The sequence below is a fragment of the Zingiber officinale genome, chromosome 5A (assembly GCF_018446385.1).
Source record: "Zingiber officinale cultivar Zhangliang chromosome 5A, Zo_v1.1, whole genome shotgun sequence".
NCBI classification, from domain to species: domain Eukaryota; kingdom Viridiplantae; phylum Streptophyta; class Magnoliopsida; order Zingiberales; family Zingiberaceae; genus Zingiber; species Zingiber officinale.
This window is the reverse complement of record NC_055994.1, coordinates 89,023,118-89,167,296: the sequence shown is the minus strand read 5'-3', so window position 1 is coordinate 89,167,296 and position 144,179 is coordinate 89,023,118. Positions and strand designations below refer to the sequence as shown.

At 38.3% G+C, this 144,179-nt stretch overlaps 1 protein-coding gene across 1 annotated transcript; it reads right to left on the bottom strand.

The window, feature by feature from the left end:
* Window positions 1-107,920: 107,920 nt before the first annotated feature.
* Window positions 107,921-108,541, bottom strand: LOC121979773 (beta-1,2-xylosyltransferase XYXT1-like). The gene has a single exon (XM_042531766.1). The coding sequence runs from the start codon at window positions 108,539-108,541 to the stop codon at window positions 107,921-107,923; it is 621 nt and encodes a 206-aa protein (XP_042387700.1).
* Window positions 108,542-144,179: the final 35,638 nt, after the last annotated feature.

Below are 144,179 nucleotides of genomic sequence, written 5' to 3'. Positions count from 1 at the left end.
TTAATTTCAGTTTCTAAACTGTTTATAGATGGATATTTTCTTTCATAACGATGTAGTTATTAAAAGAAATAAAGTGATTATCCGGTGCATTAGTTGGTAATTTGTATATTTTAAATCCAATTTCTTCCACAAAGCAAAACATGGAAATTTATAACTCATCTTCTAATTCTAATAAGAGAAAAGAACCTTCAAAATGAACCAAACATATCTTTGGCATCTAAGGCTTGGTCATATTAACTTAAGTAGGATTCAGAGGCTTATAGCCGATGGACTTTTAGGTTCATTAGAGTTGGAAAATTTTCCAACTTGTGAATCCCGCTTGGAAGGTAAAATGACCAAGAGGCCGTTCAAGGCCAAGGGGTATAGAGCCAAAGAAGTGTTAGAGTTGGTTCACTCCGATTTGTGTGGTCCTATGTCCGTCCATGCAAGAGGAGGTTTTGAATATTTTGTCTCTTTCATAGACGATTATTCAAGATATGGATACATTTACCTAATGCGCCGCAGAAGTCCGAGTGCTTGATAAGTTCAAAGAATACAAGGTCGATGTGGAGAAACGACTAGGTAAAGTATCAAGACACTACGTCCGATCGTGGTGGCGAATACCTCTTAGAGAGTTTAGGAATTACTTATCGAAGGCGATTCAATCCCAATTGTCTGCACTGGAACACCCCACAGAATGGTGTGGCGTAACGAAGGAATAGGACTCTTATGGAAATGGTTAGATCGATGATGAGTTATTGAAATTACCAAATTCATTTTGGGGATATGCTCTGGAAACAGCAGTATACGTTCTGAACTTAGTACCTTCTAAATCAGTTTCTTCTACTCCCATAGAATTGTGGAATGGGCGAAAACCCAGTCTAAGACATATTCGGATTTGGGGTAGTCCAGCACATGTGCTGAAACCAGATGCTGATAAGTTAGAATCTCGTACAGAAGTTCGCGTGTTTGTAGGATATCCCAAAGGAACGAAAGGTGGTTTATTTTATAGTCCTAAAGACCAGAAGGTCATTGTTAGCACCAATGCCCAGTTTTTAGAAGAAGACTATATAATGGATCACAAGCCCAGTAGTAAAGTTGTTTTAGAAGAACTTAGAGAGGACATGTCTACTTCAGTACCAACAGTACAAGATGAAGTACCACAAGAGACCGCAACACGTGTCACACATGATACACAACCACGATAGTGCCTCGTCAGAGTGGGAGGGTTGTGACAAACTGAAAGATTCATGTTTTGGGAGAGTCTTCGGACTTGATCCGGGTAAACATGATCCCCGGCCATATGACGAAGCACTCCAAGATATAGATGCAGCATCTTGGCAAAAGGCAATGAATTCTGAAATAGAGTCCATGTACTCTAATAAGGTTTGGGAGCTTGTAGAACCACCTGATGGTGTAAAAGCCGTTGGATGCAAGTGGATCTACAAAAGGAAAAGAGGGACAGACGGGAAGGTAGAAACCTTTAAAGCTAGGCTTGTTGCAAAAGGGTACACTCAAAAAGAGGGAATCGATTATGAGGAGACCTTTTCACCGGTAGCCATGCTTAAGTCTATCCGGATACTCTTATCCATTGCTGCTCATATGGATTATGAGATTTGGCAAATGGATGTCAAGACAGCTTTCCTTAATGGAAGTCTTGAAGAGAACATCCATATGAAGCAACCAGAAGGGTTCATTGAAAAAGGCAAAGAGCATCTAGTGTGCAAGCTCAATCGGTCCATTTATGGACTGAAGCAAGCTTCAAGGTCTTGGAACATCCGGTTTAATGAAGTAATCCAGTCATATGGATTTATTCAGTGTCTGGATGAGTCTTGTGTATACAAGAAGTGTAACGGAAACGTGGTGGTATTTCTTGTACTATACGTAGATGATATTTTGTTAATTGGCAACAATGTCAAGGTATTATCAGACGTAAGGGTATGGTTGTCCAAACAATTTGATATGAAGGACTTAGGAGATTGTGCACACATTCTTGGGATCAAAGTTATAAGGGATCGCAAGAAAAGAATGTTGTGTCTGTCCCAAGCTTCATATATAGATACAATCCTTGCTTGTTTTAGCATGCAGGATTCCAAGAAAGGTTTCTTACCTTTTAGGCATGAAGTAGCTCTATTTAAAGAGATGTCTCCAAAGACATCAAAGGAGATAGAGGACATGAAAGCAATTCCTTATGCTTCGGCTGTAGGAAGCCTAATGTATGCAATGCTATGTATGAGACCTGATATATGTTTTGCCGTGGGCATGATTAGCAAATATCAGAGTAACCCTGGACAAGGACATTGGACTGCGGTAAAGCATATATTAAAGTACCTGAGAATGACTAGAGATTATATGCTAGTTTATCAAGCAGATGATTTGCTCCCTGTGGGTTACACAGATTCATATTTTTCAATCAGATAGGGACAACAGTAAGTCTACATCAGGCTATGGGTTTACTTTAGGAGGTGGAGCCATTTCATGGAGGAGTGTTAAGCAGAAATGCATTTCGGACTCAACCATGGAAGCTGAGTATGTAGCAGCCTCTGAGGCAGCTAAAGAAGCAGTATGGCTCAGGAACTTTCTAATGGACTTAGATGTGATTCCTGGTTTGCCCAAAATCATCACAATTTATTGTGATAATAGCGGTGCAGTTGCAAACTCGAAGGAACCACGAGCTCATAAGGCAAGTAAACATATAGAGTGCAAGTACCACCTGATACGAGATATCGTGAAGCGAGGAGAAGTTGTCATCGCCAAGATTACATCGGATAACCTGGCGATCCTTTCACTAAGGCCCTTCCACCAAAAGCTTTCGATCGGCATGTGGAGGGTATGGGAATCAGATGTATGGTAGAAGATATGGCAGCTTAATCATTAGTATAAGTGGGAGATTGTTGGAATGTATACCAAAGCCTAAGCTTTGTAAACATTTATTATGAATAAAGAATCACATTTGGTCTAATTGTCTACATTTGTTTGTAGTTGTTCATTTAATTTATATTGTAGATAACATAGTATGTGGTGTCACATACGTAAGATGATGTTATCAGTACCTTATAAATTATAAACAGTAGCTCACGACCAAAATGGAAAGGAACAAACCATTAGAAGGTCGTAGTGTAATTAGGTATTAGTTTATCTTGACTATATAATTACACTAGTACACTCGGAGTGTATTGAGTAGGACCATTTGAGGTCGTTTCTTTTATACTGACTTTATAAAGGAACAAAGACCTCAGTTATTATGGAAGTGTGTGCTCTTAATCCTAATATAATAACAAGCACATATATTTGATATTTATTTCTTTAATTTATCAATGGGTGAGATTTAGTTCGTTGAATCAATAAACCCGATAAGTTGGGAAATGGTATTACTTATAGTGTGTTGTTGATTATAGAAGGAACCGTGTCCTAGAGATACTAGGTTGATAATGTCCTCAAGAGGAGCTCATAAAGATTGTCATGTTAAACCTCGCAGTGGACTTAGTCCGACATGACAATAAGGTTGAGTGGTACTACTCTTGGACTTAGATATTAATTAAATGAGTTGTCAGTAACTCACTTAATTAGTGGACATTCGATATCTTAAACACAGGGAGACTAACACACTCATAATAAGAAGGAGCCCAAAAATGTAATTTGGGATTGGTGCGGTAGTTCAATGATAGTTCTCTAGTGGAATGAATTATCATTGATAAAATTAAGTTGTGTGTTCGGGGCGAACACGGGATGCTTAATTTTATCGGGAGACCAAAACCAATTCCTCCTCTCGGTCCCTATCGTAGCCTCTTATTTATAGAGTTCTATACCCACCTATACCCACCTTCTATACCCACCAATAAGGGGCCGGCCAAGCTAGCTTGGGAACCAAGCTAGGGCCGGCCTAGGTATATTATTGGGTGGCCGGCCCTAGCTTGAACCCAAGCTAGTGGGGGCCGGCCAAATTAAATTAAAAAGGGATTTTAATTTTTATTATTATGTGGAAGATATAATTTAAAGAGAATTAAAATTAAAATATCTCTCTTGTAAAAGATCTATAAAAGATTAAAGAAAGAGATTAGATCTCTTTCCTTATTTGTAGATTGGAGAGATGTTTTATTTTTTTTAAAAAAATTATTCACATGTTGATAAAATTAAAATTATAGAAATTTCCTTTTATCAACCATGAAGAGATTTTAAAGAGAAATTTTATTTTTTAAAATTTCCGGAAACAAATTAGGAAGTTTTAATTGTTGATTAAAATTTGTCCTCTTTTGTTTTCCAATGATGTGGCCGGCCACTTGAAATTGATTTGGGAAATTTTATTTTATTTCTCTCAATTAAATCAAGTCAAGGAAATTAAGGAAAATTTATTGTAATTAAATTTTCTAATTTGCCTAGGCCAAGGAATATAAAAGAAGGGGTAGGGGTGCCTTCATGGGACACAACCTCTATTGTTTTCTCTCCCTTTTTCCTTGGTGTTGTGGCCGGCCATTACCCTCTCCCTCTCTTCCTCTTGTGGTGGCCGAATACTTCATCTCTCTTGGAGTTCTTGTGGTGGCCGGATACTACTTGGAGAAGAAGAAGAAGAAGGAGAGAAAGTTAGCATCTCTTGGAGCTTGGTTAGTATTTTGATTTTCTTCTTTGGTAAAGTTCTTCCTTTGTGGCCGAACCTTGCTTGGAGGAGAAGAAGGTGGTTGGTGGTTTCTCATCTTGGTAGATCGTTGCCCACACAACGTCCGAGGTTAGAAGAGGAATACGGTAGAAGATCAAGAGGTTTTTCTACAAGGTATAACTAGTAATTTTTATTTCCGCATCATGCTAGTTATTTATGGAAATAATACCAAATACAAGAGGCTTACGTTCTAGTATTTCGAATATGTTTTTCGATGTTGTGTTCTTTTGTTTTCTTTCTTTTCCTTGTGATTTGATTGTTCTCTTTGGTTAACCTAAAGTTATTTTAGGAAATTAAATATTAGCTTTCTATTAAAGGTTTTGTCTAGTCGGTGGTGGTTGCTCCCATATCCAAGAAGGCCATGTGCCTCGCCACGTCAGTACTGGGAACCTTTTATGGAAATTAATATTTAATGGAATTAATAACTTAAGGAGACTTGGGTCGAACGTGTTAAGTTCCGCAGGAGATCCAAGTCAAAACCTAAAAGAACAAATAGATTAAGTTTTGGATCAAACGTGTTAAGTTCCGCAGGCGATCCAAAATTTAATTTAAAAGAACACATGGTAGCTAGGAAAAGGTTCAGACCTTTGTACAAAATTTTTATACAGTGGAACCTCTAGGTTTTCCGAGTCGCAACCAACAAATCAAGCCCTGACCGTGCTAGAGGACACGATTGTGCCACTCAAGCTGAGCGGATTCAAGGTCTGGCCGTGCCAACGGGGCATGGCCATGACACGGGTCGTGCCCTGACCCGTGCCCTACTTTATTTAAGGGGAGTTCTTCCCCTTCTTCAAGGGAGGAAAGTTCTCTCCTTTAGTAGATCCAACTTGGTCCAAATTTACGCCCTCTCTACACTCCGTTCGATAACCCGAAGCCATTTTCATCATCTTCCTTGACTCCAAAAGCAAAGTATTGGATCCGAAGATTACTCGACGCATCGGATAAGTTTCTCTCCCACTCTTCTCTTAGATCGGGTTTTAAGCTTGCAATTTCAATATCTTTCGATTCATTCTTCCCTGTTATGGGGTAGTTCTCTTATTGTTCTAGGATTAAGAGAGTAATTGTGATGTGTAATTGATGTATACTCTTGAATTTGCCAATTTTCTTTCTATATGGCATTTCTTATGTCTTGTATTCATTTGATTATACGTGTGAATGATGTGTTTGTGCTTAAATCTCATATATGGTTAAATGATTCTAGGATTAATTCATCCCGTAGAGGGATGTCCTAGATCGTATGACCACGGGGCTTTAGTGACAAGGATAACCTTTTAATCAAACATCTAGAGTATTGTCTTGAAAGGGGGAGTAATTCTTTACAAGAAAGTGTGAAATTAAGCTTATTGGGTTATTTCTAAATTCATGTTATCTAGTGATTTGTGTATACTTGTGGGCGTATGACCGGGGGGCTCTAATGACAAGGATATCCCTTTAATCGAACTTTATAAGTATCATTTTCATTAGGTAGCGTTAGATGATAATAGAGATAACATTCCGACATAACCATCGGGACAGTGTCAGTAATGAATTGAGCTTCCTACACGTGCGTAAGAATAGAGGATGAGTGGTAGGTGATCCTTAGTTCATTGATTAGGATCACAATGAAACTGAATCCCTAGAACGTTCCCCTCAACCAAGTTCTCAACTCTCAACTCTCTCTCTTTCTTTCCCTTTCTCACTATCTTGCTTCTCTTTATAGTGCATAATTTCCCAATCATCAATTGTTTAACTAATTCACCGTGATTGATCTTTAGTGCTTATATCCAATTTTTGTGAGTTCGATATCTTTTATTACTTGATGACAAACGTGCACTTACAGATTGTACACATCAAGTTTTTGTTGTCGTTGCCGAGGATTGCACATATAACATTAGTTGATAATCACTTGAGTTAGACTAAACATTATTTTATTTTTTTTATTCTTGTAAATATTTATGCACTTCTATTTTTCATATATCTTGCATTTTCTTATTTTTATTTATGCAATTTCTTTCATGCATTTTAATTCTGCACTTTGATATTTACTTTTCCATTTAAATACTCTATTTTCTATAACTTAATTTGTGCATTTCTGAATTTCTGTAAATTGAATTTCAGTAATGTTGTTCTTATATGCGAAGATCTAATCTTGCAGGAGATTTATTATCACTTAATCCCAAGATAGATAGAACATTTCGAAGAAGAAGATACCTGCTGAGACAACAAGAAGAACAAGAAATATCTTAAATGGCGAACAAATCTCTTAAGGATTACGCAGCTCCTTATGCATGTGGGCTTCGGTCTAACATCACTAGACTAACTATTGAAGTCGATAATTTTAAGATAAAGCCTATAGTAATTATGATGGTACAACAACATCAATTTAGGGATGGATCATATGAAGATCTAAACCAACATTTGGAAGTTTTTTTATGAGATATACAGGACTATAAAGATGAATGGAGTCACAGCAGAGGCAGTGAGATTAATGCTATTCGGGTTTTCTCTAAGGGAGAGAATAAAGTTGTGGCCCACTTCTTTGACAGCCAACAATATTACATCATGGGAGCAATGCGAGTAGTTATTCCTTGATAAGTTCTATCCACCAAGCAAAATAACATATATGCAGAATCTGATTGCTAGCTTCAAGCAAGTTGACACAGAATCTTTATATGAAACCTGTGATAGATTTAAGAACATGCTTAGAATGTGTCCTCACCAAGGTCTGGAAAATGGTTAGTGATCCATACAGTTTATAACATCATTAACTATCATACTAAGGTATCTCTAGACTCTACAGCTGGAGGGGGTACTAATATACAAAAGTTTAGATGAAGCTGAAGAAATCATTGAAAGTGTGGCACTTAACCACCATCGATGGGCATTTGAGCAAAGTAGAAGCTCCTTTCCTAGAAACCCCAATGAAGGCATCAGTCAAGTATGATGTTGATACATTTACACTAATGTCAACAAAAGTGGATGTCTTAACAAAGAAACTCAAATTATGAGGGATCGGTACGGTGAATGCCATAGTAGGAATTTGTGATTCTTGTGGAAGTACGGAACATGCACAAGAAGCTTGCCCACTTGGGGCCATCTCTTCTCAGCTTGAACAATTTGAGCAATGTGATGCTATAGCAAATTTCATTCCAAGGCAAAACAACCCGTACTCCAACATATACAATCTGGGTTGGAGGAACCACCCAAAATTTTCCTACAGAAATAATCAAGACCAGGGGCAACTTATGGGTCAAAGGTGTTAGAGTGTATACTAAAAGTCTAGCTTTTTGTAAATATTTATATTTGAAATAAAAGAATCACATTGATCAATATCTACATTTATATGTTAAGTGTAGTTGTTCAATTGATTTATATTGTAGATAACATGGTGTGTGGTGTCACACACAGAAGATCATGTTATCAATTCCTTATAAATTATAAACAGTAGCTCGCGACTAAGATGGAAAGGAACAAACCATTGGAATGGTTGTAGTGTAATTAGGTATTAGTTTATCTTGACTAATAAATTACACTAGTACACTCTGAGTGTATTGAGCAGGACCATTTGAGGTAGTTTCTTTTTATACTGACTAAATAAAAGAACAATACCTCTGTTATTATGGAGTGTGTGCTCTTAATCCTAATATAATAACAAGCACTTATACTTAATATTTATTTCTTTGATTTATCAATGGATGCGATTTAGTTCGATAAATCAATAAGCCCGATAAGTTGGGAAATGATATTGCTTATAGTGTGTGTTGTTAATTATAGAAGGAAACTGATTCCTAGTAATCTAGGTTGATAATGTCCCCAAGAGGAGCTAATAAAGATTGTCATGTTAAACCCTACAGGTAGACTTAGTCCGACATGACGATAAGGTTGAGTGGTACTACTCTTGAACTAAGATATTAATTAAAGTGAGTTGTCAGTAACTCAATTAAATTAATGGGCATTCGATATCTTAAACACAGGGAGACTAACACACTCATGATAAGAAGGAACCCATAATGTAATTTGAGATTGGTGCGGTAGTGCAATAATAACTCTCTAGTGGAATGAGTTATTATTGAAGAACTTGAGTTGTGTGTTCGGGGCGAACACGGGATATTCAAGCTCATCGGGAGGCCAAAACTAATTTCTCCTCTAAGTCCCTGTCATAGCCTCATTAATGCCTCAAATCCACTCATGAAAAGCTCATCTTGGTGTCTAAGAGGGGGTCAGCCCAAGGCTTAGTGACCAAGCCAAGGGCCGGCCACCATCTTCTCAAAGGGGGTTGGCCCCTTGCTTGGTGCCCAAGCAAGAAGGGGACCGACCACATAATTCAAAGTTTAGGGGGTGTTTTGAATTTTTAAAATCTTCTCTTTGTAGACATCTACAAGTTTTAGAAGATAGATTTTAAAATTATAAAACTTTTCTTATTTGAATTAGGTCACATGGTTTAAAAGAAAGTTTTAAAACTTTTATTTTTTAACTATCCTCATGATTTTTAAAGAGAGAGTTTTAAATTTAAAACTTTCCTTTCTTGTAACCATTTTAAAAAAGAAAATTTTAGAAGAGAAGTTTTAAATTTTAAAACTTGGTTTTAATTTTTAAAACTTTCCTTTTTTAACATCCACTTTAGGAAATTAAAAGAGAGCTTGTAAAATTTTATAAGAGCTTTCCTTATTTGCTTATAAAATTTTTACAAAATATTTTTTCTCTCTTTATAGGGGTCGGCCATTAAAAGTATAAAAGTGGAGAAAAGGAAAAATAAAAGGGGAAAAGGAAATCAAGAGGAAGATTTTATTTTTTTGTAAAAATCTTTCCTTATTTGCCTTGGGCAAGTATTATAAAAGAAGGGGAGGAGAGGCCTCATGGAGCAAGCTATTCTTTTCTCTCTTCTCTCTAGTCTTCTCCTAAGGGCCGGCCCTTGCTTCTCTTCATGCTAGGGTCGGCCACCTCTTGTGGATACTTTGTGTGGCCGGATGCAAGAGAAGGAGAAGAAGAGGAGAAGTAGGGATTGCATCAACTCTTATTCGCTTGCTTGTGCTCTCTCTCTCGTGGTCGTCTCTCTCCCCTTTCCTTTCCCCTTGCTCTCTTTTGTTCCTTGGTGGTGGTGGTGGCCGAATCTTAGAGAAGGAGGAACTTTTGGGTGGTGTTCATCTTGGTGGATCGTCGCCCACACGACGTCCAAGAGGAGGCGAGGAATACGGCAGAAGATCTCGAGGTTATTAGCATACAAAGAAAAGATATAACTAGTAATTATTTTCCGCATCATGCTAGTTTTTCTTTGTATGAATTCCAAACACAAGAGGCATATAATTCTAGAGTTTCAGATTTGTTTCGAATTTGTGTTTCTTTTGTTTTGTTTTTCGAATTTGTGATTCGATTGTTCTTTTTGGTTAAACCTAATGTTATTTTAGGAAATTAAATATTGAATTTCTATTAAAGGCTTTGTCGAGGCAGTGGTGGATGATCTCATACCCAAGAAGGCCAAGTGCCTCGCCATGTTTGACCTGGGAGCTGATTTTAGAAATAAATATTTAATCAACTTTGTAACATAGATCGGACTTGGATCAATAGTGTTAAGTTCCGCTTGCGATCTAAGTCTAAACCATTAAGAACAGATAAGTTAAATTTGGAATCAATAATGTTAAGTTCCATTTGCGATTCCTAATTTAATTTCTAAAGAACACAATAGGTTGTTTAGGAAAGGTTCGATACTTGTACAAAATTTTTGTACAGTGGAACCGGTACGATCTTCCTAGGACCAACCAACAAAAGGCAGAGCTACCAATCGGGGCAACAACAGAGTTATCAATAACAACAACAATAATAAAGCTATAAGCAATCTCGGTTAGAAAAATTGATTAAAGAAGTCTATGCAGCACAAATGGAGATGAAAAATGAGATCAAGCAGCTCACTCAAAGGATGGACAATTCTACAAAATACCAGAAGCTTCAAGATAGTCAAATAGCAAAGATAGTCTCATCTTCCTCAAGAGCACCAAGAGTTTTCCAGGCAAGCCCGATGTGAACCTTATTGAGCATTGCAACAAAATTGAGCTTCAGAGCGGACGGACTTTGGGAGATCCTCAAGTTATTGCTCCTAATGAGGGAGTTGGTATTCTTGGAGAGCCCTCTCCTTCATCACAATCAAGTGGCACACAAGATGAGGAGGAGAGTACCAAGAAGGTTGAAGAGCTTCCTTTACCAAAAATTCAAAGTCGAATAATTCCTTTCCCTTAAAGACTATCCATAACTAAAAATGATGAAGAGTTTGACAGATTCTTAGAGAAGGTCAAAGAACTTTGCATTAAAGTCTCGTTGATTGATATATTACACCCAATGCCAAAGTTTGCCTAATTTTTTAGAGATATTATATCCAACTGAAGGAAGAAAGAAGGGTTCAAGACCATGGCGCTAACGGAGGAGTGTAATGCTTTATTTCTAAACATTGTACCCCTAAAGCTTCAAGATTTATGAAGCTTCTTGATTCCTTGTATCATAGGAATGCAATCATAGACAAAGCTTTTTATGATTTTGGGGTGAGTGTTAGCCTCATTCCTTACTCAATTTGTAATAAATTAGGTCTCAAAAACTTTAAACTTACTACTATGACACTACAGCTAGTTGATCAATCATGCAGGTACTCTATGAGCATAATTGAGGATATACCTGTAGAGGTGGGTGGTTGTATTATATCCACTGATTTCATTGTACTGGACATGGAGGAGGATCCTAAGATCCCAATCATTTTTGGAAGACCCTTCGTTGCCACCGCCGGAACTATTATTGATGTTAAAAAAATCATAAGCTATATTTGGTAATAGGTGAGGAGAGGTTGAAATTTGATTTATCTGAATCTCCTAACCATGTCTCTCTTTTTCTAAGTGACTGTAGCAGAATAAATGCTTATAAAATTGAGGAATGAAACTTTCATCTTCATAGGAGGCTATCGGATGTTGTGCATGATTTGACAAGCATTGGGAGAAGACCCCCAATTAAAAATGAAAAGTACATGTAACAACCACCCTTCTTACTGCTATTACTACCTAAGGGTGACCGTTACTTAACCACTAACTCTACTTAACCGGTGTGATTAAAAACCACATGGAAACCCTACCGAAAAATTTCGACAGAATCTCCCCTGTACCGGTGACCTTAAATTGATATACAAACACTGTATACATCAGCCACAGGCGGCTGGAACATATATCAGACAACCACGCAGTTTATATATATGAAAAAAAATCAAAATACTGAAAGAAATAACTCTATCAATGCATGATAAAAACACTCCAATGAAAATAGGATATACAAGTTCTAAACTCTTTTAACAATTCGACGGAAGCAATCTTAATAATTATTTTTAAGCTAAGTCCCAAGATCTCTCCATAGTCCTGGCATCACACACCGTCACAGCATCTCCTTGTCGCCTTCCTTCTTATACTTTTCCTCTTCCTTTATCTTTTATCTGCAGTAGGAGAAATGCAGACTATAAACAAAATGCTTAGTGAGCGCTATCTAACTCACAAAATCTTGATATGCATGTATAAAAATAAAAGAAACATGCTAAAACTGAATGCTAACATGTAAAGCTACTCATGCTCATAAATAGCAAAGAAATCAACTAACTGAAATGCTAACATATAAAGCTAAACATGCTCATCAACTAGCAGATAAATAACATGTAAGAAACTAAACATGTAAAAGCTGCTAGCATAAAAGAAAGCTAAACTTGCTGATCTTTAAAACAAAGTGAAACTTACTTCATTTACTCTAATCTTATTCTTTTATTTCACTTGTTTTAAATTTATACTTTAATACTTGAAAATAATAATCAACTTCTCTTGGGCACAGGCTTAGTACCATCTTATGTGTGTTCCCTAATAGGTTGGGGTAGTGAGCCACCAATCCTAAAAGAGCAGACCTTGGTCTACCAGGGCCAAGACCTTGGAATTGGACACCTGGATTTGTTTAACGACAACCTTGGAATTCGGGTACTAGCCTCTTCTTAAAAAGTAAAATACTTATTATCTTAACTTACTTCTTCTTTAAATGCCTTGGCATTTTAATAACATCTTATGTGCCAAAATCCCTAAAGTCTTGACTTTGGGATTTACTTAAGGCCTTGGCCTTTTCTTTCTTTTCTTTTTCTTTCTTTTTACTTGTTAATGCTTCTAAAAGAATTTGATAGAACTCTTATTTTCCCACTAGAATACATGGTTGTTCATGCTTATTAAAATAGCAAATGAAAACTAAAGAAACTGCTCATGTGTATCTAGTAATAAAGAAAACTGATCATGCTCAACTCATAGCAATTAAAAACTGCACATGCTCAATAATAGCAAATGAAAACTAGAAAATCTGCATATAAGACTAATACAAATATGCACTGTGAATGTTACAAAATTCTACAAACATTCCTACCTCGAGAGGAAACTATTGAGACATATATGCACCTAAGAAAAGTAGGCTGAATTCTATACCAAAATCATGCCTAATGAGCTAGAGAAAAATGGATATTGCTTCTACTTAAACTCGATGTTCACTAACTACTCAGCTAAATCCCTAGCAACCATTCTGCACAATAAATTGCAACATAAAGGAATCAAGCTTGCTGAATTCTTGCAACAGAACACTTGGAACAGAATACTAGCAACATCAACTATGGTTTCATTCCAACATCAACAGAATACTTGGAACAGGATACTTGAATCAAGCTTGCTGAATTCTTCCACTAAACCTGTTGGAAACTTGGAACCTAGATAAAGCTTGTTTCGTTCCAAAATCAAAACCCATATCTAGCAACAGGATACTAATTCTAGCTGCCACAGAATTTAAAAGGAAGAAAACCAAGAATGCATGCTACTAAACTTCAATTAAACAGAACCCTAATAAAAAAGGGAACAACTTGGCAACAACCAACACAAGCAACCCGAAACTACAACTCTTTCCCTGTTCAATGTCAACTGCCCTATATCTAAAGGAACAAGAATGCCTAGTTCATACAATTATTTCCCTTCTTTGAAGTACACGGCAGCAAACACACAAGCGATTTCTCAGCATGCTTCAAAAATCAAACTCACGGCAATAGCATAAAACCAAAATCCTTAAATCACGGCAGCAAGGAAAACAAATCTCGGAGCTATCCTACTGCAGGTGAGTAGCAACTCACCTTCGGTTCTTGGACTTACAACGGACGGAGACGACCTCTAGGGCTTCGGAGATGTGGCTGTTTTGGCTCTTCCTTGTGCCCGCGCGCCCTCCTTGCCGAGAGAAACTCGGACTTGTGAAGAATCCGCGGAGAAGGGAGCTCGCCGGCCGCCGGAAAACAATCCCTAGCCGCTGCTGCGTTTCCGCCCGAGAGAGAAGGCGCCGTCGCGAGGGAGGAGGAAAGGTTCGGGTGAGAAACGTTTAGGGTTCGGGAAAAACTTAAACCCCTTTCTTATAACTAAGATTTTTATTAATTACCATACCTTAAATATAATCCATTCTTTCCTTAATTAACAAAACTCGCTGGCACAGATGGTCAACCGAGTTTTAACCAAGTCAAAGGTCTCGGCTTCAATCCCTCAGCCGCGCACTTTTTCCCAATTTATTCCCTAATCATTAACTATGCTATAAACTTAGTTCTCACCATATAAGGTTAACAAAAACCGTGTAGCTCAGCTGGTTGGGCCGGTTTTGCTTGGGTCAGTCCGACCCGAGGTCGTGGGTTCGAATCTCACCTTCAACGTTTTTTTTTAAAACTTCTTTCTTTTTGTAACCCTACTAAACGACCTCCAAAAATTACGTAAAAATACTCTAAAAATTCCTAAAAATCTCTAGAATATTTTAAAAGTATTTCCAAATATTTTTATGGACTTTTAGAACATGAAATAGGGAAAATTGGGTCGTTACAGTACAGCTGCCCTGCAAGAGCAAAAATGAAGAAAGAAGAAGAAACATAAATCTTGGGAGGGGAAAGTCGTCCCCCCATGGACAAAACTCCAACTTGATATAAGAGGGGGTCAAGCTAAAGACTAAAAACAAGCATTGCTTGGGAGGCAACCCAAGGATTTCTTTTTCATTTGCTTATATTTTTCTTTCTTTGTCAGTTTATCTAATGCATTTTTATTTTTGTTTTCAGGTTTATTCTAGCCTCTACAAGCTAGTCATGATCCTCCCATGGGCGTGGAGTCACCAATGAAGATGACAAGGAGGAAGGCCTTGGAGAAGCAGAATGTCTCACACACTCCAAGCCCCAGCCATGTCTCTTGTGTTGGTGCAACCTTAAGTCAAGGTTGACCTAGTTGACCTGACTCGAGTTGACCTGACTCGAGTTGTATTTTGATGTTTGACTTAGGAAGATTGTCGGTGCAACCTTAGGTCAAGGTTGACCTAGTTGAGTTGCATGTTGATGTTTGACACTCGTGGAAGAGTTGTATTCTTGATATGGGACAAGAATAGATGTTTGGGAGATTATTGGGGCAACCGTAGGTCAAGGTTGACCTGGTTGACCTGATTCGGGAAAAAGTCCAAGTATGGAGACTTGGCAACGGAAAAGTCCAAGCAGGGAGCTTGGTACTAGAAAAGTCCAAGTATGGAGACTTGCACGGAAAAGTCCAAGGGAGCTTGGGACGCGAAAAGTCCAAGTATGGAGACTTGGCATGGAAAAGTCCAAGTATGGAGACTTGGCGGAAAAGTCCAAGTATGGAGACTTGCACGGAAAAGTCCTAACTGGATGTTAGGCGGTTGGAAAGTCCTGGTGAGCGAGGCGGTGAGAAAGTCCTAACTGGGATGTTAGGCGGTGTGAAAACCCTAGTGAGTGAAGCTAGGTGAAAGTCCCGGTGAGTGAAGCCGGGCAAGGGAAAATCCAGATGGATCAAGGGTGATCGGACATCCGGTGATGGGAAGTCCAAGTAGGTCATAGGAGTGACCGGATACTTGCACGGAGAGAAAGTCCAAGTGGGTCAAAGGATTGACGGACACTTGGTGGAGAGTCTTAGCGGTCAAGGGAGTGACCGGATGCTAAGCATGATGTACCAACAGTCAAGGTTGACGGATGTTGGTTTGGGAGACTTGGACTTGGTTTGGGCAAAAAAGCTGTGGATCGGTCTGCAGACCGATCCATTGATCTCTGATATCTCGATCGGTCCGGTGACCGATCGATAACAAACAGAAGGCGATCTAAGCTGATCGGTCCGGGGACCGATCAGGTAAGCCTGATCGGTCTCCACGACCGATCGAGACGCAGCGAGAGGTGGGTCGATGCGTGGACGGATCGTATGCTCGATCGGTCCACGGACGATCAAGGAAACAAAGTTGGGCACTTCGTGGAGCAATCTGATCGGTCTAGGGACCGATCGCCTGATCGGTCCCCGAATCGATCGAAGAATCTGGACCGATCGGTGGAACTGATCGGTCCGCATCACCGATTGAGTCAGCGGGTCGCCTCTCCTCTCCGACCGGCTTTCTTTATGCGAGTTCGCGAGTTATAAAAGGAGATCAAGGCTTTGGTGCTACATCTTCTTCTTCCTTCTTCCCGTCCTGTCCTTGCGTCAGAGCTTTGTTGAGCTCCTCCAAAGCTTCGCGTGAGCTTCCCGGTTCCTGCTGTTGTAGGCGTCGCTTGAAGTTGCCGCTTCATCCAGCGACAAGAAGGCAAGCTAGGGTTATTACATTCTTGTATTGTACTTAGTTTCTTCTGTATTCTGGTACTCCTGTTTATCTTGTTGTTGCAAGACATTGTGTGAGGTTTCTCCACCCAAGGAGTTTGATTTAGCGGTTTTCCGGGACTCATCCACCGACGGATTGATAGGCTTCGTCCACCTTACGGACACGCCGAGGAGTAGGAGTATCATCTCCGAACCTCGTTACATCCTTGCGTTGAGGTTTGATTTCTTCTCCTGTTTTCTTTCTGCATTTAGTTTCCGCTGCGCTAACCCTAGTTTGTAGAAAGAAACGCGAGCAATTGGGGTCGGCTATTCACACCCCCTCTCTAGCCGTACGAAGAGATCCTAACATCTTGGACACAACCATGTCTACTTTCTAGAGGAGAAGAAGACCATGGTCGTGTCTTTTGACACGACCATGTAAAGTTGGCCGAAGAGATTCAAGTCATGGTTGTGTTAGAATATATACTAAAAGGCTAGCTTTTGGTATAAAACATTTATCTAGAAATAAGAATCACATTGGTCAAATGTCTACATTTGTGATAAATGTAGTTGTTCAATTAATTTATATTGTAGATAACATGGTGTGTGGTGTCACACACAGAAGATCATGTTATTAGTACCTTATAAATTATAAACAGTAGCTCACGACCATGATGGAAAGGAACAAACCATTGGAAGGTCGTAGTGTAATTAGGTGTTAGTTTATCTTAACTATATAATTACACTAGTACACTAAGAGTGTATTGAGTAGGACCATTAGAGGTCGTTTCTTTTATACTGACTTTATAAAGGAACAAAGACCTCAGTTATTATGGAAGTGTGTGCTCTTAATCCTAATATAATAACAAGCACATATATTTGATATTTATTTCTTTAATTTATCAATGGGTGAGATTTAGTTCGATGAATCAATAAGCCCGATAAGTTGGGAAATGATATCACTTATAGTGTGCGTTGTTGATTATAGAAGGAAATTGTGTCCTAGTAATCTAGGTTGAGAATGTCCCCAAGAGGAGCTCATAAGGATTGTCATGTTAAACCCTACAGGTGGACTTAGTCCGACATGACGATGAAGTTGAGTGGTACTACTTTTAGAGCTAGATATTAATTAAGTGAGTTGTCAGTAACTTACTTAATTAGTGGACATTTGTTATCTTAAACACAAGGAGACTAACACACTCATGATAAGAAGGAGCCCAAAATGTAATTTGGGATTGGTGTGGTAGTTCAATAATAGTTCTTTAGTGGAATGAATTATTATTGATGAAATTAAGTTGTGTGTTCGAGGCGAACACGGGATGCTTAATTTCATCGGGAGACCAAAACCAATTCCTCCTCTCGGTCCCTATCGTAGCCTCTAGTATATAGAGATTTATATCCACCGCATACCCACCTTCTTACCCATCCAATGGGGTCGGCCAAGCTAGCTTGAAACCCAAGCTAGGGCCGGCCAAGACCAAGTGGATGAGCCATGTAGGTGGTCGGCCAAAGCTTGGGTCCCAAGCTTAGGTGGCCGGCCACTAGAATATTAAAAAGGATTTTTATTAAAATTATTTCTTATGTGGATATCATAATTTTAAAAGAGAGTTTAAAAATTAAAATTTTCCTTTTATAGCTTTCTACAAAAGATTAAGAGAAGAGATTAATCTCTTTCCTTATTTGTAGTTTAAAAGGATGGTTTTAATTTTTTGTAAAAACTTTCTTTATTTGTAAATCATCTACATGTTTAAAAGAGAGTTTAAAATTTGAAATCTTTCCTTATTTGTTGATTAAAGGAGGATTTTAAATTTTAAGAATACTTTCCTTTTTAATCATGTTCATGATTTAAAAGAGAGTTTAAAATTAAATATTCTCTTTTATAAGTTTCTACAAAAGATTAAGAAAAGATTTGATATCTTTCCTTATTTGTAGATTAAAAGAGATTTTAATTTATAGAGATAACTTTCTTTTTATCCACATGTTTAAAAGAAAGATTTTAATTTATTTCCTTTTTATAAACCAATCATGAAGGGATTAAATTATTGGAGAAATTTTTATAAATTTCCGGAAACAAATTAGGAAGTTTTAATTCTTGTTTTAATTAAAATTTTCTTTGATTTGGGGCTTGAGGTGGCCGACCATTGAATTTGAAAAAGAAAATTATTTTTAATTAAATAATTTTTCCTTTTCAATGGAAAAAGAATTAAGGAAATTTTTATTAAATTTTCCTTATTTGCCAAGACCAAGGATTATAAAAGAGGGGGTAGAGAAGGCTTCATGGTTAATAATCTCTATTCTTTTCCTTCCTCTCCTCTTTGGTTTTGGTGGCCGGCCCTATTTTTCTTCTCTCCTCTTGTTGGCCGAAACTTATCTCTTGGTGGAGCTTTTGTTTGTGGCCGGATCAAGGAAGGAGAAGAATGAGAGAAAGCAAGCCTTATTTCTAGCATCCCTTGGAGCATGGTGGTGGTGGCCGAACCTCTTCATCCTAGAAGAAGTTTTGATGGCCGAAACTTGCAAGGAAGAAGAAGGTGCTTGGTGGTTCTCATCTCGGAAGATCGTTGCCCACACAATGTCCGAGGTTAGAAGAGGAATACGGTAGAAGATCAAGAGATCTTTCTAAAAGGTATAACTAGTAATTTTTCTTTCCGCATCATACTAGTTATTTTTGGAAATAATACTAAATACAAGAGGCATACGATTCTAGTGTTTCGAATTTGTTTTCGATATAATGTTCTTTTATTTTTCTTTTCCTTGTGATTTGATTGTTCTTTTCGGTTGACCTAAAGTTATTTTAGGAAATTAAATATTAGCTTTCCTTAAAAGGTTTTGTCTAGTCGGTGGTGGTTGCTCCCATATTCAAGAAGGCCATGTGCCTCGCCACGTCAGTACTGGGAACCAATTTTGGAAATTAATATTTAATGGAATTAATAACTTAGGTGATTTGGATCAAACGTGTTAAGTTCCGCAGGAGATCTAAGTCAAAACCTAAAAGAACAAATAGATTAAGTTTTGGATCAAACGTGTTAAGTTCCGCAGGCGATCCAAATATTTAATTTAAAAGAACACATGGTAGCTAGGAAAAAGTTCAGACGTTTGTACAAAATTTTTGTACAGTGGAACCTCTAGGTTTTCCGAGTAGCAACCAACAATTGGTATCAGAGCTAGGGTTTTGCCTCTGTGTTTTGGTATTAGTTTAATTATGCACATGTCATACATAATTTAGGCAGGATAATAGTAGGATGTGCTAACTTTGTGGATGCAGGATCCAACTATTATGGCTTATAGTTATTATGTGTGTGATTGGACCCTTGGACATGTCAAGGGCATTTTATTGTGTGTGCATGATTGTATTATAAAATACAACAGAGTAGTATTTAGTTTTATTAGGATTTTATTTTGATCTAGTTACATGTACATTCCTTTTATGGAATATAGGATCGATGGATGTAAATTTTATTTTATGTTCGATCTAGTTTACATGTACATTCCTTCGAGGAATATAGGATCAAAATGTAAATTCTATTTATGTCATGGATCGAATCTTGCAAAGCGTGGAACCTTCTAAGGACCAGAGGTGCAGTGGAACTAGGAGCAAGATGGATGCGACAACTAGACCCGTGGCGTATGGCCAAATATGGCGTGACTTGGGACGACAACACACGGAGGACAACCAGAGATAAAAGCCATAATAGTTGAAAATTAGATTTTCTATTTATTGCTTTTATATTGTGCTGTGTGTGCATGTTAGTTTACATATTTAGTAGGCTAGCATAGTTAAAATACCTCATTTATAAACAACTAAGTGGGAGAAGGATTTTTAAGTAAATCCCATGGTCTCCATTACTGGTTTGTAAGTGATGCAAACAAGCTTGCGCGTTGGCTCTGAGTGCCTTCCTCCATAACGGATGAGCTTGTTTGTGGATTACTAGAACATACTTCCATTTTTGGATGACTATAGGAAGTTAATTAAGAGCGTGTGATCTTCCCCAACGAAAGGGGCATAATCTTATTAATGGACTTAGTGTCAAGTAATGGTATACACTTAGACACATCTAATAGTATCCTCCCCATCGGAGTCACTGCTATTATTTGTGTGACCAAATGATACCAACTATTAATTTTATTTGTCAAAAAGTTAGGTTGACAAGATAATAAAATTAATGGGTTAAAACCCTCCTTTTACAAATGTTGAATTTGTATACGTCCACACTAACGTGGCATGCAAAATTCACGGTGTTTGAGGTGTTGGTGAATTTAAATAATATTGTTTGAGTAATCAATATTTTTATAAATTCAAAAGTTTTTGACCAAATATTTGATCAAAGATAGATCAACTATTAATTTTATTCGTCATAAAGTAAAGTTGACGAGATAATAAAATTAATGAATAAAATCTCCTCTTCGATTTTGTATACGTCCACACTATCGTGGCATACAAAATTCATGGGGATTTTTAAGGAGTTGATCTTGACCAAGTATTTTTGTGATTCTTAGGTTTTAAAATGTTTGTCAATCCCCTAGTAGTCATACTATAAGAAAGACTTAGTAATCCCAATTGTAATGATTGGAAATAGGACTTGGACATTAAGGTAGACTGTCTTCTTAGAACTAAGAACAATATAGGTGTATTTAATTCATTAGTTGAAACATGTTTATGTTAGGATCGTTATACTCGGCTAGAGAGGGGGGGTGTGAATAGCCGACCCCAAATTGCTCGTTTCTTCCTACGATTAGGGTTAGCGCAGCGGAAATAAAAATAATAGAAACGAAAGCGGAGAAATCAAACCTCAACACGCGTCGATGTAACGAGGTTCGGAGATATACTCCTACTCCTCGGCGTGTCCGTAAGGTGGACGAAGCCTATCAATCCGTCAGTGGATGAGACCCCGGAAACCCGGCTAATAATCACTCCTTCTGGGTGGAGAAACCTCGCCACAATGTTTTGCAAAAGCAATACAGGAGTAGAAAGCAGCAAGAAGCAAAATACAATACAAATGTATGAAACACCTTCGCTTACTTGCCTTCTCTTTGTGGATGAAGCAAGACTTCTGAATCCAACCACAACAAGACAAGAATGATCGGTTGGTCGGTAGTGGAAACTCACAAAAGCTTGAACGAAGAGCTCAGCAAAGCTCGATAAGAACTCAGCAGCAGGAAGAAGAAGAGGCAGACAAGAAGCGAAGCTTGGAGAAGAAGAAGAAGATAACAGCACAGCCCTCGATCTCCTTTATAACCTCTCATATCCCGAGCCAACCTGCGAACCTGCAAGCAAAAAGGCTAGAACACGAAGTTCGAAATAACCTAGCCATTGAGTCACAACGGCTAGTCCTGGACCGATCGGGCTCCACCCCGATCGGTCAGAGTTCTCCGACGGTCATGGAGACCGATCAGGGCTCTATGGTGATCGGTCCCGGATCGATCAGAAACTTTCACAGAGGTTGCCCAACTTCTAACAGCTGATCGATCCGGGGACCGATCAGGCTTCCTCTGATCGATCCCGGACCGATCAGAAGCTCAAGGTTACGATCGCTTCGATCGGTCTCCGCACCGATCAGAAACCAGATATCGATGGATCGGTCACGAACGATCCGGTCTTGGTTTTGCCCAAACCAAGTCCAAACCAATATCCGTCAACCTTGACCTCTTGGTACATCATGCTTAGCATCCGGTCACTCCCTTGACCTGCTAAGACTCCCCAAGTGTCCGGTCAATTCCTTTGACCCACTTGGACTTTTCTCTTCGTGTCAAGTATCCGGTCACTCCCCTTGACCTACTTGACCTTCTCAACACCAGGTCCGATCACCCTTGATCCATCTGGATTTTCCTGGCTTCACTCACGGGACTTTCACCTAGCTTCACTCACTAGGATTTTCACCGGCTTCACTCACGATTTCCAATCTGCCGGCTTCACTCACGGACTTTCCCACCGCTGGCTTCACTCACGGACTTTCACCTAGCTTCACTCACTAGGGTTTCACAACTACCGCTTCACTCACGGGACTTTCCCACCGCCTGGCTTCACTCACGAGACTTCCATCCGCCACCTTTACTCACCGGACTTTCCACATCCATCCGAACAAAGCGGCGAAGCTCGATCTCCCGGGAACGAGCTACCGAGCCCTCTCCGACTTCCATCCGGTCCAGAGAACGAGCTCCCGAGCCCTCTCTGACCACAGTCAGGAGAACGAGCTACCGAGCCCTCTCCGACTTCCCATGTGCCAAGCTTCCATACTTGGACTTCTCCGTGCCAAGTCTCCATACTTGGACTTTTCTCGTGCCAAGCTCCCTGCTTGGACTTTTCACCATGCCAAACTCCCTGCTTGGACTTTTCACCATACCAAACTCCCTACTTGGACTTTTCCCATGCTTGGACTTTTCTGAGTCAGGTCAACTCACCTCGGGTCAACCAGGTCAACCTTGACCACGGGTTGCACCCACAATCTCCCAAGTTTGTATCCTTGTAAAACATCAAGATACAACTTTTCTGTTCACGTCAAACATTGTCAAACATAACTCGTCAAACATCAAAACACAACTCGAGTCAAGTCAACTCGAGTCTGGTCAACCAGGTCAACCTTGACCTAAGGTTGCACCAACAATCTCCCCCCTTTTTGATGTTTGACAAAACTCATAATCAAACTTAGGTTTTCTAATGTTCTTCCTTGAACATTCTCCCCAAACCTACACTCTCCCCACACATCCAAAAGAGTGAATCCAGGTCAACAGTTTCTTTCTAATGCAGGTTCCATCCCTTTCATTGAAACCCTTAATTTCCCCCTCGATACTAAGGTCAACAATTAACTCAGTGATAATCTCATATCACTCAAGTCTTTAGGAGTAAAACTCCCCTAAAAGTCAACTCCCTTGACTAATTGGTAAAATTCCTAAAGGTCAACTCCCCCTTGATCATCGCACCAACAATGTCTTGGAGAGTTTCAAACCTTCAAAATACCAACTCCCGAGCTGAAATTTCAGACAACCAGTCGAATTTCAGCAATTTGGCATGCCCTGATCGGTCACCAGACCGATCAGGCTCCCTCTGGATCGGTCCAGTGACCGATCACACAGACCTGGACCGATCAGGGAACCTCCTGATCGGTCCACGACCTCTGATTTCTGATTTCTGAATTTTTCTTCTCCCGAAATTCAGAAACCTCTAGAAAATCACAGAAAATTTCAAAAATTGTAAAATTTTGAGGATACATTCCTCATAACATATACTATCATGGAAAAATAGTTTTCTATGAAAATAACTTCCATTTTTCAATCTTGATACAAAGTTCACAAGTCTTTGAAATAGCTCAAAGTTAACTCATCTTTGTATCACCTTGTTCAATGATGAATGCTATCACTAGAAAGGCTTCATCAAGGTTTTTAAAATCAATTTTAAAATGATTTTAAACCCTTTAATTTGGGACCACAATCTTAGGGCTAAATGTACATGACTTGTACACAAGCTTTCCCTATGATCCCCAATTTAGAATTAGGCTCATCTAGGTACAAGAACTATGCACCTTGATCCTAACTCATCATCATAATATCTCACACACATCTAAGGTGTATCAAACACATCCAAGTCAATTTTGATGTGAGATATGGATTTAGGTTATCTTAACTAGGTTCTCATGCATTTTCTAAATAACAATTTGATCTCCATATCAAATTGTGTTTTAGTCCTTAAATCAATTTCATTGATTATAAATGCATGAGATGATGACATGGCATAAAATAGTATCATAAATGGAACATGTGCCAATGTCATGATGTCATGGCATAAAGTGTGAAACTCTAACTAAGGCATGACATATAAATAACCTAAGCATTATCATGACATTTCAAATGATACTAAATTAAATATGATGTCATGACATGACATATGGCAAACAATATATGGCAAATAACATGTAAAGGTATAGAAGATACCTAATTCTAGCCTTAATTGCCATTTTTGATAGTTTTGATCATTTTGCCATAAATTCTATATTCCTAAGTGTAATAGACCTAAAATCATATACCAAAGATTTTTAGATCACTATGTGCCAATTAGATGGACTCTAGAAAACTCCTCAAATGTGGTTGACACATCCTAATCACCTTAGGAATAACTTTTCATTTCATTTTCAAGGCTTGATTACACCTTGAAAATTCCTAAAGTGCCACCTTTTGCCATGATTAGGTTAACTACCTATTCAAGTAAGGTTGGCACACCCTAAACCATCTAGCGTGATGGAATCACGCTCTTAGGAACCCAATACCTATTAGAGCTCATTGGGTTCACTAAATATTCACTAGGGATGACTTCCCTAGCAACCCTCCTAATGACCCTCCTAGGCTTTAAAGCCTTGGTCATTTGGGACTCAACAAGATCAACTCTAGGGGTGACTCCCCTTGTGACCTTGGTGATGGTCTTTCTAGCCCTAGGTCTTGTTCCATAATCTAATGGAACATTGTGATAAGTGGGCTTGACCACTTGGGACTTAGGTTTGTGACCCAAACCTTTCTTGTCCTTGGACTTGGGTTTTTGACCCCTAGAGCCTAGAGTCAAATCCTTAAGAGCCTTTTCTAGAGAGTCAAGTCTTGACCTCAAGACTAGATTTTCTTTCTCTAATACCTCAAGCTTTAATTTATCCTTTTTCTTTGAGGTATTCCTAGGCATATGTCTAGTTGATTTGGGATTTATACCTAGGTTCTCCCTAACCTTAGATGAGTTAATCCTAGGATTGACATTTCTAGTGTTGTCCTTACCTAGGCTAACATGTTTAGCACCTAAGCACATATATTGGTTCCTAAAGTTAACATGCTTATCATTATTAACAATTGCAACAAAACTACTAGCATGTGTCTTATTGCAAGAGTGAGACTTAAATGTTACCTTAGGGGTTGCCTTCGCTCCCCCTATTGACGTGCTCGGTCTTTTGTCCTTGTGAGGTTGCCTCCCCCTCAGACATTTACTCCTATAGTGTCCCCTTCACTTGCATTGGAAGCACACCACGTGCTCCTTGCCCTTGCGTGTTGGGACTCCGGCTTCCTTGACCTTTGGCGCCGGTGGAGTCTTTCTAACCCTCTTTGGACATTTACTCTTGTAATGTCCAAATTCCCTACACTCAAAGCACATTATGTATAATTTGCTAGAAACTAAATGGCTTGAGTTACCTAGAGTTGAGGATGGATGAACGCTCTCTCCTTCATCCCTTCCGGAGGTAGAAGCTTCTTCTTCTTGCTCCGAACTTGAAGAAGAACTCTCCTCCTCTTCTTCTTTAGATGTTGAGTGGCCCTCAACTTCTAAATCCATTCCTCCATGAAGTGAGCTACTTGGCTCACTTGACTCCTCTTCATGACTTGAAGTGGAGTTCTCCTCATGGAACTTTGCCAAGTTGTTCCACAACTCCTTGGCATCGTTATATCCACCTATCCTACACAAAACATCATTAGGTAAAGAAAATTCAAAAATTTTCAATACCTCATCGTTGACTAGGGATTGGTGGACTTGTTCCTTGGTCCACTCCTTCTTCTCTAGGGTTTCTCCTTTCTTGTCCATCGGAGGCTTGAAACCTAATTGAACACAACTCCAATTTTCAAGGTTAGTCATAAGAAAGTACTTCATTCTTACCTTCCAAAACGCGAAGTCGTCGCGATCGTAGAAAGGTGGAATTGTGACGTCTTCTCCAAATAACTCCATTCTCTAGCTCGTGCTCCCCCGGGTGTTGATCCAACGAAGAGCGACCTCGCTCTGATAGCACTTGTTAGGATCGTTGTACTCGGCTAGAGAGGGGGGGTGTGAATAGCCGACCCCAAATTGCTCGTTTCTTCCTACGATTAGGGTTAGCGCAGCGGAAATAAAAATAATAGAAACGAAAGCGGAGAAATCAAACCTCAACACGCGTCGATGTAATGAGGTTCGGAGATATACTCCTACTCCTCGGCGTGTCCGTAAGGTGGACGAAGCCTATCAATCCGTCGGTGGATGAGACCCCGGAAACCCGGCTAATAATCACTCCTTCTGGGTGGAGAAACCTCGCCATAATGTTTTGCAAAAGCAATACAGGAGTAGAAAGCAGCAAGAAGCAAAATACAATACAAATGTATGAAACACCTTCGCTTACTTGCCTTCTCTTCGACTGGATGAAGCAGCAGCTTCTCGGATCCAACCACAACAGCAACAGCAACTGATCAGTTGGTCCCAGGCTTGGAAGCTCACAAAAGCTCAAGAGCTCAGCTTTCAGAAGAACTGCAGAGTAGAAGAGGAAGAAGAAGAAGCAGAAGCTTCGGAGAAGAAGAAGAAGATAAACGTAGCGACCCTCGATCTCCTTTTATAACCTCGATATCCACAGCCAACCTGTGAACTCGCAAGCAAAAGGCGAACAGGTTCGAATAACCTAGCCGTTGAGTCTGGCGGCTGTCCCGACCGATCGGCTCCACCGATCGGTCAGGGTTCTGATCGGTCATGGAGACCGATCAGTCTATCTTGATCGATCCCGGCATCGATCGAATGCTTTCAGAGTTGCCCAACTCTTCATGCGTCACTCGATCGTCCGGGGACCGATCAGCTTCCTGCGATCGTCCCGGACCGATCGCTGAAGCTCCTGAGGCACACGATCGCTTCGATCGGTCTCGGCACCGATCAGAAACCCATCGGTGGATCGGTCACTGACCGATCCGGTCTTGGTTTTGCCCAAACCAAGTCCAAACCAATATCCGGTCAACCTTGACCTCTTGGTACATCATGCTTAGCATCCGGTCACTCCTTGACCTGCTAAGACTCCCCACCAAGTGTCCAATCCCTTCGATCCACTTGGACTTTTCTCTTCATGTCAAGTATCCGGTCACTCCCTTGACCTACTGACCTTCTCAACACCGGATGTCCGATCACCCTTGATCCATCTGGATTTTCCGCTTCCGGCTTCACTCACTGGGACTTTCACCTAGCTTCACTCACTAGGATTTTCACCGGCTTCACTCACCGGGATTTCCATCTGGCTTCACTCACCGGACTTTCCAACCGCTGGCTTCACTCACGGACTTTCCCATGCCTGCTTCACTCACCGGACTTTCACCTAGCTTCACTCACTAGGGTTTCTGGCAGCTTCACTCACCGGACTTTCCCACAGCCTTCACTCACGACTTTCCCACCGCGCTTCACTCACGTGACTTATCCGTGCACCGGCTTCACTCACTGTGACTTTCCACATTCGGTCCAGAGAACGAGCTCTGCCCTAGTCCGGGGAACGAGCTACCGAGCCCTCTCCGACATCCATCCGGTCCGAGCGAGCCAGAGCCCTCTCTCGAACACGTCAGGAGAAGGCAACGAGCCTCTCCGACTTCCCGTGCCAGCTTCCATACTTGGACTTCTCCGCCAAGTCTCCATACTTGGACTTTTCCTGCTCAAGCTCCCTGCTTGGACTTTTCACCATGCCAAACTCCCTGCTTGGACTTTTCACCATGCCAAACTCCCTGCTTAGACTTTTCCCATGCCAAGCTCCCTGCTTGGACTTTTCCGAGTCAGGTCAACTCACCTCGGGTCAACCAGGTCAACCTTGACCACGGGTTGCACCCACAATCTCCCAAACTTGTATCCTTGTAAAACATCAAGATACAACTTTTCTGTTCACGTCAAACATTGTCAAACATAACTCGTCAAACATCAAAACACAACTCGAGTCAAGTCAACTCGAGTCTGGTCAACCAGGTCAACCTTGACCTAAGGTTGCACCAACAGTTTAGTGGTGTTATCTACCAGAACTGGAGTGTAGATACAGATGCCATTAATCATGTCCGCAATTCATTGCAGGGTTCCAGGAAACCCGGCAACTAAATAAAAATTAAAACACCGTCCACATGGGCACTACTGCAAAAGTAGCAGCTGTTGCAGTGGGAGAGGTTTATTCTCTAATAGGAATAAAATTTGGATTATTAGAAATTGTCTTTACATACTAAGTTTAGAAAGAACCTGATTTCAGTTTCTAAACTATTATAGAATAGATATTGTGTCTATTTTGATAACAAAGTTGTTATCAAGAAAAATAGGGAAGTTATCTATTCTGGTATGATGATTGACAATTTATAATCCAATAACTCCCACGATGCAACAAATGGAAATTAGTAGCACATCTTCTAATTTTAAGAGAAAGCAACCTTCGAAAATGAACCATTAATATCTTTGGCATCTAAGGCTAGGTTATATTAACTTGAGTAGGATTCATTGGTAGCTGATGAACTGTTGGGTTCATTGGTAGTGGAAATCTTTCCAACCTGTGAGTCTTACTTGGAAGGAAAAATAACCAAGAAGCTTTTAAGTCTAAGGGGTTTGGAGCCAAAGATATATAGGAATAGGTTTATTCTGATTTGTGTGATCCTATGACTATCTAGACAAGAGGTAGTATTGAATATTTCGTCTATTTTATAGACAACTATTCAAGATACAAATAAATTTACTTAATGTACCGCAAGACTAAGTACTTTGATTAGTTCAAAGAGTACAAGGCTGATGCGGAGAAATGTTAAAGTAAAAGTCACTATGGTAAGATCGTAGTGGCAAGTACCTCTTGGGAGAATTTAGGAGTCACTTATCAGAAGCAGGGATTCAATCCCAATTAACTGCACTTGGTACACCCCAACAGAATGGTGTAGAAAAAGGAAGGTATAAGACTCTTATGGAAATAAGTAGATTGATGAGTTATTTAGAATATTACCAAAATCATTTTTAGGATATACTCTGGAAACGGAAGTGAATATAGTACCTTCCAAAGTCAGAACTCTCTACTCATATAGAATTGCTCAATAGGCGTAAGCCTATTTCGAGGTATATTCGGATTCAGGTAGTCCAGCACATATGCAGAAGAGAGACAATGATAAGTTGGACAGGAATTCACTTGTTTGTGGGTTATCCTAGAGAAATGAAAGTAGGTTTATAGTATTAAAAATCAGAAGGTCATTGTTAGCATCAATGACCGATTTTAGAAAAGGACTATGTAATAAACCATGTGCCCATAAGAAAATTTGTTCTTAAGGAAATAATAAAAGACATGTCTAATCTAGTACCAACTGTACAAGATGAGATACCACAAGGAAACTGCAACACGTATCACAAATGATACACAATTGCAGAAAGTGCCTCATCATAGTGGGAGGGTTGTTAAGCAACCAAAAAAGATTCATATTTTGGGAGAGTTTTTGGACTCGATCCCTGGAGGACATGAACCTAATCTTCGGACATATGACGAAACACTCCAAGATAAAGATACAACATCTTGGCAAAGAGTAATGAATAACAGAATTATAATATATGTATTCTAATAAAATCTGGAAGTTTGTAGAACCACCAAATGGTGTAAAAGCCTTTGGGTGTAAAAAGGTCTATAATAGGAAAAGAGGGATAGACAGGAAGGTAGAAACTTTCAAAGCAAGGCTTGATGAAAAAGGAAACTTTTTCACTGGTAGTCATGCTTAAGTCTATCCAGATTCTTTTATCTATTTGGCAAGTGGATGTTAAGACAGCATTCCTTAATGGAAGTCTTGATGAAAGCATCCATATAAAGCAACCAGAAGGGTTCATTGCAAAGGGCTAAGAGTATCTTGTGTGCAAGCTCAATCGGTCATGTAAGGCAAAGCTTCAAGGTCTTGGAGCATTCGGTTTATCAAAGTAATCCAGACCTATGGATTTATTGAGTAAACGGATAAGTCTTGTGTATCAAAAGGTGTGATGGAAACGTGGTGGTATTTCTTGTACTATACGTAGATAACATTTTTTGTAGTTGGAAACAATATCAAAATGTTGTCAGAAGTAAGGGTATGGTTGTCCAAATAATTCGATATAAAGGACTTGGGAGAATGTATATATTTTTGAGATCAAAGCAATAAGGGATCGAAAGAAAAAATATATTTTACTTATCCCAAGCTTGATACATTGGAAAATCCTTGCTCGTTTTAAGCATGCAAAACTCCTCGAAAGGTTTCTTACCTTTTAAGCATGGAGTGTCTTTATCTAAAGAGATGTCTCCGATGACATCAAAGGAGATTGAGGACATGTAGGCAGTTCTTTATGCTTCGGCAGTTAGACAACCTAATGTATGCTATGCGCGATGGAATCTGTTTTGCCAAGGGCATAGTTAGCAGATATCAAAGTAACCCTAGACAAGAACATTGGACTACAGTAAAGCATATATTAAAGTACCTTAGAGGCGCTAGAGATTATATGCTAGCTTACAAGGCAGTTAATTTGGTCCCTGTGGGTTACACGGATTTTGACTTTCAATCGGATAGGGACAATAATAAGTCGACCTCGGGGTTTTGTGTTTACTTTAGAAGGAAAAGTCATAACTATGGAAGAGTGATAAGCATAGGTGTTTTTCTGGACTCCACTATAGAAGCTGAGTATATGGCAAGCCTCTGAGGTAGCCATAAAAGCTAAATGACTTAATTACCTCAAGATAGACTTAGATATGATTTCTGGTTTGTCCAAAGATTATTACAATTTATTGTAATAATGTTGGTGCAGTAGCAAACTCGAAGAAACCATAAGTCTATAAGGCAAGTAAACACAATAGAGCGCAAGTACCACCCAATACGAGAAATCGTATAAATGAGGAGAAGTTGTTGCCGCCTAGATTGCATCAGAAGATAACCTAAGGTCCTTAAGGCAAGAGCATTTTGAAAGGCATGGGAATCAGATGTATGGCAGCAGATATGGCAGCTTAGTCTTTTAGTATAAGTGGGAGATTGTTAGAATGTATACTAAAAGGCTAGCTTTTGGTATAAAACATTTATCTAGAAATAAGAATCACATTGGTCAAATGTCTACATTTGTGATAAATATAGTTGTTCAATTAATTTATATTGTAGATAACATGGTGTGTTGTGTCACACACAGAAGATCATGTTATCAGTACCTTATAAATTATAAACAGTAGCTCACGACCAAGATGGAAAGGAACAAACCATTGGAAGATCGTAGTGTAATTAGGTGTTAGTTTATCTTAACTATATAATTACACTAGTACACTAAGAGTGTATTGAGTAGGACCATTAAAGGTCGTTTCTTTTATACTGACTTTATAAAGGAACAAAGACCTCAGTTATTATGGAAGTGTGTGCTCTTAATCCTAATATAATAACAAGCACATATATTTGATATTTATTTCTTTAATTTATCAATGGGTGAGATTTAGTTCGATGAATCAATAAGCCCGATAAGTTGGGAAATGATATCACTTATAGTGTGTGTTGTTGATTATAGAAGGAAACTGTGTCCTAGTAATCTAGGTTGAGAATGTCCCCAAGAGGAGCTCATAAGGATTGTCATGTTAAACCCTGCAGGTGGACTTAGTCCGACATGACGATGAAGTTGAGTGGTACTACTCTGGGAGCTAGATATTAATTAAGTGAGTTGTCAGTAACTTATTTAATTAGTGGACATTTGTTATCTTAAACACAGGGAGACTAACACACTCATGATAAGAAGGAGCCCAAAATGTAATTTGGGATTGGTGCGGTAGTTCAATAATAGTTCTTTAGTGGAATGAATTATTATTGATGAAATTAAGTTGTGTGTTCGGGGCGAACACGGGATGCTTAATTTCATCGGGAGACCAAAACCAATTCCTCCTCTCGGTCCCTATCGTAGCCTCTAGTATATAGAGATTTATATCCACCGCATACCCACCTTCTTACCCATCCAATGGGGTCGGCCAAGCTAGCTTGGAACCCAAGCTAGGGCCGGCCAAGACCAAGTGGATGAGCCATGTAGGTGACCGGCCAAAGCTTGGGTCCCAAGCTTAGGTGGCCGGCCACTAGAATATTAAAAAGGATTTTTATTAAAATTATTTCTTATGTGGATATCATAATTTTAAAAGAGAGTTTAAAAATTAAAATTTTCCTTTTATAGCTTTCTACAAAAGATTAAGAGAAGAGATTAATCTCTTTCCTTATTTGTAGTTTAAAAGGATGGTTTTAATTTTTTGTAAAAACTTTCTTTATTTGTAAATCATCTACATGTTTAAAAGAGAGTTTAAAATTTGAAATCTTTCCTTATTTGTTGATTAAAGGAGGATTTTAAATTTTAAGAATACTTTCCTTTTTAATCATGTTCATGATTTAAAAGAGAGTTTAAAATTAAATATTCTCTTTTATAAGTTTCTACAAAAAATTAAGAAAAGATTTGATATTTTTCCTTATTTGTAGATTAAAAGAGATTTTAATTTATAGAGATAACTTTCTTTTTATCCACATGTTTAAAAGAAAGATTTTAATTTATTTCCTTTATATAAACCAATCATGAAGGGATTAAATTATTGGAGAAATTTTTATAAATTTCCGGAAACAAATTAGGAAGTTTTAATTCTTGTTTTAATTAAAACTTTCTTTGATTTGGGGCTTGAGGTGGCCGACCATTGAATTTGAAAAAGAAAATTATTTTTAATTAAATAATTTTTCCTTTTCAATGGAAAAAGAATTAAGGAAATTTTTATTAAATTTTCCTTATTTGCCAAGACCAAGGATTATAAAAGAGGGGGTAGAGAAGGCTTCATGGTTAATAATCTCTATTCTTTTCCTTCCTCTCCTCTTTGGTTTTGGTGGCCGGCCCTATTTTTCTCCTCTCCTCTTGTTGGCCGAAACTTATCTCTTGGTGGAGCTTTTGTTTGTGGCCGGATCAAGGAAGGAGAAGAATGAGAGAAAGCAAGCCTTGTTTCTAGCATCCCTTGGAGCATGGTGGTGGTGGCCGAACCTCTTCATCCTAGAAGAAGTTTTGATGGCCGAAACTTGCAAGGAAGAAGAAGGTGCTTGGTGGTTCTCATCTCAGAAGATCGTTGCCCACACAACGTCCGAGGTTAGAAGAGGAATACGGTAGAAGATCAAGAGATCTTTCTAAAAGGTATAACTAGTAATTTTTCTTTCCGCATCATACTAGTTTTTTTTGGAAATAATACTAAATACAAGAGGCATACGATTCTAGTGTTTCGAATTTGTTTTCGATATAATGTTCTTTTATTTTTCTTTTCCTTGTGATTTGATTGTTCTTTTCGGTTGACCTAAAGTTATTTTAGGAAATTAAATATTAGCTTTCCTTAAAAGGTTTTGTCTAGTCGGTGGTGGTTGCTCCCATATTCAAGAAGGCCATGTGCCTCGCCACGTCAGTACTGGGAACCAATTTTGGAAATTAATATTTAATGGAATTAATAACTTAGGTGATTTGGATCAAACGTGTTAAGTTCCGCAGGAGATCCAAGTCAAAACCTAAAAGAACAAATAGATTAAGTTTTGGATCAAACGTGTTAAGTTCCGCAGGCGATCCAAAATTTAATTTAAAAGAACACATGGTAGATAGGAAAAGGTTCAGACCTTTGTACAAATTTTTTGTACAGTGGAACCTCTAGGTTTTCCGAGTAGCAACCAACAAGTTGTGCCTTTTGACATGGTCGTGTGAAGTTAGTCGGGGGTAAGTAAGGTGAGGTCATGTCTTTTGACACGACCATGTGAAGTCAGCCGAGGGTAAGCAAGGCAAGAACGTGTCAAAAAACACAACCATGTCACTTTAACAGAGAGTATTCAAGCCACGATCGTGTCATTTTGACATAGCCGTGTCTACATCGTGCTTTAAAAAAAATGAAGCATGACACGACCGTGTCATTTTGACATGGTCATACCAATATAGCTAAGCTAAACACGGTTTGGCCGTGTCTATAAGACACAGTCGTGGGCGTGCCCGTGCCCACCGCCCCCCCCCCCCCCCCCCTCTCTCTTCTTACCTCTTCTTCAATTCTTTCTTCCATTTTCATATCACAACTTTCTTCTCTCCTTAAGCCCAAGCAATTCTCTTCTTCTTCACCCCATTTGAAAATCTCTCCTCCAAGATTCTCAAATATCTTTCCCTTTAGATCTAGATCTAGATATAAAAGCTCTATCTTCCTCCCTCAAGCTTTCTTCTCCAAGATCTTCTGTCCTCCACCTTAAGATCCTTCTTCGTTTCTTCAAGAACACCTCCTTTCTTCTTTAATAATTACTCTCCTTCACTTGTCTTTCAATTATATCTAATCTTTTGAAAAGGATCCGACGCAGGAGTGGAGGATCTAGCGGAGGAAATGATTCGGGAAAGGATAAAGGAAAAGTGAAGGCTACTTCCAAAAGCAAAGGCAAACGGATTGCATGCGACGAAGGTAATGACAATGAATATGGTATTATTTTAAGAAATAATGAGCAAAAATCTAGATATGATTCTCTCATTACTAGAAAATATGTTTGCACTAGATACTTAGACCCTACTACCATGGAAGTTTTAGGAATTAAGGAGGATGCAGATTGGTTAATTAGTACATTGGAATGATATGATGTATTCCCATCAACCAACATATCCTGACCTTACCCTTGAGTTTTTGAACTTAATAGAGATCCACTTCACTACTGATGAGGATTATATTTACTTAGACCTTTACTTAATTTTTTTTAAAGTTTCTAAGAAAAAGTCTACTTGGTATTTTTGAAGTTTACTTAGAAATTTTTAAAAATGTTTATTTAAAAACTCTTGACAAACTTACTTTAAAATTTTTGAATACTTTACTCAAATTTCTTGAAAAAAAAGATTTACATGGAATATGTAGTTTTAAAAAATATTTTTAAGCCTCTCCCTAAAGACTAAGATATACAACATATGTGCTTACAATTATTTTTTTTTTCATTTATGTTTGACTTTTATATTTCTGGGATATACAATTGTTGCCAATTTTGTCACCACTTTTCCATTATGTTGTTTTCTACCTTATTATTTTTTGATGATTACCAAAGGGGAGGATAAAGTAAGGATGACAATGTGCAGGATTTGGGTAGGATTTCATATCCCCGTACTCATCATCATTTATTATATCTATACTCATACTCATCCTCATACCCATAAGGTATTTAACTTTTATATTCATTCCCATACCCGTTAGAGTTTCGGGTATCCATATCCTACCCATCATCCTATTACTCCCTACCATTCTCATTTTTTTAAAAATACTTCAATGTATTTGTCAGCTCTTCCTCATCTCGCGCTCTTCGATCGGATGAACATTTTCCATGGAAAAGAAGATGAGATACGTGTTGATGATCGGATAAAAAGACAAACTAAGTCTTTTTTTTAAGACAGAAAGTGGGCTAAAATTTTTTGTTTCCCAATAAAAAATGAGGCTTATATATATATCGGGTATCTGGTAGGGTATGGGTAGGATTTTACCACATCCACCTCCATACGCATACCCAAAATACTCATACCCAAATACCTATTTACTATAATCAGGTATAAAAATTTCCTTCATATCCTCCTCCATTCGGATCGGATGTCGGATTACCCATCGGATTCGAGTGAAATTACCATCCCTAGGATAAGGGTTAATATAGAAAAAAGAAACAAACAAACTTAAAAAGTAAAACTCATTAGTTGTTTGTATTTAACATATTTTTCAATATTATTTTTTTCTAACTTTAACCTAGATTATCATTGTATCAAAAAAGAAGAGATTATTGGTAAAATTTGCACTAATGATGTAACTTATATTTTGATGAATGACAAGGGGTCTAAAGTTAGAGTATTTTGTGTTGGAGTGTATACTGAAAGCCTAAGCTTTGTAAACATTCATTATGAATAAAGAATCACATTTGGTCTAATTATCTACATTTGTTTGTAGTTGTTCATTTAATTTATATTGTAGATAACATAGTATGTGGTGTCACATACAGAAGATGATGTTATCAGTACCTTATAAATTATAAACAGTAGCTCACGACCAGAATGGAAAGGAACAAACCATTAGAAGGTCGTAGTGTAATTAGGTATTAGTTTATCTTGACTATATAATTACACTAGTACACTCAGAGTGTATTGAGTAGGACCATTTGAGGTCGTTCCTTTTATACTGACTTTATAAAGGAACAAAGACCTCAGTTATTATGGAAGTGTGTGCTCTTAATCCTAATATAATAACAAGCACATATGTTTGATATTTATTTCTTTAATTTATCAATGGGTGAGATTTAGTTCGATGAATCAATAAACCCGATAAATTGGGAAATAGTATCACTCATAGTGTGTGTTGTTGATTATAGAAGGAAACTGTGTCCTAGTGATACTAGGTTGATAATGTCCTCAAGAGGAGCTCATAAAGATTGTCATGTTAAACCCTGCAGTGGACTTAGTCCAACATGATAATAAGGTTGAGTGGTACTACTCTTGGACTTAGATATTAATTAAATGAGTTGTCAGTAACTCACTTAATTAGTGGACATTCGATATCTTAAACACGGAGACTAACACACTCATAATAAGAAGGAGCCCAAAATGTAATTTGGGATTGGTACGGTAGTTCAATGATAGTTCTCTAGTGGAATGAATTATCATTGATAAAATTAAGTTGTGTGTTCGGGGCGAACATGGGATGCTTAATTTTATCGGAGACCAAAACCAATTCCTCCTCTCGGTCCCTATCGTAGCCTCTTATTTATAGAGTACTATACCCACATATACCCACCTTCTATACCCACCTAAAGGGGCCGGCCAAGCTAGCTTGGGAACCAAGCTAGGGCCGGCCTAAGGTGGCTGGCCCTAGCTTGAACCCAAGCTAGTAGGGCCGGCCATAATTAATTAAAAGAAAATTTAATTTTAATGTTTATTATTATGTGGAAGATTTAATTTAAAAGAGAATTAAAATTAAAATATCTCTCTTGTAAAAGATTTACAAAGATTAAAGAAAGAGATTAGATCTCTTTCCTTATTTGTAGATTGGAGAGATGTTTTATTTTCTCTTTAAAATTATTCACATGTTAATAAAATTAAAATTATAGATATTTCCTTTTATTAACCATGAAGAGATTTTAAAGAGAAAATTTTATTTTTAAAATTTCCGGAAACAAATAAGGAAAGTTTTAATTGTTGATTGAAACTTGTCCAATTTGCTTCCTATTGATTTGGCCAGCCATCATTGTTTAATTGGGGAAATATTATTTTATTTTCTCAATTAAATCATGTCAAGGAAATTAAGGAAAATTTATTGTAATTAAATTTCCTAATTTACCTAGGCCAAGGAATATAAAAGAAGGGGTGAGGGTGCCTTCACAAGACACAACATCTATTATTCCTCTCCCTCTTTTGTTCCTTGGTGTGGCCAGCCATCATCTCCTTCTCTTCCTCTTGTGGTGGCCGAACCTCTCCCTCTCCCTTGGAGTTCTTGTGGTGGCGGATACTACTCGGAGAAGAAGAAGAAGAAGGAGAGAAAGCTAGCATCTCTTGGAGCTTGGTTAGTATTTTGGTTTTTCTCCTTGGTAAAGCTTTTCTTTTGTGGCCGAACCTTGCTTGGAGGAGAAGAAGGTGGTTGGTGGTTTCTCATCTTGGAAGATCGTTGCCCACACAACGTCCGAGGTTAGAAGAGGAATACGGTAGAAGATCAAGAGGTTTTTTCTACAAGGTATAACTAGTAATTTCTATTTCCGCATCATGCTAGTTATTTATGGAAATAATACCAAATACAAGAGGCTTACGTTCTAGTATTTCGAATATGTTTTTTCGAAGTTGTGTTCTTTTGTTTCTTTCTTTTCTTTGTGATTTGATTGTTCTCTTTGGTTAACCTAAAGTTATTTTAGGAAATTAAATATTGGTTTTTATTAAAGGTTTTGTCTAGTCGGTGGTGGTTGCTCCCATATCCAAGAAGGCCATGTGCCTCGCCACGTCAGTACTGGGAACCTTTTATGGAAATTAATATTTAATGGAATTAATAACTTAAGGAGACTTGGGTCGAACGTGTTAAGTTCCGCAGGAGATCCAAGTCAAAACCTAAAAGAACAAATAGATTAAGTTTTGGATCAAACGTGTTAAGTTCCGCAGGCGATCCAAAATTTAATTTAAAAGAACACATGGTAGCTAGGAAAAGGTTCAGACCTTTGTATAAAATTTTTGTACAGTGGAACCTATAGGTTTTCCGAGTAGCAACCAACATTTTGTTGTCTAACATTTTTACTAAATGTGCAGGAGTTGATTGGTCTGAAGGACCTAACACCAGACTGAAATCCAGCTAGATCTGCGGGACTCGATAGTTGGTGGGAAGTCCAGATAGGTCAACGGAGCCCGATATCTGGCGAGAAGTCCAGTTGGGTCCGTGAGACTTGACAATTAGCCAAAGTTCAATTGGGTCTGCGGACTTGACAACTGGCAGGAAAATCTAGTGGGTCAAAGGTAAGTCAAGTGACTACAAGTGATAAGTAAAGGTAAGCAACTAGAGGAGAGATCCAGCGAGGACATGTTCCTCATTGAGGGAACTGTAGGCGTCGGTTCAGCTTAGGTCCATTTGGAAAACCTAAGCTGAGACCTTAACTAGACCCTAGTCTCGAGGAGAAAAGATATAATTATTACTCATATTTTATCATGTTGTGCTGACTCTGTTTTACAGGGTAAAAATATTTTCTATTGCTCGGACTAACCTTTTTCTGTAGGGAAGAAGCTACTAAAAAAAAGGGTCCAGGCGCCCGAAAGAGTCCGAGTGCCCGGACCAGGCTCGCTCAGGCAAGGCCACGGGCGCCCAAGCAGTTCGAGAGCCCGGACCCAAAAAATGATCTAAAAGTTGATGTGGAGGGTGTCGACTGGCTGAGCCACGTGGACCAGGTGCCCGAAATGGACCTATTTAAAGGCCTTCGACTAGGAGCTTTAGAACAACAACTGCTATGACTTTATCTTCTGCACGGTGCTAAAAAAAAGCTCCTACGATGCTGTAAAGCTCCTCTGACAATCGACAATCAAGATCCTTTTCTTTTGTTGTCAGTAACACTGTTTTGTAGTTCTTGTACTTGAAATTTGTAACCATTTTGAACTATTAGTAGATTTCCTAATAAAAGCACTCGACGAGTGTGGACCTTGGAGTAGGAGTCGTTGAAGGCTCCGAACCAAGTAAAAATAACTTGTGTTAGTATTGTCTATTTTGCTTTATTTTTCGCTGTGTAACTTAGTTTTAAATCGAATTTTCAACCCCCCCCCCCCTTTCGCCAGCCAGTAGGACCCCAGAGGTGTTCCCTCAGGCAGGCCACCACCATGCCAAGGCAAGAAGAACTGGCGGATAGATTTTGTCCACCAACACCGTATCCCCCCCCCCCTTTTCGACCTCCCTTTGCTCTGTTTCAGTGAGCAAATATTGTAATCGGAACCCCGAAGCCTAAGGGTACTTGATACCTCATTGCCAATGAATTATGAACACCAGACAGGGAAGAAAAAGGAGCGGACAACCCCTTTTTCGGTCGGACAACAACCTTCTTGTTCGATTGCTCTCTCTGTTTGGTGTTGCATGGTTGCACCGTCGAACACCAAACTTCGTCTTCACACGCGCTAGTATCTTTTGCGAGGATGAAACTTGTGACTTCTGAAGTCATCTTGATGATTACTTGGCGTGGATATGAATAGAAGCAAGGCTTCAAAGCATCGGTTGGTTGATGTCATTTTCCTCTTCATGTAATCCGTCAAGTATATCTAAAGTAAATTTATTTTCATAAAATTTTATATTATGATCATGCCTACATGAGATGTATCCTTGTATGTGTGTAGTGTGCGTTGTAATAAATTAAATTTATTATTATTTTTAATTTTCATTGTGCATGTTTACGAAATATGCTTTAGCACGCACCTGCGTCGAGCTCCTCAATAGTAACCAAATAAATTTATTTGCCTTTTATTTCATTTATGTTATTTTTATTTAATTAATTAGTGTGTCCTTGCTAAAGTAAGCCAGCAAGAGACATGATTTAAATTTTTATTGCAGGGCTATTCATCCCCCCCCCCCCCCCCCTTCTCTTAGCTGGTCCACCAATCCTATAGTACTATTGCTAGATGAATAAATGATAACATGGAATATATACAGACTAATATCTATATCAATCCTATGACACAATGCATATAGTAGAAATGAATGGAATGATTGCTTCATAGCGACATCCTTGGTAGTCAAGGGTAGAATGCAAGTTACTAATACTCTGTATATGATATAGTCATGTATCCTAAGTCTGATAGAGCAGAACTGAGTCACAATATGTACTCTATGTTGTAGGACTTTAAAGCGCTAGATAAGGGTGAATAGCATGATTTGCTTTTTCACACTTTTGAAAATCATAAGAATGCACAACGAAAAAAAGAAGTAAAGAATCAAACACTAACACAAGTTTATTTTACTTGGTTTGGAGCTTTCGATGACTCCTACTCCAAGGTTCGCACTTGTTGAATGCTTTCATTAGGCAATCACTATAAGCTCAAATAAGTTTACAAAATTTAAGTACAAGAACAATTAACTAATGATACCGACAATAGGAACAATAATTTCTTGAGTATGTTGGTTGTCGGAGTAGTCTTTCAGTGTCGTAAGAGTCTTCTCGGAGTAGCACGTGAGTGTGAAAATTAAAGCAAATGATGTACTGAAGTTTCTAGTCGAAGTCCTTTTTATAGGACTTTTCTAGGCACCTGGACCACCCTCTAGTGCCTCTAATGAGGCATATCTGATCTTAGGACTTCGCTGACTTATCCATGTCCGGGCACCTAGATCTAGTCTAGGCACTCAGACCACTAATGTGTCTGCCCCTCATCGAAGCTCTGTCTCTGAAAGTTCATCCATCTCCGGATGCCTGGATCGGTCTAAGCGCCTAGACTCTGATGTGTGTCGACTTATTAGAGTCTATCACCTTAGCTCAGCTAGTCGCTTGTTCAATCCCTTTCCGAGCTCTTGGACCAACTCTAAGCGCCCGGACCGTCGGCTACCTGGATTGTGTCAGGGTGCTTGGAGCTCTTTTTCAGCCATCTAATTTCCTACATCACAAGATTAGTATAACCAAGTATAACTTGTAAAATAGAGTTAGCACAATATAAAATAGAATGATTATTAATTAGATTACGTTTTACCAAGATCGAGATCTAGTCATGGTCTCAACTTAAACTTCCAAAATAGTTCTAAGCTGGATAAGTGCCTATAGTCCCTCTGGGATTCATTCTCACTAGATTACTCTCCTCTAGTGACTTACCTTTACTTACCATTTGTAATCACTTGACTTGCCTCTTGACCTATCAAGTTTTTCTGCTAGCTGTTAAGTCTGCATACCCAATTAGACTTCAGCCAACTGTCAGATCTTGCAAACCCAATTAGACTTCTTACCAGATATCGTGTCACACCTTAACCTATCTAGACTTTATACCAGTTATCAAGTTCTCAGACATAGTTGGGCTTCAGCCTAGTGTTAGGTCATCTAGACTCGTCAATTCCTGCAGACTTGGTAAAGGTATTAGATCACACAAAATCTAATTTTAACCATTTGTTATTCATCAAAATCAAAGTTTAATTATTAGTGTTAACTACACTAATATCTACTCCCTAAAAAAATATGAGTATATCATATCTAGTGTAATATGAGAGTAGGGATTACCAAATGGTAAATCCTTAGGAGGGTAATATAGAAATATAGATGATAACGATCTAAGTCTTAGATGCTCCCTAATGACAATAAGGGATAGTATAAGATCCCTACTTGCTACTCTGGTGTTGTAGATGAGGTTATCAATCTTAACTAGGTTTTTGTATAACTTAGCACACAAACTTGTGTTAATCAAGCTAGTACAATAAACTAGGTTAACCGATCTATAAAACTCAATCATCTCTATAGTATGTCTGAATAATCTCATGAAAAATATCCTACACAGATATCTAGTATGTATAGGTATATATGAAATGGATAAGCACCTAAGTCTAAGCTCCTCTATAGGGAATCTAGTGTTAGTGTGAAAAGTTGAGTTTAGGAGATTAATGAGGCATTTTTGGATGATAAATATAGAAAATGGTAACCTAAGTTAATTGGGATACTAGGGTTGAAGTTGGAAGAAAAACTACTTCGTAACTTTGGTTCGGGGTGCTTAGAGTTGAAAGCTTTGGATTGCTATATAGTCAATTTACGGGCACGTAGAAATGGTTCCAGTTATAAGTGTCAATTTGAGTGGGTCGAGTCAGGTTCGGGTTAGGTTGAAATTTTTTTTTTTAAAAAAAAAAAATCAAACTTGACCCAAACCCAAATACAAACTGAAATCCCTAAACATGAACCTAAATCCAACCTGAATAACCCGATTTAAAATGATTTTTTTTAGCTATTTTTTAATAATTTTCACTTTTATCTCAATACTCTACCATTATCATGTTAATATTGATATTAATATACATAAAAATATCTTAATTTTTAAAATAAAATTTAATTCAACTCTAAAAATCCACTAAATTATAAATTTAGATCAATCCGGATCAACTCGAACCTAACCTGAATCCGAAAATCCCTAACTCAAATCTGATTTTTTTTTTTTTAATCAACTTGAGTCAGATCATCGGATTGAATTAATTTTATTTTTGACATCTCTAATTCTAAGCGCCAGCATTACAATTTTGTAGGGTGCTCACAGGGGATCCGAGCACCCTAATCCTGAAACCATGGAGCCGGACCCGTGTGCAGGGGGTTTTGGGCGAAGCGGCACTTGGATTTTTGCAATGCTAGGTGCCCAGAATAGATAAGGGTGCTCAGATTTGATTTTCGTTAAGGATTTAATTTGATTTTGGAATTATCAAGGTGTGCTTAAATTAATACAGGTTAACTTGGATTTCTTAATTAGTTAAGTTAAAATTCAAATTAAGTTAATTCAGGTTTGTTAAAGTCAACAAGTTAAAGTTAAAATCATTAATTTATTTTGAATTAGTTAATTTAATTAATTATTTCAGGATTAAGTTAACTAATATACTTAGGTTGAGTTTTTAGATTATAAAATTACTCAATTAAATTTTTCGTTAAATTTAAATTTAATTGATTAAGATAAGTTAATAATTAGATTGAATTGATTTGTTTTGAATTGATAAAGATTGAGTTTATTAAGTATAATTAAGATTTAGTTGATGAAAATTTAATTTTATTTCGAATTCAATTTAGGGGGTGTTTGGTTCTTTCCTAGGAATATGAATCGGAATAAGAATCATAGTATTGTGGAATGAGAATGGGTATGAACATGAATATCACTCTTAAAAGCAATGTTTGGTTAGTTGAATATTTTCTATCGGAATAAATTAAAATTTTCTTTTTTACCCTTATAGGAAAATAAGAGAAAAAAATTAGATGTGAGAGAAAGTTGAATGTGAGAGAAAAATATGATGAGAGAATGATGAAAAAGAAAGTGTGAGGGGAAAGAATAAAGAGAGAGAAATTATGATGAGAAAAAATGAGGAAAGAGAATGTGATGGGAGAGAGCATGATGATATAAGATGAGAGAGAAAATATGATAAGAGAAAAAATACGATAGAGAGAATAAAGAGAGAGAAAGTGTAATGAGAAAACATAGGAGAAAGGGTATAATGGGAGAGATTGAGGAGAGAGAAAGTGTGATGAGAAAAAATAGGAAAGCGAATGCGATGAGAAAGATTGAGGAGAGAGAAAGTATGATGAGAAAGAAAGTGTGTTGAAAAAAAAGGAGAGAGTGTAATGGGAGAGATTGAAGAGAGAGAAAGTATGATGAGATAGAAAGCATGATGAGAGAGAAAGTGTGATGAGAAGAAAGAGAAAAGAGAGTGTGATGTGAGAGATTTAGGAGAGAGAAAGTATGATGAGAGAGAAAGTGTGATGAGAAAAAAAGATGGAAGAAAGTGTGATGGAAGATATTAAAGAGAGATAATGTGTTATGAGAGAGAAAGTATAATAGGAAAAAAAAAAAAAAGAAAATGTGATGAGAGAGATTAAGGAGAGAGAAAGTGAGTGATAAAATGTGGAGAGAGAAAATATGATGAGAGAGAATAAGGAGAGAGAAAGTGATATGAAAGAAAAATTAAATAAATATATTTTGATATTTGATATTAAGGGAGAAAATTTTAGTTTTAAGGGTATTTTTGGTATTTTGATTATTGAAAATAGAGTAATGGCTCATTGAAGGGGGAAGACATTGGAATGAGTCATTACCCAATTATAAGGATTCATTCTCTTATTTATATTTTATTCCTATAATCCAAATATTAACAATGACAATCAATGATTGCTATTCTCATTCCCCACTCTTATTCCCTAAATCAAACGCTCCCTTAGTTGTTTAGTTAAGATAACTTGTTTAGGATTAATAAAATGGATTTTTGATTGATGAATTAATTAATTTTGGATTGATTAATTGAATTAGTTCCTTTCAGATTAACTAATAATTAATGATTAAGTTTAATTAGTTAGATTATTTAGAATTAGGTTTTATTAATCAAGTTTAGTTAATTGATTTTGGATTAATTAGGTTTATTTATTTAATTTAAGTTTATTTTGGATTAAATTTGTGTGTAAGTATATTAAGTAAGATTATGAATTTTTAATTATGCTTCAAGTAAATCAATTAATTTAAGTGAATTAGATTAATTAAATGAATTTTTATCTCATTAAGTTTTAATTAAATGAATTTATGATAAGTTAATTAATTTAGGATTTATTGATAATTATTAATTAAGTTGAATTCATTAAGTTAATTATTTAACTAACTGAGATTGAGTTAGATTAATAACTTTAGTTAAATTGATTAATTGAGTGAATTAGATTAGTTAAATTAATTTTAATTAAGTCTTAAATTCATCTCATCAATTTTCTAGGTTTTCAATCAGAAACCTTTTAGATGTTGTGAGCTGATTATCAATTTTATATTTACTACTTTAGTTTGATATCTAAGTATTGATTTGACCTTGTATTAGATTCAAATTTAACCATGGATCAATTAAGTGCACATTTCATATTTTAGCTTCCAGGTCGTAATGAAACATAGAGGACTTCTTGGGTATCAAAGCAATGATCGCTTTCTAAGAAAAAGCTAATTCATGAAATTGAATATTTAGTTAATCAATTGAGAAATCTTGGTTTAACTAGTCTAGGATGTGACGAGATAGTGTAAGTTATTTCTATTTAGCTAAGCAAACCAAGTAGGGTATGTCTTACCCCACTTGACTTCATAGACCAAGCTTTCCTAACATACTATTATCTCACCTCACCCCGATACTAGGTTGGACAAGTATCAATTAAGCCTAAGTTCTTATATAACCGTTCTAAATTAAGTAATAAATAAATTAGAGTAGTAAATAAACCAATCATACAAATTTATTTAATAAAAAAAAAAGTTTTTCTATTAACTCCCCTTATCATAACCTTGATAAGTTCTATCTAGATAATGAATTTGACCCTTGGAGATCCAATATTGGTTTGGTACAACTTGATTAATCAAGCTTGATTTAGCGACTCATTCTTGGACTTGGTTTCTAGCAGTTTAATTTATGATTGACATATACGATTTAAATCATGTTCTAGCTTTATATTTGAGTCCAGATCGATTGTATACAATCCTTTATTTTTGAAGTATCACATTAAGGTACTTGGAGCCTGAAGTGAATTAGATTAATTAAATGATTTTTGATCTCATTGATTTTTGATCTCATAAGTTTTAATCAAATGCACTTTGGTGTTGTGTCAGAATTTCGGAGCAGTATAAGCGCAACAGTTGATCGAAAACAAGTGTAGAAAGCGTTGTTTTGAATGGTAGGTCGAAACTTCTTTTATAAGACATTCTAGGCGCCTAGACTGCTAACGTGGCAAGATCTAACTGATCCACCTTTGTCAAGTTTATCCTTATCTGAGTGACTGGACTGCTAACGTGGTGAAATCTATTCGAATCTCTATCCGGCTATGACTTATACTTCTCCGAGCGCAGGTATTCCTTCCGGGCACCTATATATTGATATATGGCTCACTTACGATCAACTGTTGTGCTCATACTGCTCCTAAATTCTGACGCAACAACGAAGTGATGCTCCGTCAACAACGATCAAGTTTCTATTCCTTTTTATTGTCGGTATTGTTGTTGTGTTTAATTCTTTTGATATTCATATTTTCGTGTAAACACTGAACCTTTGCCTCCGAATTGTTATTCGAAAGAAAATGTTATTAGTGGATTGTCCATCGAAAGTAATCAACGATCGCGGACTTTGAACTAGCAACACAAGTTGTGAACCAAATAAAAATAAAGTGTGTTAGCATCACTCTAATTTATTTATTTTCCACTACGTACTTTTCGAAAATCATGAAAAAGTGACATGCATAGTCATCCGATCCACCTTTGTCATAGTTTATGCTTCTCTAGGCACTTGGGTCCCTTCAGGATGCTTGGACTGCTGACATGAGAGATCTGATCAAAACTCTATCAAGTTGTGACTTATCCTTCTCCAAGCATCTGTATCTCTTCCGGGCACCTGGATGCTGATATACGCAAGCCAATCGAAGCGTGTCATCTTAGTTGTGCGCATGACTGGGTTTGGGCTATTTAGGGCACTTGGATCCATCTGGTCGCCCATACCTCAGAGTGCCTATAACCCATCTAATCACTTGGAATTCCCTAACTCGGGCTAACTTCCGATTTCATATTCCTATATCATAGAGTTAGCACAATAAGTATAATAAAAGCAAGCATACAACAGTTTGAAAGTCTTGGGATTGTCTTGTCCTGACTTTTAGAATTACAATGAAATCCTAAGTCAGACCGATACCTACTCATCTCTTCAAATTCTATAGGATCATTGTAGTTGGTTTGCTACAAAGGATATACGGATCATTGTAGGTTGATTAATGGTTGATACCTAATCGATTAAAGCTAGTCTCATGTTGATTAGCCATCATCTTCCTTAATTGATTGAAAGATCAGATGGATGATCAATGGGTTAAATCTTAGAAGTTGAATTAATTGCTATGTCTTAATTAGATTAGGATTAGGTTTAACTATTTGGTTTATGGTAAAACTTAGCTATACTATGTATTCTATATTGCAGGATACTGATTTGAGATAAATATTTCGACGTGGAAATAATTTAGCATGATCTACATTTGAGGTTGGTAGTTCCCTCTTGTTTCTCTTTTAGACCTTTATACTTAGTACATGATTTATTTTATTATTGCGGTAGTATATTTAAGTACCCTAGATAAGTTTTGATGTGATAAACCGGGTTAAGTTAGGTCGTGTTGTATTTGATCCTTGTGTCTAAATGTGCAGGAACTTAGGAACACAAGAAGTCGAGTGAAAGACGCAGCTAGCGAGAAGGATGACATGGGAAGCGAGTCGATGAACTCGGTGTATCCGAGGAACGAGGTACTGCAGAAGAGTATACTGGCGGACTAGAAGGATGCACGCGATGCTTTCGAGGGATGAGAAATTGGAGTAGAAGACTGCTCGAGGAGAAAGTCAGAGTTAGATTCATGTGAGCTTAAATCTGGATGGCCGGAGATTCACCCAAGCGATTAGAGCCGAAGCCGGACAAAGTCGACTCTAAAGTTGACTTTATTTGAGCGCCTAGACCAAGTCTAAATGCTCAGACTCCGGGCACTAAGAGAGGGTCCGAGCGCTCGAACCGCCTTGGATTAGAATAGGAACCTCATCAAGGAGATGTTGCTACGGATGATGTTCGGGTCCACGTTAGTAGCACACTTGGATCGGGTTCAGGCGCCTAGGCAAGGATAAAGTTTTATCCTCAGACTGTTATGTAGCCGTTGCAAGTAGATAAGGTGCATCGCTGGGGGCTCTCGTACCAAGTCCAGGCGCCTAGAGTCACCACGTTAGCAAACAATTATTTTTGACTAGTGGGCTATAAATAGAGCCTCAATCTTCTTCATTCAGAACCGCACTTGAATACGAACAATGTACTATCAATTTCTTACTTTGTAGTTTCTTTTCTGAGCTTTCAACGTCTTTAAAAGGCTACTCTGCCTTCATTGAAGGAGTCATTTAGTGAGATTAATTTGCATTGGATTAGCAACCTCCTCGGTTGTAAACCAAGTAACTCTTCTGTCTCTTATCCTTTAATTTATGTTTATTTTTCTAACTACTTAATGTGTGTTCATCTTAGCTAAACAAGAAAGTAAAAGAAATTATTAAAAAAAAAATTATACGGTAATTCACCCCCCTCTTGCTAGCTACACGGGATTAACAATTAGTATCAGAGTGAAGATGCTTCAGAAGAGCTAACCACAAACTAAAGCAACTAGAAATGACCGGACCTAGCATCTATCCACCAGTGTTTGAGGGGGAGTTCGTGTTTTGGAAGAAACGCATGGAAGTATTTTTCAAAACTAACTTTAGTATTTTATTAACAATTACATTTGGTGTTGAAGTGCCCAAAAGTAAAGATGGAAAAGAACTTAAGGAATATTATTGGACTAACAAGCAAAGGGAAGAATTTATGACAAATGGTAAGATCAAGTTCAATCTTCTAAGTATGCTACCTTCTCCAGAACTCGAAAGAATCAACGCCTACAAATGTGCAAATTAAAAGAACTTTAGGAAAAGTTCTTGGAACTCCACGAAGAACCAAGAAAAGAAGAATCTGACTCTTCGATGGGCATCACTTCATCATCCGACTCTTCGATTGACATCACTTCAACATCAGAGGAATATGAAACCAAAGGGATCACTGGCATTTGAATACCTACCCGAAGACAAAGCCACTTCGAAGGAGAGCATTGATTAAGGGGAGCGTCTATCGACGAATGCAATATGGTAAGTCAAGTATGTAAGCTTCCTCCAGATCAATTGTATGAGTGTAGGATTGAAAGTGCTAGAGGGGGTGAATGAATAGCGCTCGTGGCTTTTTCACTATTTCATAAAAACTCAGAGCAAAGAGAGAATGTAGCAGAATAAAGATAATAAAAAGAAAATAAATGCCAACACTTTATTTTTTTTACTTGGTTCGAAGTCTGTGACGACTCCCACTCCAAGGCCCATACTCGTTGAGTGTTTACTTTAAGAAATTTACTGATAATTTGAATAAGTACAAGTACAATAATTTAAATATTATAACTAAAATTATACCGACAACTAAGGATTAGAAGTTCCAAGCTTTCGGTCGTCGGAGTCATGTTGCAGAGTCGTAGTGTCATATTTGGAGCAGCGCGTAAGAGAGAAATCGTCAATTGAAGTTGTATTTTGTTCTATGCTCGAACCTTGCTTTTATACGCTATTGAAGCTGCCTCCAGCTGCATCCAAGGTGCCTCTAGCTGTGATTTTTATCCCTTGCACTTTGGTTGCGGTAAGCTACGAGAACTGTGCTGTTTATTCTCTGGAGGGCGCTTTCTAGACTCTCCAGGGAACCTTCCATGCATTCCAGGGCACCTTCCATGCACTCCAGGGCACCTCCCCAAGGAGAAAGTCATATCCCTAAGGTTTATTTGTGTGAGGGCGTCTCCGCCCTATCCAATGCGCCTTCCACTAGATCTGAGATGCCTTCAAGCAACTTTGATGTGCCTCAAGCACTGTTCACCCAAAGCTAACTTATGTGTTTCAGTTCCTGCAAAACATGTTAGTCTAAATACACAAAGATATCCTGCAAAATAAAGTTAACACAACAAATAATATCGAAATAGAATATTTGATAATCTCTGGATTGTCCGGTTATGACTTTCGGATTTTCATGAAATCCTAAGTCGAACTGACACCTATTGTTCCCTCAATGAGGAACGTGTCCTCACCTACTTCTCTCAAGAAAGTTTACCTTTTGCCAAACCAATCCTCCAGACCATTTGGACTTTTGCTTGACATCCAAGACTTCAGAACTTTCACATAGTGTCCTCGACCTTTGGATTTCCCACCTGGTATTCGCGACCTCCAGGACTTTCACCTAGTGTCCTTGACCCTAGGATTTTTACCCGACGTCCTTGACCTGCCAAAACTTTGCCCAGTCCCACGGACTAGGACTTCATTGCCTAGCTATAACTAGGACTTTCCACCTGCCTAGTTTTCACTAGGACTTCTTTGCCTAGCCTCAACTACGACTTTCACCTTACCTAAGATAACTTATGACTTTCTTGTACACTTAATTAGACTTATTAGATCATAACACAACTTAACTTTGAACCTTTGCTAAATATTACAACACAAGTTTGATTAGCTAATGCTTACAGTACTAACATGTATTAAAATGCTATGTAAATCTTTGTGTTAAACTATATATAAATATCTAAAATCAAAGGAAGAATATGAATGCCTACAAGAACATTTTAGCGAACTTAAGGATAAAAATGAAAAATTAAAAGATCAACTAAAAAAAATTAAAAAGGACTATGCATGTTCAAATACATAGAATTCTAGAAATTTTCAAAAGCTAAATTGATATTTTGGATTTCACAACGGATAAATTTAAAAAACTCCTAGAATTATATACCACAAAAACTTCTATAAATCTAATAAGTAGAAATTTATTTTGGATTCCTAAAACATATTTAACTTGACTAAAATTAATTTTCATGCCTGCTTTAATTTTAATTTATTTTAAGTTTTAATATTACTTACAAAATTAAATTAATTTACTCCTATAGATATTGTTCATATTTTGTGTTTTTTTTTGGGAAAATAATGATAATATCTGTTAGTATAAAAAATTTAAGATTTTAAAACGATAATATAATTTTTTATGAATTTTTAATTAAAAAATATAACTTGAATTTTAAAATTCTTTTAGAGATTAATTTAAAATTTTTGTTTTTTAGGAATTACCGTTGTATTATGAATATTAAGAAAAATTAGCTAGATTTATAGACATTGAAAACTATTTTTAAATTTATTTTTTTTGAAAATGACTCACTCTAGGTTAAATATTAATTTTATTATGGTTAAATTAAAAGTATTTTATACTTGAAAGTTTTTATCATAATTTCAAATTACGATGATTATTTTTTAAAAAAAATTAAAAAAAGTTTATACTTTAAAATAAATTTAAAATTATATTTTGATAAATCTGATTTTTTATTTTTAGAAATTCAGATATTCGAGAAATAATTCTGGAAAAAATTTCTCAAACCTAGTCATTGTTTTAGAAATATTTAGATTTTTTAAAAAAAATTTAATACGTGCACCTATTTTTTTTATTTGATCAAATGGGGAGAAGATTATGTTTAGGGGGAGGTATATTAAATTTGTAAATTTTTAAATTTTCTTTATGTATTATAAATTGCAAAATCTTTGTAGTAAATTGCAAAATCAAAATTTACTTATGTTACTTTGCTTTTGTTACCCTAACTTAACTTGGGGTTAATGCACATAAAAAATGGAGAGATTGTAAATACTCCGGGTGAGTTTTAATATGATCAACTTGGTTAAGTTATGTCCTGTTATGTTTGATCCTTATATCTAAGTATGTAGGAACTTGAGAACATAAAAAATCGAGCGAAAGACGCTACTAGCGAGAATAATAGCACGGGAAGTGAGTTAACGGGCTTGGTGCATCCGAGGAATGAAATGTTGTAGAAGAGTAGGATATGCGCGATGCTTCTAAGGGATGAGAAGGTAAAGCGAAAGACTGCTCGAGGAGAAGGATGAAGTTGGATTTGGGTGAGTTCAACTCTAGATGGATGAAAATTCACCCAATCAATTGGAGCCGAAGTCAGACAAAGTTTGTTGGTATCCCAAGGTAGTTTTGATGTGATCAAACAAATTAAGTTAGGTCCTGTTGTGTTTAACCTTGTGTCTAAGTGTGCAGGAACATAGGAGCACAGGACGTCGAGCAAAAGACGCAGCTAGCGAGAAGGACGACACAGAAGAGAGCCAACGAGCTCAGTGCGTCGGAGGGATGAGGTGCTACAGAAGAGTACATCGACAGACGAGAAAGGAGCGTGCGGTGTTTCCGATGGACGAGAAGCTAGAGCGAAAAATTGCTTGAGGAGCAAAAGACATAGTTGTCCGAGAGATGAAAAGTTGCGGAAGAGTACGCTGACGAACAAGAAGGAAGCAAGCAACGATTCCGAGCAACGAGAAGCCAGAGCGAAAGTTTGCTTGAGAAGATTGAAAGTTAGGTTCGGGTGAACCCTATTCTGGATGGCCGAAATCACCTAGGAGAGTGAAACCGGAGTGGAAGGCCCGGACTGGTGGACTCCGGGCGCTTGAAATCCTTCCAGGCGCCCAAACCAAGACTTTATCCCAATCCCGGTCAAACACGATCTATTGCGGAGGGGATAAAGTTTTATCTCCCTCCAGGTGCCTGGAACGCTTCCAGGCACCCCGAGCAGGGTTATATAATCAGCCCTGGTCCAGAAGCTAAATAAACAACAAGAAAAAAGAGAAACAACACTTGTACACACTTCATTTTCTGTTTAGCTTTTTATTTTTGAGCGTTCATTGTTGTAAAAAGGCTTCTCCGCCTGAAGCAGAAATTAGTGCGACTTCATCTACCTTAGATTAACAACCTTCCCGGTTGTAACTAAGTAAACATGCTGTGCCTCTTTCCTTTTAGTCTTTTTAGTATTTCTTATATGCAAGTGTTATTTTAAGTTCGAGAAAGGTTGTGTTTGCTTGATTTGTGCAAGGTTTATTCACCCCCCCTCTAGCCGGCCGCCAAGGGTCATAACAAAGTCAACTCTAAAGTTGACCTTGTCCAGGCGCTCGGACCACCTTAGATCAGAACAAGCGCCTTGTTGAGGAGACGTTGTTGCGGATGACGTTTGTGTCCACGTCAGCAGCACTTCAAGCACTCGAACCGGGTCCAGGCTCCCCAACAAGGATAAAGTTGTATCCTTAAACCGTTGTATACTCGTTGAGAGTAGATAAGGTGCACCGCTGGAGGTGCTTGGATCAGGTCCAGGTGACCGGAGTTGTCACGTCAACAAACGGTTATTTTTTATTAGTGAACTATAAATAAAGCCCTAGTCTTCTTCATTCAGAACCACACTCGAATACGAACACTATACTATCAATTTCTTACTCTTTAGTTTCTTTTCTAAGCTTTCAACATCTATAAGAGGCTATTATGCCTTCACCGAATAAATCATTTAGTGAGCTTACTTTGCCTTGGATTAGCAACCTCCTCGGTTGTAAACCAAGTAACTCTTCTGCCTCTTATCCCTTAATTTATGTTTATTTTTCTAACTACTTAACGTGTGTTTATCTTTGCTAAACAAGAAAGTAAAAGAAAGTATTGAAATTTCTTTACAAGGTAATTCACCCCCTCTTATCGACCGCATAAGACCAATAGTATATATATTGCTTACCTTGACTCTACCCTTGATCGATTCCTGAAATTGATACTTATTTGCTTGCTCTTATGCTTAGTCTATTTGATATCTATGTAGTCTTCTTTGTTTTCATGCATGTATTATTTGAGTATTACCTTAGTATAGTTACGGATTTATTCTCAGACATTTTCACCATATAGTGATATTCTTAGGCTTGTAACCATATGTTAGTGATACTATAGTATAGTTGTATACTTATATGAGTGCATATATGTTAGCGGGACTATACTTGCTTATACGGGATAGATATCTTATCCTAGCAGAGTGATAGAGTATTCCACTGGGTTATTTCCTTTGGACCGACCCCCATGACTACTTGATTCTGAATCCGTTGGTTTATGATATTCATGATGATACAAGGAAGTTAGAGGATATATTATGACTATATGACTAGGATTCTTTTGATTGATATTGTTACTATTGTACTTGTTATTGTGGTACTTAGATACATGTTATTAGACTTGTTGCTTATTGTATGTCTATGCATTTGAACTACTTATTAGATCAAATAGTGATCTTGAGCTATTGCATATAGACCATAGCGAGATAGCTGAATATCCTATTTGACCCCTTGCTGGTTGTTTATGCTTGTGACTAAATGCTAGTAGGACTATAACATAGTGTAGCTAGTAGAGTTTACTCTTAGATGTGATTGTCATTGCTTACTTAGCATTTTTGTATATCCTGTCTGCCCATGGGATAATCCATGGTAGAGCGTTCTCACGCAGATAGTGACTGTTTACATACATTAATTACCCTAGGACCATCTATGGTAAAGCGTTCTCCCGTAGTCAATGGCTGAGGAGCTAGATAGTTACCTCATCCTGTCCGCCTATGGGATCATTTGTGGTAGAGAGTTCTTCTACAGACATTGACTAGTTATATTCCCTGACTATCTACAAGATTCATTCGTGGTAGCATGTTGTTTCCTTCGTCAAAACTGGTTATATGCTTGTTATATGTTGGTCATGTATTTGCTCGTGCAGGTTTGGAGGTACTTTATGTACTCTAAATTTATTGGTTATACCGGGTGGAGCAAGTTAGTTGGTGTTATATTATTAGTTATGTTTTTTGGGGTTAATAGATGATTATGTTGGTGTTATTACTCTTACTTATGGTAAACATTATTACCTGAGGTTGCTCCCTTTTATCTCCTTATATATATAGTATCATGCACTATCTTCTTATACTCACTAAGTTGTTGTACTCATTACCCCTTGTTTTTCCTCTGACTTTTAGGTTAGCAGATAAAAAATGTGTTGTATCGCTTAGAAATTCTGGTTGTCAGTCCCACATCACACTCAAGATTGTGTTTCCACATTATATCCTATTGCTTGTATTTGCATTTGGTTTTGTTTATGGATTTTAGTCTTGTGGTGTATATGTATTCCGTTGTGATATTCGTTGTGTTAAGTCATGTCGGCACGCAGTCACTATTTATGTTTTCTATATTGTATGGGATTGTATAAATCCCTTTATTGCGTAGTTGGTTATCTTTTATCTTTTGATATGTTTATTTCTAGTTGTGTGGCTATATCATATTGTATTGTACAATTTTTTGTTAGACAAGTATGCCTCTAGGGCTTGACAAGTATCCTTAGGTCTTTCTAGTTGCCTGGAATCTTTTGATAATCCATTTACATTCGGCTGACCTAGGATTCCATGTCGGGTCCTAGCTTTTTTGACACTACTAAAGGGGAGGGGTGCTTGTGTACTAAAAGACTTTCTGCTTTCTACACCTTAAAATTAAATCCTTAACAAAAATCAAATTCGGGTGCCCTTATCTAATCCAAGCACCCAGTATTGTAAAAATTCTAGGAGCCTGGATCGCTTCGCCCCAAAACTCCTACCCACTGGTCTTGACAAACCACCCATGGTTTTGGGATTAGGATGCAATGAAAGGGCCTGGAACCATCTCTATGTTGGTTGCTACTCGGAAAACCTAGAGGTTCCACTGTACAAAAATTTTGTACAAAGGTCTGAACCTTTTCCTAGCTACCATGTGTTCTTTTAAATTAAATTTTGGATCGCCTGCGGAACTTAACACGTTTGATCCAAAACTTAATCTATTTGTTCTTTTAGGTTTTGACTTGGATCTCCTGCGGAACTTAACACGTTCGACCCAAGTCTCCTTAAGTTATTAATTCCATTAAATATTAATTTCCATAAAAGGTTCCCAGTACTGACGTGGCGAGGCACATGGCCTTCTTGGATATGGGAGCAACCACCACCGACTAGACAAAACCTTTAATAGAAAGCTAATATTTAATTTCCTAAAATAACTTTAGGTTAACCAAAGAGAACAATCAAATCACAAGGAAAAGAAAGAAAACAAAAGAACACAACTTCGAAAAACATATTCGAAATACTAGAACGTAAGCCTCTTGTATTTGGTATTATTTCCAAAAATAACTAGTATGATGCGGAAAGAAAAAATACTAGTTATACCTTCTAGAAAGACCTCTTGATCTTCTATCGTATTCCTCTTCTAACCTCGGACGTTGTGTGGGCAACGATCTTCCGAGATGAGAACCACCAAGCACCTTCTTCTTCCTTCTAGGTTTCGGCCACCAAAATTCTCCAAGAGAAGTAGAGGTCCGGCCACCACCACCACCAAGCTCCAAGGGATGCAAGAAACAAAACCTCCTTTCTCTCTTGCTTCTTCTAGCTAGAACCGGCCACCATCAAGAGCTCCAAGAGGGATTGCCATCGGCCACAAGAAGAAGAGAAGAGAAAGAAGCTAGGGCCGGCCACCAAGGAGGAAAAGAGAGGAAGAATAAAATAGAGTTGATCACCCATGAAGGCACCTCTACCCCCTCTTTTATAATCTTTGGTCTTGGCAAATAAGGAAATTTAATTAAAAACTTCCTTAATTCTTTTGCCATTAAAAAGGAAATTTTATTTAATTAAAAATAAATTTTCTTTTCTATTTGTAATGGCCGGCCACCTTAATCCCTTTAATCAAGGAAATTTTAATTCACACAAGAATTAAAACTTCCTTATTTGCTTTCGGAAATTTATAAAAATTTCTCAAATAATTTTCCCTTCATGGTGGTTAATAAAAGGAAATTTAATAAATTAAAATCTTTCTTTTAAACATGTGGATAAAAGAAAGTTATCTCTAAAAATTAAAATCTCTTAATCTACAAATAAGGAAAGATATCAAATCTTTTCTTAATCTTTTAGAAACTAATAAAAGAGAATATTTAATTTTTAAACTTCTCTTTTAAATTATTATCATGGTTAAAAAGGAAAGTTTTTCTTAAAAATAAAATCTCCTTTCAATCTACAAATAAGGAAAGATTTCAAATCTTTTCTTAATCTTTTGTAGAAAGCTTTAAAAGGAAAGATTTAATTTTTAAACTCTCTTTTAAAACTATGATATCCACATAAGAAATAATTTTAAAAAAAAAATCCTTTTTAATATGATGTGGCCGGCCACCTAAGCTTGGGCTCCAAGCTATTGGCCGGCCACCTTAAGGCCAACCTTTAGACTTGGCCGGCCCTAAGCTTGAGCTTCAAGCTTAGCTTGGCCGGCCCCTATTGGTTGGGTAAGAAGGTGGGTATGTGGTGGGTATAAATCTCTATATACAAGAGGCTACGATAGGGACCGAGAGGAGGAATTGGTTTTGGTCTCCCGATGAAATTAAGCTTCCCGTGTTCGCCCCGAACACACAACTTAATTTTATCAATAATAATTCATTCCACTAGAGAACTATTATTGAACTACCGCACCAATCCCAAATTACATTTTGGGCTCCTTCTTATCATGAGTGTGTTAGTCTCCTGTGTTTAAGATATCGAATGTCCACTAATTAAGTGAGTTACTGACAACTCATTTAATTAATATCTTAGTCCAAGAGTAGTACCACTCAACCTTATCATCATGTCGGACTAGGTCCACCTGCAGGGTTTAACATGACAATCCTTATGAGCTCCTCTTGAGGACATTATCAACCTAGTATCTCTAGGACACAGTTTCCTTCTATAATCAACAACACACACTATAAGTGATACCATTTCCCAACTTATCAGACTTATTGATTCATCGAACTAAATCTCACCCATTGATAAATTAAAGAAATAAATATCAAATATATGTGCTTGTTATTATATTAGGATTAAGAGCACACACTTCCATAATAACCGAGGTCTTTGTTTCTTTATAAAATCAGTATAAAAGAAACGACCTCAAATGGTCCTACTCAATACACTCTAAGTGTACTAGTGTAATTATACAGTCAAAATAAACTGATACCTAATTACACTACGACCTTCTAATGGTTTGTTCCTTTCCATTTTGGTCGTGAGCTACTGTTTATAATTTATAAGGTACTGATAACATGATCCTCTGTGTGTGACACCACACACCATGTTATCTACAATATAAATTAATTGAACAACTACATTTATCATAAATGTAGACATTTGACCAATGTGATTCTTATTACTAAATAAATGTTTATACCAAAAGCTAGGCATTTAGTATACACCCTAACACTCTAACCTCCCGTAAATCGCCTATATAGGCGCTCGTGGAACTCCATGAGAGTACCTCGGAAGTAAAATTGGCAAGACGAGATTTGCTCAGAAATCAACTCAGCAACCTCCAGTTGGAAAAGGGTGAGAAGGTTGTGTTGGGATCGTAGATGGCTAGAGGGGGGGTGAATAGCCTCTTTAAAAACTTAAGCAGAGAGTTCTACACAGAAACTAGTTAGCACAGCGGAATAAGCAAACTAAAACAAAACGAAAATCAGCACACAAACACTGATATACAGATTTACGAGGTTCGGGGATAACTTGCCCCTACTCCTCGGCGTGTCCGTAAGGTGGACGACTCCTTGATCTTCGGTAGATCGCACCCCGGAAGAACTCCGGCTAAAAATCCTCCTTCTAGGTGGAGTAACCTTCCCACAAAGTCTCAAGAAATATCTAAGTTAAAGCACGAGACTTACAGAAGCTCGGTGGCAAAGGAGAATGAAAAATGCTTACAACCACGCGAGGATCAGTAGCAGAACAGAGATCGCAGTTCACCCGAGAGCTCAAGAACTTCACACACCAGCACAGACTCTTTTTTTCAAGCTTTCTTGTTCTTGTTCTATTCTCTCCTCTCGCTGTTTTTACTGCTTCTCAAACCTGATCTCTGCTGTCACCGATCAGCTCAAAAACTGCGCAAATCAGCGCTGCAGCCAATCCCTCTTCCTCCTTACCTGGTTCTCTGAACTCACACCAATGATATCACAGTCATCACTGGCGTCTTCTGAGTCAAGCAGATCGCAGCCAGATCACAGCAGTATCCGTTGATGCCTGAAATGCACCATGCACCGCTGAAGCCAGCAGAAAGACCATTTGTCGCATTCCTCTTATGACCTTAATTTGAAATTAGGCTTGGAATGATACCTGTTAACCTGCAAACTCAAAAGCTAACAGCACAGAGGATTATATCATATAAATGAATGAGGTATATCAAAAGCAGTGAAGGAATCGATACAATGAACAAATCGAGTGTGTGGATCGGTCACGGACCGATCTCGATCTGGACCGATCAAGCAGCCTGATCGGTTCGAGTCATTCGATCGGTCGTAGGGACCGATCAGATTGAGTGTGGATCGGTCCGCACCGATCCACCCCTTTCTTTCTTCGCAGGCTCTCTGATCGGTCTCACGACCGATCAGATGACTCTCTGATCGGTCCACAGTCCGATCGGAGACGATCAGATTTCACTCGATGTGCTCGAGTGTCATCGATCGATCCATCGACCGATCCATGGAACTCAGTTTCACTGGATCGGTCTGCCGACCGATCCATGGAACTCAGTTTCACTGGATCGGTCTGCCGACCGATCCACTGATTCATGTGTCACTGGATCGGTCTACCGACCGATCCAATGTGCCATGGAATGTCCACTTAGGTACCTTTCTGACCTAATCCGGAGAACGAGCTACCGTGCCCTCTCCGACTCCATCAGGTCCAGAGAACGAGCTACCGAGCCCTCTCTGACCTAGTCAGGTCCAGAGAGCGAGCTACCGAGCCCTTTCTGACCTAGCATGCCAAGCTTCCTTCTTGGACTTTTCAACACCAGATGTCCGATCACCCTTGATCCATCTGGATTTTCCTTGCCTGGCTTCACTCACCAGGACTTGTACCTAGCTCCACTCACTAGGGTTTTCACCTGGCTTCACTCACCAGGATTTCCAATCTACCTGACTTCACTCACCAGGACTTTCCAACTGCCTAACATCCCAGTTAGGACTTTCTCAATCAGGTCAACCTAGTCAACCTAGATTAGTAATTAATCTGAGTTAAATATCTGATACACACTTAAATCAGTGTCAACAGCAAAACAACATCCAGATCAGACTGTATCAACAATCTCCCCCTTTTTGTTGTTTGACAACACGATTTAAGTTTAGATCAGAAATACCCATAATTTTTAGGGAAATCAGGATCCTCCCCCTAAGACGGATACACCACCAAGTCAATGACGGGAATCAAGATCCTTCCCGTTATCCTCTCCCCTAAAATCAAGCTTTCATACATTAAACTTAGGTATCCTCTCCCCCTTTGTCAAACACCGAAAAGGTATGAATAAGGTAAGATAACTTAAAGAACTCCCCCTTAACCCTTACTGTCTATTTCTTAAAGCACTTAGAATTCCCTCTAAGTGTATTATAAGACAGTAATAAGGAAACAAAGGACAAACAAGACATGCAAGTGAACAGCATATTAATAACGGATAGAAAATGAAACATAATAAAGAGCAAGCAAATGTAAAACTGAGTAGCATAAATACATGAGTAGCATCAGAAGTGCAATCATCCAGGTCAGACATAAAGACTAACAAATAACATCCAAAATACATACAGTCAACAAACAAACTGTATCAATCAATATCCTCACACTGAGGAACATCACCATCATCGACAGAAGGGGTGAAATCCTGAGGCGGCACGCTGGAGGATGGATAGCCTGGGTAAGACTGCGGAGGCGGGTAGCGTGCCATCCATCCGAGTAGCAACTGCTGTGTCACCACCTGATGACTGCGCATATCATCGAAGCACTGGTCAATCTGCCCGCGCAGGTCATCGTAGCGCTGGTCTATCCGAATACGCAGGCCATCCAGCTCAGCAGATATCATCTCATCGTGCCGATCAAAGCGGCTCTCCAGCTCGGCGATCTGCCAGCGCAGATCAGGATCGGCCTCACCAGCAACAGGAGGAGGAGGAGCAGCAGCCTGTCGAGGAAGTGCCCGTGGTAGCTCTCCCAGAACTCTCCCATCCTTCCACCGAACCGTCCCATTCTCCCCCAAGATACCGAACTTGGAAAATGCTCGTTTCCCAAGTCTGCAGTCCTGTTTAACCATCTTCACTATCCTACCCTTAGACACATCTATCTGAAGGGTCTCGAGCCAATCTGTAATTATATGCCTATAAGGCATATAAATAGTGGAGCTGCTGGGCCGAGAATATGAAATGATCGAAGAGTAGATGCTGGACATAATGTCAAAGTCGAGACGCCGACGTAACCCATAAAGCATCAAACAATGATAGGGTCGGATCTCAGCAAGAGGTTTGGATGTGATTGGAAGAATACAGTTTGTGACTATCTTAAAAAGAATATAGTCAGGAGCAGATAGTCGTAGGGCAGCAAAGGTGGGAAAATCAACATCCAACTCATCCAGGTCATCTGGTCTAGGATGACCGAAGAAGTACTCATAGATGGAGTCAGGTGAGACATCAAGTGGAGGACGTAATGATTCTGGTAAATCAGGATAAATGGAAAAAAGGTCCCCCGAACACATTCGGCAGCCTAGATACCCAAAAAATTCTCTGATGGACACAGAAGGACAAAATTCATCCATGTACTTTCGATCCACAGATCGACATGGAAGCAGCTTGAATGTCCTCTGTTGAAATGCTTGCTCAAAATGGCGATTCGGGAATCTTGAAGAAGAAGAAGGTTGAGGTCGGGTGGGTGCCTGGGACTTGGATTTCTCAGGTGACTTAGATTTAGAGCTCCCTTCACCCGCTACTTTCTTTCTAAAAGTCAACAATGTGGTAAAATGGGGCAATGAGTAAGCACCGGAGCCACCAGCACAAAAAAAAAACATATATGGTGAGAAATGAAACCGAACTGCCAAAGGTCTAGAGAGGTAGAGAGTTACCTTGGTGCCATTGAACTTTAGGCTAGGGCTTCCGAGGGCTAGAGCTTCGTCTATGGTTCGGCTAGTGGTCCGCGTGCAACGAGAAGAGAGTGAGGTTAGGGAAGGAGTCGGCTAGGGTTCCGCGTGAAAGAGGAAAAGAAGAAATCGGGAGGTTTTAATGGTTACTGATGGGTATACAGTTGATGAAATGATCGGACGGCTGTCCAATCAGTGAAATCCTGACCGATCAGGGAACGTCCTGATCGGTCAGGGATTGTCCTGATCGGTCGTGGGGACCGATCAGGGAGCTTCCTGATCGGTCCCTGGACCGATCAGATGTGGATCAGAAGGGTCGATGCGTGCCGGTGTCTCCTGATCGATCCCAGGATCGATTAGTGAACCTTCTGGGGTCAGGAATGTCCTGATCGGTCGCGGAGACCGATCAGGTATCGTATCGAACAGAGGTCAAATCTCCTGATCGGTCGTGGAGACCGATCAGGCATCATCCTAATCGGTCCCTGGACCGATCAGTGTCTGATATAATTTCAGAGGTCAAATTATGAGCCGTTATCTATCGAGAATTCTGAAAAGTTCAGAACTCAAGAATTCAGAATCTCCCAAATTCATAACCTAGAATCTAAGAATCAACACCCACAAATATATTAAAAAAAAATTGAGCTCTTATGGTCTGAGCTTGTTTAGAGCCCGAAAGTTTCAGACTTTAAATCCAAAAACTCAGACATTTAGAATCTTAGAATTCCAATCTCAGAAACCCTTATAAAGCTATATAGTGAACCAAGGTATTAATCAAGACTTAGAATTGCTACGATCAGTTTCAAGTTTGTCAAAATATATCCAAGTTACTATTATTTCCTTTAACAACCTATCGTATTGACAATCAAAGTCATGAAATGAATCAAACAACCATATCAATCAACACATCAACTATCAACCATAATTAGATAATTTCTAGGCAAAAGTCCAACCAAGATTCCTCGATTGGAATATATGAGTAAGATCTAGGAACCAATTACACATGAATTGTGTAAAGGTCTTCCCCATACTCAATTTATATCTCTTCAACCTAATTATTCAAGGGATGCATGATACATTTTGAATAGTTTGGTTGATCCTAACATCTCACCCCATTTCTAGCAAACAAAAATATTTTGTTAAACCTTATAGTTTGTGTGAGATGTTCCCAAGTAACCCAAATTATTTTCCCAATTTCTCTTGTCATTTTAATAGTCCTTATTGATTATGGTGAAGTTCTAATGACCTAAGGAGCCAAACACATTCCCAACTCCCTCCTTAAATGACTAAATTCATTCTTCGGAAGGGGTTTGGTGAAAATATCAACTATATTTGACTTTGACTCAACATATGTGAGTGCAATGTCTCCCCTAGCTACGTGATCTCTTATGAAGTGATGACGCACTTCAATGTGTTTGGTCCTCGAATGATGGACTGGATTTTTAGTTAGGTTGATCGTGCTAATGTTGTCACATAGCACTTGTACACCCTTATAAGAAAGTCCATAATCCTCTAGGGTGTGTATCATCCACAACAACTGTGATACACTCTCTCCCATGGCAATATATTCAGCCTCGGTCGTGGAGAGAGCAACACAATGTTGCTTCCGACTCGACCAACTAACTAAAGATGAACCTAAAAATTGGCAGCTCCCACTAGTACTTTTCCGATCCAATTTGCACCCAGCATAATCGGAGTCGGTATAACCTATCAAGTCAAAAGACTCAGTACGTGGGTACCAAAGACCTACTCTAATTGTGCCTTTAAGGTATCTCAGAATTCTCTTAACTGCAATCAAGTGAGATTCCTTGGCACAGACTTGATACCTAGCGCACATGCCCACAGAAAGAGTATGTCCGGTCGACTAGCTGTGAGATATAGAAGACTACCAATCATGCTTCTATATTGCGTTAGATCAATTGGTTTTCCACTCTCATCATTGTCAAGGAGAGTGTTTGTCGCCATTGGAGTGGACACTTCCTTAGAGTCACTCATATTGAATTTTCTAAGCATCTCTTGAGTGTATTTTGTCTGATGGACATAAATTCCATCTCGAGTTTGTTTGATTTCAAGTCCGAGGAAGAATGTCAACTCTCCTACTAGACTCATCTCAAACTCACTTTCCATGTGAGAAATGAATTCATTCAAATAGCCCTTGTTATTTGAGCCACAAATTATGTCATCGACATATACTTGGGCTACAAAAATGTTTTCACCATCTCTACGTAGAAATAGTGTTGGGTCTATTTGACCTCTTACAAATCCCTTCTCTAGTAAATAGGTTGACAGCCTTTCGTACCAAGCTCGAGGTGTTTGTTTAAGCCCATAAAGAGCTTTCTTGAGCTTGTATACGTGGTTTGGAGCTTCGGTACTCACAAACCCCAGTGGTTGCTCAACATAGACCTCTTCTTTGATGAGACCGTTTAAGAAAGCCGATTTAACGTCCATTTGATAGAGCTTGAAACCTCTATGTGCAGCAAAAGCTAGCATCAAACGAATGGACTCTAATCGGGCCACGGGAGCATAAGTCTCATCATAATCGAGACCTTCGACTTGACTATAGCCCTTGGCTACAAGTCTTGCCTTGTTTCTTACAACTTCTCCCTTTTGATTTAACTTATTTTTGAAGACCCATTTAGTTCCAATAATGGTGGTCTTCTTAGGTCTAGGAACTAAGTCCCACACTTGGCTCCTTTCAAATTGACCTAACTCATCTTGCATAGCTAAGATCCAATCAGGATCGTGCAATGCCTCATCAACTATTTTTGGTTCAATCTCTGAAATCAATGCGACTTCATTAGATTCATTTCTAAAGAATGACCTAGTCCTAACCCCTTGTTGGATGTCTCCCACAATTTGATCTTGGGGATGACTAGTGGCTAACCTAGACTGCCTTGGTGTTGGCGGTGCCTCATGAGTGGTCTCACTCGGCACGGGCAAGGACTCAATATCAGGCAAAGGATCAGATTGAGTTCTTTGTTGCCTTTGCTCATCAACATCAGAGTCAACTTCGACTCGTTCTTCATTTTGATCATTCAAACTTAGATTTCTAAGTTCAAATTGAATTTCTCCTACATCCCTTGGTTGATCATTTAAGTTAGGGATTTCTTCAAAAGCTACATCAGAGGACTCTTCAATCAATTTAGTCCTATTGTTGTAGACTCGATAGGCTTTGCTGGTAAGAGAGTACCTGACCAGTATCCCTTGATCAGCCTTAGCCGTGAACTTCCCAAGATGATCCTTGGTGTTCAAAATAAACACCTTACAACCAAACACCCTAAGATGTTTAATTGTAGGCGGTTTCCCAAACCACAGTTCATGGGGAGTCTTTCCTAAAAACCTATGTATTAAAACTCGATTTTGCACATAGCAAGCTGTATTCACAGCTTCAGCCCATAAGTAGTACTCATTGAGCATGCTTCGTGCAGCCTCTTGTAGGACTCGGTTCTTTCTCTCCACAACCCCATTTTGCTGTGGGGTCCTTGGAGTAGAGAACTCATGCCTATATCTCTTTTCTTGACAAAACTCTAAAAACCTATGATTTTGAAATTCCCCACCATGATCACTTCTAATGGTTTTAATTGTTGTCGATTTTTCATTTTCAGTTCTTCTACAAAAAGAAATAAAAATATCTATAGTTTGGTCCTTATGTTTCAAGAAGAAAGTCCATGTGTATCTAGTAAAATCATCAACGATTACCAAGCAATATCTACTTCCATTCAATGATATTACACTACTGTAATCAAATAGGTCCATGTGCAATAAATCTAAAGCAGTAGATGTACTTACAGTGCTTTTACCTTTATGAACACCTTTTGTTTGCTTACCCTTTTGACATGCATCACATAGTTTGGTCTTGTGGTACTTGATGCTGGGTAAGTCTCGCACTAATCCTTGGTTGGCCAACTTCCGGATGTTCTTCATGTTTACATGTGCCAACCTTCTATGCCATAGCCAAGACTCTTCTTCTTTCGACATGAAACACTTAATCAAAGCATTAGTAGCACTTTTAAACGATACTTGATAAATATTATCAACCCTTGTGCCTACTAGTACTGTGTCAAGTGTGTCAATGTGTTTAACCAAACATTGACTTGAATGAAATTCAATTGTGTAACCCGTATCACACAATTGACTGACACTTAGGAGATTAAAAGTCATCCCCTTGACTAGAAGGACATTCTTGATATGGAAACATTCGGATATATGAATGTCTCCAACTCCTACAACCTTAAGGCTACCATTATTACCAAAAGACACATTACCTCTACTTTTGTGTTGAATGGTTGTAAACAGTGATTTGTCCCCGGTCATGTGCTTGGAGCATCCACTATCAACAAACCAAGTTGATAGATGCTCCCCCTCGACCAATGCCTACAAGACACGGAAGATAGAGGTTTTAGGTACCCAAATCTTGGGACCTAAGGCTTCTACAACGAAAGACCTAGGAACCCATGCCTTGGTCATACCTTTCCTAGTTCCATGAGCCCTAGAAACATGTGATCTACTATTTTGAGTTCTAGACATTAGGGAAATGAAGCTCGACTCCTTAGGTTGATACCCTAGCCCGGCCTTGTTGTAGACTGCCCTTTGGGCATTTAGAATCATGTCTAGAGTCTTAGAGCTAGTTGAGAACTTCTCAAGCATTTTCTTGAGTTTCTCAACCTCACCCTTTAAAGCCTTGTTCTCATCCTCAAGGACTTCTAGATGTAGGTCATCGACCTCATCTTCCCTAAGGGTCCTTAAGGTTTTTACTTCTTCTTTTAACAATTTATTTTCTGTTTTTGACTTTTTAAGCAATGTAGATAAGTGAGTGATAGTCTTATAACACTTTTCTATATGAGAAGAAGTTACCTCTTCATCATCCGACGATGATGAAGCCGCGGTTGAAGCGTCGCTCGAATCTCCCTCACTTCCGGAGTCCGAAACCTCCCTTGCCATGAGTGCTAATTGTCGTGTGCTCTTTTCCATCTTCTCTTCTTCCTCCGATGAGCTTGATGAGGACTCATCCCAAGTGGCCTTGAGAGCCTTCTTCTTCTTGACTCTTTCCTCCTTCTTCTTTCTTCCATCCTTGCTCTTTGGTCCTGCAAATAAAGCAATACCCTTCTCTTTTTGACCTTTGTTAGCAAGCTCATGAAGTTCCATTTCACAGAAAAATTCATCTAGTTTAACAATGGAAAGATCCTTGGATACCTTGTAGGCATCTACCATAGATGACCACAAGGCATTCCTAGGAAAAGATTTAAGAGCGTACCTTACTAGATCGCGATTCTCCACTCGTTCGTCCACAGAGTGTAGACCGTTGATGATCTCCTTGAATCTCCCATGAAGTTCACTTACCGTTTCATTGTCCTTCATGGTTAGATTTTGGAGCTGATTCAAGAATAGGTCCCTCTTGGCAATCCGAGAATCTCGAGTTCCTCTTGGAGCTCGATGAGTTTGTTCCATAGGTCTCTTGCACTCGAGAACGGACCTACCTTGACGAGTTGGTCCTTGGCGATTCCACATTGCAAGGTGACCATAGCCTTGGCATCGGCTTGTGCTTTGCGGAGTTGTTCGGTAGACCACTTTGACGAATCGAGTTCCTTACCTTCTTCATCCTTTGGTGGTGTGAAACCTTCCTTGACTGAGAACCACATGGCAATGTCGGTCTTGAGGTAATACTCCATGCGGCCCTTCCAATATTGAAAATCTGCTCCTTCGAAGTAGGGTGGTCGATTTGTGCTAAAGCCTTCCTTCATAGCCATCCTTGTTTGCTCTTTTGGGTGTTAATCCGAATCAAAGAGCCCCTTGCTCTGATACCACTTGTTGGGATCGTAGATGGCTAGAGGGGGGGTGAATAGCCTCTTTAAAAACTTAAGCAGAGAGTTCTACACAGAAACTAGTTAGCGCAGCGGAATAAGCAAACTAAAACAAAACAAAAACCAGCACACAAACACTGATATACAGATTTACGAGGTTCGGGGATAACTTGCCCCTACTCCTCGGCGTGTCCGTAAGGTGGACGACTCCTTGATCTTCGGTAGATCGCACCCCGGAAGAACTCCGGCTAAAAATCCTCCTTCTAGGTGGAGTAACCTTCCCACAAAGTCTCAAGAAATATCTAAGTTAAAGCACGAGACTTACAGAAGCTCGGTGGCAAAGGAGAATGAAAAATGCTTACAACCACGCAAGGATCAGTAGCAGAACAGAGATCGCAGTTCACCCGAGAGCTCAAGAACTTCACACACCAGCACAGACTCTTTTTTTCAAGCTTTCTTGTTCTTGTTCTATTCTCTCCTCTCGCTGTTTTTACTGCTTCTCAAACCTGATCTCTGCTGTCACCGATCAGCTCAAAAACTGCGCAAATCAGCGCTGCAGCCAATCCCTCTTCCTCCTTACCTGGTTCTCTGAACTCACACCAATGATATCACAGTCATCACTGGCGTCTTCTGAGCTCGAACCAATCCCCAGGAGTCAAGCAGATCACAGCCAGATCACAGCAGTATCCGTTGATGCCTGAAATGCACCATGCACCGCTGAAGCCAGCAGAAAGACCATTTGTCGCATTCCTCTTATGACCTTAATTTGAAATTAGGCTTGGAATGATACCTGTTAACCTGCAAACTCAAAAGCTAACAGCACAGAGGATTATATCACATAAATGAATGAGGTATATCAAAAGCAGTGAAGGAATCACGAACAAAATCGAGTGTGGATCGGTCACCGGACCGATCTAGAGAGCCTGATCGGTCAGGCGAACGATCAGTGATTCTGATCGGTCGTAGGGACCGATCAGATTGAGTGTGGATCGGTCCACGCACCGATCCACCCCTTTCTTTCTTCTCGCAGGCTCTTCTCCGATCGGTCTCACGACCGATCGATTACACTCGATGTGCTCGAGTGTTTCGATCGATCTGCGCAGACCGATCGATTTCACCGATGTGCTCGAGTGTCATCTGATCGGTCATCAGACCGATCCATGGAACTCAGTTTCACTGGATCGGTCTGCCGACCGATCCATGGAACTCAGTTTCACTGGATCGGTCTGCCGACCGATCCACTGATTCATGTGTCACTGGATCGGTCTACCGACCGATCCAATGTGCCATGGAATGTCCACTTAGGTCCCTTTCTGACCTAATCCGGAGAACGAGCTACCGTGCCCTCTCCGACTCCATCAGGTCCAGAGAACGAGCTACCGAGCCCTCTCTGACCTAGTCAGGTCCAGAGAGCGAGCTACCGAGCCCTCTCTGACCTAGCATGCCAAGCTTCCTTCTTGGACTTTTCAACACCAGATGTCCGATCACCCTTGATCCATCTGGATTTCCCTTGCCTGGCTTCACTCACCAGGACTTGTACCTAGCTCCACTCACTAGGGTTTTCACCTGGCTTCACTCACCAGGATTTCCAATCTGCCTGACTTCACTCACCAGGACTTTCCAACTGCCTAACATCCCAGTTAGGACTTTCTCAATCAGGTCAACCTAGTCAACCTAGATTAGTAATTAATCTGAGTTAAATATCTGATACACACTTAAATCAGTGTCAACAGCAAAACAACATCCAGATCAGACTGTATCAACAGGTTGCACAATTATATGTGAAGTTGAAAAAGATTGTTATTGGCTTTAGCAACCTCGGAGATGTAATCACAAATCGAGACATGCTCAGATCTGCACTCAATGCATTTCCAAGAACTCAAGAATGAATATCGATAGTAGACTTCTACTATATTTATAAAAATCTCGAGATAAGTAGTTTGGAAGAATTCTTTTCAACTATGGAATTATAGGAATCTAAATGTTCAGGTATGAAAGAAATAGGAATGATGAACTATGATATCGCTCTACAAGTCAAGAAGGGCGATTTGGAATCAAACACTTCTTTGGACGAAGATGAATCAATTTAAGTAATCCAAACCACTTTGATTCATTTATTTTTAGGTAGCTCAACTAGAAAGTCATAGGGATATTAGACAAGGGAAAATTCCTAGTGGACACTAAGTAAAGAGAAAGCACTAATAGGTCAGTTAGACCAGATACTAGGCTGAACACTTGGTAGATCAAGTACACCAGGCGAGAAGTCTAGATGGATTTGGAGGATAGGACGTTTAGCAGGTCGGTGGGTCTGAAGGACCGGACATCGAGAGAAAGTCTTGGAGGATGAAGGATCAGATGTTGAGCAGAAAGTCCAAACAGATATAGAGGATCGAATGTTTGGCAAGTTAGGTAAACTCTCTTGAGGAGAGTAGGTGAGGACACATTCCCTTAAAGAGAACAATAGGCGTCAATCTGACATAGAGTTTTACTAGAAATTTAAAAGTCAGGACCAAATAGCCCCAAAACTGTCAAACTTTTTAATGTTTGCTTTTATTATAATTGTTGGGTTAACTCTTTGATACAAAGAATATGAAATCAGAAGTTGCCCAGAGATAGAGAATTTCAAGTGACCGGATGGGTTCCAGGTGGGAGGTTTACTTGGGCAAAGTTTACTTAGACAAAGTTTATCCTGATTGGTTCGACATTCAACACACAGGTCGTGCTTGAACACAAGTCATCTTTGATTTAGTGTAATCTTAGCCTTGGTTTTACACCCTCTACATGGACATGTGTGAAAGAGAATCTCTTTCCATATATATATATTCACACCATCAATATTTATGACACATTATAAATCAATTGAATTGTCATGAAATTTTTAATATGAGATTAAAATTTTATTTACAATGAAATCTTTTTTTTTTTCCTTTCTCGCTTCTTTTCCATTTATATTTTTAACAATATATTGAGTAAAATCATATAAAAAAAGGATGGATCACGATAACAATCCATATGTGAAATCGTATGGGAGATAAACACTAACATAATTGATCAATATTATGAATTTTAGATGTTATCAATGCTACAGGATGGTACATGTATATATTTTTTTGTCAAATTTTTTAGATTATTATAGTGATGGGTGATAGATCAATGGCTCAAAGACATTCTGGTTCGGTATGGATGGTCCAGAATAAATAATAGAGGCGAAGGGTATATTGGAAAACAGATGTATGATTCCATAAAATTGGATGTGTGATTTAAATATTTTGAAAAAGCACATGCGTGATTAATTAAAATTGCCCAAGTACTTTTGAAAGCCCAACTACACATGATTGATCCAAGAGAGCCCCACTTATAACTGATAAGGAGCCAACCAAGATATGAATGGTAAATGCCTAAATGGTAATCCGTCCATCTAAGTAAACACAATCGGATATACGCTGATACAAATGGTTTGCTTGAGACAGGGAGACAGGGGCAGGAGCAGCATAACCAACAAAAATAAAGAGGCGACAGGTGGCGCCCCACAAGCTTTTGGCCAATAGTATAACTCCTTCGATTCATAAAAGAATAGATAATAAAGCCAAAAATATTTTGGTATTTATTTCAAACGATTGCTATAATTAGTGTAATATACCTTTTCATTTTTTTTTTGTTTTCGCTCCTTCTTTCTTTTATTTTGTCCTTTTTTGCATGCTTGTATTATGTGATTAAACCAGGATTTGTTGATGTTAAATTCAGCTATATGCTATTATGTTTTTAACTAAGCGACACAAAGGATTTTTTTTAAAATATTTTTTTAAAAATTATTTATCAATTTTTAATTTTTTTATCTATTATAAATAAAAATTTTCCATCGATCTCCAAGATAAATCGAAAATGCGTACGACGATCAATTCAAAAGTCCAACATCTTTTAATTGCACATCTTATCTTACTATTTTATTAAAAATCTTCCCCCTTTACTAACTAACTTTGGTGAAGCCTAAAATGCATTTATGTTAATGTCCTTTTTTCTATTTACACTAAAAATAATTCCAAGATTTATTAGTAATTTCACAAGAGAAACAATCAGTGATCTAGAGTTCGAGACTCAACTACAGCGTATTATTATAAATTTTTCTCATCATTAATTTTCTCTAGTTGTTTTATATAAAAAAATATAGTTCTCTTTAGTCCCATATCTTAAAATTGATAACACTATGATCAAAGAAGCTTCTATAAATATTTTACGCCGACGATGTTAAAAAATATATTTTTTTTAGTTTTTTTTACTAAGACAAGTATAATATTAAATTAAAATAATTTTTTATATAGGGAAACACGTTTCTCTAACGTATGCACAATCACACTAGTTTCAAAAAAAAAAAATTTATAAATTGAATCATAAATATCTGGATGATAATTTAAATATTTTATCATAGCACAATAGCCCTGAGACATATTTTATCTATTATGAACAATTAAATCATGTTGATAAAGATAAATAAATCAAATTGAACTGATCAAATACAATTTAGTTGGAATTGGATAGTTATGATAATTAAGTCAAAATAATCGACCTTGCGAATTAAATGTGGCAAAAAACATAGGCTGGTAATATCGTGTCGTTTTCCAAAATCTGAGTGAGCCCTCTGGACATTGCCCAAAATAAATTAATCGCGACTACCAGTCTGCAACCGTAAGGTGTCCGAATGCAGTGACTGTTTTTGGCAGGGAAGCTTTCTCGCTTCCACGTGTCCTCAACAAACTTTGTTTGGAAGCGGAAGAAATCAGCCGTAGATTGTATGTCTGTTAAGCATTAAGAGCTTCTCTCTCCCTCACCTCTCTCCCGCCCTTCGTCCTCCTTCCCTCTGGGTGCTCTCTTTTATCGGCTCCGCTCCATTTTCCCGTCGCCTTCAGGTAAAAGCTCAATACTCTTTCTCTCTATCTCTCTTCCTCACCTCTCTCCCGCACTTCATCCTCCTTCTTCCCCTTCTCCTCCTCTCCTTCTAGGCTCCGCTCCTTTTCGCGTCGCCTTCAGGTAAACACTAATACTCTTTCTTCTCTTTCCTGTCCAGAAGTATGTTATTTTTGACTTACAGACTTACCTTGAGGCATCTGCCCACTATTTCCCTTTTCCCAGGACACCTTTTGTTGTGTCATTTCTATAAACAGAGCTCGATCTAGTGTTTCCCGATAAGTAATGATGGATGATCCTAGCATCCTAATTTGAATGTACACCGCAAAATCCTGAATGAACTGAAACATCCAATAACTATCCTGTGCTATCAGATGTGGGCAGAATTTCGCAAGTCGGCTGAACTCCGCATTATACTCCATTATCGAACGATCCCCTTGCTTCAAATTTAAAACTCCTGATGGTGAGCTATGCCAAAAGGTGCAAGAAAATATTATCTCTCAAAGGCATCTCGAAATGAAGATCATGTAATGTCTTGCTCTCCAAAAATCATCTTTTGCATTTTCTACGATGTAACTGCCTAATCATATAGATAGTACACAACTAATTTAGCTTTTTCTTCATCAGTGCATGCCATGTACTCAAATGTGTCTTCCAAGTTATCTAACTAGGCATGATTAGCCTAAGAGTCGGAATCACCATGAAATAGTGAGTTGTTCCATCACTGACCAAGCTAATAACGGTATACTTGCTCTATCTTTCACCATAGTAGCAGGGTTTGGTACCATTAGTAGTATTTCCTGAGACTGTAACCTGTGATCTCCAATAGTGGTTTGATGGGCTTGACATTTGTTTTCTGACTCAGTATCAGTCGGAACTCCAAAAATGTTCACCTTTAGCAACAAATTCAGGTTTCACCGACTCAAGAGATTGTTTCTGTAGTCGTCCAGGACGACGACTGCGGACAATGGTTGACCCACCACGTGTTATTCCTATTACAGACATCTAGATAAATACTAATTGACGTATATGATAATAGTTATACAAACTTACTTCCTATTGCTTGGAGATGTCCTACCACTGCTTTGTCCCAAAACTCAAAAAGTCATATCCGATATTATATCGGCATGATACGATATCGAAACCGTATCGTTTCGGTCTAAGATCGAAACCTCGACATAAGTCGAAATTTTAAACCTTGCACGTGTATACACCATATGATATGGATAGTTAAAATGTCAATCATGTACACATCACACACGTGTGTACAACTACAAGGTATGGAAACAAAACAAGACTGCATGGATATAAATAGATCATCTCTAAGATCAAGTATACAAATATCAAACTCAGTTATAATACGAGTAGAATCAAAGTAATTAATCTACTTCATCAACTAGTTCCATATGTAGGTCTTGGTGAGGCTGCTTAGAGGGGGATGAATAGCCTGTGATCAGAGTTAGACAAAAAAATCTCTTGCTTTTGTTTAGCAAGGATGAATAAGTTAATTAATAAAAAATAATTAAGATAAAATAACAACTTAAAAGAGTAGGTAAAAGACTAGGTAAAAGACTAGAATTTTACTTAGTTACAACGTAGGTGGTTGTTAATCCAAGGCGTTGAAAAGCTGATTAAAAGAACTCCTTTGTTGAAGACGGAGAAACCTTTTACACACATTGACAACTCAGAAATGATTAGGAAAGTTAATACTGAAGTTGTTGTATAATTCCTAAGTCTAGGGGTCTTTTTATAGTTCCTGGAAAATGTTATCCGCAGCTTGAAGGCGCCTTCAAAGTGGTCCAGAGCGCCTTCAATCAGATATGTTTTATCCGCTGAAGAAAAAACTTTATCTTCGGCTAACGTCTAGTGAAGGCGCTTTCCATAGGTTGGAAGGCGCCTTCCAAGAAGCATTGAAGGCACCTTCCATAGGCCATAGAAGGCGCCTTCCATAAGGCAGATCAGCCTTCCGCTGGTCTTCTTTGCCTGGGTGATGTTCTGGTTATTCGGAGTTGAGTTGACCGAACCCAACTCTGACTTTCTCCTCAAGCAAGCTTCCTCTCCGGCTTCTCGTCCACCAGTTACTTTTTCGTACCTCCTCGTCTCTCGGATGCACTGAGCCCGTCGGCTCCTTTCCCATGCCATCATTCTCATCAACTGTGTCTTCCGCTCACTTCTTGTGCTCCAAAGTTCCTGCATACTTAGACGCAAGACATCAAACACAACAGGATCTAACTTAACTTGTTTGACCACATCAAAACTACTATGAGATATTTACAATTTTTCTCTTTTTGACGTGAGCAACCCAAGTTAAGTTAAGGTACACTAAACAAACAAATCGTAAAATAATTGCAATTAATGATCATGCTATACAATTAATAAGTATGCAAAATTAAAACATTTAATATGGAAAGTAAAATGTACCTCTCCCCTAAACTTAATCTATAATTTTTCCCTTTTGATCACATTAAAAGTAAGGGTAAAAATTCTAAGGGTTACACAATAAGTGACTAACACTTAAAAAAAATCTAGAAATTAATTTTTGGAATTCAGAGTTTTTGCGATATATAATTTTGGAAGAACTAATTTTTAAAATTATTTTTTAATCATTGAAAAATTCTGAATATTTTTGTAATGGTTAAACATGCATATCCAACACAGTGATAAAATTCTCATGAATAAAAGAAATTAATATAAGCAATAATAAATTATTTTTTACGGAGATATATTTTCTTGACAAAATGTTTAAAAATAGTTTCTAAGCTCGAAAAATCATGAAAATTTTCTAAGAATGTAATATAGCAAATATTTTCGCAGAAAAAATAAATTTTCAAAAATTGAATATTCAAGAATTTTTAATAATAATAATTATTATTTTGATAATAAAAATTTGTAGAAAATTAAATAACGGTCGAAAAATTTGGACAAAATTCCCTTTGACAGAGAACATAATGTTTTATCATAGAAAAATAAAATTTTCAAAAATAACCCTATAAAGTAATTTTAATTTAACAAATACATTTTTTGCTAAAAAAAATCATAAAAAATAATACAATAGTCAAAAAATTTTCCTGCAGATAAGTAATGAAATCTTTTTTCTTGGAAAAATCACGATCTAATTAATTTCGAACAGAGAGGTTACGAAACAATTTATTAAAAATAATTCTAAGCATGCAATGCAAATATTAGCACAAAAAAAAATTAGAGCATGTATAAAAATATAACTTAAGCATGATTTTGGAATCCAATATAGGTTCCTATCTATTGGATTAATTAGAAATTTTTAGAAACATATTTTTATGATATTTTTTTAATTTGGCCTTTATGATATCTAAAATGCTAATTTAGTTCTTGATAATTTCTAACCTATTGAACATGTGAGCATGCATCATCTTTGTTTAATTTTTCTAATTGTTCTTTTAATTTATTATTTTCAATTTTCAAATTATCAAAATCTTCCCATATGCATGCATTTACTAATGTTAACTTTAGGTTTGCATTTTCTTTTTCAAATTTAACCATATTTCTAATAAGCATTTTAATAAACTGATATAATTGTTCAGAAGATAAAGCATGTACCTCACTTACCTCGTGCTTTGATGTTCCTTCTTCATCGATGCTTTCTTCTGATGACGCTCCCCCTTCGTCGATGTTTTCTTCTGCTGATGCTCCCCCTTCGTTGATGCTCATCTCTGATGTACTTTCTTCATCCCTCTGATGATTCACCACTAGTGCTAGTCCGGCATAGATCTCGATCTCGGACTCGGAGGACGATGATTCATTCCACGTAGCTTTTAAGTTCTTTTGTTTTGTTCATCTTAATCCTTTGCCTTTTTCTTTTTCCTTCCTTTTTAGTTTATGGAAATTGTCTTTGATGTAATTTTCTTCTTGACAGTTGTAGCATCGAACCTTCCTTTTACTTCAAAGGTGTTTTTTTGCCTGCAACTTGTGAAGTTTGTTAGTTTAAAGAAATTTACTAAGGTTTCTTACCATTAGTGTTGTTGGATTGTATACTGAAAGCCTAAGCTTTTGTAAACATTTATTTTGAATAAAGAATCACATTTGGTCAAATTATTTACATTTGTTTGTAGTTGTTTAATTAATTTATATTGTAGATAATATAGTATGTGGTGTCACATACAGAAGATGATGTTATCAGTATCTTATAAATTATAAACAGTAGCTCACGACCAAAATGGAAAGGAACAAACCATTAGAAGGTCGTAGTGTAATTAGGTATCAGTTTATCTTGACTGTATAATTACACTAGTACACTTAGAGTGTATTGAGTAGGACCATTTGAGGTCGTTTCTTTTATACTGACTTTATAAAGGAACAAAGACCTCAGTTATTATGGAAGTGTGTGCTCTTAATCCTAATATAATAATAAGTACATATATTTGATATTTATTCCTTTAATTTATCAATGGATGAGATTTAGTTCGATGAATCGATAAGCCCGATAAGTTGGGAAATGATATCACTTATAGTGTGTGTTGTTGATTATAGAAGGAAACCGTGTCCTAGAGATACTAGGTTGATAATGTCCTCAAGAGGAGCTCATAAGGATTGTCATGTTAAACCCTGCAGGTGGACTTAGTCCGACATGACGATAAGGTTGAATGGTACTACTCTTGGACTAATATATTAATTAAATGAGTTGTCAGTAACTCACTTAATTAGTGGACATTCGATATCTTAAACACAGGGAGACTAACACACTCATAATAAGAAGGAGCCCAAAAATGTAATTTGGGATTGGTGCGGTAGTTCAATAATAGTTCTCTAGTGAAATGAATTATTATTGATAAAATTAAGTTGTGTGTTCGGGGCGAACACGGGATGCTTAATTTTATCGGGAGACCAAAACCAATTCCTCCTCTCGGTCCCTATCGTAGCCTCTTATTTATAGAGTATTATACTCACCTATACCCACCTTCTATACCCACCTAAAGGGGGCCGGCCAAGCTAGCTTGGAATCAAGCTAGGGCCGGCCTAAGCATGGTTTAAGGTGGCCGACCCTAGCTTGAACCCAAGCTAGAGGGGGCCGGCCATATTAAATTAAAAAGAATTTTAATTTTAATTTTTATTATGTGGAAGATATAATTTATTATAGATAATTAAAATTAAAATATCTCTCTTTTAAAGAATCTACAAAAGATTAAAGAAAAATATTAGATCTCTTTCCTTATTTATAGATTGGTAAGATATTTTATTTTCTCTTTAAAAATTATTCACATGTTGAAAAATTAAAATTATAAAAATTTCTTTTTATCAACCATGAAGAGATTTTTGAAGAGAAATTTTATTTTTAAAATTTCCGGAAACAAATTAAGAAGTTTTAATTTGTTGATTAAAACTTGTTTAATTTATTCCTCCATGATGTGGCCGGCCATTATAGTTTAATTGGGAAATTTTATTTTATTTTTCTCAATTAAATCATGTCAAGGAAATTAAGGAAATTTTATTGTAATTAAATTTCCTAATTTACCAAGGCTAAGGAATATAAAAGAATGGGTGGGGGTGCCTTCATGGGATACAACCTCTATTATTTCTCTCCCTCTTTTCCTTGGTGTTGTGGCCAGCCATCATCCTCTCCCTCTCTTCCTCTTGTGGTGGTCGAATCCTTCATCTCCCTTGGAGCTCTTGTGGTGGCCAGATACTACTTGGAGAAGAAGAAGAAGAAGGAGAGAAAGCTTGCATCTCTTGGAGCTTGGTCGGTGTTTTGTTCTTCATCCTTGGTAAAGCTTCCTTATTGTGGCCGAACCTAGCTAGGAGGAGAAGAAGGTGGTTGGTGTTTTCTCATCTCGGAAGATCGTTGCCCACACAACGTCCGAGGTTAGAAGAGGAATACGGTAGAAGATCAAGAGGTCTTTCTAGAAGGTATAACTAGTAGTTTTTCCTTTTCCGCATCATACTAGTTATTTATGGAAATAATACCAAATACAAGAGGCTTACGAATCTAGTATTTCGAATATGTTTTTCGAAGTTGTGTTCTTTTATTTTATTTTTCCTTGTGATTTGATTGTTCCTTTCGGTTAACCTAAAGTTATTTTAGGAAATTAAATATTAGCTTTCCATAAAAGGTTTTGTCTAGTCGGTGGTGGTTGCTCCCATATCCAAGAAGGTCATATGCCTCGCCATGTCAGTACTGGGAACCAATTATGGAAATTAATATTTAATGAAATTAATAACTTAAGGTGATTTGGGTTGAACGTGTTAAGTTCCGCAGGAAATCCAAATCAAAACCTAAAAGAACAAATAGATTAAGTTTTGGATCAAACGTATTAAGTTCCGCAGGCAATCCAAAATTTAATTTAAAAGAACACATGGTAGCTAGGAAAAGGTTCAGACCTTTGTACAAAATTTTTGTACAGTGGAACCTCTAGGCTTTCCGAGTAGCAACCAATAATTGGTATCAGAGCTAGGGTTTTGCCTCTGTGTATTTGGTATTAGTTTAATTATGCACATGTCATACATAATTTAGGCAGGATAATAGTAGGATGTGCTAACTTTGTGGATGCAGGATCCAACTATTATGACTTATAGTTTTATGTGTGTGATTGGACCCTTGGACATGTCAAGGGCATTTATATGTGTGTGCATGATTGTATTATAAAATACAGCAGGAGCTGTATTTAGTTTTATTAGGATTTTATTTTTGATCTAGATACATGTACATTCCTTTTATGGAATATAGGATCAAAAATGTAAAATTCTATTTATGTCACGGATCAAATCTTGCAAAGCGTGGAACCTTCTAAGGACCAGAGGCGCAGCGGAACAAGGAGTAAGATGGATGCGACAGCTAGACCCGGTGGCGGTGGCCAAATATGGCAGCAGCTTGGGATGACAACACACGGAGGATAATTATAGATAAAAGCCATAATAGTTGAAAATTTGATTTTCTATTTATTGCTTTTATATTGTGCTGTGTGTGTATGTTAATATACATGTTTAGTAGGCTAGCATAGTTAAAATTCCTCATTTATAAATAACTAAGTGGGAGAGGGATTTTTAAGTAAAATCCATGGTCTCCATTACTAATTTGTAAGTGATGCAAACAAGCTTGCGCGTTGGCTCTGAGTGCCTTCCTCCATATCGGATGAGCTTGTTTGTGGATCACTAGAACAAACTTCCATTTGGGATGACTATAGGAAGCTAATTAAGAGCGTGTGATCTTCCCCATCGGAAGTGACACAATCTTATTAATGGACTTAGTGTCAAGTAATGATATACACTTAGGCACAACTAATAGTATCCTTCCCATCGAAGTCACTGCTATTATTTGTGTGACCAAAGGATACCAACTATTAATTTTATTTGTCAAAAAGTTAGGTTGACAAGATAATAAAATTAATGGGTTAAAACCCTCCTTTTACAAATGTTGAATTTGTATACATCCACACTATCGTGGCATACAAAATTCACGGTGGTTTGAGGTGTTGGTTAATTTAAAATAGTATTGTTTGAGAAATCAATATTATTCTAAATTTAGAGTTCTGACCAAAAGTTATTTGTGATTCTTAGGATGACTTTCAACTCATTGTCCATCATACTTCAACAGAATAAACTTACTGGACCTAATTACATAGATTGGAAAAGGAACCTGTACATTGTCCTTACTGCTGAAAGCTATAAATTTGTACTGACTGAGCCTTGTCCTGAAGCACCTACTGGTGAATCTACCCAAGAGGAAATTGAATATCATAGGAAATGGGTAAAAGCAGATGAGATGACGCGGTGTTACATTTTGGCTTCAATGTCAAATGTATTGCAACATCAGCATCAAGATTTACCAACAGCCTATGATATTATGAACAATCTCAAGGAACTCTTTGGTCATCAGGATAGGGCTTCTAGACAAGAAGCCATGAGAAAGATAATGATAGCCACCATGCAAGAGGGTACTCCTGTGAGGGATCATATCCTAAAGAGGATGGCTTATCTGAACGAGATACAGATCCTTGGAGGAGAAATTGATGGGGAAACCCAGATCGATATGATCCTCCAAACACTACCTAGAAGTTTTGAGCAATTCCGCCTGAATTACAATATGAACAAAAGGGTATATTCATTGGCGGAACTACTGACAGAACTTCAGGCAGCAGAAGGATTGTTTCATCACAACTCTCATATTCACTATGTTGAAAATGGTTCTACTTCTAAGCCGAAAGGAAAGAAGAAGAAGAAACAAGTTGGTTCAGCAAAGAAAGTGAATAAATCTCAGAGTACAGGACCTAAAGCTGGAATGAAGAAGCCGAAGGACAAGTGCTTCGCAAGCAGTCAGGGCATTGGAAGGCGGACTGTCCTCGTAGGAATCAGAACAACAAAGGTATATCTCATGCTCTAGTTGTTGAAACATGTTTAGCGGTGTTATCTACCAGCACCTGGTGTGTAGATACGGGAGCCATTGATCATGTCTGCAATTCCTTGCAGGGGTTCCAGGAAACCCGACGACTATCTGAAGGAGAGATTACCGTCTACATGGGCAATGCTACTAAGGTGGCAGCTGTTGCATTGGGAGACGTCTACTTATCTTTTAGTAGAAATAAAAATTTGGTTTTAAGAAATTATCTTTATGTACCCAGTTTTAGAAAGAATTTAATTTCAGTTTCTAAACTGTTTTTAGATGGATATTCAGTTTCTTTTAGTAACGATGTAGTTATTAAGAGAAATAAAGTGATTATCTGTTCTAGTACATTAGTTGGCAATTTATATATTTTAAATCAAATTTCTCCCACAAAGCAAAACATGGAAATTTATAACTCATCTTCTAACTCAAATAAGAGAAAAGAACCTTCGGAAATGAACCAAGCATATCTTTGGCATCTAAGGCTTGGTCATATTAACTTAAGTAGGATTCAGATGCTAATAGCCGATGGACTTTAGGGTTCATTAGAGTTGGAAAATTTTCCAACTTGTGAATCTTGCTTGGAAGGTAAAATGACCAAGAGGTCATTCAAGGCCAAAGGGTATAGAGCCAAAGAAGTGTTAGAATTGGTTCATTCTGATTTGTGTGGTCCTATGTCTATCCAGGCAAGAGATGGTTTTGAATATTTTGTCTCTTTTATAGATGATTATTCAAGATATGGATACATTTACCTAATGCGCCGTAAGTCCGAGTGCTTTGATAAGTTCAAAGAATACAAGGCTGATGTGGAAAAATGACTAGGTAAAAGTATCAAGACACTGCGATCTGATCGTGGTGGCGAATACATCTTAGGAGAGTTTAGGAATTACTTATCAGAGGCCGGGATCCAATCCCAATTGTCTGCACCTGGAACACCCCAACAGAATGGTGTAACAGAACGAAGGAATAGGACTCTTATGGAGATGGTTAGATCGATGATGAGTTATTTAGAATTACCAAATTCGTTTTGGGGATATGCTCTGAAAACAGCAGTATACGTTCTGAACTTAGTACCTTCTAAATCAGTTTCTTCTACTCCCACAGAATTATGGAATAGGCGAAAACCCAGTCTAAGACATATTCGGATTTGGGGTAGTCCAGCACATGTGCTGAAACCAGATGCTGATAAGTTAGAATCTCGTACAGAAGTTCGAGTGTTTGTGGGATATCCCAAAGGAACGAAAGGAGGTTTATTTTATAGTCCTAAAGACCAGAAGGTCATTGTTAGCACTAATGCCCAGTTTTTAGAAGAAAACTATATAATGGATCACAAGCCCAGTAGTAAAGTTATTTTAGAAGAACTAAGAGAGGACACGTCTACTTTAGTACCAACAGTACAAGATGAAGTACCACAAGAAACTGCAACACGTGTCACACATGATACACAACCACAGACAGTGCCTCGTCGTAGTGGGAGGGTTGTAAGGCAGCCTGAGAGATTCATGTTTTTGGGAGAGTCTTCGGACTTGATCCCGGGTAAACATGAACCTGATCCCCGGGCATATGACGAAGCACTCCAAGATATAGATGCAACATCTTGGCAAAAGGCGATGAATTCTGAAATAGAGTCTATGTACTCTAATAAGGTCTGGGAACTTGTAGAACCACCTGATGGTGTAAAAGTCGTTGGATGCAAGTGGATCTACAAAAGGAAAAGAGGGACAGACGGGAAGGTAGAAACCTTCAAAGCTAGGCTTGTTGCGAAAGGGTACACTCAGAAAGAGGGAATCGATTATGAGGAAACCTTTTCACCGGTAGTCATGCTTAAGTCTATCCGGATACTCTTATCCATTGCTGCTCATATGGATTATGAGATTTGGCAAATGGATGTCAAGACAGCTTTCCTTAATGGAAGTCTTGAAGAGAACATCCATATGAAGCAACCAGAAGGATTCATTGAAAAAGGCAAAGAGCATCTAGTGTGCAAGCTCAATCGGTCCATTTATGGACTGAAGCAAGCTTCAAGATCTTGGAACATCCGATTTAATGAAGTAATCCAGTCATATGGATTTATTCAAAGTCCGGATGAGTCTTGTGTATATAAGAAGTGTAACGAAAATGTGGTGGTATTTCTTGTACTATACGTAGATGATATTTTGTTAATTGGCAACAATGTCAAGGTATTATCAGACGTAAGGGTATGGTTGTCCAAACAATTTGATATGAAGGACTTATGAGAGTGTGCACACATTCTTGGAATCAAAGTAATAAGGGATCGCAAGAAAAGAATGTTGTGTCTGTCCCAAGCTTCATATATAAATACAATCCTTGCTCGTTTTAGCATGCAGGATTCCAAGAAAGGTTTCTTACCTTTTAGGCATGGAATATCTCTATCTAAAGAGATGTCTCCTAAGATATCAAAGGAGATAGAAGACATGAAAGTAGTTCCTTATGCCTCGGCTGTAGAAAGCCTTATGTATGCAATGCTATGTACGAGACCTGATATTTGTTTTGCCGTGGGTATGGTCAGCAGATATCAGAGTAACCCTGGACAAGGACATTGGACTGCGGTAAAGCATATATTAAAGTACCTGAGAAGGACTAGAGATTATATGCTAGTTTACCAAGCAGACGATTTGCTCCCTGTGGGTTACACGGATTCAGATTTCCAATCAGATTGGGACAGTAGTAAGTCTACATCAGGCTATGTGTTTACTTTAGGAGGTGGAGCCATTTCATGGAGGAGTGTTAAGCAGAAATGCGTTTCGGACTCAACCATGGAAGCTGAGTGTAGCAGCCTCTGAGGCAGCTAAAGAAGCAGTATGGCTCAGGAACTTTCTAATGGACTTAGATGTGATTCCTGGTTTGCCCAAAATCGTCACAATTTATTGTGATAGGTGCAGTTGCAAAACCGAAGGAACCACGAGCTCATAAGGCAAGTAAACATATAGAGCGCAAGTACCACCTGATACGAGATATCGTGAAGCGAGGAGAAGTTGTCATCGCTAAGATTGCATCAGCGGATAACCTGGCAGATCCTTTCACTAAGGCCCTTCCGGCGAAAGCTTTCGATCGGCATGTGGAGGGAATGAGAATCAGATGTATGGTAGAAGATATGGCAGCTTAGTCATTAGTATAAGTGGGAGATTGTTGGAGTGTATACTGAAAGCCTAAGCTTTTGTAAACATTTATTTTGAATAAAGAATCACATTTGGTCAAATTATCTACATTTGTTTGTAGTTGTTCAATTAATTTATATTATAGATAATATAGTATGTGGTGTCACATACAGAAGATGATGTTATCAGTACCTTATAAATTATAAACAGTAGCTCACGACCAAAATGGAAAGGAACAAACCATTAGAAGGTCGTAGTGTAATTAGGTATCAGTTTATCTTGACTGTATAATTACACTAGTACACTTAGAGTGTATTGAGTAGGACCATTTGAGGTCGTTTCTTTTATACTGACTTTATAAAGGAACAAAGACCTCAGTTATTATGGAAGTGTGTGCTCTTAATCCTAATATAATAACAAGTACATATATTTGATATTTATTTCTTTAATTTATCAATGGATGAGATTTAGTTCGATGAATCGATAAGCCCGATAAGTTGGGAAATGATATCACTTATAGTGTGTGTTGTTGATTATAGAAGGAAATCGTGTCCTAGAGATACTAGGTTGATAATGTCCTCAAGAGGAGCTCATAAGGATTGTCATGTTAAACCCTGCAGGTGGACTTAGTCCGACATGACGATAAGGTTGAATGGTACTACTCTTGGACTAATATATTAATTAAATGAGTTGTCAGTAACTCACTTAATTAGTGGACATTCGATATCTTAAACACAGGGAGACTAACACACTCATAATAAGAAAGAGCCCAAAAATATAATTTGGGATTGGTGCGGTAGTTCAATAATAGTTCTCTAGTGAAATGAATTATTATTGATAAAATTAAGTTGTGTGTTCGGGGCGAACACGGGATGCTTAATTTTATCGGGAGACCAAAACCAATTCCTTCTCTCGGTCCCTATCGTATCCTTTTATTTATAGAGTACTATACCCACCTATACCCACCTAAAGGGGGCCGGCCAAGCTAGCTTGGAATCAAGCTAGGGCCGGCCTAAGCATGGTTTAAGGTGGCCGGCCCTAGCTTGAACCCAAGCTAGAGGGGGCCGGCCATATTAAATTAAAAAGAATTTTAATTTTAATTTTTATTATGTGGAAGATATAATTTATTAAAGATAATTAAAATTAAAATATCTCTCTTGTAAAGAATCTACAAAAGATTAAAGAAAGAGATTAGATCTCTTTCCTTATTTGTAGATTGATAAGATATTTTATTTTCTCTTTAAAAATTATTCACATGTTGAAAAATTAAAATTATAGAAATTTCTTTTTATCAACCATGAAGAGATTTTTGAAGAGAAATTTTATTTTTAAAATTTCCGGAAACAAATTATGAAGTTTTAATTTGTTGATTAAAACTTGTCTAATTTATTCCTCCATGATGTGGCCGGCCATTATAGTTTAATTGAGAAATTTTATTTTATTTTTCTCAATTAAATCATGTCAAGGAAATTAAGGAAATTTTATTGTAATTAAATTTCCTAATTTACCAAGGCTAAGGAATATAAAAGAAGGGGTGGGGGTGTCTTCATGGGATACAACCTCTATTATTTCTCTCCCTCTTTTCCTTGGTGTTGTGGCCGGCCATCATCCTCTCCCTCTCTTCCTCTTGTGGTGGCCGAATCCTTCATCTCCCTTGGAGCTCTTGTGGTGGCCAGATACTACTTGGAGAAGAAGAAGAAGAAGGAGAGAAAGCTTGCATCTCTTGGAGCTTGGTCGGTGTTTTGTTCTTCATCCTTGGTAAAGCTTCCTTATTGTGGCCGAACCTAGCTAGGAGGAGAAGAAGGTGGTTGGTGTTTTCTCATCTCGGAAGATCGTTGCCCACACAACGTCCAAGGTTAGAAGAGGAATACGGTAGAAGATCAAGAGGTCTTTCTAGAAGGTATAACTAGTAGTTTTTCCTTTTCCGCATCATACTAGTTATTTATGGAAATAATACCAAATACAAGAGGCTTACGAATCTAGTATTTCGAATATGTTTTTCGAAGTTGTGTTCTTTTATTTTATTTTTCCTTGTGATTTGATTGTTCCTTTCGGTTAACCTAAAGTTATTTTAGGAAATTAAATATTAGCTTTCCATAAAAGGTTTTGTCTAGTCGGTGGTGGTTGCTCTCATATCCAAGAAGGTCATGTGCCTCGCCACGTCAGTACTGGGAACCAATTATGGAAATTAATATTTAATGGAATTAATAACTTAAGGTGATTTGGGTTGAACGTGTTAAGTTCCGCAGGAAATCCAAATCAAAACCTAAAAGAACAAATAGATTAAGGTTTGGATCAAACGTGTTAAGTTCCGCAGGCGATCCAAAATTTAATTTAAAAGAACACATGGTAGCTAGGAAAAGGTTCAGACCTTTGTACAAAAATTTTGTACAGTGGAACCTCTAGGCTTTCCGAGTAGCAACCAACAAGTGCTGCTTCATTTTCATCGATGGAAGTTTCAGAATCTGATTCGTCCATTTTTGCCTTTAAGATAATGTTCTGATTCGACTCCTTCTTTAATTTTGCACATCTAGATTCATGAATTTCAAAGGTAGAAAATAATTCTTCTAGATTACTTACCTCTAAGTCTCTAAAGATGTAGTATACATATACTAAGGTTGTCCATTCTAGTGTTTTTGGAAAAGCGTTAAGCGCATACCTTAGCGAATCTCGGTTGATTACATTTTTTCCGAGATTCGTGAGATCGTTGATTAGCTCCTATAACTTGGCGTGCAATTGAGGGACCGTTTCACCTTCCTTCAGTCGAAGATTTGTCAATTGGTTCCGAAGTAGATCTCTTCTTACGAGCTTGGCTTCGAAGGATCCTTCGTGAAGCTCCAAGAATTTTTCCATCTTTTACAGACTTGTAGACTTTGATCCTGTTAACCTCTTGTGGTGGTAATGTACTCAGTAGATGGAATTTTACTTTTCCATTGGCCACAAATTCGGCTTGTTCCTTCTTTGTCCAGTTGTCCTCTTTCTTTAGTTCGCCGTTGTTGTTGGTAGGTACTTCAAAATCATTTTTCAAAATTGAAAAAATATCAAAATCTGTTTTGAAGTATACCTTCATTTTCTTCTTCCAGTGGGCGAAGTCTCCCTCGAACATAGGCGGGTGGATACTTGTTTCGACCATCGTTTTCTGTGCTTTGGTCGATGGTTAGTCCTTCTGAAGTGGTTGAGCTCTAATACCAATTGTAGGTCCTGGTGAGATCGGCTAGAGGGGGGTGAATAGCCTGTGATTAGAGTTAGACAAAAAATATCTCTTGCTTTTGTTTAGCAATGATGCATAATTAATTAATAAAAAACAATTAACATAAAATAATAACTAAAAAGAGTAGGTAAAAGGCCTGAATTTTACTTGGTTATAACCTAGGTGGTTGTTAATCCAAGATGTTGAAAAGCTCACTAAAATAACTCCTTCGTTGAAGAAGGAGAAACCTTTTGCACACGTTGACAGCTCAGAAATGACTAGGAAAGTTAATACTGAAGTTGTATAATTCCTAGGTCTAGGAGATTTTTTATAGCTCTTGGAAAATATTATCCGCAACTTGAAGGCGCCTTCAATCGTATAGGTTTTATCTGTCAAAGATAAAACTTTATCTTCTGCAACGGCTAGTGAAGGTGCCTTCATGAAGCATTGAAGGCACCTTTCATAGACCATAGAAGGTGCTTTCCACAAGACAGATCAACCTTTCGCTGGTTTTCTTCTCATGGGTGATGCTCTGGTTATCTGGAGTTGAGTTCACCCAAACCCAACTCCAACCTTCTCCTCGAGCAAGCTTCCTCCCCGACTTCTCGTCCCTCGGACGTTATGCACGCCCTTCTTGTCCACCAGTGTACTCTTCCGCAGCTCCTCATCCCTCGGATGCACCAACCCCTTCGGCTCTTTTCCCGTGTCATCCTTCTTGTCCGCTATGTCTTCTGTTCACTTCTTGTACTCCTAAGTTCCTGCACACGTAGACATAAGGCATCAAAAACAACAGACCTAACTTATTTGACCACATCAAAATTAACTACTATAGGATACCTACACCATGCACTAGGGTCAATTAACTACAGATGTAAAGGAAGAGATACCTGCCTCAAAAGTAACTCATGTCACAATAAATCCCACGTTAAGATGCCCGTCTCGAGATCAGAGTCCTGCATCACCATGTGTTAGCTAATTACATATGAAATAAATAGTTAAACCAAATCACCAAGACTAATTAAGGTAACCCTAATCGAACAGGATCATTGATTAATCTTCAATTAATCCCAACTCCTTGATTGAATTAGGTCTAACCCACACCAGTCCTAATTCTTCTCCAATTCATCCAATAATCCCATCATTAACCCTAATGTAATCCATACACATAGTTAGATTAGTTTTAGCCATAACTCGTCCCTAATACTCACCAAGTTCAATGGTAGTTGCTAGTGGCTCACGGCCGGAAAGATAGCTGGCGATGGTGAGAGGTTTTTGGAGTCTACGTGTGGCTAGAGCAAAACTCCAATCGACGGTGGTCGAGTAGGGAGAACACTAGGTTGTGGCTAGGATGTTGATCACTAAGCTGTTGGCAGTAATTCCGGCCATTGTGGTAATAGGGGCATGGAGCAGCACCGACAATTGGGGCGGTGTTCTTAGCAAAGAGGGTGGTGTCGGCTTCAAGTGTTTAGACACAATAAGAGTCTCCAACCAGTCCCGCAACTACTGCTGCAGTGGTACATATCAATAGAGCATCGACATCTAATCAGCCAATCGATGTTAGTGCTTGAATGGCGGCAGATTGGGAAGAAAGAAGAGAGGTTGGGCATGAGAGAGGGCTCGGAGGTTGATTTTGGTCCAGGCTGGACTCACGGTGGGGAGAAGGCCATGAGACACCAGTAGTGGGACTCGTGGCAGCCGGCGCGGTGACGGCGGTGGCGTCGGTGATACGTGTGAAGAGGGGAGGTGGCGACGACGATGAAGAGGGGAAGGAAGAAGGATTGGGAGAGGAGATGAGAATCGGCAAAATTAGAGGATAAAACTTAGGTTAGGTATTTATAACTTAGGTTATTTAATTAATACTTTAGGTTAATTAAATTAATCAACTTCCACTTAAATTGATATTCTAAATAGATTTTCTTTAAGCCTAATAGATTCATCCCCTTAAACGAGTCATACGGACTCCGTTTAAATCCTAAAAAATTTATAAAAATTCCCCAAAAATTTTGTAAGGTTATTTCTCAAAAAACACTTATTATTTAATTGTCGTATCTCACAAATTGTCTTATGTTTTCACAGGATGCACTTGTGCACATAGTAAATAGTAAATTGAGACACTACTGACCATTATTAGGAATTTAGATTGCTTTTTTACTTAGATGTATTTGTAGTAAAATACATAACTGGATATATGTTTATGCGTTGAACCATTTGAATATATTGAAAACAATTGTTTACAGTAATAGGATATTTTTAGCATTTAATAAAAATAAGCAAACAATTTATGAGGTTCTAAGACATACCATTGTTAAAGTAGGTGAATTTCTCTTTCTGATGTATGATAGGATACTGAATATTAACAATGTGTAGGTTAAGTGTCTATCAAAAGAGCTGACTTGCTCTTTTGACTTTCTGCCTGTTTATCCAGTAATTGAGCATTCTTTATATAATCAAATTGATTTTAGCATCTTGTTACTCCATAACCTTATTTTTTTGTTTATTTTCTTTTTTATGTGTGGTTAAAGCATTTTAGTAAAATGACATATAATGGTAAGTTTTATAACAAGCCTTTTTAAATCAATGCCTGTAGGTTTGTGGATCCATGCCATTTTTATGGAAGCAGATTGTTGACTTGTCATATAATCCTAAATTTGAGATTGTTAGGCCTGATTATGCGGTAAGATTCATCTATTGTGTGCCTCTTAACTAGACTTTCTTGTGTAGTGCAATATTTCTCTCATTATCCTCTTTTTCTTTGACAGCCTCAAGTGGTGGAAAGACATTTACTAGATTTGAGGAGAACATACAGATCAGTTGTAGCCGTTAACCTTGCGAATAGAGTAAGCATTAGTGCAATATTTTTCATTATATTGCAAATTATGTTTATGCATAGTATTTGCTTTTGTAAATATGATGTTGTGCCCTCTATTTACATAGATCTCTCATTTGATCTCCACATGTTTTCTCCATACACATATGGGATTAAATTATTTGCACAACGTTAGTAGGTATATTTTTGTTCACATATCTTTATAAACATTCATCCTATTAGATAAGTTTACTATGAATAATATGTGAAAATGAGAGATCCAAACCCAAATTATTTAAGTGAATCAACTTAAATAGAATTTAGCCTGTGAAGTTAAGGAAAATAATCTAACTTGGTTATGTCTTTGCCTTCATGTGCGAGTGGGTCTGTGTGAGTATTTATGTGCATTGAGATTATATTTGAGATTAGTCCAAGTTTCAAATGCTATGCTAATGTTTGCAAGGAAACTTGATTTTTGAATCCCAAGCATATGTATGGGCAGTGATCTTTCTTAGTACAATAAATAAGGTGGGCCAAGTTAATTGAAAGGAGGCTTTGATTTATCCGAATATTATGAAAGTTAGATGCCCAAACATAAAAATTATTTGAATTACACTGAGCATCCTAGCTTACACAATTTGTTTGTAGAGCAAGATGATAAAGTATGTAAATAAAAGTGAAATACTTGAGAAGCTACATAAATACCACAAACAACTAGAACCATACATACATAGCAAGTATAAGCATCATTACAAGATAAAGTTCATTTGATTTTTATTCCTTCTACTCCTGCTTATTTGTTAAGGTATAATGTGAAAGGGTGTTGAATTTTCCATGCAAGCTTTTCGTAGATGTCGTTGCTTTTATTATTGTACATGCGTTACAATGTCAAATTCTTTTTCTTTTTGCATATACAAAAGACAATTTTAAGTTGTACAAATTCTATTCATGTTTTCTTACATTTGGCAAAATGATCAGCATGGAAGTGAGGGACATCTGAGTGAAAGATTTGCAAGTGTCATGCAGCCAATTCAAGATGATGACATTAGGTAATGCAGTACATTCATAATAATACATGCCCATATTATTTTATATATCAATGTATACTCATTAACTCCTGTGCAAAAAATGTATAATGATGTAAAATTGAATCATGTCTTTAGCTAATATCTATGTCTTCTCAAGGTACATACATTTTGACTTCAACCAGATTTGTGGTCGTATGTAATTTGAACATCTTTCAATCCTTTATAATGAAATAGAAGAGTTTCTGAATGCACATGCATGGGTATGTATATACTTTACTGTGTCATTTTTTTATTAATCAATTTGATGTTCATTTATGCAGACAATTTTTTACACATTTAGTATTTTTTTTATAGGAATTGGGTTCCTTTGTAAACTTGCAACGTATCATTTATTATGAAGAGGAACTTCTACCAATTGGAAAGAATGATCAAATGAGTTTGGTGTTAGAATATCGCAGAAAAGTTAGGTAGATTTAAATTAGGAAGATTTTAATTTAATGAGTTTTGAGAGTTGTAATATTTTATTTTGGTAAAGCCATAGCAAATTAAGGTAATATGGTAGTTGGTTCCCAAGTTAGGTCATTATTAGGCCTTAAAAATCCCAATTCTTCTTTTTGTGAGTTTATTCATCTTGGCGTTGCCTCGCCAATTTAATAGTATATGTGAATTGCATAAATATGTGAATGACAATGTGCATGGACGAGAAGGAGAGGGGAAGAATAATCAAAATTCTAAAATAAACAATTCAAATATTTGTTCATATATGGTGAACATATGTTTAGGGTGAAAATAATAGAGAGAATATCGGGTTATACCTATTGAAACCTCTAATAGATATGTTTAAAATAGTATGAACATGTACTTAGACGATCAATAAATATCTTAGTTAAGTGATATGAATCTATGACAAATGTGCATATCAAAGATAAAAAAAAAAATACTTGATTAGCAATAATAAAATAAAATAAAATTTATTTAAATATTAATGAATATATAGTAGGGAATAAAGTCCAATGACATAAAAGGATTCATATAGCTGACCCCACTTAGTGGGATAAGACTTGGCTATTATTATTATATGGTGCTCATATGTGAGTTGGATTATTTAGTTAGCAATGTAGATTTTTTACAAAAATGGTTTGAGAATAGAAAGAAGTTCGGCTGACAGCAGGCTCATGACTTCAAGAAAACTCAAGAGTTATACAGTTTCTTGAGTGGAGCCTTAGCTTGCTACCTGAAAGATCAGATTGACCATCTGGTATCTAGGGACAATAATTAGAGCCTTGCTTCCACCTTGATTAATAGATCATGTCAAATGGTTAAAAACTTAAAACAGACTGTTATATATTCTACTTATTTAAAATATTATTGGACTTGTGTGGATCCAACAAGATCAGGAAGAATTAAAATTAAAAATCATAAACATAAAAGGTGATATGATATGATAGATTGCTCATTCAATTTTGAACATTCAACCAAGGGGAAAATTCAGTCCATTAATGATAACAATTAATGCCCAAATATTGTACGCGATGCATTTTTAGTTATTTTGTACCAAAAGTAGTCATCCAATGCTGCCAATTATATTCTTAGCTTTCTCTCTATCCTGAAATGCATGAATAAAAAAGAGATAATACTCGTCTTCTTTCCTTAGTTTATCTGGTCACCAGTCTAATGTCAAACTTCTAAATTGGTATTTGCTTCTTACTAAGTTATTTCATTAGGTTGTATCCACCAGTTAGACTCTTTTGACAGCAGCCTTGTTCCTCTGATCTATCGTGTAAACTTATCTCATTTTTGAGGGAATGTATGGGGGTAGGCATTCTATGACCTCGTGATCTTGGTAGGCATGATGAAGGGTAGATGCTGGTTCCTTGACATGGAGGTCAACACAGTTAAGCTAATGGAGGTGTCATTATCTTTGGATTAGGAATAAACAATGTATCCATCTGTTTATTTAGACAGATGGAGAGCAGGGTGGATGACTTTCTAACTAATCAATCCTTTTTATTTATTTACTTGGAATAGAAAGGAGGAAGGCAAAATTAAATTGTCAAAATACTAAAAGCCCCTCATAACTCCCTATTTGTGTTTAGATTTTGCCCTCCTTTATCTATCAAATTAGCATATCAACTAAAAGATCAGAATTAGATCTAAAGCAGAAAAGGGAGCACTGAATAGATCTCCAAACATGATTTTTCTCCCTCGAGTGGGAATGATATAGAATTAAGGTGTTCGGACAGCTATTAGATCTCTAAACATGATTGCTAAAGAACCTCTGTGTTAGTCTGGGGATGGGCTAGCAGAGGCTCTGGGCGAGCGAATCACTTTTTGCTACCATGATTGCTGAAGAACCTTTTCTTCCACCTCTAAAAATAACAAAAGATATTTAGATCCTCCGAAAAGGACCTAAATGATACTTTTGGGGTTCGAAACTTGGCGGTGTTGGTTCATAACAAATGTAGATCTTTAAATTATGCACATGTGAGCACAGACAGAGTTTGATTATGAGTTCCAAGTCAAAAGTTATGACCCGTTGAATATTAGGTACTCCTATGTTGGCCCTGCATCAAGTTTCAACATGTATAAATATCAACATGATCTGAGTTTGATAAATCAACTAAGAAGTAAATAACTGGAGGCAATATTATCAGGGTATAACAATGATGTCATATGTTATCTTATGTACAAGCTAAAAGCCCACACCGATGACCACGACAATAAGGCGCCATCGTGCAAATCAATATTGACCAAGGGATACATCACGCCACCATGACTCATGTGTACAATCAGGTACTTTGGTATAAAGCAAGGCTCATAGTTTTCACTTTTTAGTATTCTCTATTTACTATCTTTGTTATTTCACTTCTTTTTACATCGTTGTTCAATTCTAAATTCATATTTTATTAGTTAGTTTGAACGATGACCTAAATCAACTTTTAATAATTCATTAAGGTATAATCATAATATTTGCAAGAATATGAAGGTGTAAATATCAACAGTAGTATCAGCAATATCAACACTAGGGAGTATGAAAAGTCAAGCAAATATAACTGATAGGTGTCAACGAAAAAATAATTCAGAACATCTATTTAATTTTTAAAATGTCGTTTGTTATTTCACTTCTTTAATATTTTTAAAGCAAATATTATTGTATTTTATTTTTTAAAAATTCAATACGTAACAGTTTGGCACGACTCTTACTACAAATCATTTATATCCTATGTGGGCCTTTCATTGTTTGGTTTAATTGCTTATATGGTATTCCATTCTTGAATCACACAATGTGGCTTGCATCTAGACCTTCTCAACATTGTTGCTTCATCAACCCTTAGATCTTACAAGTTGTTGCTTCGCCACTTGAGATCAAATTCTTATCGTTGGTTCATTCCCGGTTGTGTTTTGAGCTTGTCATTCCTTCAATTTGCGGGACTTGTGAATATTTCAGGCATTTGGCAATGTTGAGATAGCCTTTTGCAAGGTGTTGTTTTGTTCATGTAAGATCTCTGTCATGCAAATGCAATATAATATTGTAGTGGTTACACTTCCAATCACGATTGATCTTGTCCGAAAATCGCGGAGATGAAAAGTTGGGGATGTGGCTGCTGCGTCGACTAGATGTAGGCCACGCTCCGATCTGTAAGCACAAGAAACATCAGTGCCGAGCCAGGGAAGGGGTCCGGCATTAGCCTTTCGACGCTTAAGTCAGTCACCGGCACGAAGAAGAAGACGGAACAATAGTATCGCAGGCGTAAATAGTGAATAATGCGTACCTCCGCTGCTTTTGTAAGGGGTCGTCCAAGATCCCTCGAGAGAATTGCTAATTGATCCGTTCAGGCGAATCATCATTCTTTGGTGCTTTCCCTTTTCGTGCGTCCCAAATGGGCACGTCGTTCGAGGAGGAGCCTCGGTCCTTGTTCACTCAGCACCGTTCCTCTGATGGAGTGTGAAATAGTGCTCGATGGAAGGGGATCGTAGCATTGGGCGAGTCTCCATATGTGTCGGTCGGCTTCTTACTCTGTCCCCGAACGGGTACATGATCTGCTTGGTCTCCATATCCAGCTTGGTGACCCGCGATTGAGGTCGCAGGTTCTTGTACCTGGCGCTCGACCTGTCGCTGTTGTTGCTCCAACATTTTTGCCGCTCGGGCTTGTATCAGCATATCTAGCTCCTCCTTTGTCAAAGTCACCGTAGTGAGTCGTCTAACGCCCTCCATCTTCGCGTTTCAGATTCAGGCTACGTTCACATAGACGACGCTAATATGATCCTGTCTGAAAATCACGGAGACGGAAAGCTAGGGATGTGGTTGCTGCATCGACTGGATGTAAGCCACGCTCCGATCTATAAGCACAAGAAACGTCAGTGTCGAGCCAGGGAACGTTGGCCCTCTAACGCTCAAATCAGTCATTGGTATGAAGAAGAAGACGGAACAACAGTAGCGTAAGCGTAAACAGTGAATAATGCGTACCTTCGTCGGTGTACGGACCCCCCTTTATATAATACCCTGGTGGGTGACATGTGTGCTTTTCGAAGCATGGGCGCGTTCTTCCATTGGTCGCGGACATGTTCTCCAATTGGTCTTGGACACATGTTGTGGACACGTTATTCAATTGGTCCTGGACACGTGGTCATGGACATGTTCTTCAATTGGTTGTGGACATGTGGTCATGGACATGTTCTCCAATTGGTCGTAGGCACGTCCTCCGATTTATTGTTGTTCAATTTGCATGTTGACCACACCTCATGTCGGTGACACCATCTCCCAAAAGTATATCCAAAGACACGTCAGTGCTCCCACTGATCAGCCGAGCGAGATAACCGCTCGACCAAGTACTCCTCTCCTCAACCAAGTACTCCTCTGCTCGGAAGGACTCGACTACTCTTCCATGCGGCGACGAATCTCGATAGTATGTTCTTGCCCGATCGGGATAACGCTCTGGTCATCTCCAGGCTCCTTTGCTCCGGGACGAGCTTTTGGTGATCTTGACTGCACGAGCGCTTTGCTTGGCCCATCCCTTTGCCTGTCAGGCAACACATGCCCAGTCGGCCCATGATGTAGGGCTCTGCTCGACTACCATTTGGTGAGCCCGTTGGCCCATGGCATTGACCTCCATATCGGTTGCTATTTTCCTCCTTGGACTCACACTTAGTAAGCCCCCTTTATCACCGCATCAGCAATGGCTCGTGCAGTGTGTTTGCATGTAGGATTGATAACTTAATGTTTCAACACCAAAGAAGAAATTTAAAGATAAAAATTAGAAAATTGAGAAATTTAAATTTAGCAAAGTGTTTGAAGTCTTTGAGAGGTAAATAGACTAATAGAGATGGGCAATTGACATGAGAGGAGAAGTTTATTGGAATATACTGCCTATATTGAGCTTTCAGCACTGCAGATGGACCTTGCCTAGAATGGGTGGTCTTTGTGCCACCAGACTAGTAAACACTGCAGTTAGATGGACCTTGGCCAAAATGGGTGGTCTTTGTGCCACCAGACTAGTAAATACCATCCATCTGTAGCGGTGTGGAATTCACACTGAAGGTTGATAAGCAACATGTTATTGAAGACATTAGAGAAGTGAATAGTGATGCCATATATATATATATATATATACACACACTAAGCTTTTTCATCATACCAAGTGGATTTTGAAATCCTTGGAATGAGGCACTATTCTATACCAGGCACACAATGTACTGTATGGTATAGACATGTACTGTAGGTTTCCACAGACATGTACTGGTCTCTGTGAATCAGTGCCCATATCATGCTGATAATGGAGTCCTTGGAATGATGCAATCTACATTACCATAAAAGTTTCACATTTCATTATTCATATACCTTAAGGCTTTAATCGAAACTGGTCTACTGATGTTAATAAATGAATATGTTGATCTTTTAGGTACTTCCGATTGAATGATGGAGGTAAACAAGGTGCACCTCAGACAGGAATTGTGAGAACCAATTGTATTGACTGCTTACATCGGACAATTGTTACACAGGTGAATTCATTTTAATTATTCAATGGTTTTTTTTTGTTTTTTGATTTGGTTGGTTCATACACTTTGAACTTGCTAAAGGCAGAGTTTTATTAAAACAAGCAAAACAGTTATTGTCAATTATTCTACTCACTTGTTCCGTTTCGTATTTATTAGTAAATAGAGAAAATGTCATTTGTAATAACTCATTATGTAATGACTTTTTTTCTAAAAAATGTGAACTTAATTGAATATATAATTTGAATCTTTAAGCAGTTGGAATTTGGAAATTAGAGCATGGAACTTCGTGAAGATAAAATACCATCCATACAAACTATTGAACCGCATTTATGTGATACCTAAGTAGATAGACTATTGAATGTTGGAACCTAGAAGTTTTGGGCATCATTGTGAGTAGTTAGTGCTGTATTGAAACTTGAGGATATCAGTTCGAGTAATGTCTTCAATCTAGGTTTTTCATTGCTCTCATCACACTTGTATGCATCTACATCCAAACTTTCTGTGATGTATATTTTAAATTTTCAACAAAAATGTCACTAAGATTGCTTGATCAAATCTATTTTTGGTTTCATCGACTTCTACATTTACTTTCTTTTATCTTGATTTGTTAGAGATGCATCTTTCCTCGATTGTTTTTTTTTTTTTTTTTTTTGCGGTCATACTCATTCAAATGGATAGAGCCAAGTTTTAAAATTTTGAGTCATATTAGAATTTCAATATTGTAATATAGTATAAGATTAAGAATTTATTATATTATATTATAAAATTAAGAATAATTTAATTTAAAATTTAATAAAAATGATAGTATATTTTATAACATTAAGGATTATATTATATTTATTTTTTCTATCTAAAAAAATCTTAGAGGAAAAAGAAATTTTTTTTGTGAATTAGGGGTGAAAAAATTCATGAAAGGAAAAGATTTATATGAATTAAGGGAAAAAAAAAAGGATGATGATGGTAATCTGATGTATAAAACTCTCATAATGTTGGGTTTTGGAGAAGGCTCGATTTATATTAGATTTGTTGTACAAAGTCTTATTCTATATCGTAAGAAATAGTTATTTCTACGCCACTAAGTTTTTGATAGAAATTTTATCATTTCATAGTTCTCCTTTTAATATTAAAAGGTAAGTAAATAAAAAATTAAAGAATGGCAGATGAAATTTTAAAGGAAGAAAATAAAATAAAATAAAATAAAGAGAAAGAGAAAAGGGGGAAATTAGTGAAAGAGAAAAAAAATTAATAGAAAAGAAATTAGTAGAGAAGAAAACAAATAAGAAACTAATGGATTAGTAGGTAGGAAAAAAATGAGAAGGAAAATGATAAAATAAATCAGTAGAAAAAGAATTAATAGTAAATAACATTAAAAAAAGGATTAAATTGGATAAAAGAAAGGGAAAGAAAGATAAAGGTCGTGGGGGCTTCGAATTGATGTCGGACATTATACCGATTATCTTGTGGGTTAACAATGAGGAAGATTGAGGAGAAGGCAAGAAGAGAAAACTGAGAAATCGAGAGGAATCATGTCGTTTGCCAAAAAATGAAACTTAGTTAATAGTAGAGGATAATTCTTCAAACAATTAAATAGGATGCTTATATAGACAAACCTTGACCCATAAATAATCGACATACCAAAAATACCCTAAATACCATAAACATAGAAATTACTAAAAAAAGTAAAAAGAAGTTCATAGGCTTTGAAATGGGCACAAAAGTACTTTTGAGGCCCAAAACTTAGCGGTTATGAGTTCCCTAAATCAAGCTTGTTTGATAAGCTAACTAAGCCAAGTCAAGCCGAGACTAAAATGAACTAAGCCATTGAAATGATTGTTCAAGTTTGACTTGGTTTATTTTGTATGAGCTTGAGCTTGGTTTAAGCTTGGCTTGAGGTTGATTCGTTTAGATGTTATCGAACTCTCAAGTCCAGCTTATTTGATTGTTTGAAACTTTTACTTATTTGATTGGTTATTGAGCTTGATAATTCAAACTTATTGGTTCATTTTAAAAGCTTCTTTTGTTTATTTAGAATGTTGATAAGAGTTTATTAATGAACATGGTTCGTGAACATTATTCACGGACATTATTCATATACATTATTCACGTACATTAACAAACTGAACACATATGTATTCAAGCTTGTTTATTTAGTTTAATGAGTTGTTCAAGCTTATTTATTTAATTGATCTTGTGTATTGAATGAACATAAACAAGCTCTTACCAAGCCCAACACCAAGCTTGTTCACGAACGTTCGGCAGCGGACACCCGCTACTAGTGTTTTAGCACAGAAGGCCTCGTACCTAATTTCTTTGTCATTATTATCTGCTATTACCATCTGTCATTTGATAAAGTTTATATTTTTTTCTTCTCTTCTCCTCTTTGCCTTAGTGCCGAATGCAGTGTCGTGTCTATTGGTGGACATATGGAAAATTTCATTCGTGCCGACCAGCACGACATGCAACTTTAAACCTTGATAGGGCAATATGAACTCTACTTAGTCACCTTTGATTTACTATGCATACTAATGTGGTAATAAGGAGCAATCCACCTGTCATGGGTCAACTGCCACGGTGGAGGTCAAGGTCAAGACGGTCAACGCCAGGGCTCAAAAGGGTTCATCGGCGTCGCCCAAACAGAAGATGGCTATATTGGCTGACCTGATGGACCAGTGTCCGGTCGGCAGGAGACTCGTCCTAGCGGACCACTCGTTCGGCTCAGGATATGGCAGTGGCATCTCCGGGCACCGGGCGCTCCGAGAAGCATCGAGGCACCAAGGGCATGGGAGATATTGTCCGATCGAGAGGGACAAGTCACTGCTCGGAACCATCATACAGAGGAGGAGCCGAAGTCGGCCAAGCGGAGGAGTCTTGGCCGAGCGGCTGACTCGCTCGGCTAAGCAGCAAGACTGTTGGCGTATACCGTGAATGTGTCGGAGAACGTGCACACGACTAGTGGATGAGGTGGCTATGAACCTGGTGGAGAACGTGTCCTCGGACATATCGAAGAACGTGCCCATGCCTCGAGGAGCGTGCATGTCACCCACCAGGGCTCTATATAAAGAGGGGTCCATCACCAGCGGAGGTACGCGTGATTTACTATTTACTCATAATTCTATCGTTGTTCCACTCCTCTTCATATTCCGGTGACTGACTTGAGCATTGGAGGGCCAATACCGGGACCCCTTCCCTGGCTCGGCATTGACGTTATTTATTTTGTAGAGGGAGCGTGGTCTTCATCCAGTCAGTGAGGCTGCCACATCCTCGGCTTTTCAGCTTCACGATTTCGGACAGGATCACATACCTTTGTTTAGTGTTGAGAATACAATCAAAGTCCCATATTAGAATCCTTGAGAACTTAGATCCAAAGTAGATAATATCATACCATTGTTTTGGTCCTAACAGGTGGTATCAGAGTCATGGTCCAAACTGGATGTCATGTGGGGTGACCTTGAATCTAGAATAAGTCAAGAGTGACCAGATGCTTGTGGGAAGGTCCGGTGCAAGTCAAGAGTGACTCGATGTTTGCAGGGAGGCCCAAAGAAGGTTAAGAGTGATCAGATACTTAAGGGGAGGCCAGAACAGGTCAAGAGTAACCAGATTCTTGAAGGGAGGCTTGAAGCAGGTCAAGAGTGACCGGATGCTTGAGGGGAGGCTTAGACCATGAGAGTAATGGTGATCCTTAGAGTGACCGGATGCTTGAGGGGAGGCTCAGACCAGGAGAGTAATGGTGATCCTTCGTTTGAGAGGAAAATTATTAAGAATGCAATCAAAGTCCCACATTGAAAATACATGGAAAAGATCATTAGTTTAAAAGATGAAAAATATCTCCATTGATATGAGGTCTTTTAGGTAGAGCCAAAAACAAATCCATGAGGGCTTTGGCTCAAAATTGACAATATCATACTATTGTGCAGATATGTGAATTCTTTTGGTCCTAACATTTAAGTCCTAAACCAAGCAAGTTGAATAAGAAACAACCTTATCAACTGCTTTTCTTGTCTTGAAACCCAAGTTATGTCAAGGCTTTAAGCTTAAAGATATTACATTGAGTGACTCAATTCAGCACATTTTCAAAAAAGGAAAGATTCCAAACCAATTCTTGTAACACTTTTATTTATTTTGCTTAGAAATGCCGGGAGTCTTCATTATTTATTCTTTTCAGAAGTAAAGGTCTTTTTACCGTCAAATGCTTTGATACAGTATTTTTTAAGTCTTGCTAATTTCAAATGGAAACTATATTTGCCTTCTTTAGTTGTTTCTTTTAGCATGCTCAAGATTATTTTTTCCTAAATTACTAGATGATATTGTGTCTTATAATTACAAAGTATGATTGCCCAAAAGATATTGGAAAATCAGCTCAAAAAAATTGGTCTGTTTGGTGTTGAAGACAAAATTAGTGCTTGTCCATACCTCGTGGAAAATCGTAAAATTTGTAAGTTTTTGAAAGTTTTGTGTTTTTTCCTAGATAGTTGCTAATATGTAATTACTACTTTCAGTATGGGCTAATCTTGGAGATGAAATCAGCATCCAATATTCTGGAATTCCTACATCAAAAGGAGATTTCGTGAGGTAACTGTGTATTTACTTGGTATACTACTCCATAACAAGATGTCAAACTAGTTTTGGAATGGTTTCCAATACTTTAATTGATCTAAAATAGTACTATCAGTTGAAATATCATATGCTCCGTAATGTGCTCTTGTTGACACATACTGGCAACATTTCTGTTGAACAAGTGCATCATACCCAGATCGTACAAGAATATATTTGCCAATCTGTACATCAATGTGTTTTTTTTTTCAGAAGGTTTCATAACTTTTTTGAAGCTGAATGTTGGCAAGGATTGAAAATTTGACTCCAAATCGATTTCAATAGTTGTGCTACATCATACCCTGATCGTACAAGAATATATTTGTCAATCTGTACATCAATGTGTTTTTTTTTTCAGAAGGTTTCATAACTTTTTTGAAACTGAATGTTGTCAAGGGTTGAAAATTCGACTCGAAATCAATTTCAATAGTAGTGCTAAGAAACAAAACTAGAGAGTATACCCAACGCCTCTAAGACCTATGGTAAATGTACTTTTTCCTTCTTAGTAGGCATATCCAAATGAAATTATCCTTGAATATGTTGTCACAGGAGACCTTGTTGCATACCATTACCATTCATACAGGAATGACATTAGTTTTGTTGTGTTCAAAGAATGTGGAAACAGTTCAAGCATATAGACAACTTGGCATGTAAACCTTCATCAGGATCCAATCAATACCAATAATTCTCTTTCAATTGGAAATTGAGCTGCCTAAGTGACAGTGCACAACTATAGTCTGCCTTTGATTGACACTCTTTTTTGTTCTTCTTGTGCTTGTCATTCTTGTAGTTCCTTGATGTAAATATTTATTGAAGCTTGTTTTTTTTATTATTATCTAGATCCTCTACCTACTTTATAGTAAGTATTTGATGCATAGTTTTTTCCTTTTATGTTTCTAAAGTTATCAGAATTGCCTACTATCATATTTTGCATTGATGCCATCTTTCTCTAGAATTCTTTGCATTAAACTTGGTGTGGCATACTTTTGTCTAACACCAGATGCATACTACTAAATTCACGTCTAGCATATTACTTAGTTTTATTTGAATTTTCCAGGTATGGAACACGAACACTTCAAGGAATTGCAAATGATGGATGGAATGCTATTGCTTGTTGTTATTTGAATAGCTTTGCTGATGGAACAAAACAAGTATGGCCGAGTTGCAATTGTTTATCTATAATTTATATGATGGCTAGATTTCTAATTTAAGAACTTGTTGAACATCCTTTGATTGAAGTCCGTTAGTTCCTTTAATATTTCATGATTTGCAATTGTTTAGTTCCTTTGATTGGAATCCTATTGCTAATCTAATCAATTATTACTTGTCATCTTAAGAGGTTATATTTTTTTGTCTTTTGGCTTACTAGGATGCAATAGATTTGCTCTGTGGGAACTACATTGTGTCAGTCAAAGATTTGAATTCTTGCACTACAGCAACAAGAGTCTTGGGGAGATGTGCGGTAAATTGACACATTAAATTATTTTATTTATTTTCTCCGTTGCATTTTCTATAAATTTTAAGAATTAAAGATGACTAAAATAATAAGAGTATATGAAATATTCCTTGTCTTAACTAATGATATTTTGAGAAAAATAAAAGAGAAATAAGATTATGAAATTGCACAGCCTCTACAAATATTTACTGATTCTAAAGCCAACTACCATCCTTCAAAAAAATTGAATGATCATTTGCCATAGGGTAGTCCAATGAAATTGGGCCAAAGTCCAGTGGTTTTTGTGGATCCAAAAATGCAGCGAGCATGTATATGACACTTGATACCTAATCCTTTATTTTATTGTGACCATATGTTATCATTGTTTTGTAAACTTAATTGATGATTTATATGCTAAATGTCAACTAGATATTTTTCCTTCCTTTAGGTTATCTCTATGTCTTATGGTAGTGGACATCAGTAACATTTTTTTTTGTACTGATGTATGAAAGTCTCCATACTATTGTTAATCTGATCAATTATTACTTGTTTATGGGGCTTGATCTTAAGAGCTAATACATTTTTTTGTCTTTGGCTTACAAGGATGCTATCGATTTGCTGCATAGGCACCATCGAGATTTAAATTTTTACAAAGGAGCTTTGAAGAAATATGCGGTTAGTTAGACACATTGAGTTATTTTGCATAATTTTTATCCACTGCATTTCCTATAAATTTTAAGAATTAAAGATGACTGAAATAATGAGAGTATATAAAGTATTCCTTGTCTTAACTAATGTGTTTAGAGAAAAAAATAGAAATAAGATTATGAAATTGAAGTACAACCTCTGTGCAAATAGATATGTGCTAAACTTATGATATCTAAAATATCAAACTAAGAGATCTTATTCTTATATACATGTAAAGAAAAGGAATAGAAACAAAGAGTTTGAAAATCTACCTACCTCATTCGTAAAGTTTTTTTTTTTTACCTGGAAATTGTTGGAAAACTGGTTTTTATAGCCAAAAAATTGTATAGAAATATGGACGACTATTTTACAAGTAGATCGTTGTAAATTATTTTTTTGAGTGAATGATAACTTAATATCTAAGATTATTCGAGTAATAAAGAGATTAAGATGATATGAAAGACGACATGAAACTATGACAAATATGCACATCGAAGAAAAAAATCAAAAAAGACTTAGCAATAATAAAATAAGAAAATTTATTTAAATATAGATGATGATATAGTAGAGGACAGAGTCCAATAACATAGAAGGATTCATATAACTGACCTCAACTAGCGGGATAAATTTGGTTGTTGTTGGTTGTTATATTCCGATAATAAAGAGTTGGTCTACTATAATCAACAAAAATATTAGCTCTCAAACGAGTTGAGCTCATGGACGTAAATACACAAATGCTAACTTCAGTATAGATGAATGTCAATTCATGTAAGACCATTAAGGATGAGAAATAGATTGAGAAATTGAAAATAATTTTCGAGATGTGACTGTGAATTGATAGAAATTAATCAATTAATTATTGAGAAGTAGTTAATTAATTAACTAAAAAAATGGATAACAATGGCAAAAGTAAAAATAAAATAATTAATTAAATTAATTAAGTTAAGGATGTTTTTAGTAAAAGACACATCCATGACTATTCACCTCTTTGAAGAAACTCTTTGCCCTTTAGGAGAAACATTTCATCCTTTTAAAAGGAAGTTCATTTCTTTTGTTCAAACCACTCAATTTTCATGTTGTGAATTCTTCTCTCATTCCTTTCAAAAGAATTACAAGGTTTCCAAAGTTCGTTAGAACTCAAAATTTAGAGTGCTTATATTTTGAATCATAGGTTGTTGTATCTGGAGACGATTGTCAATAAACTATAAGCACCTGGATGGAATAGTATATCTTAAAAAGAAGGGTCTGTCTTTGCCTCGACCTTAAAATTTTATTTGTAGGGATAAGCTTACCTGAAAGGGTGTGTCGATATTCAAATGGATGAATTGACAACCGAAAAGATTAAGTCAGTCACGATGATACCAAAAAAGATACGTTTATTACCCGAAGGGGTGCCTTGATAATTGAAAGGGTATGTTGAGAGTTTGAACAAGACAAGATTCACATTGTTATATATACTTATCAGTTTGAGCCATCGACTTATCGACGAACAGATTGACCGGACTCGACTGTTGGATCGACATTGACTGCTTGTAATGGTAGTAGAAGATATTGTATTACTTGAAGAAAATATACTATCGAAAGATGTACCTAATGCATCTAAAGATGAGCCTTAAGTAAAGGGAGGGTTATTCGCAAATAATAGAATTTCTTGTGCGAGAATCATATGCTCAAATGGCTGGACAACAAAATTGTATAATGGGTATAATGTAACAATGATGGTCAAGGCTTTGTGGGAGTTATTAGGCTAAAATCACAAAGTTAGCATGGTGACTTTAACTATCCACAAAAGGGGCAAATGGGAGTCCTCAAATAGAAGCCCAAGCTTACTTGGTGAGAAGCCAAACTTGAGTCTAACTCAAGTCAAAACAAGACATGTGAAGGTCAAAATAGAGGAGTTAGAAGGATTACATCATACATGTTATAATTGACCAAAAGATTGAGTCTAACTCTCATCGTGTCAAAGCCAAGAGATTTCTTGCACTGCTTCAACCATAATCAAAGGATATGTCCTTGGCACTAGGCCAAATGGACAATCATGTAACCTTGGCTCTTGTGCTCAACAATAATGAATCACTCTGGTTACAAGATCAACATGTGACAAATCCCCTCTAGCCTCTTGGTGAGTGGTGACTAGACGTGACCCTAGTTTATGAACTAAGATACTTCCCTGGCACAATCTCGGTGACCAAGTGTGATTCTATCCAATCGGACAATTGAGCATGGCTTTTGAGTTGAGTGTCTCTCGAAGAGTAAAATGCAACTTGGTTAGCGCTATGATCGGAGGATTGCAGCTTTGGCTTGAGATTAAAAGACCAAAGAATGCAGACTTCTTGAGTCAAGTGTCTCTAAAAGAGTAAATTCAATCCTAATCATCACTCTGATTGGATGACCACAACTTTAGCTTGGTGAGATTGGAAGACCAAGGGATGCTTGAATTATGTGTCTCTCGAAAAGTAAATGTAATCCTGGTCAATACTCTGATCAAATGATCATAACTTTGGCTTGATGAAATTAGAAGACCAAGGGCTGCTTGTTTTCTAGATTGAGCACTTTTTGAGAATTGAGTGTTATCTTTGTCATCACTCTAAAATAGATGATTGTAGTTTTGATTCAGTGAAATTGGTAGACTAAGGATACAAGCTCTCTGGATCAAACAATTTTCAAGAAGAGATGCAATTTTGGTCAAACTTATATCAGACAGCTATAACTTCTGGTTCGGCTACAAAAGACCAAATGAGGATTGGTGGTCCTAAACAACTTTGTGTTATGCAAGGGGAATTTTATTAAAGGCGTTACAACCTTTCTCTTCTATCACAAAGGATATCCCTTCATCAATTATTGAAGGAGACATGGAGACTTCTTACTAAGTGAGATTGAATCCCTTAAAAAAACACTAAAAATGTGGTTGGAAAAATGAACTAAGTAGGATCACCGATGGTAATCGAGGAAGATAATGTAAGGTATTGTTTGAGGAAGGTGTCCTAAAGAAGAGCAACATCCATTAATTGAATGTATCCTACTCACCTCAATTAATAAGGTTGTAAGGAGGTGATAAAGGTCATGCTGATAAGTTTTAGAATTATCCCCAAAATTGTGTGGGGAGTTGTCCTCTTGGCAAACCATAAATCCCAGAGATAGAGATAAAATTCCCTAAATCATAAAAGGGTTACAAACCTTCCTATAGAACTTATGAATATGGGGTGTAAGCCAATGATTATGAGGGTATTTGGCTAAGGTATAAATGTCTAATTTAGGGCCGAAAGAATTGATTGCATGAAATGCATCAATATGTGCCAATAGTTATGATGCACTATAGCCAAGAAGCTACATGAAGGACACTAATGTGAAATACTAAGTCTTAAAATATTTGTAGAAGACAACACCGTTTAAAGTAGTAAATCTGTAGTCGGTGGAATATAGAGAACTATATGGATTCGCTAATTAAAAGGGTCTACCCAGAGATCAAGTAAACTATTTGTCTACGGGAACGAGTGTAAAGCCTAATCTTTGAATTGAGTTGTATTAACCCAACCATGCTTACTAGAGATTTCAAGATCATGGTTTAAAAGGGACAACTAAGTTAAATGATTCAAGACATCTAAGAGTAATTACTCCAACTCATTCATGAAGATAGAAAGGTGGGCTCTACAAAATGAGTATAGGATGAAACTCTTAATGATTCTTATATTGTACCACAAAGAATATGATGTGGTATTGCAAGATATTCTTAATAGAAGATCATCTATATAGGTGCGAAGTGAGGGCCACTTCAAAACTGTAAGCACTTATGAATTGTTATTGTTCATGGCCAAAACAAACACGACAAGGAATCGGAAGGAGCAAGGGGGCTAATGTGTGAGTATGACCCGTCTTGGTTTACACCAAGAGTTAAACAATTCAAGGCATAGTTCATTGGGTAACTAAGTAAATTGATCATATTCTACTACGGAAGTTTTCAAGCCATAAGCTACCTCCCATAGCCTTCTGTTGAACTTTTGTTTGAGACTTGAAATATTCATAATTTTCATTCATGTGGGAGATTGTTAGAAAATTAGTTTTCATATCTAATAAATTAAATAGGGACATGAATGACTATTTCACGAGAATAAATTAATATCTAAAATTATTCGAGTAATGAAGAGTTAGTCTAGTATGATTGGACAAAGATATTGGCTTGCACATGAGCTGAGTTGATTCACGTGAGACTATTAAGAGTGTGTTTGGTTCAAGTTATCATGCATAACCTTAGTTATATGATTACCAAGTAATTACATAACCAAGGTTATGGGGAATAAAACATAACCTATTAGGTGTTTGGTTCAACTTAGGTTATGCAATCACTTAGTTTTATATTTACTAATTTACCCTTTAACCTTTTGAATTAATTTAATTGAGTAAAAACCTTTTTATCTCTTCTCTCCCATGACTTCTCTTCTTCCCTGCCGTCGCCGAACAGAGCGAGGAAAAGATTGGGTCGAATAGAATAAATTGATGGCTTTGATCAAGACCAGCCTGCACCTATCGATGTCAAGCTTCATGTTCTACTGCTTTAGGTAGATCTTTCCCATTTTAAACCAGCCTTGATGGTGGATCGATTGCGGGTCTATGAACATCGGGTGATCTCTCAGATACGACTCTAACAACGTGCTCTCGTCCACGCTGATGCCATACTGCAAGTAGAGCATCCCTGAATCCCTCGTCGACGGCTCGTACGTGTGCTCCGCCACCTCCTCCAAGTCGTAGCATGACGCAATCTGTATCGCCACCACATTCATCGGCAGGAACACCAAGTTGGTGAGCCCGGCGCCATGCACTCCCATGATCACGTTACACCAGTTCACCACCTCTGCGAACCCGGCCATGTTCTCAAAGTCCGTGTCATCGAGCACCACCTCAAAGCCCATCGCCTTCGTCGTCCGCACGATCTGTGGCACGTTGGTGAACCGTCGCGTGCCATTTCGCGCCACCAACAGGAGCCGCAGTTGCAGCTCTGGGTGTGCCCGAAGGCTGACGACAAGCTCTTGTGGGAGCGCGTACGCCTCGTGCAGGAATATGGTGAAATCGAGCATGGAGATGTCGTTGGGCGCGTGAGCGGGGTCGATGGTGAGGTCATTGTGGAAGCGTAGGTCGACCAGGGGCGTGTGGGCGGTAGTGCCCGTCATCGCTCTTGTCGAGGTCGACGAATTCGTACCAAGTGAGCAGATCAAAGATGGGTCGATACTTGCTCAGCCACCACGACTGGATGTTGGTGATCAAGAACTGGACCTAGTAGTGGATTGTGGAGGGTAATTTTGGAATAAAAAAATTGATAACCCTGACATCGTCCAAGACCTTAGATTTTAGAGGTAATGCGATTCCAGGTTGCATGCCGACTTTGCTAACATGGCGGAACTTGCTTATTATCGAGAATTACTCATTACCTAAACCAAACAAGGTTTTTGTTGATAACCTACCAAGGTTATCAATGATAACCTCCAACCAAACACCTCCTAAGAGGTGAGAAATAAATGGAGAAATTAGAATTAATTTCCGAGATGTAGCAGTGCATTGATAAAAATTAATCAATTAATTATTGAGAAAGTTAATTAATGAATAGATTAATTAAATGATTAATCTATTAATTAATAGATAATAATAGTAAAAAATGATTAATTAAGTTAATGATGTTTTAAATAAAAGACACATCTCTTGGAAGAAATTCTTTATTTTTTGGGAAACACTTCATCCCTATAAAAGGAACTTCACTCTTTTTGTATAAATCACTTGATTCTCAAGTTGTGAATTCTTCTCTTAAGTTCTTTCCCTCTACTCTACAAAGAGTTTCAAAGCTTCAAAAACTCGTCAGGACTCAAAATGTAGTTGCTTTTATTTTGAGTCGTAGGTTATTGTATCTTGGGAGACAATTGTCAATAAATCATAACCACTTGAGCGCGGGATAATATCATCGGTCTCACCTTTGCCTCGACCTTAAAACTCTTATCCTTAGGGATACACATATCAAAAGGGTTGTCTCGATTTTCAAAGAAATAATTTGACGACTAACAAGACTAAGTTGTTGATCAATAAAAAAAATACGTCTATTATCCAAAGGAGTGTCTCGATATGAAAGATGTGTTGAGAGTATAAATGGAATAAGATTCATGCCGTCATATCAAGCTCCACCAATTTGAGCCATTAACTTATCGACGAGTTGATTGATTGGACCTAAGTTGTTGGATCAACATGGACAATTTCAAGATAATATAGATAGAACATTTTGTTATAAAGAAATTAAGAAAATCCTTCAATAGTCACAATTTAGAATATGTCATCATTCAAAAGTTTCATTAGAAAGAATTATTCAATCAAAGAAATGCCTGCTTTTGAATGAAAAATTTGAGCTTGAATTCCATTTTTCCTATAATATAGAGATCTAATTTCTTGAAAAATATTTTCATTTGTAGTCCTTCCTAGCACTGGTGTTCTGCGTGCTTATGTTCGCATTTATGTCCCTTCAACAAGGTAAGATTTGTATTGTTTATCTGACTTGCGTTTTTTCTTTGACAGCCCGACACAATGTTCTATATCGGTCACTTTTTTGGGCTTGCTTGAGTCTGGGGATTGTTGTCTTTGTTCGAGACAATGGTGTAGATATTTCATCAACAAGCCCCGACTTTCAAAACGCTAAAAATAATATTATAGAGGTTATATTGTCAGAATTTTTCAACATATTGCTATGATATGCAAACTTCAGTACTGTGTTTTTTTTGTTTCCAATACTCATTGGTGGACTATCATGGAGTACTGCATCGATTTTGATAATCGTGGCCTATATCGATTTTGTATAAGAAAGTGGTGTGATCAATATCAAAACTATAAGTTTAGGTGAATAGCCTATCATTAAACATTTAACAGTGGTGATATACCGCATATAATGAACTTTGGTAATTCAGCCCCGTGGATTTGATCCAACTCAAGAACTACAGAGATGAAAAATTCAAATCCATTTGAAAAATAAGAAAACTTATTTTCATCATCTCCATTTAATTAGATATTTATATTTATCAAATCCCCATGCACCAAGCACCATAAGACAATTCTTCAAAAATCAGAGGTAGGAAAATTTGACAAATAGCTTATATCAATAAATATTATTAGATCCTCCCATTTCCCGCTACTATGTTATTCCCCCCGTTTAAAAATGCTTGCTAGCTATATAAACTGTTACGCAACTTCAATTAACCACAATGATAATGAAACATTTTGCATAAGCATTTAGTACATCATAGCTAGTGTTTTCCTTTGTCAAGGATATTGTCAAGCTAAAAATGGAGAATGTCATAATCTAATCTCACCTGCAAGGTAGAATGACAGCTAGAAAGAAGATCAAAAATTGCATCCAGTGCTCCAAGTTGTCTGAGCTTTTCTTTGAAGTTTACCAGGCATTTTCAACCCATCAGCTGCATCTACACAAACAGATATAGGGGCAACGCACGATTGTTAACCTACCATAACGATCAAGTTTTATCCTAAGTCTGGTTATATATATTATTCTACTATCTATCTATGCTATTAAGCTCTATCCCTTACTATATTATCTCCTATATTTAAATAAATTTTATTTTATTTTATTATTACTAATTAAGTTTTTTTTTATCTTCGTCATTTGACGTGCGCATTTATTATAATTTCACATCGTCTAACTGGAGCATTCATTGATCATCTAAGTATATATTCGTACCATCTTAAACATATCTCTAGAAGTTTTTTCTTAATAGATGTAACTCTGACTTTCTCTCTAATACTCTCATTTCTTATTTTCGTCATCCTTATATGTCCACACATCCGCTTTAACATCTTCATCTCTACAACTTTCATTTTTTTGTCCAACATTGGGCATCATATAATATAACATGTCTAATAGTCATTTTGTAGAATTTCTCTTTAAATTTTAGAGGTATTTTATGTTGGAACCCCAAGGTTGTTTTGGTGTGATCAACAAGTTAAGTTAGGTCATGTGTGTTTCTAACCTTGTGTCTAAGTGTGCAGGAGCTTAGGAGCATAGGTAGTTGAGCGGAAGACGCAGCTAGCGAGAAGGACGACACGCGGTGCGTCCGAGAGATGAGGCACTGCGGAAGAGTACGCAGGCGGACGAGAAGGAAGCGTGCGGTGGTTCCGAGGGACGAAAAGTCGGAGCGGAAGACTGCTCGGGGAGCAAGAGATGCAGCTAGCAAGAAGGTCGGCACGGGGTGCGACCGAGGGACGAAGACTGCGGATGAGCATGTTGACGGACAAGAAGGAAACATTCGGCGATTCCGAGGGACGAGAAGCCGGAGCGGAAGCCTGCTCGAGAAGACCGGAAGTTGTGTTCGGGTGAGCCCTATTCCGGATGGAAGAGATCACCCAAGCGAGCGGATTCGGAGTAAAAGACCCGGACCGAGGCGAGCAGAGCCGAAGCAAAGGACCCGGACCGAAAAAGTCAACCAAAGTTGACTTCGGGGTCCGGGGCGCCTGGAACAGTCCGGGGCGCTCGGACCTGAAAAGTTGACCAGATCACGTCAAATACGATTTGAACGCTGGGGGATAAAGTTTTATCCCCCCAGGGCGCCCGGAACCCTTCGGGGCGCCCCGACCAAGGCTATAAATATAGCCTTGAGTTAGAAGCTTTTCAACGAACTCAAGAATTGTAATTCCAACGCTTGTACGCTCATTTTCTAGACTAGTTTCTTTCTTTTTACGCTCTCATTGCTGTAAGAGGCTTCTCCGCCTAAAGGAGATATTCTAGTGTGTTTCATCTTCCTTAGATTAACAACCTTCCCGGTTGTAACCAAGTCAAATATGGTGCCTCTACTTTTTCTGTTTTAATTTATTGCTTTCATTATTTTACAAGTGTTAGTTTAAGAGTTTGAGAAGGGTTGGTTTTTGTTTTTGTGCTTGAAGGCTATTCAACCCCCCCTCTAGCTAGCCGCCAACGGTCCTACAAGTGGTATCAGAGCTAAGACGCTTCAGGAGGACTAACCATCAATCGAAGCAAAGATAATGGTTGGACCAAGTATCTACCCGCCAAAATTCGAAGGGGATTTCGCTACCTGGAAAAAGTGAATGCAGATATTTTTTACAACTGATTTTGAATTAATTTTAATAATAGAATTTGGCTTTGTAGCTCCAGAGGGCAAAGAAAAATATCAATGGATGAAGAAGGAGTAGGTCGACTACGTGGCGAACGGAAAAGCAAAGTACCATCTGCTAAGCGTTCTCCTGCCATAGGAAGTCAACCAGATCGGGAACTACAACTCCGCGAAAGAACTTTGGGAGAAGTTCCTTGAGCTTCACGAAGGGATGTCCGAAGCCAAGCTCGACAGATGAGATCTACTTCTGTAAAATACCGAAAAAGGACAGATATTAATAAGGGAATTTTTCGGGATTTTTGGAAATTTTTCGGGAATATTTCGGAGCTCGTACGGATGAGTTAACGGGGATAGAAATGGGGCCAGGAAAAGCCTGTTTAGGCTACCCTGTTTTAATGAGGAAAAGTTTTATTTTCTTTTCCTTTTTCTTTTCTTTTTCTTTATTTTCTCTCTTCTGTCGCCGTGCCCCAATTCCCCCTCGCGCCTGCTCTTTTCATCCCCCGCCGAATCCATGCGCCAAGCCGAGTTTTCTTCTCCCGATCATCTGCCCTAACCGCCGCAGAATTCCTCATCTCTTCTCCCTTCTTCCTTACTCCTCTGCCCATTACCCTCGCTGTGGAGACTGCCATGGCCGACACTCTTCTTTCCTTTGTGCTACCACCAAAAATCAACAACCGATGCCACTGCCGCTGCCCTCTCCGGCCACTCCTTCCGTGTGCCCTAGATCCACCGCCGGCCCCAGGAACCCCTGAGTCGATCGCTCCTCTTCTCGCCAACACTCAAGTTGTCGTGTGCCCTATCCTCTCCACCGTCACATACTTTCCTTTCCTCTCTTCCCCTCTGCCCTAGCCTCCAGGTCGTGCCCTAGTTCCTGGTGCTGCCCCTCTTCAGAGCCGCCGGCCATAGAGCTCCGACGCCAACAGCAGGTGCATCCGACAGAGGGGTTGAAGGTGAAGGCTTAAGGTTTGGGTTTTCAAATTTGGTACTCTGATTCTTGTCTTGCCGTGAGCAGCACTTGGGTTGGGTGGAAGGTTATGCTAACTACGGATTATGGTTTCTAATTATAGATTCATTGCGACGGTGGTGTATTTTGTTTCAGCGGCTGCCCTTATTCCGACAGGAATCACCTGTTGTGGACCAACAGAAGAGACTTTGGTGTTGAGGTAAGGAATAGGGTTTTGATTTTAGTTATAGATCATGGTGTAATCTAGATTATATGATTACGTTGTTGTGAGGGATTATAATTGTTGCAAGTTCTAATTTGTATAAATTTGTTATGAAATGATTGAGGAGTTGATGATCCAATTAAGGTTTAAAATTGGATTTGGATTTTGGTTAGTTTTTCGGGAATATGATTTATCTAATTAATTAATATGTAATTAGCTAAATCTGTATATCGTGTTGTTACAGGACTGTGATTCGAGACGGGCGTCTCGACATCGGATTGGTTCGATTCGATCTATATCGGAGGCGGGTACCTCTTGACTTATCTTTTATGATATTGTCATTGAATATGCATAGTATTTTATAACTACAAGCAATGAACATGTTTGCCTTTGGTATGTCACTGTTTGATATCCATAGCATGTTGGATTTGTCGCCTGTGAAGTATCCGTACTTATATCTCGTGATTTGTTACCATGAGTATTTTGTTGCCATGAGTACTTTATTACCATGAGTATCTTAGTTTCTAGAGTGACATACCATGCTTTACCGAGGTTAGGACTAGGCTTTGGATGTTTGTTTCTAGCATGTGTATCCAAATTATCTGATACTTAGGTTTTTATGCCACGCCTGGATTGTGTATTTCTATTAGTATATCATATATGATTCGTGTACCTAGACCTTGTGGCTTTGATCTGTGCATATTGTTGGTACATATGCTATGAAAGGGGGATAGGTTTAGGATCTGGGTTGTTATACCATAGAGGACCTGTATACCCTAGATCCGTGGATTTGACCTACTGATACTGTGGTACCCATATTATGTATATATGGATTTTTCTATGCTGATCAGGATATTCCATACTTATTATGTTCAGGACATAGGTTTTTGATATTCTATCTGACCTATGTACTTTAGATCTTCGTATTTGACCATCGATATTATGATACTCATTTTATGTATATGGATATGGTTATGCTGATCAGTTTATTGCTATGCTTAGTGTCATGCATCATGATTGCATGCTGCGCAATTGTTGACTCCACTATGGTTAAGCACATCGCTTGTGTAAAATACCGGAAAAAAAAATGATGACGAATAATGATAAGGGAATTTTTCGGTATTTCTGGAAATTTTTTTCGGAATTTTTCGGAGCTCGTATGGACAAGTTTACGGGGATAAAAATGGGGGTCCGGGAAAGCCTATTTAGGTTACCCCATTTAAGTGAGGAAAAGTTGAATTATTATATATATTTCTTTTCTTTTACTTCTCTTTTCCCATTTTTTTTCTTTTCCCGACCCGTGCCTCTCCCCGCGCCTCCTCTTCTCCCGAATTCTCCCAATCCTGCTGCCCTAACTGCTCCATCCACCGGCGCCGCAAAAACATCATCTTCTCCTCTCCATCTTCTTCATCGCGCCGGCCGCCACTGTGCCCTGCCGACACTGCTGCCCTCTCTCGACCCGAGCAGCGCCGCCATCCTTATGCCCTAGCGTCGGCCTCCTTCTCTTCCTTCCCAAGCCACACCAAGCGGCGCTACCACTTGAGGTCGAAGGGAGCAGCACCGACAGCCGATGCCCTCTCTGCCGCTGAGACAAGGAACGCACCTTCTATTCCTCCTTCCTCGCGTCGGCCACAGCCGACGTCGCCACCAGCCACCCGATCGCCGGTCAACGACGCCGAAGCTCTTTCCTCTCCCTCTCACTCTCACAGTGAGGAGCGCTCTCTCCTCTTCCGAGCTACGACCGTTACTACCCAAAGATGGCTGTTGGATGCCCGCCCGAGCACCGAGCCGATCTTTGCATAGGTCAGTGCCTTCATTATTCTTGATGTCTTCTTTATAGAGGGATTTAGTTCTAGGGAGAGTAGGTTGGTCGTAGGTGGTTAGCCGCGGCAACAGACCTTTACTCCGGCCATTTCATCCACCCGCAACCACATCAGAGTTGGGTGAGTGCTAGGGCTCTAGCAGTATTGTTCGCCGGTGATTCAGAGCTCCGGTTGTCTTCTCCGATCAGGCACTGAATCTAGTTGTGAGCCACTAGAGATCACAACATATCTTGGTGAGTATCATGATGAGTTATAATTGAAATTGATCTAATTATGTGAACGAATTGGAGGAGAATTAGGGCTTGTGTGGGCTAGACCTGATTAATAAGGTGCTGGGATTAATAGAAGTTGAACATTAATTAAGATTAATTAATGACCCTTCAATTAGGGGTTTCCCTAATTAGGTTATGGTTCCAATTGGAGATTTGATTTAGCTAATTAATTATATGTAATTAGCTAAATATGTATATCATGTATTACAGGACTTTGATTCGAGATGGCGTCTCGATGCGGGATCTATTTCGGATATGATCTCCATCTTTTGAGGCGGGTACCTTGACTTATCTTTTTGATATGTCTTGTTGATATGTCTAGTAGATCATAGCTTTTAGTAATAATTATGTTCGTCATTGTTTCGGTATGTCACTTTTGGATACCTGTAACATGCTTGTTTGCTCACCTGATATGCATTTTATGCTAGTACCCACATGATTATATATATATATATATATATGCTCAGAGAAGTAGTGACATACCATGCTTGTTATGTTCAGGACCTAGGTTTTTGATATTCTATCTGACCTGTGTACTTTAGATCTTCGTATTTGACCATCGATATTATGATACTCATTTTATGTATATGGATATGGTTATGTTGATCAGTTTATGCCATGCTTAGTGTCATGCATCATGATTGCATGCTGCGCGATTGTCGGCTCCACTATGGTTGAGCACATCGCCAGTTACATGTACTGCACACACCACCACTCATGGGTTAGTGGTATATCAGACAGGTGTGTGGCGGTTCTGCTGTTTGGCTCCGTTGGTCTGAGGACTCAGCGTGGTAGCCGGCAGACAGTTCCGCTCTGTTTGGCTCCGCTGGCATTTAGTGTAGCAGCGTAGTAGCCGGCAGACGGTGGACTCTGTTTGGCTCCGTTGGTCAGGTGACTCAGCGTGGTAGCCGACAGAGATCCCGTCATGTACCGGGAGATGAGAGCATTGAGCTCCCCCATTTATGATTTGGGGTCACAGGACAGGAGTACTCCGACAGCATCCCGTCCACTCAGTCACTCATCAGGTATGGTGATGCTAGAGTGCACGGTTGTCACAGCCCTACCCACTCGGTCTCACCATTGTGTGTGAGATGACTGACTGGCGTCAGGGGTGACCAGGACGCATCATTGGCATCATACACATTTATACATTTACTGCTTGTGTTTGCTGCACTTATATGCTGCATTTGGATGGATGCATATGTTTGACATGCATACAGGATTTATGACACTTCCGATCTGACGACTTGATTATTCTGATAGGTGGCCCTGGTGAGTACAGTACTCTTTAGCCTTTTCTATTATGCATTACCTTCTTTTGTTCAGGAGACTGTACTCCATAGTTATTACTATTTGATATAGTTTACTATACATGTCAACTAGGTATCTGCTGAGTTGTTGAACTCACCCCCGTGGACTCTATATTTTTTAGGTACCAGGTTGTTATGATGTCGCTTGGAGTATCCTGTCTGCTGGTCCCCACGTCACATCAGAAGACTTATCGGTTTCACGTATGTTTTGTTTGTTTATGTATCAGTTTGTTTAGCTCTGTACTCCGGTTTTGTTTTTGGAGTGTTGATGTTGTTATGTGGTATTTTGTATTTGTTGTTGGTTGTGTAAGCCTAGCCGGCTAGCAGTTTTGTGTTTGGTTGTATTTGGTTTCTGTCAGTTTTTGTTGTGTTTTGGTTTGGTACAGCCGAGTGGGCTGCTTTACTTTTAACTGCGTGGTTGTGTCAGCCAGAGGCTGAATTTGATATTAACTGCGTGGTGTTTGTTTTCTTTTATTGTTATGATTCCAGCCGCATGTGGCTGAGGTATATTATGCTTGTAGAAGTGCTTCAGATTGTCACCGGTACAGGGGAGGTGCTGCCGAAATTTCTTCGGACAGGGACTCCTCTGGGGCGTGACAGCTAGTTACATGTACTGCACACACCACCACTCATGGGTTAGTGGTATATCAGACAGGTGTGTGGCGGTTCTGCTGTTTGGCTCCGTTGGTCTGAGGACTCAGCGTGGTAGCCGGCAGACAGTTCCGCTCTGTTTGGCTCCGATGGCAGTAGTCGGCAGATGGTGGACTCTGTTTGGCTCCGTTGGTCGGTGACTCAGCGTGGTAGCCGGAATTCCTCCCGTCATCGTGTAACGGGAGATGAGAGCATTGAGCTCCCCATTTATGATTTGGGGTCGGAGGACAGGCGACAGCATCCGTCCACTCGGTCACTCATCGGGAGCGGTGACGACAGCAGTTGTCACAGCCCTACCCACTCGGTCTCACCATTTGTGTGTGAGATGACTGACTGGCGTCAGGGGTGACCAGGACGCATCATTAGCACCACATGCATTGATGCATTTATATTCTTGTGATTGTGTTTGCTGCGTTTGGTTGCTGCATTTTGGTTGAATGCATACCTTTGACCTGCATACAGGATTATTGACACTTTCGGTTTGACGACCCTTTTGTCTGGATAGGAGTTCCTGGTGAGTACAGCTTCCTCAGTTACCTTTCAGTTTGGCATATTCCCTATATATGATTAGGAAGTTGTATTCCATGTTTATTGCTGTTAGATATATTTTACTAGGCATATCTATTGGTATTCGTGAGTTGTTGAACTCACCCCCGTGGACACTATTTTTTTTCAGGTAGCAGGTTGTTTATGGAGTCGCTTGGAGTATCCTGACTGTCGGTCCCCACATCACATTAGAAGACCAGTCTTCGCATTTTGTTTATGTTTATCGTGGTATATGGTATGTGTGTATTTGACTTTGTGTTCCGGTTTTGTTTCCGGAGTATTGTGTTGTTGAGTGGTGTAAGCCTAGCCGGCTAGCAGACATGTATTTTGGATTTCTATCGTTTTTCTTCTGTGTTTTATATTTTGTTCCAGCCGAGTGGGCTGATGATATATATATATATATATATATATATATATATATATATATATATATATATATATATATATATATATATATATATATATATATATAACTGCGTGGTTGTGTGTATATTCCAGCCGCCTGTGGCTGATGTATATTATGCCTGTAGAAATGCTTCAGATTGTCACCCGTACAGGGGAGGTGCTGCCGAAATTTCTTCGGACAGAGACTCCTCTGGGGCGTGACAATTTAGTGGTATCAGAGCAGGTATACGAAGTTATACGATACTTGCTATGTGTTCTGGATTTTTGAGATTTATCTGATACCAATTTATTTGGTATCAGAGATCGACTTATGAGTCTTATTTTCTCGGTGTTTCAGATTTTGTGTTTTGGTCTTCTCGATGTGACTTTTCGGGTTTTGGGACCTGGCAGCAGCAGGACATCTCCAAGCTATAGGAGGTATGTTGGTTTACTGTTATCATATACTTCTGTTAGTGTATGCATAGTTGACCATGATAGTTATGACATGTATTAGCACTTTTTATTTAGTACCTGTCTGGTTGTTGTAGCACATATTATATGTGATGGGTTAGCCACTGATCTTGATCAACCTTAATAGAGATTAAGGAATATAGTCTCTGCTGATTTTTCATATCATACCATTAGTAGTATTAGCTTCTATTACTACTAGTTGATTAGCATATTGAGGCACATACCAGCCTCTGCTAATATTAGCTGGGTAGTGGATAGTATCTATATCTTCATGTTGACCTAGCCAGTAGTATATCATTTTATCTTAATTAATTACATAAGTAGATAACTGATTTACTCTTGTTAGATTGGTCAGTAGAAGACTGATTTACGCTTGTCGACTTGGGTAGTCGTAGATTGATATACCTTAGTAGCTTATGGAGGATTAAGGTATTCTTGATTAGTTAGTAGATGACCGATTTAGCTTTATTGGTCTAATCTGAATCTTTGGGTTGCTTGTGCTTAGTTTGGTATCTAGAGCACATTTGAGTACATGTTTTGTACTAACGTGGAAAAGATTGAGTTGATCGTATATCATTATCGATTTTGGTCAGTCTATAGAGGATCGATATATCCTATTCTATGGGTACTTTAATTTTAGATGGTATGTATCTAGTTGGATAACTTAGAAGGTGACCCTGTCGTTTCGGAATGTCAGGTTGATTGGGTCAAATATGTTGATTATTCCTATCTTTGTTTCGTGTACATATGATTGTTATGAGTTGAAGGAGTTCTATAATGGATAGTTCATTTGCAGGTAGTGTGAGTATTCCCATCTAGATATGGTTATTGTAGGTTCCTCGTGGATTATAGCTATTTAGTTAGCTATACGTGTCTGATTGATATATTGGAAGTATCTTGTCGTCTACATCGGTGTTGTGATAGGTACATATGTGTTTGGTGTGGTATCTGAGGTATCTTGTTGATTATGTGTGATATGTGATTGCACCTGGGTTTAGTATGCCTTATTGGAAGTATATGTTGATTATACTCTTGGCATATGTATATATATGTCATGTGAGTGTTGTTAGAGGTGTACTGTTGATTATACCTATGTTGGTATATGCACACGGGTTTGGTATGCAATTGTTGGAGGTATCATGATGATTTATACCTATGTTGTGAGTATATTTGGTGTATACTAATTGGAGGATTATGTTGATCATACATATGTTGTGTGTGCACGTGTGTCAGGTGTATGGTTGGTAGCATCATGATGATTCTACTTATGTGAAATGTAGAATGTTAAATGTCTATATTATGACATTGGTTGTATTACCCTGTCAACTAATTCTCCCATTAGTGGGTGACCGACCCACTAGGAGGACGATAGAGTTGACTATGCATTTGATTTGCTTACTGGGTGGTTATACCCTAGGCTACCCACAGTGATCTGTGGTAGAGAGATCTCGTGCAGTCTCTAGCTAGATAGTTAGGTGCTTTGGGCACTTAAGTATTGTTGTGGTAGAGCGTACCTTCCACATGTTATGGATCGTTTGTGGTAGAGCGTAGCTTCCACATATTTTGGATTGTTGTGGTAGAGCGTAGCTCCCACATATTTAGGGATTGTTTTGTGGTGGAGCGTTACTCTCACATATTGCGGATTACTTGTAGTGGAGCATTGCTCCCATATTTATTGTAGATACATATTTCGGATTATTTGTGGTGGAGCGTTGCTCCCACATATGGAGGATTTCTAGTGGTAGAGCGTTGCTCCCACATATATGGTATTTCTTGTGATGGAGCGTTGCTCTCACACTGGAGGATTTATTCTTTGGTGATTTATGTTGTTGGTGATCAGATTTTCGACTTATTATCGGAGATCTTATGGTTAGGAATGTCTGTGATACGAACATTATGTATTTTAGTTTTACCATTAGGGTTTGTAGAGCCTTAGATGTTTTCAGGTGCACGATGATTCTGGTATTTCGAGGATGTTTGGATCGATGTCCATTGTCTTTGTTGACGATGTTGTGATATATTTCGGATCCGCGGTGAGTCACGCACACCATTTTGCATAGTTCTGGAGATGTTTCGACGAGAACATCTATATATGAAGATCAGTAGTGCGTATTTTGGTTGTCTTCTGTGAGATGTATGAGACACACGGTCACCAGTAGGAGTATACCGTGGTTTCACAGGAGATAGAGGTTGTTACCGTTGAGAGTAGACGAAGTCTATAGAGGAGGCTCGCAACTTCCTTTGTTTGGCTCGATATTTCCAGAGATACATTGAGGGTTTCTCTCGGATAGCTATGTCACTGACACGCCTGACCAGGAAAGACATGAAGTTCACGTGGTCCGAGGACTACGAGACCAGCTTCCAGGAGCTGAAGCGGAGATTAGTGTCGGCTTCAGTTTTGGTTTTACCTTCTGGAGAGGACAGATATGTCCTCTACATTGACGCATCTATTCAGGGTTTGAGCGCTGTTCTGATGCAGCACGATAGAGTAGTCTCCTATGCTTCTCGTCGGTTGAAGGAGCATGAGAAGAAGTATCCTGTACATGATCTGGAGCTAGTCGCCATTATTTTACCATAAAGATTTGGCGACATTATTTATATGGCGTTACATTTGATATTCTCACTGACCATAAGAGTCTCAAATATCTGTTTTACTTAGAAGGAACCTAATCTCCGACAGAGGAGATGGATGAAATTCCTGAAGGATTTTGATTGTACCATTAGCTATCACTCAGGGAGAGCTAATGTGATTGCCGATGCACTTAGCAGGAAATCCAGAGGGACTTTAACTTGCCACCGAGTTGTGGTCACAGACTTAATTCAAGGTTTCTTCGAGTTGGGCCTTGAGGGATAAGGACAGACAGAGTAGGGTACTCTGGTTACCATGGTTTTTCAGTTGTCAATCAGGACGAGGATCTGAGAGCCCTAGGCTGCTGATCAATATTTGCAGTTTATTTGCAGCCAGATAGCTTCCGGGCAGCAGACCGAGTTCACACGAGACGAGGCGGGTGTTATACACTTCCGAGGCAGATTATGTGTACTTCAGTCTCATCCGGTCTTATAGGAGTTACTTCCGGAGGTTCATCGCTCATGATTTACTGTCCACCCAGGCGGTACCCATATGTACCAAGATTTAAGGTGTTTCTATTGGTGGAACGACATGAAGAAAGACATCGCGGAATTTGTAGCTAGATGTCTTGTCTGTCAGCAGGTGATGGTAGAGCACTAGATAACTGCCAGATTATTTTAGCGGATTCCTATTCCTGAGTGGAAATTGGAACACATTACCATGGACTTTGTGGTGAGTTTGCCTATGACACGACGAGGTTATGACGCGATTTGGGTAATCGTTGATCGATTAAACAAATCCGTTTATTTCTTAGTGATCTGGAAGACTGATTCCCTGGATCGATTGTCAGATGTGTATTACCGGGAGATTATCAGATTACATGGTGTTCCGTTGAGTATCATTTCGGATAAAGATCCACGGTTTACGTCACGTTTCTGGCAGAGTCTGCAGCAGGCCTTGGGTACACAGCTCCGTTTCAGTACAGCTTTCCATCCACAGACAGATGGACAGTCAGAGCGGACCATTCAGACTTTAGAGGACCTACTGAGGTCATGTGTTATGGATTTCAGAGGCAGTTGGGAGGACTATCTGCCGTTAGTAGAGTTTGCCTACAACAATAGTTTTCATTCGGCTATCCAGATGGCACCGTTTGAGGCGTTGTATGGTAGACCTTATCGGACACCCGTCCTTTGGGATGAGGTTGGAGAGGCCCAGTTGTTGGGACCTCATAGGGTTCAGCAGGATGCAGAGTTGGTCCGTACTATAAGACGGAGGATGTCAGAAGCGCAAGACCGCCAGAAGAGTTATGCTGATCGGAGACGCAGACCACTAGAGTTCTCTATTGGCGACCATGTATTTCTGCAAGTTTCACCCACGAAAAGAGTGAAGAGATTTGGCTTCAGGGGTAAGCTAGCTCCGCGATACATTGGACTTTTCCAGATCATGGAGAGGAATGGAGCGGTAGCTTACAAGCTAGCACTACCGACGTATTTCACGTATCTATGCTGTGGATATACGTACCAGATCCGACACATGTGCTGACAGATGTTTCAGTTTCCGTTCAGCCTGATGTCACCTATGAGTAGATTCCGGTACGGATTTTAGATCGAAAAGGGGCGTTAGTTGTGGAACAAGACTATCCGACTTGATAGTCGGATGGCAGCATCATGCGGACGGGGAGGCTACTTGGGAGCTCGAGGATACGATCCGAGCTTAATACCCCATCTTTTCACTTGAGATGAGTGATTTAATTTACCGTTCAGCATTTATACTTTATATCTGTTGTTAGTACTTGCTGATGGTAGATAACAAAATTTGGGGACCAAATTTTTATTAGTGGGGGAGATTGTAAAATACCGAAAAAGGACAGATATTAATAAGGGAATTTTTCAGGATTTTTGGAAATTTTTCGGGAATTTTTCGGAGCTCGTACGGATGAGTTAACGGGGATAGAAATGGGGCCTGGAAAAGCCTGTTTAGGCTACCCTGTTTTAATGAGGAAAAGTTTTATTTTATTTTCCTTTTTCTTTTCTTTTTCTTTTCTTTTTCTTTTCTTTTTCTTTTTCTTTATTTTCTCTCTTCTGTCGCCGTGCCCCAATTCCCCCTCGCGCCTGCTCTTTTCCTCCCCCGCCGAATCCATGCGCCAAGCCGAGTTTTCTTCTCCCGATCATCTGCCCTAACCTCCGCAGAATTCCTCATCTCTTCTCCCTTCTTCCTTACTCCTCTGCCCATTACCCTCGCTGTGGAGACTGCCATGGCCGACGCTCTTCTTTCCTTTGTGCTGCCACCAAAAATCAACAACCGATGCCATTGTCGCTGCCCTCTCCGGCCACTCCTTCCGTGTGCTCTAGATCCACCGCCGGCCCCAGGAACCCCGGAGCCGATCGCTCCTCTTCTCGCCAACACTCAAGTTGTCGAGTGCCCTAGCCTCTCCACCGTCGCATACTTTCCTTTCCTCTCTTCCCCTCTGCCCTAGCCTCCAGGCCGTGCCCTAGTTCCTGGTGCCGCCCCTCTTCAGAGCCGCCGGCCATAGAGCTCCGACGCCAACAGCAGGTGCATCCGGCAGAGGGGTTGAAGGTGAAGGCTTAAGGTTTGGGTTTTCAAATTTGGTACTCTGATTCTTGTCTTGCCGTGAGCAGCACTTGGGTTGGGTGGAAGGTTATGCTAACTACGGATTATGGTTTCTAATTATAGATTCATTGCGACGGTGGTGTATTTTGTTTCAGCGGCTGCCCTTATTCCGACAGGAATCACCTGTTGTGGACCAACAGAAGAGACTTTGGTGTTGAGGTAAGGAATAGGGTTTTGATTTTAGTTATAGATCATGGTGTAATCTAGATTATATGATTACGTTGTTGTGAGGGATTATAATTGTTGCAAGTTCTAATTTGTATAAATTTGTTATGAAATGATTGAGGAGTTGATGATCCAATTAAGGTTTAAAATTGGATTTGGATTTTGGTTAGTTTTTCGGGAATATGATTTATCTAATTAATTAATATGTAATTAGCTAAATCTGTATATCGTGTTGTTACAGGACTGTGATTCGAGACGGGCGTCTCGACATCGGATTGGTTCGATTCGATCTATATCGGAGGCGGGTACCTCTTGACTTATCTTTTATGATATTGTCATTGAATATGCATAGTATTTTATAACTACAAGCAATGAACATGTTTGCCTTTGGTATGTCACTGTTTGATATCCATAGCATGTTGGATTTGTCGCCTGTGAAGTATCCGTACTTATATCTCGTGATTTGTTACCATGAGTATCTTGTTGCTATGAGTACTTTATTACCATGAGTATCTTAGTTTCTAGAGTGACATACCATGCTTTACCGAGGTTAGGACTAGGCTTTGGATGTTTGTTTCTAGCATGTGTATCCAAATTATCTGATACTTAGGTTTTTATGCCACGCCTGGATTGTGTATTTCTAATAGTATATCATATATGATTCGTGTACCTAGACCTTGTGGCTTTGATCTGTGCATATTGTTGGTACATATGCTATGAAAGGGGGATAGGTTTAGGATCTGGGTTGTTATACCATAGAGGACCTGTATACCCTAGATCCGTGGATTTGACCTACTGATACTGTGGTACCCATATTATGTATATATGGATTTTTCTATGCTGATCAGGATATTCCATACTTATTATGTTCAGGACATAGGTTTTTGATATTCTATCTGACCTATGTACTTTAGATCTTCGTATTTGACCATCGATATTATGATACTCATTTTATGTATATGGATATGGTTATGCTGATCAATTTATTGCTATGCTTAGTGTCATGCATCATGATTGCATGCTGCGCGATTGTCGACTCTACTATGGTTGAGCACATCGCCAGTTACATGTACTGCACACACCACCACTCATGGGTTAGTGGTATATCAGACAGGTGTGTGGTGGTTCTGCTGTTTGGCTCCGTTGGTCTGAGGACTCAGCGTGGTAGCCGGCAGACAGTTCCGCTCTGTTTGGCTCCGCAGTGTAGCAGCGTAGTAGCCGGCAGATGGTGGACTCTGTTTGGCTCCGTTGGTCAGGTGACTCAGCGTGGTAGCCGGTAAAGATTTCCTCCCCGTCATCGTGTACCGGGAGATGAGAGCATTGAGCTCCCCCATTTATGATTTGGGGTCAGAGGACAGGAGTACTCCGACAGCATCCCGTCCACTCGGTCACTCATCAGGAGCAGTGACGACAGAGTACACGGTTGTCACAGCCCTACCCACTCGGTCTCACCATTTGTGTGTGAGATGACTGACTGGCGTCAGGGGTGACCAGGACGCATCATTAGCACCACATGCATTGATGCATTTATATTCTTGTGATTGTGTTTGCTGCATTTTGGTTGCTGCATTTGGTTGGATGCATACCTTTGACCTGCATACAGGATTATTGACACTTTCGGTTTGACGACCCTTTTGTCTGGATAGGAGTTCCTGGTGAGTACAGCTTCCTCAGTTACCTTTCAGTTTGGCATATTCCCTATATATGATTAGGAAGTTGTATTCCATGTTTATTGCTGTTAGATATATCTTACTAAGCATATCTATTGGTATTCGCTGATTTGTTGAACTCACCCCCATGGACACTATTTTTTTTCAGGTAGCAGGTTGTTTATGGAGTCGCTTGGAGTATCCTGACTGCCGGTCCCCACATCACATTAGAAGACCAGTCTTCGCATTTTGTTTATGTTTATCGTGGTATATGGTATGTGTGTATTTGACTTTGTGTTCCGGTTTTGTTTCCGGAGTATTGTGTTGTTGAGTGGTGTAAGCCTAGCCGGCTAGCAGACATGTATTTTGGATTTCTATCGTTTTTCTGCTGTGTTTTATATTTTGTTCCAGCCGAGTGGGCTGATGATATATATATATATATATATATATATATATATATATAACTGCGTGGTTGTGTGTATATTCCAGCCGCCTGTGGCTGATGTATATTATGCCTGTAGAAATGCTTCAGATTGTCACCCGTACAGGGGAGGTGCTGCCGAAATTTCTTCGGACAGAGACTCCTCTGGGGCGTGACAACTTCGCAATCAGATCACCAGCCTGCGACTTGGGGAAGATGAGACAGTTGCACATCTGCACTCGAGAATTAAAGAAATCGTCACTGGACTGTCGAATCTCGGAGAAAAGGTAAGTAACCGAGATTCGTTAAGGTACGCGTTAAATTCTTTTCCAAGAAATTCAAAGTGGGCGTCATTAGTAGATGTCTTTTACATTTCGAAAGATCTAGAGAAAATTACACTAGAAGAATTATTCTCGACTTTTGAAGTGTACGAATCAAGATATGCAGGTACAAAGGAGCCCAAGAACAACATCTCCCTCAAAGCATCGAGAGATGAACTTGAGTCGGAGTCTTCTCTCGACGACGAGGAAATGGTAATGATGGTAAGACGGATTAAAAATCTTTTTAAATCTAGGAAATCTAACCATCCGCAGGGGAAAAAGAAAAGGACCATCCGCTGCTACCACTGCGACGAAGAAGGGCACGTCAAGGACAACTGCCTCAAGATGAGGAACAAGGACAAGGATAAAAGTAAGAAGCCTGTCCAAAAGCGCAAGGTCCTAAAGGCGACGTGGGACGATACGTCGTCTGAATTGGAAGTCGAGGCGTTCTCCGGACTTACATTAATGGCGAGTCATCAAGACGACGGCTGTGATTCAAGCTCTTCCGAGATGAGCATCGAGAGCATCAATGAAGGGGGAGCCACGTTGGAAGAAAGCAGCAGTTTAGGGGGAGACATGGGCAACGAGATCGACAAGGTAAGTGAGGTACAATCTCGTCCTCCTGATAAACTTTTTAAGTTTGTTAAGTTGCTAACTAAAGACTGCTATAAGTTAGAAAAAGAAATTAAGAGTTTAAAAATAATATTAGCTAAATCTTGCCCTTTAGAAGAATTAGATAAAGTTAAATTAGAAAATAAGAAATTGAAATCATAAAATGAAAATCTAAAAATTCAAGTAGATAACTTGAAAAATCATGCATGCCTAACTAATACAAATTTTAGAAAGTTTAATAATTTAAATTGGTATTATAGATATCACCAGGGAGGAATATTTCAAGAAAATATGTTCCTAAAAATTTTTTGGTTAATCGAGTAGGCTGGAACCTATATTAGGTTCCTAAATCTTGCTTAGCCTAAATTTTAATCGAAATTAGCGCTTTCAGCGAGAAAATTAAACAGTAAATTTCTTTATGAGGCTTTGTCTAAGGAAGTGGTTGTTGCTCCAATAACCAAGAAGGTAGAGTGTCTCGCTACGATCTGGAAGCCAAAATACTAAAATTAAATGTTTAATTAATTTTCTGGTAAAGCATTAAAATTAGAATTTAATAATGCTTTAAAAAGTATATTAAACATTTAAAAAAAATAAGTTAAAAGTTTTTCTGAAATTAAAAATTTTTGCTTAAATTTTTACTTAGAAATTTTTGTTACAAAATTTCCTAAGTCAGAATTTCTTAAAAACATTTTCCTTAAGAAAATTTTCTTACTTAAAGTTTTTTAAACTTAGAATATTTTTTGCTGAAAATTATTATAAATTCCTTAACTTAGAATTTTTTTTAAGAAAGTTAGAAATTTTTTTTAAAAACCCTTAGATTTTTTTTTCAGACCCCAATTTTTTATGTGATCAAAAGGGGAGAAGAAAAAGTATAAGTCTAAGGGAAGACAGACCAAAATTTTCAATTTTCTATATTTTTGCACATTATTGCAAAATTAGTTAGTTTAATTTTTGTCTATTTTTACCCTAGTTTAACTTGGGTTGATCACATCAAAAAGGGGGAGATTGTTGGATCCCCAAGCTTGTTTTGGTGTGATCAACAAGTTAAGTTAGATCCTGTGTGTTTCTAACCTTGTGTCTAAGTGTGTAGAAGCTTAGGAGCACAGGTAGTCGAGCGGAAGACGCAGCTAGCGAGAAGGACGGCACGCGGTGAATCTGAGGGACGATGCCGAAGAGTACGCCGGCGGACGAGAAGGAAGCGTGCGGTGGTTCCGAGGGACGAGAAGCCGGAGCGGAAGGCTGCTCGGGGAGCAAGAGACGCAGCTAGCGAGAAGGTCGGCACGGGATGCGACCGAGGGACGAAAACTGCGGATGAGTATGCTGGCGGATGAGAAGGAAACACGTGGCGATTCTGAGGGACGAGAAGCCGGAATGGAAGCCTGCTCGAGAAGACCGTAAGTTGAGTTCGAGTGAGCTCTATTCCGGATAGCAGAGATCACTCAAGCGAGCGGATTCGGAGTAAAAGACCCGGATCGAGGCGAGCAGAGCCGGAGTAGAGGACCCGGACTGAAAAAAGTCAACCAGAGTTAACTTCGGGGTCCGGGGCGCCCGGAACAGTCCGAGGCGCCCGGACCTGCCCGGGGCGCCTGGAACCCTTCCAGGCGCCCGGACCTGAAAAGTTGACCAGATCGCATCAAACGCGATCTGAACGTTGGGGGATAAAGTTTTATCCTCCCAGGGTGCCCGGAACCCTTCGAGACACCCCAACCAAGGCTATAAATATAGCCTTGATCCAGAAGCTTTTCAACGAACTCAAGAATTGTAATTCCAACGCTTGTACGCTCATTTTCTAGATTAACTTCTTTATTTTTGCGCTCTCATTGCTGTAAGAGGCTTCTTCTCCTGAAGGAGATATTCTAGTGTGTTTCATCTTCCTTGGGTTAATAACCTCCTTGGTTGTAACCAAGTCAAATCTGGTGCCTCTTCTTTTTCTGTTTTAATTTATTGCTTTCATTATTTTACAAGTGTTAGTTTAAGAGTTCGAGAAAGGTTGGTTTTTGTTTTTGTGCTTGCTGGCTATTCAACTCCCCCTTCTAACTAGCCGCCAATGGTCCTACACTTTACGATTACATAAAACATGACATTCTCCTCAATCATTCTACTTGTATTCTATATAAGACATCTCTCTTAATCCCTCTATCATTTTATAAAAATGATCCTAAATACTTAAAGCTCTCAGACAACTTGTCATTTCTTATTTTAACAATTATCTTATTACGTCTAATATTGTTAAATTTAAATTTCATATATTATGTCTTTATTCTACTAAGATTAAAATCTTTCACTTCTAGTATTTTCCGCCAATATTCTAGTTTACTATTTACTCCTTCACGTGTCTCGTCTATCAAAATAAATCATTTGTAAACAAAATACACCATGATACTGTGACTTAAATGTGCTCAGTAAGTTTGTCCATGATTAATATAAAAAGATAGACTTAGAACTTATTTTTAATTTATCTTTATTGAAAATGTTACAGTTAATTCACATGAAGTCTTCACTCTAGTCATACATCCTCATACATATTCTTAATTAGTTCAATATATATTACGCTAACTATAATGTATATTGAACTAATATACATCCTCATACGGTTTGATCGAAAGCCGAGCGAGCACCCATGTGCTTGTATATGCTCAACCGGGCAAAGCTTGCCCGAGCATAAAGGCATTCAGCCTTATATAATATTCTTAGCATAATACCGGCTGACCAAAGGCCGAGCGAGCACCCACGTGCCTATTCATGCTCGGCAGGGCAAAGCCCACCCGAGCATAAAGGTAGTTAGCCTATATAATATTCTCGGCATGTTATCACTAATTGAAGACCGAACGAGCACCAACGTGCTCATATACGCTCGGCCAAGCAAAGTCCACCCGAGCATAAAGGCATTTAGCTTTATATAATATTCTCGGCATGTTATCACCGATCAAAGACCGAACGAGCACCCACGTGCCCATACACGCTCGGCGGGGCAAAACCCGCTCAAGCATAAAGGCATTTAGCCTTATATAATATTCTCAGCATGTTACCGATCGATCGAAGGTCGAGCGAGCACCCATGTACTCATATATGCTCGGCCGAGCAAGCCCACCTAAGCATAAAGATATTTATACTAATATAATATTCTCAGCACGTTACCGACCGACTAAAGATCGAGCGAGCACCCATGTGCTCATATATGCTCGGTCGAGCAACCCTGCCCGAGCATAAGGATACTTAGCCTTATACACGGTTCTTAACATGTTATTGGTCGAGTAGAGCCTGATCGAACGTAAAATCACTCAGGCTTATAGTACACGCTTGAACAAAACATATTCAACAGTAGATATTCTTAATATACGGCCGGCTAGAATGACCGACCGAGACATATTCAACAGCGGGTATGCCTAATATACGACCGACTAGAACGATCGACCGAGACATGCTCAGCAGAAGGTGTTCCTAATATGCGGTCGGCTAGAGCGACCAGCTAAGACATATTCAACAGAAGATATTCCTAATGTGCAGCCAGCTAGAATGATCGACCGAGACATATTCAGCAGGTGGTATTCCTAATAACATATGCAGTCAACTCAAGATATCACCTAGAAAAATTGGCGGGAAACATCTTCTAGAAACATCTTCAGTTATGATGGCGTGTCCTATAAGTCATAAACGATAAAAGAGGTACATCTGGGGTAAAAAAAAATTCCTTAAACATATTATTGCACGAAGCCTAAAGATGACTTCATCTCCTAACAAACTTTAACAAACCGGGGACCACTTCACGACTACGGAGGTCATGTGATGTATTATAAAAAAGGAGATCCTCTCTATTGGCAAGGTATTCAAGTTCTAGCATCTAAACTCTGTTTCACTTCAGTTATTGTTCTTCTTCTTCTTTCTTCCACCTTTAAGAAAGAAACTAACTTGAGCGTCGAACAGCCTAGCCAGGGATCCCTACCTCGGTCTTAGGTCACTAACGCTTTATTGGTTTGTCTCGCTGTGCGTAGGGTCGTGGGGAGCTTCTTCCAGATCTCTAGGAGGTCATCCCCAGTGAGGAGCATCGTTCATTGGAGTTAGTGCACGTCTTCGCAGATTTCAGACAAGAGCAATATATAATCTAACATCCTCTCAAACTCATGATACTACAACAAGAAGCATTGAGAGTTTGTCAAATAATAAATGAAAGCGTGAAGCAGAATATAACTTAGTAAACATATCAGCAATCTATAGTTTTGAAGTAACAAAAGGCAATGTGATTGTGTCAATTTGAAGATGATGATGAATAATGTGACAATTAATTTCAATATTGATCCTGTCCGAATGAGTGAAGATGGAAAGCCGGGGATGGGGTGACTACTGACGGGATGAATACGTCACTCCTGCAAAACAAAACCAAACCAAGGAAGGGGTCCCTGGAGTTGGTCCTCCGACGCTTAAGTTAGAATCAGGAAGAGAGAATGAGTAATCAAGAAATAGATAAATTTTGCCTTTCCTCATACCCGGCGTACCCTTTTATACCTTTCTTAGTGATCATTCATCTGCTCTTATTTAATGATATTAATTGCCAGAGGAAGGCTTTTTTTTCTTGACTTCCAGGCATTAAGGATTGATGGAGTGTTCTTCTTTGTCTTGTCTTCTTCATATTTAATAATAGACAGAGTGTTCTCTTTTGTTTTCTCATCCCCTCTTGTGTAATATCATTCTTTGTGCTAGACGGGCGGTTCGAGTGACTCGTTTTCCTGTCGACCGAAACAGCCAGCTATGGGTTTGTCGATTCATCCGACCGGCCCATGATGTCCATTTGTCTGACCGGTCAGGTGATCCGCTCAGCAACTCCTTTGTCGACCGGGATAACTAGTCAGCTACATTTAGCCGAGGCTCTTTTCGTAAGCCTCGACGTTGATCACCTTGACTTTGATCGACACCGTGTCAACTGACCCATGACAGGTGGGCTCTCCCTTATCGCCACATCACAAGCCTCCCCCTCAAGTCTAGTCGAAGGAGGCTACAGGTCCGATTGACTAGACAACTGGTTTCCTTAGAGATTTCTACGTCTGATCGGACTGTGTTCAGTCCGTAGTATCTAATCGGTGCATCAACCAATATCGTTTGGTCGTTGTCTAACCATGGTAAATAGGCGATCGGTACAGTGAACCATTCTCTATGCAGAGTGGGTCGATGAGCAGCAATACTTTGAGAATTCTCCAAATGCACTTCTTTGAGTGAGTGTGATCGTCGCCGACGTCATCCATATTTCTCGAAGCCCGTGCAAATCCTTGACAATTATAGCAGAGCATGCGACCATCCCTTTTAATTAAGTTCATTAAATGTTATTCGATAATCGCATGCCATGTGTCCCTAGCTCTTTCTACCGTCACACACCTGACAAGACAAGCGGATATCCTCTACTGACGTGACTAGCACCTTTTCAAATTCCACAGTCAGATCTTCTTCTAGTTTTTCGAAACCTTGGATCGGACGGTGGAGAGCAATCGTCGTGAGGTTTATAAGCCTCACGTGTGTTGGAATGTATACTAAAAGCCTAGCTTTTTGTATAAATATTTATTTAGAAATAAGAATCACATTGGTCAAATGTCTATATTTATGCTAAGTGTAGTTGTCCATTTAATTTATATTGTAGATAACATGGTGTGAGGAGACACACAGAAGATCATGTTATCAGATCCTTATAAATTATAAATAGTAGCTCACAACCAAGATAGAACGGACAAACCATTAGAGTGGTTGTAGTGTAATTTGATATTAGTTTATCTAGACTATAAAATTACACTAGTACACTATGAGTGTATTGAGCAGGACCATTTGAGGTAGTTTCTTTTTATACTGACTATATAAAAGAACAAAACCTCTGGTTAAGTGTGGGATCATATCTCAACTTACTCCACCTGGAACACCACAATAGAATGGTGTATCAAAAAGGAGAAATCATACTTTATTAGTATGGTACGATTAATGATGAGTTATACATATCTTCCTACTTCCTTCTGGAGACATTCTTTAGAGACGACCACTTTCACACTTAACCACATTCCATCTAAGGCTGTCATAAAGACACCATATACGATATGAACTGGGAAGAGTCCCAAGATGTCTTTCATGAAGATTTGGGGTTGTGAAGCTTACGTTTGACAATAAGTCTCAGATAAATTAGGATCCAAATCACACAAGTGTTATTTTATCGGATATCCCAAGGAAACAAAGGGATATTATTTTTATAATCCCACACAAGGTAAAGTGTTTGTTGCCAGAGATGGTGTCTTTCTAGAAAGGAATTTTATTTCTAGACAAACTAGTGGGAGTAAATGATCTTGAAGAAATTTAAGATACACAAACTGACAATGACGCCTTCATGAAAACTGAATAGGTACCACAAGATGTTGTGGATCATGATTTTGTTACACCATAAGAAGTTGTGGAGCAATAACCTGTTCAAGTAGCACAAGCTCTACGCAGATCTGATAGGATCTGTCGTCAACCTGAGAGATATTCTTTTCTCTTGTCTGACCACGGTAATATAGTGCTTGTTGGTCTCAACGAGCCTACATCTTATCAGGAAATTGTACAAGGCCTAGATTCTGAGAAATGCTAGAGGTCATAAGATCTGAAATGGAATTCATGTACATTAACCAAGTATGGACTTTGGTTGATCCACCTAAAGGGATCAAACCCATTGGGTGTAAGTGGGTCTTCAAGGTGAAGACTGACATGAATGGTCATATGCATACCTATAAAGGTAGATTGGTGGCTAAAGGATTCAAGCAGATTCATGATATAGACTGTGATGAAATCTTTTCTCCAATTGCAATGCTTAAGTCTATTCAGATTCTACTTGCTAATACAGCTTACTATTATTATGAGATCTGGCAAATGGATATCAAAATTATATTTCTTAATGGAAATCTACTCAAAAATGTGTACATGACACAACTTGAGGGTTTTATAGATCCAGAGCATACTAGAAAGGTATGTAAGTTGCAACGATCCATTTATGGATTAAATCAAGCTTTAGAAGCTGGAATCTTCTATTTGATGATGCAATCAAAGTCTTTAGTTTCATCAAGAATGAAGATGAATCTTATATCTACAAGAAGATAAGTAAGAGCACAGTCATCTTTCTCGTATTGTATGTAGATGACATATTTCTCAATGGAAATGATATCCCTACTCTTCAGTCAGTAAAGACTTGACTTGGGAATTGTTTCTCAATGAAGGACTTAGGTGAAGCAGCTTACATTATAGGCATCAAGATCTATAGAGATAGATCTAAGAGATTGCTTAGTCCAAGTCAGAGTACATATATTGATAAGGTGCTTAAATATTTAGCCATGCAGTATTCCAAGAAGGGATTCATGTCAATGTCATATGGCGTCAGTCTTTTAAAAACTCAATGCCCTTCTTCTAAGGAAGAAAGGGACTGCATGGATCAGATTCCTTATGCATCTGCTATAAAGTCTATCATGTACGTCATGCTTTATACTTGCACAGATGTCTAGTATGCATTAAGCATGATGAGCAGATACCAGTCATATCTAGGTGAAGGTCACTGGATAGTAGTCAAGAATATTCTTAAGTACTTGAGAAGAACTCAAGATTATTTCTTGATCTTTAGAGACGATGAAAAGCTTGATGTAAAGGGTTACACAGATGCTAGCTCCCAAACTAACAAGGATGATTACATATCACAATCAAGGTATGTATTTTGCTTAAATGGTAGTGCTGTGAGCTAGAAGAGTTCAAAGCAAGACACAATTACTGATTCTACAATGGAAGCCAAGTACATTGCTGCTTTAGCTGTAGCTAAAGAGGCTGTTTGCATCGTAAAGTTCATTATAGAGCTTGGTGTTGTTCCTTGTATAGCGAACCCAATAGACCTCTATTGTGATAACAATGGGTCTATTGCACAAGCTAAGGAACCTTGCTCTCATCAAAGATCCAAACATATACTACGATGATTCCATCTCATTGGAGAGATCATTAATAGAGGAGATGTGAGGATATGCAAAGTACCGACCTATGCTAACATTACGGATCCCTTGACCAAGGCTTTGGTAAAAAGGAAGCATGATGGTCATACTAGGTCACTGGGTGTTAGAGATTTCAGTGATTGACACTAGTGCTAGTGGGAGATTGTTAGTATTAGCCCAAGTATCAATTATGAGATGATTGTAAAGGGCTCCTTTTATATCATATTTTATTATTAATAAAAGGTAAAGTTGGTTATTATATTTATTTCAATTCTGTGCTGAATAAATAAGTATAATAATGTCCTAAAGTAGAAGGTTCTAATCAACAACATATCAATTGGTTGAATTGATAGTGAGATATTGTAGATATACATAGAACACTACTCTAAACTATTCCTAATTAAGTATTAATATGCAAGAACAATATTAATGCATTGAGACTAGCATGTAGGTCAACGGATGACTTAATCTCATAAGTCATGGATATGAGATATCAGACTGACACATGGGTATATATTAGAGAATATATATTGAATGACCCACCATGAGAATGTTTTATAGATTGTTATATGAGTGTCATAAACATTCTCGTATGACTATTGATATGAATAGTCCTTAGACCTAAAGTCACTACCGTTTCCTACATAAAGAATTATGTACTTTGATATCGTCAAACATTGTTTATAATAGGATGGACTATAAAGTCGATCACTAGGTATGCAATGAGTTATGCGGAGGGATGTGAGTGATGTAGATAAGATATATCCCTTCCATATGTTGGAAGCAATATTTGTGGGCCCCTTGATTAGTAGGACACAAGAAAGCATGACCATGCTCATATGAGTCAATATGAGATATGGAGTTTATTTGATTGAGTGTGTCTACTTAAAGATCAAGAAATACAAAGATTGATAAGAGGATGACATGGTCTATACCTCATTGATCAATCTAGTATCAAGAATAGAATGATTGAGTCATACAAGATAATAGCTACGGAAAGGTTAAGTCAGATCTCAACATTCTCGTCACTTGGGTAGCAATGATGTCTTGCTAGATGTTACTCATTACGTATGTATCTAAAATAGTTTTAGAGACATTGCCAAGGTTATGAGAACCTATTGGGTCACACATAAAGAACATATTGATTTGGAGATAGGTTCATTTTAGTTTGACTAAAATGTGATGAACCATTGGATGAGATTATTTTAGTGATTGACACTTGAGCTAGTGGGAGATTGTTAGTATTAGCTCTAAGAGTCAATTATGAGATGATTGACACATCCGAATTAGAATCATTGAATTAGACTCAAGTGAATTCAACCATATAGATTTAATCTAATCTGAATTAGACTTGAGTTAGACTCAAGTGAATTCATTCACTAAAGCGGATTAATGGAGATTAATGAAATATTAGAAGAGTTAATTTCAAAATTCATTCAATTTCAAAATTGAATTCAAAAATGAAGAGTTCATAAATGGCCTTAATGGAGTGTTAATTCTCATTAAGTCGCATTGAGTGAATTAATGCTCATTAAGTATTTTCATTGGATGAAGTACAAAAGTAGTTTTCTCTCATTTTTTAGTGTGAATTCATTCTTCTTCTTCTCCTCTCTTTCTTTGGCTGAAACTCATTAGAGGGTTGCTAGCACAACCTTGAGTGTTGGTCTTCTCCATTTTCTTGCGTTCATGTGGATACCGAAAGAGGTACAGACACGTGATCGTGCTGAGATCCTAGCTGTCGAGAGATCGAGTACAACATCAAAGGTATAACTCCTTATCATGTTAAAACTTAGTATATGTTTTTTTCCTTCGCATGGATCTTCTAATAGGAACTAGATATTTTTTGCTACGCTTTCTACATGTTTAGCACCCTAGTTCCATACACTTTCGACCTACAAGGACTTCACTTGCAAAGAATCCAGTTTTCGAACTCCTTGGACTTCCCTTGCCTCACATCCGGTCTTCCAACTTGCAAGGGCTTCTCCTGTAAACTCGCAACTCATGTTAGATCGAACGTATTAACCTAAACTTAAATAATTGTCAATACATTGAAACTTTCAGGGCATGCACCAACAAAATGCACCTCGCTCTGATATCAATTGTAGCTCCAGGTGAATCTGACTAGAGGGGGGTGAATATCCCTGAAAAAAAATTAGAAAATTTTCTTATTATTTGAACTTAGCAAGGACATAATATTAGTAAAAATAGATAACTAACATAAAAAGAACAACTTAACAAAAAGTAAGAAGGTAAAAATGTTTACTCGGTTACAACCGAGATGGTTGTTAATCCAAGGCAATGAAAAAAAAATCCACTAATAAAAACTCCTTCGATGAAGGCGGAGTAGCCTCTTACACACTTTGACAAGATCAAAAATGACTAAGAAAATGAATATAGTTGTTGATATTTAATTCCTAGCTCTAGGAGCCTTTTATAGTCTTCTGAAAGTTGTTACCATTGTGCTGACATGGCCTAGAGGCCTCAGATTAGGTGGAGACTCCTTCAGTGTGGATAAAACTTTATTCAAACTCCAACGATCATCCAATGACTTTGGTCGATGGGAGGTGCCCCAGTCAATCCAAGGCGCCTCCAAGGGAGGCACGAGGGTGCCTCCATAATTCAGCAAGGCACCTCCTTCTTGAGGCACGAGGGTACCTCCCTGATCCAGTAAGGCACCTCCTTCTTGAGGCGTGAGGGCACCTCCATGCTCGTTGGAGGCACCTTCACTCTGGCGGCTGGTAGATCTAAAGTCAACTTTTGAATTAACTTTTTCAAACTTTCTTCACGTATGTGATGCTCTGGTTATCCGGAGTTGAGCTCACCCAAACCCAACTCCGACTTTCTTTTCGAGCAGGCTTTCTTCCGATTTCTCATCCCTCGAACAATCCACGCATATCCTTCTTGTCTGTCGATGTACTCTTCTGCATCTCTTCATCCCTTGGATACACCAAGTCCGTTGACTCGCTTCCCATACAATCCTTCATGTTCACTACATCTTTTACTTGACTTCTTGTGTTCCTAAGTTTCTACATACTTAGACACAAGGCATAAAAAAAAGCAGAGTCTAACTTAACTCGGTTGATCACATCAAAACCAACTCAGGATACTTACATCCCACAGGTGGTCCTTAAGTGAACTATGGAAGAGTTACTAAACCAAGACTCTATGGATCAGTACCAAGGGATGGATGAGTGAGGAAGACCCTACCTCTATCACAAAGATCAACACAAATGATAGTAGAGAACCAAAGGTAGACCAGTGAATGTTCAAACAACAGAAAAAGCTTGGAACTTACTCTGGTACGAAAATGCAAGGAACTTGAAGTGGAAATGAAGACAAAGGTTGGCGGACAAAAAAATAGGATTGCATAAAATGATGAGGGCCTTTCCACCATATTTATACAAAGTAGCATTTAATCAGAACCCTTAAGTCAGGATCAGTTAAGAAGTAGGGAAATACTATTAGCTTTCCGATCAAGCTCACATTACGAGGATAGAATAATCATTATGCTGGATATAGGTGATAGTTCTTCTTCTCCAAAAGTCACATCACATTAATTTGATATAACCTTAAAGATAAGGATATTCTCTAAGACTAGAAGGCTAAGGTTGACAAGGCCTTGTCTAGCATTTAAGAGGTGTGTCAATAATTAAAGAGAGGATCTCATTAAAGATACGATGGAGATGTTCTTTTTGTCCACGTGTACAATGAACTGAACTGAGACCTAATCAAATAATGATACAGTTTAGTCAGTCGGACTTGCACTTTCTTCAACTAGACTTAAAGGGAGAATTAGTGACACAAGGGTATTCCCTATGGGCCACGTGGCTAAGAAGGTCAATAATCAAGCCAGGTTGGTAGACAGGGTCAACAAGGGACGACTCTCGACTGCACTCGACTCCCGGCTATACTCGACTCCTGACTATGCCCAACTCCCGATTATGCCCGACTCCCAGCTACACTTGACTCCTGGCTACACCTGCCTCTCGAGTATGCCCGACTCCCGGTTACTCCCGACTCCTGACTACGCCTGACTCCTAGCTACACCAAACTCCCGACTACGCTCAACTCTCGACTACACCTTGTAGGATCGTTGGTCACTTGCGAGCGAGAGGGGGTGAATCACATGTATTTGAAAATATTATATTTTTTGTTTTTAAAATAAAGTGCATAGCATAAGAAAATAAAACACGAGGAAAGACCAAGACAAAATCAATTTATTTAGTTCAGATCCTTTGGTGACTCCTACTCCAAAACTCAGGCCCCTCGGACCTATCAATAGGTAATCCACTAAATTCTCTACCAATAAACTCCCGACAGAGTAATCGAATACAAGAACGAAGACAAACAAAAGTATAACAACCCTACACTTTTCTTTTACATATATAATTAAAAGCACAGTAAAATAAATATCGTTACCAACACTTAGAAGACGTGAACTCGATTGGACTCATGTGTTGGTGTCAGTCTGCTAGCAGTGGTTTGGAAGTCATCGAGTAGTAGTATGGTGGCAGCGCGAAGTCATAGCAGTAAAGTAGTCATAGAAGCTTGTGTCAGATTTGAAATTGAAGTGTTGGTCGAACAGAGCTTATATTAAGTGTTGAGGGCACCTCCAACCTCATCTGAGGCGCCTCCAACCTCAAAATCAATCTTGAAAACTTCAGCCTTTCTCATCTCCGAAGCTCTCAGTCTTTATTTGTGCGAGAGCGCCTCCAAGCGCTCTAAGGCACCTCCAATGCACCTCCAAGGTATCTCCAATGCACTCCTGGACACCTTCGCGTAACAAACTTCATCCCCGAAGTTTATCCGCACGCAAGTGCCTCCACTAGGTCAAGGGCACCTCCAAGCGTTGCTTCGAGGCACCTCCGCGCACCTCTAAGGTGCCTTCGACATTGTTCATCTGAGACTTAACTTTGCACACTAACTCCTACAATACACATTAGTCCAAATAACAATAATGATATGTAAAATAGAGTTAGCACAATAAAAATAAAATGATTATTAATTAGATTCTATCTTCCCAAAATCAAGATCTAGTCAAGGTCTCAACTTAAACATCCAAAATAATTCTAAGTTGGACCACACCTATAATCTCACTGGGACTTGTCCTCACTGAATCACTCTCCTCAATGACTTACCTCACTTACCAGTTGCAGTCACTTGACTTGCCTCTTGACCCACTAGGTCTTCCTGCCAGAATCACACATTCAGACTTTAGCTAATCGTCTAGAATCGAACATCCCAATTGTACTTTAGCCAACTGCCTGGTCTTTACTAATCCAACTGGACTTCCTGCTAGAATCTCACATCTGGACTTCAGCATGGTGTCAGGTCCTTAGACCCGTTAACTCCTGCACACTTGGTAAAAATATAGATAAGCATAGCATCTAACTTTAATCCATTTGTCATTCATCAAAACCTGAGTTTGACCATTAGTGCTAATTGTACCAACAGACTTGACTCCCGGCTACGCCTGACTACCGGCTACGCCTGACTACCGCCTATGCTCGACTCCCGGCTATACCCGACTCCTGACTATTCCTGACTCCCGGCTACACCTGACTCCTAGCTACGCCCGACTCTTGACTACGCCCGACTCCTGACTACACTCGATGCTTGACTCCCGGCTACACCCAACTCCCGATTACACCCAATGCCCGACTCTCGACTCCCTCCCGGCTACACCCGACTCCCAACTAATGGCTACACCTGACTTCCAAGCGTCATCGATTTCGGGTGGTCCTCAAGCAAACCATTGTGTAGGGAGAAGGGAAGATTACGTATGCATCTTGGAGAAAGCGGCAGAAATAAATGGACAATGATAGCCTTTTATGTCGAAGAATGTGATAACGCCTACGAGTAACGGGGGAAAACGTATTAATATTTATGAATAATGTGGAGGACGTGGTGAAGCCACTCAACCCTATAAAAAGTAGGCGAACTCCACAGAAAGTGATAAGCGCACATAACTTTCCAAACACTAATTTCCAATAATTACTTTCTTCTTCACCGAAATCTTACTTGAGTGTCGAATTGCCTCATCAGGGACTTCCTTGGTTGTCACTCTAACCCACTTTCTTTGAATGTTCTTCTTCGCAAACCAGGAGTCACACCACCCTCCTAGTAACCAATAAAAGTAGTGCATTATCAGTAAGTCAAACATCTTCGTTCTCAGATAGTATCAGTGTATTTTGTTCCTAACATTTTATTCCTATCGTTTTGTTACTAATATTGTGCTTAATCTTAAAAGATTGGGAAATGAATTTAACTAGTCAACAAAACTTCAATTAAATCAAAATAAATTAATTTGAAAATTTAATTTGGTTTATTCGGGAGTTCCTCTATTTTAAAACATCAGTTATTTTTAGCTAAATCGAATTTAGTATTTGATTTTGAATTTTGAAAATCGATTAAACTGATTTTTTTAATTAAATAATAATAAATTATTAAAATTTCTTTATTAAATTTTATTAAAACTTTTAATAATTTTTATTTTTTAAAAAAAGATAGTTAATTTGGTTAATGATTGAATTAATTAATTTTATTCAATTCGATTTATTCGATTTTAATGACAAAATTCAATCGGTTCTATTAGTAAAAAAAATTGATTTATTTCGTTCCAAGTAGTTCAGTTCGCTTCTAATCAAATGCTCTATCCTACAAGAGTGTAAATGAAGTAACGAGTAGCGTAACAACCACTGATTATGTACGCTAATCATGGATCATCAAACATACGTTCCAAGTAGTTTAGTTCGCTTCTAACCAAATGCTCTACCTTGCAGGAGTGTAAACGAAGTAAAGAGTAGCGTAGCAACCATTGATTATGTACGCTATGTCAATCATGGATCATCAAACATATTAGCAGAATAAATGCGTAATATTCCATACCATATTAGGCTCCACCATATAACTTAACAAGGACATGAAAAACAAATTCTTCTCTTCATATATGTTAACCAATGTCTTACAATAACATTAATGCGATCATCTGTTTATTTTCTTGGTTCTTTCTTGGTCTCTCTCTTCATTTTCATCCATTTTTTTACCATTTGTCACCATCATCAAAGTTAGAATAGAAATAAATTACTTAGTCATATATTACCTCTAATTACCTAATCTTTAGATTAGTTAGTTATTTTGTAATCTACAAATAAATATACAGTTTTCCACTTTTAATCTTCTTAGTTTCGGTTATAGGCAAATTCTCATACAAAATATTCGTCGGATGATTTTGTTATGATTCTGGGTTAATATGAACCCGTTCTGCTGTCTCATATCATATATTTTACATTTAAATAAACTAATATGCATGTTGATTTTTAAGATAGGTAGAAAATATTCATCCTATCTTTCTATTTCCTAACTAAACAGCGATGGATCACATTAGTAAGGGCGATCAAGAAAATATGCTATATGCACAGTTGGCGTTATGGCCATTCCCAAACAAGTATGCCCTTGAGGCAATTGATGTTGCTTCTAATTCTTGTTTGTCAATCTGTAGTTCTGATGGATCAAGTAGCTTGATAGGTATGGTCCCTGTTATATTAAGGACTTTCTAATTTTTGCTGATTGATTGTTTCTACTTTTTGATTTTTTTTATTAGTAGAGAATTAAAGTGGTGAGTAGTATATTACAGAATTTACTTGCTACAATATGAAGGGATGTTAATTACCTAATTTTTAAAGCTTAATGGTGTGTATGATCGATATATATTTGTTCCCAAATAGTTGGGACAATAGAACTTGTTGAACTTCTTGCAAGCCTCCTTTGTTCAATCTCATTCTCTTCTTCCTAGGCTTAACCTACATTTATAAGAAAAAGCTTTATTTACTAAGAAAAACTGTTGATGCCGGTCTGAAGCTTGGATGAGAAAGGTTGAGGGTTCAGTTCGGTTGCCCGTTGCTTTAAAGAAACACAGTTAATTGTTCTATGAATATACTCATCAAACTATTGTGCTAATATAAGTTAATTGAATATTTTGTACTTCAATATAACCTGAAAAATTATATTGTTTGAAGATTGTTAGCTAGGTATACCTCTTATGAAGTCATAACGTTTCACTAATTAGGTCATCAGTTGAACATTGTTACTGTCTGAAATCATTTCTCTACCTTGTTACCTAACTTGTTTAAAGAAAATTTGGCTTTGAGTTCTAGAGAAGTACTACCTTTAAGCTATCAGGAAAAAGTTTCATCTAATTTTATCTGTTTTGTCCTATATACAGCTAAATTTCCAAAATGCAGCACAACATGCCCTCCAAGTGTTTGCACTATTTTGGTGTGATTGGCATGCTTAAACTTTTAGTATCTATGTGCCTTTTGTTCCTAACATTGTGTTATTAGGTGTTATTTTATTGTGTTGTATTGCTGATTGTTGAACCCATTTTAAAAGACTGGTGAGATCCGGATTTTGGTGCTTGTTTCAAGAATGATTGGTGAAGAAATCTATTTAGTTTGTTGCAACTGCTCTACCTGCATGGGACTGATCAATTAATTAGATATCTTAGATGTTTTATTCAAAAATGAGGTATATATATGAGAATATCATTAATAGGATAAAAAGTTGGTGATCAATATAGAGAGAACCTTCTAGAGTCTTGTGTGGCGATTTAAGCCTTATATAAAAAATGGAATATTTTGCATTATGTGGTATGACCATTTATACTTTATGGTCAAGTATTTTAACATATTGTCTCTAATTTTATCATTGAACTACACCAAATTTCTTCTGAAT

Coding starts and splice junctions, on each gene's coding strand:
- LOC121979773 (XM_042531766.1), bottom strand. CDS start 108,541: ATGACGGGCACTACCGCCCACACGCCCCTGGTCGACCTACGCTTCCAC.